General features: G+C 45.8%; 1 protein-coding gene across 2 annotated transcripts; it reads right to left on the bottom strand.

Annotated features, from left to right (window-relative positions):
• Positions 1-48,282: 48,282 nt before the first annotated feature.
• Positions 48,283-113,670, bottom strand: LOC143774988 (uncharacterized). Of its 2 annotated transcripts, none has more exons than XM_077262802.1 (4): positions 113,518-113,670; positions 56,710-58,133; positions 54,425-54,508; positions 48,283-51,185 (listed from the first exon to the last, which is right to left on the bottom strand). In XM_077262802.1, the coding sequence occupies exons 1-4, from the start codon at positions 113,651-113,653 to the stop codon at positions 51,180-51,182; spliced, it is 1,650 nt and encodes a 549-aa protein (XP_077118917.1). In that variant the 5' UTR covers positions 113,654-113,670; the 3' UTR covers positions 48,283-51,179. The 2 variants fall into 2 exon arrangements, with proteins under 2 accessions (XP_077118917.1, XP_077118918.1); XM_077262803.1 differs by lacking the exon at positions 113,518-113,670 and adding an exon at positions 65,181-65,362.
• Positions 113,671-144,179: the final 30,509 nt, after the last annotated feature.

The following is a 144,179-nucleotide window of genomic DNA, read 5'->3' as shown; positions in this document are numbered from 1 at the left end:
ACTTTATTAATTTGTTCTCATGGGAATCCTTCCGAATTGCATGTCTGTCTTTTCTGAGGAGGGTCACAAGAAATGAATGTATGGACGGTACCACACAAGATCTCCACGCTGAAAAACAATACGTCCTATGACAGTTACTGATGATAACCAGACAGCTCCTGGCACACATGTATACAGAAGATGATGACAGTTTAGCTACTCACTGAATAGTTATAATTAATTATTTATTTAGAAGAATAGACAGGTGGTGCCAGATTCTGACAAGTTAAGCCGGAGAGCATAGGGGTCCTTTATTGGGAAGTAGTTGAGGCAGTTTCATCTCTCCATATCTTGGCTGGTGGCCATTAAACCTCACTTCATTCACTTTTCAGTATTAAGGCTACAGTCATGGCCAAAAGTATTCACACCCCTGCAATTCTGTCAGATAATACTCAGTTTCTTTCTGAAAATGATTGCGAACACAAATTCTTTGGTATTATTATCTTCATTTAATTTGTCTTAAATGAAAAAACACAAAAGAGAATGAAGCAAAAAGTAAAACATTGATAATTTCACACAAAACTCCAAAAATGGGCCAGACAAAAGTATTGGCATCCTCAGCCTAATACTTGGTTGCACAACCTTTAGCCAAAATAACTGCGACCAACCGCTTCCGGTAACCATCAATGAGTTTCTTACAATGCTCTGCTGGAATTTTAGACCATTCTTCTTTGGCAAACTGCTCCAGGTCCCTGATATTTGAAGGGTGCCTTCTCCAAACTGCCATTTTTAGATCTCTCCACAGGTGTTCTATGGGATTCAGGTCTGGACTCATTGCTGGCCACCTTAGTCTCCAGTGCTTTCTCTCAAACCATTTTCTAGTGTTTTTTGAAGTGTGTTTTGGGTCATTGTCCTGCTGGAAGACCCATGACCTCTGAGGGAGAAACAACTTTCTCACACTGGGCCCTACATTATGCTGCAAAATTTGTTGGTAGTCTTCAGACTTCATAATGCCATGCACACGGTCAAGCAGTCCAGTGCCAGAGGCAGCAAAGCAACCCCAAAACATAAGGGAACCTCCGCCATGTTTGACTGTAGGGACCGTGTTCTTTTCTTTGAATGCCTCTTTTTTTCTCCTGTAAACTCAATGTTGATGCCTTTGCCCAAAAAGCTCTACTTTTGTCTCATCTGACCAGAGAACATTCTTCCAAAACGTTTTTAGGCCATGTCCACACGTTCCTAATTTCCCTGCTGTTTTTCTGCACTAAAAACCGCAGCTCTTGGCAGAAAACGCAGGTGCGGTTTTTGGTGCGTTTTTGGTGCGTTTTTTGATGCGGTTTTTAGTGCGGTTTTTTATGCAGTTTTCTCTGCAGATTGTCTGTGTTTGACACAAATAAAGCTTTAACTGCAGTGGGGAAAAAAAAAAAAAAAGAAATGATGTCATTTCCTTGTCCAACCCTTTTCTTCTTCCATCCTCCATTTTGGGACTAAACACCAAAATGAGTGGACGTGTTTTGAATGACAGCGCTCCGCAGAGTGCTGAGCGTAGGCCAGATCATAGCCCGCGGATCCAGCTCTATCCAGCTATTTAAGTGCCACGTATTTAAGGCTACGTTCACATTTGCGTTGTGCGCCGCAGCGTCGGCGACGCAACGCACACAAAAACGCAGCAAAACACATGCACAACGCTGCGTTTTGCGACACATGCGTCCTTTTTTTGGTTGATTTTGGACGCAGCAAAAATGCAACTTGCTGCGTCCTCTGCGCCCGGACGCGTGCGCCGCAGTGACGCATGCATCGCAAAACGCAAGTGCAACGCATGTCCATGCGCCCCCATGTTAAATATAGGGGCGCATGACGCATGCGGCGACGCTGCGGCGCCCGACGCTGCGGCGCAGACCGCAAATGTGAACGTAGACTTAGTGCCACGTATCACGTATTTCAGTGCCACGTATTTAAGTGCCACGTATTTAAGTGCCACGTATCACGTATTTCAGTGCCACGTATTTAAGTGCCACGTATTTCAGTGCCATGTATTTAAGTGCCACGTATCACGTATTTAAGTGCCACGTATCACGAATTTCAGTGCCACGTATTTAAGTGCCACGTATTTCAGTGCCACGTATCACGTATTTCAGTGCCACGTATTTAAGTGCCACGTATCACGTATTTCAGTGCCACGTATCACGTATTTCAGTGCCACGTATTTCAGTGCCACGTATCACGTATTTCAGTGCCACGTATTTCAGTGCCACGTATCACGTATTTCAGTGCCACGTATTTCAGTGCCACGTATCACGTATTTCAGTGCCACGTATCACGTATTTAAGTGCCACGTATTTCAGTGCCATGTATTTCAGTGCCACGTATTTCAGTGCCACGTATCACGTATTTAAGTGCCACGTATCACGTATTTAAGTGCCACATATCACGTATTTCAGTGCCACGTATCACGTATTTAAGTGCCACGTATTTCAGTTTCACGTATTTAAGTGCCACGTATTTAAGTGCCACGTATCACGTATTTAAGTGCCACGTATTTCAGTTGCACGTATTTTTGCTGTTGTAAGGTGGCATTAATCCCGGTTAATAATGGAGAGGCGTCAATAAGATGCCTATCCATTATTAATCCAATGAAAGGGTTAAAAAAAAAACCACAAACACTAGAAAAAAAATATTTTAATGAAATAAAGACACACTTTTTGACCATATTTTATTGTACGCTCAATCCGTCCTGAAGACCCTCGACCTGAAAAAGACGCAAAATAAAAAAACAAATTCATACTCCCTGGCCCTGTCCGCAGAAATCCATCGAGGGTCCCACGAAGCTCTTCCATGGAGAACAGACACATCCAGAGATATGTCTGCTCTCCACGGCTGCAGCAACACACTGACAGGAGCCATAGTTCCTGTCGGTGTGTCACTGCGCATGCGCGAGCGAGTTTACCGGCGGTCATTGACCCCGGCACTCTCGCTTAACGGCAGTGCTGCGTGGGAAAGTTCAACGCAGCTGTACTGCCGTTAACCGAGACGCCGGCGCCATTGAACTCCGGAACAGTACGCGATACACTGCCAGGAGCTTCGCTCCTGGCAGTGTATCACCGGAGAGCAGCCGATCGGCGTGGGACACTCGTTTTATGAATTCTGCGGACAGGGAGTATGGATTTGATTTTTTATTTTGGGATTTTTTCTAGGGGATCGAGGGCTTCGCCTACCAGTGTGCTGTTGGTGAGTATATACTCTGTGTTATATGTTGTATGTACTGTGTGTCATGTATGTGTATTGTGTGTGTTTTGTGTAACTTTACAACTGTGCTAAGTCGCCGGACACAGGGACAACTCTCCCATCCTAATACCGGATGGGAGTAGTAGTCCCATACGGCGACTTAGCACAATGGTGGCACTAGCGTCGCATGGACACACACACACACATACCAAATGTATCAAACGGCCGACATCGATCCCCATGCGACGGTATGCCTCCATGTCACTTCGGAACACACTCCGCCCACGCACTTCCGCCCACGTACTTCCGCCTGCTTCCCCGCACTTCCTGCTGCAGCGGTTTCTCCACCCACAACCGCAATAAAACCCGCAGATATATTTTTGATCTGCGGGTTTTACTGCGGGTTTGACCTCACAATGGAGGTCTATGGGTGCAGAACCGCTGCAGTTCCGCACAAAGAAGTGACATGGTCCTTCTTTTTTACCGCAGCTATTCAGCGCGGCTTTTTTAGTGAATTTCAGGATCATCTGCACAGCGTTTCCTGTTTTCCATAGGGTTACATTGTACTGTACCCTGCATGGAAAACAGCTGCGGACCCGCAGCGGCAAAATCGCTGCGGTTCCGCGGTAAAAAACGCATTGTGTGAACAAGGCCTTAGGCTTTTTCAGGTAAGTTTTGGCAAACTCCAGCCTGGCTTTTTTATGTCTCGGAGTAAGAAGTGGGGTCTTCCTGGGTCTCCTACCATACAGTCCCTTTTCATTCAGACGCCGATGGATAGTACGGGTTGACACTGTTGTACCCTCGGACTGCAGGGCAGCTTGAACTTGTTTGGATGTTAGTCAAGGTTCTTTATCCAACATCTGCACAATCTTGCGTTGAAATCTCTTGTCAATTTTTCTTTTCCGTCCACATCTAGGGAGGTTAGCCACAGTGCCATGGGTTTTAAACTTCTTGATGACACTGCGCACAGTAGACACAGGAACATTCAGGTCTTTGGAGATGGACTTGTAGCCTTGAGATTGCTCATGCTTCCTCACAATTTGGTTTCTCAAGTCCTCAGACAGTTCTTAGGTCTTCTTTCTTTTCTCCATGCTCAATGTGGTACACACAAGGACACAGGACAGAGGATGAGTCAACTTTAATCCATGTCAACTGGCTGCAAGTGTGATTTAGTTATTACCAGCACCTGTTAGGTGCCACAGGTAAGTTACAGGTGCTGTTAATTACACAAATTAGAGAAGCATCACATGATTTTTCGAACAGTGCCAATACTTTTGTCCACCCCCTTTTTCATGTTTGGTGTGGGATTATATCAAATTTGGCTTTAGGACAATTCTTTTTGTGTTTTTTCATTTAAGACAAATTAAATGAAGATAATAATACCAAAGAATTTGTGTTTTCAATCATATTCAGGAAGAAACTGAGAATTATCTGACAGAATTGCAGGGGTGTGAATACTTTTGGCCATGACTGTATGTGCATACGTCAGGATTTTATGCTGAAATTTCCTGAACAAAACCGGACTTTTTCCGCAAGAAATCTGCATGCGTTTTTCAAGCGGTTTTTTTTTTGCATTTTTTGTGCAGATTTTTTGCGTTTTTTTCCGGAGCTTAAAAATGCAATAAATAGCGGGAAATCCGCAAAAAATCCACAAGATTAATTAACATGAACACATGTGCACAAAAATTGTGGAATGCATTAAAAATGATTGGATGCTTATGCAAATTCTGGAACGTGTGCACATAGCCTAACTGTGAGATATGGGAAAATGATATCTAACGATATCATTTTGATATCTGATGGAATTCCCCATCAGATACAGGTTGGCCCAAAAACACTTGCTCCAAACTCAGCCCCCACATTTGGCATTCCTCTCAGGCTAAAACAGAAGTTAAATACACATCAATTAATGGGACCTCATTATCCAGCGAAGGCACTTCCTTGGACAGGCAGACCAACCGTTTTTTTTTTTAATTAGCTCAAGCAAATAGGCCCTTTGAAACTCTCTCCGGGGGGGCTAAAAGGCATAGATCCTGTGTCCCCCAGCACCATGTCCAGCATTATCATAGGGGTATGAACTCTCCTGCAGTTACCAGCCAACTGGCTTCCTTTGTTGGACGCATACTGACAAGTAGATAAATTGGCACCGCAGATCCCCAGCTCAATAGCACAAATCTCTGATATTGAATATAGAAAATTTCCTATAATAAAAGAATGCAATATCTCTGAACCTAGCAGAGCACATAATCCTAATCTGAATTCCTTTCCTCAAAAGCCCATACCATGCTGCCACCTCTAGAACTCTGCATTATTGAGTTATAAAGCATAGCTAACAGGAATTAAATACGGTAGTCGTATTTGGTCTCCCTGCATAGATAAAATCCAGCAGAACCCAGTGGTGCTGCTGCCATCCCATTTACAGCTTCAGGTGGAAAGTTATGGGCATCCACGGTTCTGGCCGGAAAATCATGCTCTCAGATATGGGAGGAGAGAGGATGCACAGCCCACGGGTTGATGCAGCGAGTGGGAGGGAGCAGCCTAGGGGATAATAGGCAGCTCCTCATTTTGGACTTAGCTGACGCGGCCAGAGAATTACGTAACAAAGATTTGGACCTGTGATTCATCAGCGCATCCTTGTGGTGACATGCTACATAACACAGTAACTAATCTATCTGTACCCTACCTTTGTACTACACTCCGAATATATATATATTTTTTTCTCTGTCTCTCTATCTAGATCTATATATCTAGATCTATCTATGTATCATAGATATATATATAGCTTTGGCAAAAATTAAGAGACCACCACATCAAAACCCTGTCATGGGCGGCCCAATCTCCAGACCTGAACCCCATTGAAAACCTCTGGAATGTAATCAAGAGGATAGATAGTCACAAGCCATCAAACAAAGAAGAACTGCTTAAATTTTTGTGCCAGAACGAGTGTGAACGACTCGTGGAAAACATGCGAAGACTCATAAAAGCTGTGATTAAAAATCATGGTTATTCCACAAAATATTGATTTCTGAACTCTTCCTGAGTTAAAACATTATTATTGTCGTTTCTAAATGATTATGAACTTGTTTTTTTTTTCCATTATTTGAGGTCTGAAGGCACTGGGTTTTTTATTTTAATTTTGATCATTTTTCTTTGTCAGAAAATAAATACAAAATGTATTGCTTGGAACTTCGGAGACATGTTGTCAGTAGTTTATAGAATAAAAGAACAATTTACATTTTACTCAAAAATAGACCTATAAAGAGAAAAATCAAACTGAACATTTTGTAGTGGTCTCTTTTTTTGAAAGAGCTGTATTATAACATATAATATATATAAATAATTCCAATAAATTAAATATTGATTTGGAGGAAATGACGAGAAGAAAATGGAACAGGGATATGGAGGACTATAAAAGCGGCCATGTTTACACGTGGCAGAAAGATAATTCAAAATACACATGGAAGAAAAGAGGTTATGAAACTAATTGGAGAAAGGATGTAAGGGTACTGTCACACAGTACCATTTTAATCGCTACGACGGCACGATTCGTGACGTCGCAGCGATCGTATGATTATCGCTCCAGCGTCGTAGACTGCGGTCACACGTTGCAATCACGGCGCTGGAGCGATGCCGAAGTCCCTGGGTAACCAGGGTAAACATCGGGTTACTAAGCGCAGGGCCGCGCTTAGTAACCCGATGTTTACCCTGGTTACCAGCGTAAAAGTAAAAAAAAAAAAACGTACATGCTCACCATCTGATGTCCGTCAGGTCCCTTGCCGTCTGCTTCCTGCTCTGACTGAGATCCGGCCGTACAGTGAGAGCAGAGCGCAGCGGCGACGTCACCGCTGTGATCTGCTCTCACTTTCCGGCCGGCAGACAGTCAGAGCGGGAAGCGGACGGCAAGGGACCTGACGGACATCAGATGGTGAGCATGTACGGTTTGTTTTTTTTTACTTTTACGCTGGTAACCAGGGTAAACATCGGGTTACTAAGCGCGGCCCTGCGCTTAGTAACCCGATGTTTACCCTGGTTACCAGCGAACGCATCGCTGGATCGCTGTCACACACAACGATCCAGCGATGACAGCGGGAGATCCAGCGACGAAAGAAAGTTCCAAACGATCTGCTACGACGTACGATTCTCAGCAGGGTCCCTGATTGCAGTAGCGTGTCAGACACTGCGAGATCGTAACGATATCGCTAGAACGTCACGAATCGTGCCGTCCTAGCGATCAAAATTGCACTGTGTGACAGTACCCTTAGGGTTGAATCCTGTGATATTATTGACTATCTTTATTACAGACCTGGACAAATCAATTAAAGAAAACAACAACAAAAAAGAGGGGCAAGTGCCATCGCAAGGAACAAAAAATATTGTCCCCTTAAAAAAGTCATCACAAGAATATTTGACAGGTACACAGAGGAAAGGTTGTTTCCCATATTTAACCTGTGGGAATTGTCCGTTAATGATGAAAGGTTCAACATTTTCCCACCCAATTACCTAGAAGGAATATAAAATAGATCATTATTTAACCTGTAATTCAGAATATGTGATTTACTTGCTACAGTGTCAATGTTCATTGTTATATGTGGGAGAAACCACTTGTGACTTTAAAACCCGGATGAATCATCATTGTTATACTATACGAAAAAAAGACTGCACCTTCCTGTATCCAAACATTTTGTCGAAATCAAGCTTTCTGAAAAACAACTTAAATTTAGGATTATTGATGTAGTACCTCCCCAAAGGAGAGGGAGAGATAGGGTTTGTCTCCTAAAATGGAAAGAACTTGAGTGGATTTACAAATTAAACACACTCAAACCAGCGGGTCTAAATGTGGAATTCAAAATAAATCCGATTATGTGAAAATAAGGGAATCTCCATTTATCTACCTTGGATCTGTTTATTCGATTCCCAATAGTGTAGGGGGGATTTAAGACCCCGGGCAGTTGCATGCTGAGAAGGAATATTTTCAAAATTTTCAAATATTTTGGAAATAGTTAATTTTTTGCAAGTTGGTACTTCATTACACATGGCATAAGGTGGCAACACTGTTTCTTTCAAATTCCATATATTTCCAAGATGGCAGAGGGTTGAATGTGAACACCTACTGTTCTAACTAAAATCATACAGGAACAGGCTATATTGGTAAGTGGATTACTATTAACTAGCAACATGCATAACTTAAGTTCAGTAAATTTAAAATAAGTACTGTTAGGAAACCAAAATACTATATCTTTGGTTCTGTAAGATTAATGTTTAACCCCTTAATGCCTGCCAATACATCTTTTAACTGACCTGAGATCTAAGAGAATAGCCTCCCCACACAGGTGACAATCCAGCAGCTGTCGGCTGTACACTATAGCTGACAACTTGCTGTATCAGTCACGATCAGTGTTTGCACCATCCAAATCTGTTTAACCCCTTAGATGCTTCTGTCAATAATGACTACATCATTATAAATGGTTAACAGAGTGTGAGGGCTTCCTCTTTATCCAAATTGGTGCCCTCAGATCATGATTGTGTGGTCCTGATGTTTGCGATGGCAGTTCACGACCAAATATCGGCCTAAGGGTACCGTCACACATTGAAATTTTCATCGCTGCGACGGCACGATTCGTGACGTCGCAGCGTCGTATGATCATCGCTCCAGCGTCGTAGACTGCGGTCACACGTTGCAATCACGGCGCTGGAGCGATGCCGAAGTCCCCGGGTAACCAGGGTAAACATCGGGTAACTAAGCGCAGGGCCGCGCTTAGTAACCCGATGTTTACCCTGGTTACCAGCGTAAACGTAAAAAAACAAACAGTACATACTCACCCGTCGGTGTCCTTCAGGTCCCTTGCCGTCTGCTTCCTGCTCTGAGTGCAGCCGTACAGTGAGAGCTCTGCTCTCTGCTCTCACTTTCCGGCCGGCACTCAGAGCAGGAAGCAGACGGCAAGGGACCTGAAGGACACCGACGGGTGAGTATGTACGGTTTGTTTTTTTACGTTTACGCTGGTAACCAGGGTAAACATCGGGTTACTAAGCGCGGCCCTGCGCTTAGTTACCCGATGTTTACCCTGGTTACAAGCGAAGACATCCTGGATCGCTGTCACACACAACGATCCAGCGATGTCAGCGGGTGATCAAGCGACGAAAGAAAGTTCCAAACGATCTGCTACGATGTACGATTCTCAGCAGGGTGTCTGATCGCAGTAGCGTGTCAGACACAGCGATATCGTAACGATATTGCTAGAACGTCACGAATCGTAACGTCGTAGCGATGGAAATTTCAATGTGTGACGGTACCCTTAGAGTCTGACGGCTGTAGTAATCTGTTCAGAAGTTAGAGACATTCAGGTGGTAAAAATACACATTTTCATTTCTGTCATACCACTTTGCATTAATTCTTGTAAAGCACCTGAAGAGTTAATAAACTACCTGACAGCAGTTTTCAATATGTCAGGGTGTACGGTTTTTAAAATGGTATCACGTTTGGGGGTTTCCCAATGTATGAGAACCCTAAAGTCTATTCAAACATGGATAAGTCCCTAAAAAAATAAATGTTGTAAATTTCCTTGAAAAAAATGAAAAATTGCTGCTACATTTTTAAACCTCCTAAAATGCTAACAAAATAAAATACCATTTTACAAATGGTGCTGATGTAAAGCCGACATGTGGGAAATGTTATTTATTAATGGTCTGCAGTGGTATGACCATCTGGATTAAAGGGATAATCATTCAAATTAAGAAAACTGCAAATTTTTTAACATTTTTCTTAAATTTTTGAAATTTTTTGTAAATAAACAAAACATATCAACCTAAATTTACCATTATCATAAAGTATAATGTGTCATGAAAAAACAATCTCAAAATCACTAGGATTTATTGAAGCATTCCAGAGTTATTACCACATAAAGTGACACTGGTCAGATTTCAAAAATTTGTCTCCGTCACTAAGGGGTTAAAATAAAATTTTGCACATATCTATTGTAGACATTTTCTCAGTAACGTAAGTCACCAAAAAGATAAAAAGTTTTTGTTGGATTGAGAACTAAGCATAAATTAAATTGTAACTGGCAGAGTTCTTATATTGCATAATGTATTAACTATTAATTTTCATGTTGCTGCTAAAAGTTTCACAGTTTCTGTATGAAGTAAACTTATTGTAACGTAAGTTACTTCAGCTTTTCAATGTAAGTTAACTGCCTTTCAATTTTTGGACAACACTTAGTCAGCTTTTTGAAATAACACTATCTGTTATGGTTCTCAATGGCAAGAGAACATAGCCCAGCAAACATACGAACTAGCTCTTGGAAGGATGGAAACTAAACTGACCATGAACTAAACCTGCCGCACAACTAACAGTAGCCGGGTAGCGTAGCCTGCGTTTTATCCCTAGACGCCCAGCGCCGGCCGGAGGACTAACTAATCCTGGAAGAGGAAAATATAGTCCTGGCTCACCTCTAGAGAAATTTCCCCGAAAGGCAGACAGAGGCCCCCACAAATATTGGCGGTGATTTTAGATGAAATGACAAACGTATGAAAATAGGTTTAGCAAAATTGAGGTCCGCTTACTAGATAGCAGGAAGACAGAAAGGGCACTTTCATGGTCAGCTGAAAACCCTATCAAAATACCATCCTGAAATTACTTTAAGACTCTAGTATTAACTCATAACATCAGAGTGGCAATTTCAGATCACAAGAGCTTTCCAGACACAGAAACGAAACTACAGCTGTGAACTGGAACAAAATGCAAAAACAAACAAGGACTAAGTCCAACTTAGCTGGGAGTTGTCTAGCAGCAGGAACATGCACAGAAAGGCTTCTGATTACAATGTTGACCGGCATGGAAGTGACAGAGGAGCAAGGCTAAATAGCGACTCCCACATCCTGATGGAAACAGGTGAACAGAGAGGATGATGCACACCAGTTCAATTCCACCAGTGGCCACCGGGGGAGCCCAAAATCCAATTTCACAACAACTATCATAATTTTGATGTTCATTTTACTTTATAAAGGTCATTTTTTTGTATTTTTATAGTCACAATGCCATTAACGCCAGCTGAAAAGATGAAGAGGCGACGTGAGAAGTTGAAAGAAACAGGATGATATGAACAGTAGAAGATAAAAGTCAGAGAAGCAGTTAAAAAATCCAAAGAGAAGAAAAAGATTGATGTTAGTGCTCTGTCGAAAAAAAAAAGCAGGAAAAAAGTAAAGAAAGGATGAAGGTTCGTGCAAGGGTTGCAGAGAACTAAAGAAAAGTGTGAAACACATTCAAAGTGATAAGTCACCAGTGCCATACAAATCAGCTAATTCCTTAGGCAAAGCAACTGCGAAAGTGAGGAGGTTACTTCCTACTAGCACACCAAGAAAGAAATGTGTAGTAAAAAAAACTATTTGAATCATTTTGTGGATCAATTGAAAGTACAAGTTCTTCATCCAAGAGAGTAGGACCAACAGCATTGAAGCCCAGTACTGCAGATACAATCATATTATTTTACGAAAGAGATGATATAAGTAGAGCTTCCCCAGGTGTAAAAGATGTGACAGTGCGCTCCTCTGATGGTTCCAAGAAAAAAGTGCAGACTCGGCATCTGTACCTATCACTGTTGGAAACATATGCAGTTTTTGTTGAAGAACAAAACAGGGAGTAAATGAGAAATAACACTTACATGTGTTCAGATCATTTGAGGCAACCAGGCTAGTGGGCGGAGTTCCCAAATGTCCCAATTCATCAGGGTGCTGGAATAAGACCAGGCTCACACAGACTCCAGCAGACAGACAGACTCTCAGGGCTGGGTAAGTGGAGTCACTTAAATAACCACAGCCTGTGACATCACCAAAAGGGTTGAGTTAAGATCGCCCTCCTCTTTCTTCAGTCTTAGTAAATTCAACCTAAATTTGTCTAATGCCTATAACTCCGCTACAGATCATGTCATAGTCATAACAAACCCAGCATTCATCTCGTATTAACGTTGGCATTCTAATGAGATCAAATATGTCTTATTTGTGATGCATAATTACAGAGAAATCCCTATTTTTTACCTGATGGAGTTAGGAATTGCTCCTTACAGGGGTTGATAGATCCGCCGATGGACTATAACAATATGTATTTATTATGTTCTTATCCTAAACCGTTGGCCCAATATCTTACAATATTAGGACAAAGACCCTCATGGATTTGAGACTTCTATAACAGTTATAGCTGGAGTAGAGTTTGAGCCTAACCAAGCGGTCGTATAAATTCCTTTCTTCAATAAAACTCCCCCACATACATTGAGAAGGCAACCTCTTGCCTGAGTGAAAGAGAAGGGGGGGGTTTAGCCCACAGCCTGGGCTAACAAGAGAAACTAAACTTATATGATATTTCATACCATATCGTGACACCTCCCCCTTTTGGCGTGTGCTACGGAGGCAGAACCTCTCGGTATGAATCCATGCGCACCTCAGTAGGTTCACCCTGGCGGGACAGTCCATCTGCATTCCCATGCTCCCTGCCTGCTTTGTGTTCAATGGTAAAGTCAAATTGCTGTAGGGCAAGGCTCCAGCGTAGCAGCCTGCCGTTGGTTCCACACATGGTGTTTAGCCAGCGCAGAGGGTTGTGGTAGGTCACCACGGTGAAGGTGCGACCGTACAAGTAAGGCTGCAAGTGCTGCAGGGCCCAGACTATGGCCAGGCACTCCTCAATGGTGGAGTAGGCCACTTCCCTCGGCAAGTTTCCGGCTCAGGTACAACACGGGGTGCTCTTGGTCCTCCGAGTCAACGTGACTGAGCACAGCACCAAGGCCAAACTGGCTGGCGTCAGTCTGTACCAAGAACGGTCGACTGCTGTCGACTGCTTTCAACACAGGGGCGTTGCCCAGTACGGTTTTCAACGCCTGGAAGGCCCCCTCACAGCCATCTGTCCAGTTGACGATGTGGGGTAGCTTCTTCCTGGTGAGGTCCGTCAAAGGTTTTGCCAGGCTACTATAGTGCTGTACGAAGCGCCTATAGTACCCTGCAGTGCCCAGGAAGGACATCACCTGTTTCTTGGTCCTGGGAGTGGGCCAGTTCACGATCGCGCCCACTTTCTCAGGCTCCGGCTTTAGGGTGTCTCCGCCTACCCGGTGCCCCAGGTAGTGGACCTCCCTCATGCCCATCTGGCACTTTCCCGGCTTGATAGTCAGTCCTGCTCGGTGAATTCGCCTGAGCACCTCCTCGAGATGCTGCAGGTGTTCCTCCCAGGAGGGACTGAAGATGGCAATGTCATCCAAGTACGCCACTGCGTACTTCTCCAGTCCCTGAAGCAGGAGGTTGACCATCCGCTGGAAAGTGGCAGGGGCATTCTTCATGCCGAAGGGCATGACCGTGGACTCGTACAGTCCAAAGGGTGTGATAAAGGCGGACTTCTCCTGCGCCTCGGGGCTCAGGGGAATCTGCCAGTATCCTCGACTCAGATCCATTATTGTCAGGTATTTTGCGCCAGCTAACTTCTCAAGCAGTTCCTCGATGCGCGGCATTGGGTGCGCGTCAGAGGCTGTAATGGTGTTGAGCCCCCTGTAGTCCACGCAGAACCGGGTGGTCCGGTCCTTCTTTGGCATGAGAACTACGGGTGAGGCCCACACGCTCTTTGACCGTCGAATCACCCCCAGCTGTAAAATCTCATCGATCTCCTGGTGCATAACCTGCTGCACTTGGTCGGAGATTCGATAGGGCATTCGCCGTAGAGGGGCATGATTCCCAGTGTCCACCTCGTGGACTGCTAACTCAGTCCTTCCAGGCCGGTTAGAGAACACGACCCGGAAGGGTTCCAGTGTGGTTTGCAACTGCAACCGCTGTGGTTCAGTTAACGAGGCGCTTACCTCCACGTCCTCGATGGACCAACCGGCCTTGGCTTGGGCCAGCATGTCCAGGAGGGTGTCTTCCTCCCCGTCTTCGGGTACGCTGCAGACCGGTAGGACGAAAGGTTCACGTCCGTGATGAGCCTTCATCATGTTGACGTGAAAGGCCTTTCGCCTACCCGAGCGTGGTCAAGCGTGACCACGTAGGTGACCGGGTTGAGCTGTTGGTGGACGAGGTACGGGCCCTCCCAGGCTGCCTGAAGCTTATCCTTTGGTACGGGGACCAGCACCCACACCTTCTAACCCACGTGGTAGGTCCGCTCCCGGGCGTTCTGGTCGTACCAGTGCTTCTGATCAGCCTGAGCCTGCGTCATGTTGTCATGCACCAACTGCGTCAAGGTCTGCATCTTGTCACGGAAGCGCATGACATACTCCACTATGGACACTTCAGAAGGGTTCAGCTCAAGGGGTCCCCGGACTCGCCTGCCGTACAGGAGCTCGAAGGGGGAGAACCCCGTCGAGGCCTGCGGAACCTCTCGGTAAGCGAACAGCAGGTGTGGGAGGTACCGCTCCCAGTCGCGCCCTTGTGTCTCAACCAGCATGCATAGCATCTGTTTGAGGGTACCATTGAAGCATTCACACAAGCAATTGGTCTCTGGGTGATATGCACTCGATACCAGGTGCTTCACCTGCATTCTCTTACAGAGAACCTCCATTAGGCGAGACATAAATTGGGTCCCTTGATCAGTGAGCATCTCCCTGGGAAATCCTACACGTGAAAAGATAGCCAACAGGGCATCCACCACCTTATCTGCCCTAGTTGACGACAGAGCTACTGCCTCTGGGTACTGGGTAGCGTAGTCTACCACAGTAAGGATGTATTGCTTTCCAGAGCTGATGGGGACGGCCAGCGGGCCTACAATGTCCACCGCGATCCTCTGGAAAGGCTCCTCTATCACTGGCAAAGGGATCAAGGGAGCCTTAAGAGCAGGCCCCGCCTTCCCCACTCTTTGACAGGTGACACAGGAGCGGCAGTAGTTTGACACATCTGTCCCCATCTTAGGCCAATAGAAGTGTTGAGACAGCGGGGCCTTTGTTTTGCTGATCCCCAAGTGTCCAGCTAGCGGAATCTCATGGGCAATAAGAAACAACTCACCCCGGAATTGCTGCGGGACGACCAGCTGTCTTTCCCTCAACCACTCCTTTTGTGATTCTCCGGGTACTGTCTCCCGGTACAACCTTCCTCTTTCCCAGAACACCCTCTCCTTATCAGTCTCAGAGATGAGCGTCTCGGCGAGTTGTCTCAAACTCTCTAGGCTCGTATCTGTGTGCAGAGCGGCCTGAAACTCCTGGCTAGGGGAAGCCAGAAGTGATGTCAGGGTCCCTTCGCCACGGGAACCCTCTTGGACCTGCTCTAGGTCCACCTCTAGTTCAGTCACACTGATGACTGAGGAGGGTCCGGAAGGCAGACAGTTATCTGCGTTCAGGGCACTCTGACTGTGGGTGACAGCAGCTACGTAGGCTGTCTCCCCGGGGATTTCTACAGACCCATCAGCCGGCGCTGCTATGGGCTCTACCTCCCCATCCACCCCCATTACCTCAGGAGCATTGCTACTTATGGGCCAGTTACCTTCCTCGGTGGCACTGGTCAATTGCATGGCATCACCTTCCTCACGGTTCCCATGTATCTCCCCATTTCCTGTAGCACCGACACTTGCCCCTGCTACGGGTTCCTCAGCCGTCTCACTCCGCAGAGCGACGTGGCTGAGCACCCTGTACCTATGGACACATCAACTTTCACAGAAAAATCATTATCAGGTTCAGTTGGCAAAGGTACAACATTTTCACCATCAATCCTAAGGGAAAAATGGTTATCAGATGCATCGTTATAAGATAAAGCATGGTCAGGTAACACATGCGATTTCCCATCATCATCAGGGTTAACGCTACCCTTATTAGCAGATTGGGGAGGGGTGTCAGGGACGTAGTATGCAACTATCCTCCCCAAATCAGTCCCCAACAAAACATCAGTGGGCAAATTATCAGACAGCCCCACTTCCTTCACCCCGCTCCCAGCACCCCAATCAATATAAACCCGGGCCATTGGTAAGGGACAGCTGATGCCCCCAATCCCAGTGACAGTTAGGGTTTTCACCGGAATGATTTCTTCAGGGGCCGCCAGTTCAGGTCGGATGAGGGTTCGTTCAGCCCCGGTGTCTTTGAGTCCTGTAGCAACATGGCCTCCCACAGTGACGTGCTGTACGTTGTCACACACCCTCCCAGCCACACCACCCACCAAAAGTACTGCAGCATTAGGCCCTGGGGCCTTGGATGAGGTGTTCTTCTGCTTGTCTGGACAGTGGGGACTGATATGACCAGTCTGCTTGCAGACGTAACAGTGGCGAGGTTCGGTGGTAGGTCTGATGCTGTTGGCTACGGGGACAGGACCTCTGGAGTGTTGGCTGGCAGGGGTACTGGCGTTGGTTGCAGGCTTACCCCCTCTCCAGCTGGTGGTGACTGGCTTTCGCACTTCCGATCTATGGTTGGCCTCATAGGCATCGGCAATCTGCGCTGCTTTCGTCACGTCTTTGGGCTCTCTGTCCATCACGAACTGTCGCACCTCAGCTGGGCAAAGATGTAAGAACTGGTCTTTGATCATCAGGTCTCCCAGCTGCTCAAAGGTGGTCACTGACAGTCATTGGATCCACTGGTGAAAGTGGGTCCTGAGCCCATGCACATCGCCGTAGCTGTCGTGTGGGCCACGTTGGAGGTTCCAGAACTTTCTACGGTACACCTCGGGTGTAAGCTGGTTCTTGGCTATCAGAGCCTGCTTGATGGCCTCATAGTCACCATCTTGTTCTTGAGGGAGGGCAGCAAACGCCTCCAGAGCTTTGCCTCTCAGCCCTGGTGTCAGGTATCGTGCCCATTCTTGTGTAGGCAGCTGGTACTGCTTGCAGGCTTTCTCAAAGGCCCGCAGAAAAGTGTCCACGTCCCCATCCTTTTCCATAACAGGGAAGTGATCGGGCCGGGGCTTCGGTATCTGAGCGCTGCTAGGCTCACGGCTGGACTGGGACGACCCCTGCATTTGCAGTCGGGCTAACTGCAGCTGGTACTCTCGCTCCGCTTGCCGCTCGGCTCGGGCCTCTCGCTCAGCTCGCTCCTGGTATTGCTGGATCAGCTGCAGACGTCTCTCTAGGTCATCTGCGGAGCATTGTTGCAGAGCCAGCTGCAGGCGGAGGTCTGCGCCCCCCTGGTTGCCAGTAGGGCCCGTATTCAGTGGTAGGACCTCTGCTGCAGCACCATGTTCGCTTGTGCTGGCTTCTGCAGCCTCTGGGCTCTGTGGCCTGGCTTGGTCTGCTTCAAATTGCACCAGTTCAGCGACCATTTGAGCCTTGGTCTTACCCGCACAGTCAATCTGCTGTGACATGCACAAGGTCATAAGTGTCCTTGGACTGCTTATAAAAGGTTTCTCCCAGCACAACCATGGTTGCCAAATAAAAGATAGGACAGAAAAACAAAGAGGAAGGGAAGGGATAATTACCAGTACACAATTGTCTCAGGACTAATAAACACTGAGTTCGTTCTCCAAACTTATTTGCGCAGAGTCCTCGCAAGAACTTTCTGCAAGTTTTTAGTGAGAGGAATGATTGCTCAAACCAAATCACTAATGCTCTAATATCCCAATGCCTTGCCGCCAATTTGTCACGATTCCACACCTCTGCCACCAATATGTCACGGATTCACAGGGTGACTTTAGGCCAACAGACAGCTATCTCCTGCGCAGGGGGCTTATCTTAGTTATCCCTCCACTGCTACAATGTGATAAAAAAACACACACAGGGTTATTGACCTCTTAGTTTACAGCAGGGGCTTATTTTAGGTATCCTACTGCTCTTCAATGTACCACGAACTGCAGGGATTTATGTATATCCCGCTTACAGTTCCACTTGAAACCTGCAGCTCTCTGTCACCCCCTTTACCCTCAGGTCAGATTAGGTACTGCACCAAGGATAATTAGTCGCCAGAAAGGCTGCCTGCTATGTACTGGCTATTGGGCACGCTGCAGCGAGGCGATTTAACTACTCCCGCTCAGGCAGGAACAATAATTATTAATGTCGCCGTCGCTACGACTCCCAAAGGCACAGTACACGGTATTGCTGCCACCAGCTTCGATTAAACAGGTCCGAAGCTAACCCAAAACAGTAGCATAATTCCCTTCAGAAGACTTAGGGTACGTTTTAGAACAGGAAGAACGAACTAGTATTAAATATTATACTCCATAAATTTTAAGGCAGTGTTTATATAAAAAAAATATTACAAGGATGTTACAAAATGAGACAATTGAAAATATGTACAAAAGGTAATTGTAAAACAAACAGGGAGTAAATGAGAAATAACACTTACATGTGTTCAGATCATTTGAGGCAACCAGGCTAGTGGGCGGAGTTCCCAAATGTCCCAATTCATCAGGGTGCTGGAATAAGACCAGGCTCACACAGACTCCAGCAGACAGACAGACTCTCAGGGCTGGGTAAGTGGAATCACTTAAATAACCACAGCCTGTGACATCACCAAAAGGGATGAGTTAAGATCGCCCTCCTCTTTCTTCAGTCTTAGTAAATTCAACCTAAATTTGTCTAATGCCTATAACTCCGCTACAGAACATGTCATAGTCATAACAAACCCAGCATTCATCTCGTATTAACGTATTAATAGATCAAATATGTCCTATTTGTGATGCATAATTACAGAGAAATCCCTATTTTTTACCTGATGGAGTTAGGAGTTGCTCCTTACAGGGGTTGATAGATCCGCCGATGGACTATAACAATATGTATTTATTATGTTCTTATCCTAAACCGTTGGCCCAATATCTTACAATATTAGGACAAAGACCCTCATGGATTTTAGAGACTTCTATAACAGTTATAGCTGGAGGAGAGTTTGAGTCTAACCAAGCGGTCGTAAAAATTCCTTTCTTCAATAAAACTCCCCCACATACATTGACAAGGCAAGCTCTTGCCTGAGTGAAAGAGAAGGGGGGGTTTTAGCCCACAGCCTGGGCTAACAAGAGAAACTAAACTTATATGATATTTCATACCATATCGTGACACTAGTCAAAAATCTATTTTGTTCCGGTTTGTCACTATAGCCTGTCAGTCAACAAATAGTATGTATTGGATTAATTCAGTATAAGAAAATGAGGATATGGATTGGGTTATGGAATGGCATTCTAAACACCCTATATCACCTTTAGGGTATGTGCACATGTTGCGGATTTGGCACAGAATCCGCATCTCTTGGCAGAAAACGCAGGTGCAATTTTGATGTGGATTTGATGCAGTCTTGACATGCGGATTTGTCTGCGTTTTTGACAGCAATAAAGATATCTAAACTTTGACAAACTTGACTAAGGAAAGAAAAATGTGATGTGATGTCATTTCCTTGTCCAACCCCTTTTTCCATTCTCCATTTTGCAAAAACAAAGGAATCATGAGTGGACGGTTGCTCGAAGAGCAGAGCGCCGAGCGGACCCAAGAGCAGAGCGCGCAGCTACACCTCTGAAGCCATGCAGAATTATGATGCTGGGGTTACTGCTGCAAATCCGCAATAGTCACAGAGAGCAGGTAAGCTAAAGTAGATGTAGAAAGACATGTCTTTGTTTTTTTCACTGTGTTGTGTACTAAATAGTGATGAGTGAGTGTACTCATTGCTCGGGTTTACCTGAGTACGCTCGGGTGACCTCCGAGTATTTGTTATTGCTCGGAGATATAGTTTTCATTGCCTCAGTTGCATGATTTACGGCTTCCAGATAAGCTGAATACATATGGGAATTCCCTAACAGGCATTCCTCACATGTATTTAGCGTATCTGGAAGCCATAAATCATGCAACTGAGGCGAAGAAAACTATATCTCCGAGCAATAACAAATACTCGGAGGTCACCCGAGCGTGCTCTGGAAAACCAGAGCAACGAGTACACTTGCTCATCACTAGTACAAAATATTTTAATTTTAGGCGCAGCAGCACAGAAGGAGAAGGCGAGCGCGCAAAATGTGGGTGCACCTACTTGTAGCCGAGCGCACGGAGAAGGGGCACTTTTATGTGCTTTACACAGATTTGAGGAGATAAATTACAAAATATCTAAAGATAATATCCTAATTAAAATGTGTCCAAAAAATTCTAATCATATATTAACTAACCATTTTTTTCATGTCAAATTTTCAGATTTCCAGACAAATTCGTGTTGTTCTGCAGTCTGACCATCCCAGCATTTGATCGACTGCTTGGAATTCTGGCACCCCATCTGACATTGAATGATACGGTAATGAGGAAGGCCATCTCTGCTGAGGAAAGGCCGCTCATCATCTTGCGGTAAGTAACTCATTTTTTGTTTGTATGTCATTAGGTCTCTTTCACACGTCAGTGTGTCCGATACGTGTGAAGACAGTTTTCACATGTCCCAGAGACACTGACACACATAGACCCAATCAAATTAATGGGTCTATGCACATGTCTGTGTTTTTGCGGGCCATGTGTCCGTGGGCAAAACACGCTGACATGTCAGATTTTTACCATTTGCACGGTCCACAAAGTGTCCCGCACACGGAGAACACACATTGATGTCCTCTGTGTGACACGCATTGCACTGGTGAAGAAGCGCTACAAGAAGGGCTGCTCCCTGGCGGCAGGTGATGAAGATGCTGTCATCATTCTCCCCTGCTCTGCACGATTTCAGCGCCATCAGGGAAGAATGGGATTTGTCTTCAGCACCTGCCACCGTGTAACTGCGCTCACTGTAGCGTTATTTCCCTGCTAGCCATCCGTGTGGGAATGATGCAGCACATGGGCGGCACACAGTTGCCACATATGTGCTGCACACGTCTGGAACCGTTCAGCATTTTTGGCTGCTATAAGATGCGGCCATCGTCTTTCAGGGCTTATCTACAGCATTCTATAATTAACCCCCAGTAGAGCGTTGAAGCAAGCAGGAGGCAGCGGTGGTACAAAAAGATTGGAGTGGCCGGACACGGACCTGCAACTCCCATCTGACGTGACCTCCCCACGCAGTTGTATCTATTTTTTTTATTGATTTTTTTTATAGCTTTCATGTCGGACCGGGGTGTTATCGACAGCATTATAGAATGCTTCAGATAAGACCTGAAAGGTGGTGGCAGCATATTATATTGCCCATATCCAAGAATGATGTGCACACTGTAACTTAAAGTCAGGTAGGTGCAGGCTGGACACCAGACAGTCCAAATATTCGTAAGCCTGGGTTCACATTACGCTACTGGCGTCCGTTAGACGGACTACGTTACACCACGGCATAAGGTGGTGTAACGCAGTCCGTTAACGCAGCCATTGAGTCCAATGTCGGATGCATCGCTAGCGCACGCCCACAATGGGCGCAGTTGTGCTTGACGCTTGTACCGACAGAACCTGCTGATCCCACTGTGCACGCGCCATTTGAACCAATACTATTGATCGGATCTGATCATGTAACCGGTTACCCTAGTAACCACTAATGCACAGTTGTGCCGAATACTTGTGTCAAAGCAGTACCTGTCGATTTTACTGCACATGTTCCAACTGAATCAATACTATTGGTCGGATTTGATCATGTGACCGGTTACAGGACTCGTCGACTCTACTGCACATTTGCCAACTGTTACTGGCCAGATCAGACCATGTGTCCGGCCACCTTAGATATATTAAGGTCCTTGCCTTTCATTATTACACATCCCCTTGAGAAAGCATCTATATATATGAAGAGAGGAGACACCTCTCGAAACTAGTTGGTTAGTGCCCTAACCAAGCTCCCGCCCTCGCTATTCTGTGACGTCACAAACTTAGCTCTGCCCACCCCGCGCGCCGCATCCTAGCGTTGCTCACGGCCAGAGCACGCAGGCTACTGGCGTCCCTCTGCACTCCAGAGGCTCTTCACCACACCGTTCTAAACGGGAACATTCCCCCTCACTGGCAGTAACTCCCCAGCGCCGAACCTCGGCTCAGTAACTGCCTACCTACCACCCCTCGAGTTCTGCAGTGCACGCTGTACCGCTAACGGTACCACAAGTAAGTGGATCTCTGTATTTACCACCGCAAGTGCACCGCATTAGTTTGCATATATACCTGACTTACTTTATATAGATTCAACTGCACTATAAAGATACTCTGATCTGTGCACAGCAAAGGCTCCTCTTTTCACCGCTGAAACGCGGTAATATTTCTACTCATTGACAGTATTTCCAAAGCTGGCACAGCAACATAATACTGCCTATCCACTACCCCCTGCACAGGTCCTGTAGTGCCCGCTATACCACCGAGATCACTAGTAAAGGCCCCGTCTCACATAGCGATTTACCAACGATCACGACCAGCGATAAGACCTGGCCGTGATCGTTGGTAAGTCGTTGTGTGGTCGCTGGGGAGCTGTCACACAGACAGCTCTCTCCAGCGACCAACGATCAGGGGAACGACTTCGGCATCGTTGAAACTGTCTTCAACGATGCTGAAGTCCCCCTGCAGCACCCGGGTAACCAGGGTAAACATCGGGTTACTAAGCGCAGGGCCGCGCTTAGTAACCCGATGTTTACCCTGGTTACCAAAAAAACCAAACAGTACATACTCACCATCTGATGTCCGTCAGGTCCCTCGCCGTCTGCTTCCTGCTCTGACTGAGTGCCGCCGTACAGTGAGAGCACAGCACAGCAATGACGTCACCGCTGCGCTCTGCTCTCACTGTACGGCCGGATCTCAGTCAGAGCAGGAAGCAGACGGCTAGGGACCTGACGGACATCAGATGGTGAGTATGTAGTGTTTGTTTTTTTTGGTAACCAGGGTAAACATCGGGTTACTAAGCGCGGCCCTGCGCTTAGTAACCCGATGTTTACCCTGGTTACCAGTGAAGACATCGCTGGATCGGTGTCACACACACCGATTCAGCGATGTCAGCGGGACCTCAACGACCAAAAAACGGTCCAGGCCATTCCGACACGACCAGCGATCTCGCAGCAGGGGCCTGGTCGCTGGTACGTGTCACACATAGCGAGATCGCTACTGAGGTCGCTGTTGCGTCACAAAACTTGTGACTCAGCAGCGATCTCGCTATGTGAGACGGGGCCTTAAGTACACTTCAACATTTACAATCCTAGTATTCCGTATATACTTGATATAACTAACGAATACCTCAAGCTAACCACAGAAACAGTATAATTGTTATAACCTTTTTAACAGTTGCACCAGCCAGCAGAAATCCCTGATTTACCTACACATTTCCATGCCACTTATACAAGCGAGTACTAAGCAAACCTCATTTTAAATTCAGTTTCGGTACTAATCACTTTCGGTGCATCCCCACTACAGTTCAGTTAGCGCGACGATTATACACCATTTTTTATAGCATACCCGTCTTTCCAACAGGAAATGTACCTGTTCTAATCACGAGCGACTTCTGAACCAGTTTCCCTACCCTACGGTGGTAAGCGCCAGTGCTATATTCTAGTTTATTTTCTGCATTATATAGTGAAACATTTTTGAGCATATTTTAGAAACTAGTTACCTCCAGATAACCTGATGCTCATACAGATGCTGGAAGATGCCACCAATACTTTATTTGGGAGGATGGAAATATCTCCTAATTTGTCAGAGCCAATACTGATCCCACATGTAAAATACAGTGTATGATCGTCTGTGTGACACATTGTGAACTGTTCCAACACATAATGTAAATACGTTGGCTATGGACATGACCTAGTGAACATTGTTTCATCCTTCATATTCATGTCTATATTCAAATTTCAAAGATTTAGCAAATGCCAGCAAAAATGTACAAGCTCTTATTAACGCTAGAATATTCATTAATTCTTACGTTTTGCCAATATTTGTTGTGATAGATTGGGCCTTTTCAAGTTTCTTTAAAAAAAAATAAGTCTGCCTAAGTGCTCCACGTTTGAAAATATTCTCCTCGCTACATGATGCAGATTAGCAAGCTATTGAAGACTTCAGGACCTGATCGTACTAGAAAATACTCCTCCAAGATGCAGGAGGAGAGCAAGCCATAGAGAAGGTGAGATTGGAAGGACACAGAAAATAACACTGTCCATATTATATAACTTGAACCCTAATGTTCATCAAAGATGATTTTGCATGGTCTATTTCCAATTTGCAAACCATTGGGAGTAAACTGGCTGTTGTGATGTCTCCTATACATATCACAGCACACAAAGACAAGCTTCAGCAGCATGTTAGAAATTATACAGCAGTGCTGAGCTGTTTTGATATCAATCAAGCTCTGATGTGAGATAAAACACTTCTCTTCTATTGTCCTGCTCCTCGTGGGACTGTCTCCTCGATATGATGTACAATTTATGTCAAGTGTGAAGTTTACCTGGATACTAGGTTTTAAAGCATGAAATAAAGCCTGGGATTTTAACAGAGGTACTGGGTCCATTTATTCTTTTTCTGCATGGACTGCTTCCCTCTGGATTGTGGGATGCTCTGCACCCAATGATAGGCGAGCTGATCACTTCTTTATTGCCTTACTACTGTACAGTTCTCCAACTGAAGATCGTTTTCCATCATATTCACACAATGGAGAACATGAATGATAATCTTACCGCAGAGACTCCAATCTATTTATATGATACTAGATGGTGGCCCGATTCTAACGCATCGGGTATTCTAGAATATGTATGCGTAGTGTATAGCACAGCCCACGTAGTATATTGCACAGCCAACACAGTACATTGCGCAGCCCACGTCGTACACTGCAGCTGCAAATTAGTAATTATTTTGTTAAGGTCTTTCAGAACAATAATTTTTAAAGGGAATGTAATGATCATATTATTGTATTCTTTTAGATAAAGATGTCAAACAACGGTGGAGGTCAGTTTAAAAAAATGCAGAGCAACTTTTCGAAAAGCGTGTATTCCCCGGTCAAAGGGAACTTCAGTCTGTATGAAGACCTAACTTTCTTGCTCGCCGGCAGGACTTTGAGGAGGTGATTTGTTTAAACTAAAGTGAATGCAGTAATGATGAATATAATTTTTTGTATTAAACTAAAAAATTCCTTGTCTTTGTTTTCACAGCACTGAAGGGAACATTCCGGCTCCTGAGCCCGGAGAGGACTCAACCCCAGAAACATCGGAGTCAGCAGATGATGCATCTTCTTTGGGCGCACCAGGCTCAATCCCTGTTGTAGCAGGAACTTCAGCTGCATTATGTTCCAGTTCAACATCTTTTGGGACGGCTTCGGCGGACCAAAATGATGTGACACCAAACCAACAAACCTCTGTCAATCCGATGCCAATAACTGGGCCACCCCCCAAAAAAAACAAACAACAAAAAAAAAAAGATCAAACAACAAAAAGGGTCAATGATACAATTGATCTTCTTAACAAATCAGCAAAAGAGGATTACATGGATCTATTTGGCTCAAGTATAGCAAGCAAGGCACGGTTATTGGCACCAGATAGACAGAGCAAATTTATGAGCTCTGTGCATGCTCTTTTGGATGCGTTTGAGGAACCTGCACCAATTGCCCTCCTAGCGGACATTGTAGTGGGTGTCACACAGAGTGGGAGGCCAAAACCGCCACCACCACCACAGCCACTGCAGCGTGAGCAACGCTATCACCGGCCTACCAGCCATTATTACTACTCAGATAGCAACTCCGAACACTTTGGATTTGGCCCGGACTATACTAGTTAGTGAAAAGGTTGACAGTCATAATGCAGATCCATTTCATACAGTCTGCCACACTGTTTTTGTACACCCATACCCGACTTGGTTTTCCAATCAATATAAAAATCAACTCATTTGCTATAATTGAGATTTAGTTACAAATAACATTTATTTAGAAAAGATTGAAGTTTCCAGGAGGAAACCTTCGTGTACTCAGAGGGTGCACTGCGCGCGAACCTGGTCCTCTGGCAACAGTTTATCGACGACGTGGTTTTTATTTGGTCTGGTGGCCAGGAATCTCTTAACCAGTTTTTAACTAATTTAAATAAAAATGAATTCTTTTTAAATTTTACAGCTAACACTAGTACACATGAAATACATTTCTTGGACCTTAATATTTTTATTTAAGGGGGCACCATCCAAACACGTACTTTTAACAAACCTACGGATACTAACAGCTTCATTCCCAAAAACAGCTGCCATCTCCCACAGTGGCTGTTGAACATCCCCAAAAGCCAATTCATGAGATTACACAGAAACTGTTCCAGACCGCAAGATTTTGATGAAGAGGCAGAAATTTTAACCAACAAATTTCTAGAAAAATGGTATAATGAAGAAATGTTGGGGAAATCCAAAAGTGCAGCCCTCTTAAAACCGCGCCAGGAGCTCATTAACCCTACTCCCAAACCAAAAAATAATTCGGACTGTATCCCAATAATCATGCAATTTAATGCAAACTCAAAAGAATAGTGAAAAGACACTGGCATGTACTCAAAAAAGATAAGATCTTGGGGGACAGTATCACTGAATTACCCCGTTTTATATATAGAAAAAGCAGGAATCTGGGTACTTTTATTGCCCCCACGGTACAAAACAAATCCGGTCTGATTCAAACCACTCTCTCACAAAGTATTTTGAAAGGTTTTTTTCCATGTCAGAAATGTAACGTGTAAAAAAGTTCAAACACAAACAACTGAAGATTGGTGACACTGAGCTTTTAATTAAAGAATTTATAACGTGTTCTTCTACAGGGGTCATTTACACTATAACATGCCCTTGCCATAAACTATACGTTGGGCGCACTAAAAGACCCCTACGAGTTAGAATCAATGAACACGTGAAATATCAAAAATAAGTTCATGAGTCACCCACTCTCAAAACATTTCATTGAACACCATAATGGAATGATACAGTGCATGGAGATAGCAGGAATTGAGAAAATACAACCACATTGGAGAGGGGGAAACTACATAAGGACTATGTCTAGAGCAGAAACGAAATGTTTGGTTTCCAGTAATCAATGCTATGGATGGCGGTTATATAAGGACTGACAAGCGGAGGTAGGGACCATACCTGAGGAAGGAGACAGACGTCTCCGAAACGCGTTGTTCATTTTGGTCCCTATCGCCATCCGTACCCCGTCTTCAGTCACGTGCGTGGTCACGTTGCTCACCTCAGCACACAGGTCCTGCAAAGGCGCCGTTCGTACCGCTCGCACTAAAAGGGGGGACGTACGCTTGCTGAGACGCTGCTGCATGCGGTCCACGGAGGAACAACGGGCTGCCATCGGCCGAGGCAGCGAGTCAATATCTACTGGACCCCTTTCTTGCAGCAAGATTTCTTCTATGTCTTTCATTGCTTTCCCTGTGGACTTCTGACAGGGGTAAGAAATTCATTTATACTTTAACTCCATTTGTGCTGGCTATGGATATGGGATGCTGAACTTTTAAATGTTGGTTTTATGATGTGTGGTGGATTATTAAAATAGCCCCACATTTATTGCAAATACCACAGTCCTATTGTATAGGGAGTAATACCAGCGCGAGTACAGGCGAATGCACATTTTTATGCAATCATCTATTTCTTTTAGAAATTCTTGGATTTCCATCTCAAACCTCTGGTAGATTCTCTCCCTTCGTACATCAAAGATACAGCTGATGTCATTAGGAAATTGAAAGGCACTGCCTTGAAGGGCGATATGTGGCTTGTAACCCATGATGTGGAATCATTGTACTCCTCAATTAGACACTCAGATGGCATTGAAGCCACCAGAAGTTTCCTGTACATGAACTGACATCAATGGATAGTAGCCTCATTGAAATTCTTCTCACCCTACTTGAGTATGCACTCACACAACTTCTTTATATTCAAAGACACATTTATACAGTCCGTTACCGCTGCTATTAACCCTGTGTGACCAACTTTTTATTATTCATGCTGCCTATGCGGCATGAATAGTAAAACGATCTGATGTTAAAAATAATTAAAAAAATAAAAAATCGTTATATACTCACCATCCGTCGGCCCCCTAATCGACAACAGGCCTTTCCCGCTCGCGACGTTCCGCTGTCCGCTCCATGCTGCGATCTCGCGAGACCGCTACATCATCTCGCGAGACCACAATGCACTCTTAGGACCGGAGCATACCAGCAGCGTCGGTAACCGCTTCGCCGGAAGGTGAGTATATAACTCTCTTTTATTTTATTTCTTTTTTTTAACAGGGATATCATGCCCTTTTTAAGCTGTGTCATACGTGGATGGGCAATATACTACATAGCTGGGCAATATACTATGTGGCTCTGCTGTATACTATGTCGCTGGGCAATATACTACGTGGCTGGGCAATATACTATGTGGCTCTGCTGTATACTGCAATATACTACGTAACTGGGCAATATACTATGTGGCTCTGCTGTATACTACGTCCTTAGGCAATATACTACGTGGCTGGGCAATATACAACGTCACTGGGCAATATACTACGTGGACATGCATATTCTAGAATACCCGATGCGTTAGAATCGGGCAACCATCTAGTATATATATGACTACAAGGGACGGCCATGAGGGCAGTATTTGCACCCGCATAAGCGAATTATTTTTTGGCTCATGGGAAAGCACCATCTTTTGTCTGACCCTCTACCTAGGATTGAAAATGTATCCACGTGGATGCACTATATCGATATGGCAAGGTTGTGAAGAGGACCCACAAACTTTCACCATTTGAATTGCAACAAAATTAATGGCACATTTACTTGTAAGTATAATCAGAAATTGACTTCTTGGACACCAGGATAATTAAGCTATGTGCCCACGTTGCAGAAATGCTGTGGAAATGGGGGCTCCAATGTGTGGCACGCTGCTGCGGGGATCTTGTGCTGCTGCCAGGGGTCTCCAGAGCCCCAGCACTTTCAGGGGCAGCGGATGCGCTGATGGTGACCTCAGGATCAAGATCTCGAGAGATGAGATTTCAGCGCTGAAATCTCATCTCTCAAGATCTTGATCCCAAGATCACCATCAGCGCATGCGCCGCCCCTGGCCGTATTCCCGGAGACCAGCGCACGTGGAACCCTGGAAGTGCCGGGGCTCTGGCCTGTGGCAAAATGTCGGTAGAGCCCCAGGCAGCGCCAGACACCCATGCAGCAAAAAAGTGCATCTTACAAAGCAAAAAATACGGTATGTCACTATTTTTTTATTTTAATTCTTTTTTTTACAGGAATATGGTACCTAGGATCCGGAGGAGAATCTCCTCTCCTCCAGACACTGGGTACCATCCGCACATGAAGTGCTCACTTTACGCACGGTGGGCATAGCCACATGTGTAAAGTGAGTGTTTCAATGCAATCCTATGGTGGCAGAATTGCCGCAATTATGCAGAAATAATGAACATGCTGCAGATTTTACCGCTATGCGATTCCGCAAGGGGGACAATCCGCAGCAAGGGCACAGCAACTGCGAAATCCCATAGGATTGCATGGGAATGCGGTTTTTAAGTGTTTCCGCTGTGGCAAAAAACAAGGCAGAAACGCATAAAAAACGCAATGTGGACACACAGCTTTAAGGGGGAGGATGGCTTCCTCCAAACCTAAGATTTCAGGGAAAGCACAGCTGTTAATTCACTACTCCATGCCACCTCACATCCCAAATCCCTTACAGACAATATCCCCTATGGCCAATTTTTAAGAATAAAGAAGATGATCCAATGATGTCTCTCTTCAAAGGCAAACCCAAGAACTGGCAGAATGATTCTCACAAAAGAGGCTACTCTGATCAGATTAAAAGACGAGGATGGATCAAAGCACAGAAGGTAAATAGGATAGACTTGTTAAAACTTAAGAGGAAGACCATTCTTCTCAGAGGTCAGATTCATGTCAACCTTCAATGATAAATGGAGCAATATGAGGGATGCCCTATCCAAGTACTGGCCCATTCTAATGAATGATCCAGTGCTGGCAAAAAATCTCTCTCAAGCACCTTCAATTACATACAGGACAACACAAAATCTCAAAGACCACCTTGTCCACAGCCACCACATGGGACCTCCAATTGAGAGAGCATTCGGATTCAAAAGGTCCTAAATGGGGATTCACACCATGTGGCAGCTGTGCAGCATGTGCAAATATAGAGAAAGCAACAATTTTTAAATCAAGTGACGACACAAAGGAATCATGTGATTTACCATGCAACCGTGTGAATTTATATACAATGGTATGACTTCAAGACAATTGAAAATCTGTACGAGAGAACACGTTCAGGATATTAATAATGCACGTGAAGTGACAGATCTTTCTCTTCTCAAACCAATACTACGACTTTTCAAGAAAGCTCACAACTAACTCCAGTTTACTCTGGGTTATTGGAATAGATCACATCAATAAGGATTCACACGGTGGGAATTTTAAAATCAAACTTGCTCAACTTTGCCTCTTTTCTGTAGTTTTAATTTGTAGGGACTTTCTCCTTGGTTTCTTTGGTCCTTTATTTTATCCATGTTTTTTTTTTTCAGTGTATGTTTCTTTTTAGGATACTCATATGTATTTATCCTTTAGATTGTGTGGTGTTCATTCTCTTTCCCGTTTTGGATCATCTCCTCAGACGTGGTCACAATTCTCATTTGAAGCTCTAACCATGGTCTTTAAAACATCGGAGTCTAGACCTCAGCTCCACCTTCCTCTGACATGGGTGCCACCACTTACGGAGAAGCCACATCCTTTTTAACGTGAAATCACATTAATATCTGTTTTTCATCTCCACTCCCCTGGACACACATGGACTACTCTGGACTATTTTTAAAACCAATAGAAACTTATCGTTAGTTAAGTTTCATTTTTTCATCCCTGCTAGACTTTGACCCAGTTTCATTATACGTTTGTGGTAGGCACCTTTTGATTCCCTTTTCCTGCACCTGTTCACACACAAGGATTACATTCACATACAGTTGTATTTTCACATCCCTCCCATCACTAGTCCACACACCTCATCACACCCTTGCCATTTCCCACATTGCTGTGTACACATTCTCCCAGCTGTCCAGACCTGAACTCACCGGCTGGTTTCTGCTGCCGTGGTCACGTGAGCTCCGTGCTTCCCTCTCCTCTGCTTCTGCAGGTGGGATGGAGGCACGGTAGGCTCGTGGCCGACCATCCAGATGTTTGCCCCGGTGACAAGGTCTTGTTCAGCCATATTGCACTTCAGCACTGTGCACTCGCTTCAGCCGGTGTGCCTCGGTTGTTGTGGTGACGTGTCCCTCTGTCATCATCCCCTCCCATCATGTGACACATCGGCGGGGACAGATGATGTGGGACACTGAACCCACCGCCTCCAGTGCCCGACATGGCTGCGGCGGGCGCCATCAAGCTGATTACTGTCAGTACTATTTAAGGACCACCTAGCCCTTCCCCTTTCCTACTCACCCCCGGGAAGAAGCTGCAAAGCGAAACGTACATCGGTTCCTGTGTACCTAAATTTTACCAAGGTAATATACTCCATGTCCTGCCACTGTTACTGAGTGAAATGCTGGCTAATAAGTCTCACTAATGCCTTTTTATCTCTTTGGAGACACTCGTCTCTTGGCAGTATTAATTAGTTTTCCTCATATGCTTTATACCTTTATGCATTACCACTTTATATTTATTGCAGTGGGTACCTCAATATAAGCATACCTTAACTTAATTGAAACTTTTTTTTGCACTAGCTTTTTAGTGGACTCACCCCCATTTCATTCTGCACTTGCCTGTTCAATTGGCCACTAGAGGTCTGAAATTCATGTTGTAATTTTTATGCACGTCTGCACCTTTTCTCATCCTTTTTTAAACATGCTTTTATATAAAAGGCCATGTTCACACTTTGCGGGTTTTGCCGCGGATCCGCAGTGGATTTGACACTGCGGATCCGCAGCAGTTTTCCATGCAGGGTAAAGTACAATGCTACCCTATGGAAAACAAAACCCGCTGTGCCCACGCTGCGGATTTCCGCGGAAAAAAAGGAGCATGTCATTTCTTGGTGCAGAATCGCAGCGATTCTGCACCCATAGAAATGCATTGATCCGCTCACTTCCCGCATGGGGCTGTGCCCACGTTGCGGGAAGTTAAGCGGATAATGTGCCGATGGTACCCGGGGTGGAGGAGAGGAGACTCTCCTCCAGGCCCTGGGAACCATATTTTGGTGTAAAAAAAAGAATTAAAATAAAAAAATGAAGCTATACTCACCTCTCAGCGCTGCCCGCGGCGTCCGGTCTTCGGTTTGCTGTGCCGAGCAGGACCTGTGGTGACGTCGCGGTCACATGACCGTGACGTCACGAAGGTCCTTGTCGGCACAGCCGGGTGCAGCGCCGAGGAGATCGCGACGTCAGAGGGTGAGTATAAGGCCAATTTTTATTATTTTTTACATTACTATTGATGCTGCATATGCAGCATCAATAGTAGGAGTAATCCTGCAGCGGAAACCGCAGAACAAACCGCGATAAATCTGCAGGGATAACCGCAGCGGGTTTGCCCTGCAGATTTATCAATTCCGCTGCGGGATTAACCCGCAGAGGAACCCGCAAAGTGTGAACGTGGCCTAATTGTCCAATAAAGATTATACCTTTCCTTACTTGGGCTTTGATCTTTCCCTCCTTTTTGGCTATGTATTTATGGAACCTCCCATCTAAATTTGGTCATGCATAGGTATATAAAGATTGTATAAATCAGTAATGCAGACAAATAGAACCAAGTTTGTTTAAAGTACAGTTCCATTATAAATTAAAAGGTGCATTCCCATCACCAATATTCTATCCCAATATGAAGTGTAATAATAATATTTTTTATCCAACAGGATTATCTATTTATGAATTGGACATTTGAAGGTGGAGAACCTTTCTTTCTTTAGCCCTTTCCAAAACGGTGGGTAAACAACTTTGTTTCAAGCATGTGATGCTGGTTCAAACTCACCTGTGGCAAGTAACAAGTGTGGGCAATATTAAAATCCCACCTGAAAAAAGATAAAAAGTTGATACGTTGACTCAGTCTCTCTCTTGTGTGTCTGTGTGTGCCACACTAAGCATGGAGAACAGAAAGACGAGAAGAGAACTGTCTGAGGACTTGAGAACCAAAATTGTTGAAAAATATCAATAATCAAGAAGGTTACAAGTCCATCTCCACAGATCATGAGTTCAATTTGTCCACGGTACACAAAATAATCAAGGTCACAACCCAAGGCACTATAGATAACCTCCCAGGATATGGACGGCAGAGAAAAATTCATGAAAGGTTGCAAGGCAGGGTAATCCAGATGGTGGATAAGCAGCCACAATCAAGTTAGAAAAAAATTCAAGTTGTCCTGCAGGCTCATGATGCATCAGTGTCAGCGCAAACTCTCCATCCACATATGAATGAAATGTGATGGCAGGAGACCAAGGTGGACCCACACTGCTGAAACAAGAGACATAAAAAAACTAAACTGCAGTTTGCCAAAATGTACAGGAGTAAGCAAAAATCCTTCTGGAAAAGTGTCTTGTGGACAGATGAAACCAAGACAGCGCTGTTTGGTAAGGCACATAATTCTACTGTTTACTAAAAACGGAATGAGGCCTATAAATAATAAAATAATCTTTATTTTTATATAGTGCTAACATTCCGCAGCGCTTTACAGTTTGAACACATTGTCATCGCTGTCGAACACAGTACTTACAGTCAAATATGGTGGAGGTTCAAAGATGTTTTGTGGTTTTGCTGCCTCTGGAATTGGGTGCCTTGACTGTGTGCAAGACATCAATCTGAAAAGTAGCAAAAGATTTTGGGTCGCAATGTAGTGCCCAGTGTCAGAAAGCTGGGTTTGCTTCCTAGATCATGGGTCTTCCAGCAGGAAAATGACCCCAAACATAGTTCAAGAAGCACCCAGAAGTGGATGGAAACAGAGCTGGAGAGTTCTGAAGTGGCCATCAAGGAGTCTGGATCTAAATCCTATTGAACACCTGTGGAAAGATCTTAAAATTGGAGTTAGGAGAAGGCACTCTTCAGCTACGAGAGACCTGGAGCAGTTTGCAAATAAAGAGAGGTCCAAAATTCCAGTTGAGGGGTGTAAGACACTTGTTGACAGTTAGTTCCAAAGGGTGTGCAACCAAATATTAAGATGAGGATGCTAACAATTCTGTCAGGACAATTTTTGGAATTGTGTGGGAAATTATGTCCAATTTCCCTTTTTTCTCTGTTGTAACAACACACACAAAGGAAATAAATGTGTATAACAAAAACGTGTAATTGCATTCATTTTCTAGGAAAAATATTTCATTTTCTGGAAATAACTTAAAGAGTGCAAACACTTTCGGCCATGAAATCTACAACTACCTCTGTAGTAGGAGGCCGGAATCACCTTCACCCAGAAGTCGAACACGGACAACACTTAAGGGACCGTGGTCGCCATAGAAGACAAGTTGGCTAAGGGCTTGAAGCTGGATACCACATTTGTACCCAATACTGGTAAGGCTACTTTCATACATCCGTTTTTTTCCCAATCCGGCTCTTGTTGAAAAAACTGAACCGGCGAAATCAAAAGCCGGATCCGTTTTTTTCTCATTGACTTGTATTAGCGCCGGATGGCCCACCGTTCCTTCCGTTTTTTTCCGGATCCAGTGAAAATTTCCATTCCGGCGTCTGGAAAAAACGTCTACTGTAACTTTTTTTGTCTGCGGCGAAAAATCGGAAAACACCGGATCCGGCACTTCCGGCTTTTTGCTACAATGCAAGTCTATGGGTGCCGGATCCGGAAAAAGACGGATCCGGCACTGCATTGTTTTTTTAAATCTGAACATGCTCAGAACCAATTGGCCGGCCCCCAGGAAACATAAACAATGCCAGTGAGGCCCTCACTCATCCATGTACCAGCCAGCAACAGAGCCTGCCAGCCACAGCAGATCTCAGCCATGTCCTCTTCTGGGAGCCCTCCCCTGCGTCGGCAGCACATCATTTTTAATATTTTTTTTTTCTTATAGTCTTCTGATTTTGGTGCTCGATCCAGAGGTCCTCAAGGTGGCTCCCGTGGTCGTCGGTGTGAGAGTCAGGGCAGTCGTCATAGGGTAAGCACCTTTTTTTTTTTTAATTTATGTTGTTTTGAGTCTAATGTCTTTGTTTTTTGTCTTTTTTAAACAGGCTTCACAGCGTTCTCCTGACTCAGACGGTGAGGAGGCCGGGCTAAATATCGACCTCCTCATCGATCTGATCCGAGAGAGGGAGCCACTGTGGAACATGGGTGACCGCAGCCACGCAGATCTTGGTGTGACCCGTCGGCTCTGGGAGCAAGTATGCCAACAGCTTGTGGAGAACTGGGAGGACCTCGATGTTCGGGCCCAGAATCAAGCGCGTAAGTATACACAGTTCAGTTATGTTGCTGGATGTAATGTGTTGTATACTAACCAATTTGTGCTTTCACTTATCAGGTGAGAGGATTGTCAAGCGGTGGCGGTCAATCAGGGATCGCTTCAACAAGGAGTTCAACAAAGATGTGGGCCCTGAGTGGATCTGGACGACGCAGGAGCAAATATAAATATGCCCAAGCCCTGTCGTTCCTCCAGTCAACGATGGTGAGCCATTTCATAACGAATGTTTACATGTCTAACACATTTTTTGGGGTTTCAGCCAGGGCCATGCAATATCAATATATTAATATATTTTTTCTCTTTGTTCCACAGCACCGTCAGCAGCACTCGGGAGCCTGCAGTGTTGAACCCTTCTGGGGCGATCCCTTAGGAGTCCGCCACCGAGGGACACTTTGACAGTCCCGGCTCATCTGCACCTTCCCAGCCTTCTTCACATCTGGTCCCTCGGTCCCATCCACCAGCGCTGGAGCATCCTGGCCGTCTGCGTTAAATGAAGCTGCTGGTGAGGATATAGCTTTTCCTTTACCCCACCCCTCTGACACTGCTGCCACCTCTAGTACATCTGTGGGTTCTCGGCAGCAGCGCCAGAGGGGTCAGGAAAAGAGCTATGCGCCAGAGTTCTTGCATCTGAATGCAGCCTTCCAGAACTGTCTCAAACTATTGTCTGAGCAAATGACTGCAGGATTTAATTTGCTCAGCAACAGTATTCTTGAGTTGCGCACACGCCTGGATAGGATGCATTCAGATGCAAGTAAATCTCCAAACCACACGTTTTTCCAGTCGGTACTCAAGCGCATGGATAAGCTATCTCCTGATCAGCAGATGCAAGTAATGCAATCATGCCAGTCTGCTCTAGTGCTTATTACCTCCCAAGCCCCTCCAGCCACTGTCCCTCTCTCCAGCCACTACCAGCATCCTGCCCCATGCCAGCATCCTACCCTGTACCAGTTCCCACCAACATCATCCACGCCTCCACTCCCTGCACACTACCACCAGTCTCCTTCACCCATCATAGCCCAAACACAACCCTCTTCTACAGCCACCACCTCTTCTGCCTCCAAATCCCTCCACTCCACCCCTCCAAATTCCCAACACTACTCCCGGTTTCATGTCTAGCCGTTCTCTTTCTTTCTCCACCCCCTCACCTGTTTTACCTACTGATCTTTCACCACCACCATCACATTCCTCTCTCCACACTCCCAATGTCGAAGTGTCCCAATCTGACAGCCCCTCCATCATTATCTCCACCCCACACTATTTAAACTAATTTTTTTTTGCTTAATAGTTTGGTAATAAAAGTTTATTGGCTAGAAATTCTTCTTTCATTTATTTAAAAGGTTTATAAGGTTAAATACGCTGGTTAAAACATCAAATGTTTTGAATTTCTACTGTGTCTAATAATTTGGAACACTGCATTTTGAGCTTTTATTCATTTTGGAGATTATACGGTTATCATTGGAAGGTTTCTTCAATAAAATTCGATGTATAATTAATGGGTGATGACTTTTATTAGACTGACTGTCATTTGCACCGACCATTTAGGAAAATTCGAGAAAAATGTCATTTGCATAATAATTTGGAACATGGTGTACTTTTGCAAGGGTAACGGGAGGAAAAAAAAAAATTCACTTTTTTCCCCAAAAAGTATTTTTTATCTCCAAATTTTGTATTTTCAGGGTGACAGGAGAAAATGGATGCCAAAAATTGTTTTGCAATTTCTCCTGAGTTCACAGATACCCCACATGTGGTCGAAAACTACTTTTGAGGCACAGTGCAAAGCTCAGAAGGAAAGTAGCGCCATATTACAGTGAAGATTTTGCTGCACTTGTGTGAGGGTGCCATGTTACACTGGCAAAGCCACTGAGGTGCCAGGACAGCAGAACCAGGCGTCACAGAATTTTATACCCTAGGGCAGTGAAGAAAAAAAAATAATTCACATTTTTACGACCAAGATTGTGTGTTAGCCCCAAATTTTACATTTTTCATACTGGAAAAACGGTAAAATGGCACCAAAATTTGTCCCACTATTTCTGCTGAATGTAGAAATACCCCATATGTGGCTGTACAGTACTGCTTAGCCATACGGAGAGACTCAGGAGGGACGGAGCGCTATTTTCCTCCTGGAGCGCAGATTTTCCTACAATAGTTTGCAGACTCCATATACAGAACCCCTAAGTGCTAGAAAAATAGAATCCCCCCTCAAGTGACCCCATTTTGGAAATTATACCCCTTTGGGAAATTAGCTACAGGTGTAGTGACGATTTTGACTCCATGGGTGTTTTCTAGAAACAAGCGGCAGTGGATGTTGCTGAGTAAAAAATGCAAACTGCCATTGTAGTGACCAGTACGTTATGTCTAGCCCGTGCTACTGGAGACACGCACCCGTAAGTTAGGCGGGCTCTCATCACTACAGAAATGCCAAACAGATGGGCGCTAAATGTTGTTTAGGCACACTGGGGCTCAGAAGGGAGGGGAGCATTTGGTAGTGGAGAATTTGCTGGTTTTTTTTTTTTGGGGGGGGGGGGGGCGAGGAGCCATTTCCCTTTTCCAGAGCTTTTGTGCTACCTGTGACGTGGGAGCCCCGTATATTTCCATCAACAGATGACGGACCTGATTGACGGCTAGCTTTTTTGTGGATTGATTGAGTTGCTTTTATTTGGAACATTTTAGGCCTCTTTCACACTTCAGTTTTGTAAATGTACCCGCAGGATGCGTTTTTTTGCCATAGACTTTTATTGACAACGGATTGCAACAGATGGCCATACGTCGCATCCTTCGTGCAACGGATGCGTCGTGTTTTGGCGGACCGTCGTGACAAAAAAAACGTTCAAGGGAATGTTTTTTTCATCCGTCCCATCCACCATTTCCGACCGCGCATGCGTGGCCGGAACTCCGCCCCCTCCTCACTGGACTTCACAATGGGCAGCGGATGCGTCAGAAAACTGCATCCACTGCCCACGTTGTGCACAATTTTGCACAACGTCCGTCAGGCCGACGGTTTGTGACGGCCCCATACCGACGGAAATGTGAAAGACCTTCCGTAACATTTATCCGGGTCTCTATACGGAGCACGTACATCGGTGTTCCATCTAAATCTCCGAGTGGCATGACAGAAGAAACCCCCGAGGAATCCATGCACTATAATGAGGCAGCAGTTACTCTGGACTCCGTCTGGTCTCTGTTCAGTGGTGTCCATGTTTTCAAAAGTGCACAAAACTGTGGCCAATGGAACTTTTATGCAATCCTAAAAAGACGGACACTGCCAGATCACAGGTCACACGGGGTCCACAGTGCCTCCATCGGCCTCATTATAGGGAATCTTCTGCCAGAGATCCCCATCTGAGTCACATATTTCAGAGATTTACACAGAAACCCGGTTTAAGCGCTGAGTGCAGGATAAGGCTATGTTCACACTTTGCGTTTTTTGCTGCGGATCCGCAGCGGATTTGGCGCTGCGGATCCGCATCAGTTTTCCATGCAGGGTACAGTACAATGTTACCCTATGGAAAACAAAAACCGCTGTGCCCACTTTGCGTCTTTCCGCAGGAAAATCCGCGCGGATTTTCTGAGGAAAAAAAAGAAGTACCATGTCAATTCTTTCTGCGGATTCCGCAGCGGTTTTCCACCTGCACCAATAGGAAAGTGCAGTTGGAAAACCGTAGTGGAATCCGCAGTAGAAACCGCACAAAAAAGCGCAGTGAAAATCACCGCGGTTTTGCACTGCGGTTTTTGCAAATCCGCTGCGGAAAAATCCGCAGTGGAATCTGCAAAGTGTGAACAAGCCCTAAATGTACGCCGAGCCTTATTGCGATCTTTTGGGAGGCAGAATGAAAAAAAAACAACAACATGTGAAGAATTGGTTTAATTTTTTTTAAGCCATTCCTTGTGCAGTGTAAGTGATTAGGCGACTTTATACTTCGGGTCATTGCGATCACAGCGATACCAGATTTATGTCAGGTATTATATTTGGCTGCTGTCACACTAAAAGACGCTTTTTATTGCGAAAAATATCGCATCACCAGTTCGAGAGCTAGAATTTTTCCGTATTTCAGCAACAGTCATGTGAGGTCTTGTTTTTTTGCGGGAGTAGCTGACGTTTCTATTGGTATCATTTTCATGCACGACATTTTTTGATTGCCTTCTATTCCAATTTTTGGGAGACAGAATTTACAAAAAACACCATTCCGTATGTGGTAAAATTGGTAAGGCAGCTTTATTCTTCAGGACAGTACAATTACAGTGATACCCAATTTACATAATTTTTTTGTGTTTTGGCGCTTTTGCACAATAAAAACTATTTTATAGAAAAAATAATTTTTGCATCGCTTTATTCTGAGAGCTATAACTTTATTTTTCTGCTTATAGAGCTGTATGGCAGTTTGTTTTTTTGCGGGACAAGTGACGTTTTCAGTGGTACAATTTTTATTTACATTTTTTTTTATCGCGTTTTATTACACTTTTTGTTCGGCTGTATGATAAAGCATTGTTTTTTGCCTCGTTTTTATTTTGTTACGGTGTTTACTGAAGGGGTAAACTAGTGGGACAGTTATATAGAGTGGGTAGTTACACACGCGGCGATACCAAATATGTATATATATATATATATATATATATATATATATATATATATATATATATATATATATATATATATATATATATATCATTGTCCTAGTATGGGACACTACTGTATTACGTCAGTTCGCTGATCTGAGCAGCATCTGACAGGCAGGGAAGGGGGCGTCACTGGTTCTGCTCTCTGCAGGCACTGGGAAGCCACCTTCCCTGCAGGACCAGGAAGGACTGCGCGGCCATCTTGAGACCATCAGGACAACACGATCGCATTGCGTTGCCCTGATGGAAGCATGCAGGAAACGCCCTCCCCTCTGTGTCGCTGTCACTAATCACAGAGGCATCAGAGGGGTTAAATGCCCGCGATCAGTGCTAGCACCGATCGTGGGCGTTAATGTGGGGTGTCAGCTGTCACATACAGCTGACACTTGCACGTGACCGCCGCGGCGCTCAGCATGAGGCCATGCGATCGGTGTGCTGAACTAGTACTGCAGTTTGCAGGAACTCCGTTTCTGCAGAGCAGTACTAGTGCGGCGCATGTCGGGAAGGGGTTAAACACAGGTTGTAACGTAACAAAATAGGCAAAAAGCCAAGAGAAGTGAATACTTTTGCAAGCCACTGTATAGAATCCATCCCTTAAGATATATTTGACCAACCTAATTGAGCCAGTTTTTAACAATCCCATGAACCCTTTTTATACGAGACTCCAGCTAGGTTTTCAAGGTCTTTGCTGCACCCAGACCACAGTCACCCGTCTTCCTAGATAAGCTTGGACTATGTACAGTAACTCCCCCACCCCCTTCTACTAATACTCATTACTCTGAAACCTATTTATAATTCTGGTACAGCTATTGTTCCCTTCATCTATGAGCCAAATCAGTTATGAGTACACACCACACAGCAAAGATAAACTCCATTAATTTCAACATACCGGTATTTCCAGACACAGCAAGGGAGCGGAGAGAATGGACAGCGAGCCAAAGCCATTCGGGAGACCTGTAAAAAAGTGTCACTTACTGGTAAAGCAGGTGTTCACATCACACATTGGACACCTTAACATCTGGAGACTGCACCCCAGGGGCTGTTTTCAGAAAAGGGAGTATATAATATGATATCTATTAATGTGTACATGTCTGAAGAATCACCAGCCACCACTTCTGGAATAAAGGAGCAGAAGAAAAGTGCCCTCTGGAGTGATGGACCACACGTCAATCATTGGCATGCTGAGGCCGAATAAAAGCGCTGAAGTCTGCCAAGGGAATGGTTCCAGCAAAAGTGGGAAGAACTGTGAAGTTTGGAGAAAGAATAACAATAGACTGGGATATTGAACTCTCACTTGTTCAAGGAGGTAAAACCCAAAAGAGACTCGACACATCATAATCTAGTAAAATACAGGGGCATATCAAAATGTACCCCTGGTCAAAATTACTGTTATTGTGAACAGTTAAGCAAGTTGAAGATGAAATGATCTCTAAAAGGCCCAAAGTTAAATATTACAATTCATTTGTATTTTAGGCATAGTATTTTTTTCAATTTAAAAATGATAAAAAAGGAAAATGCGCTGATGAAAAAGTTTAGATTTGAGTGCTCAGAAAACTCCGACCAAGGTTTCAGACCTTAATTAGCCTGTTAGGGTTATGGCTTCTTCACCATCATTGTTAGGAAAGACCAGCTTTATAAAAATAAAGCCTACGCTAACCTTGTGCCAAAAAAACAGCAGCCATGGGTTCTTCTAAGCAGCTGCCTAGCACTCTGAAAATGATGGAAGAAGGAGAAAGGTGTACGAAGCTGGCAAAGTGTTTTCAAGCTGCCCTTTTCTCGGTTTGAAATGTAATTAAGAAAATGCTTTTAACAGGAACAGTAGAGATCAAGATGAGGTCGGGAAGACCAAGCAAAATTTCCTGTCAGGTGCTCATAGTATTGCTAGGGAGGCAAATCAGAACCACCGTTTGACAGCAAAAGACCTTCAGAAAGATTTATCAGACTCTGGAGTAGTGGTACATTGAAGAGTATAACAGAGACTCCTGCACAAATACGACCTTCATGGAAAGTCATCCGAAGAAAACTTCTCCTGCATCCTCACAATAAAATTCAGCATCAGAAGTGTGCAAAAAACATCTAAAAAATCCTGATGCATTTTGGAAACAAGTCCTGTGAACCGATGAGGTTACAATAGAACTCTTTAACCACAATGATTAAAGCTTTGTGTGGAGAAAAAGGGCACAGAATTTCAAGGAAAGAACATCTCGCCAATCATTAAGATGGAGGTGGATCAATCACACTTTGGGGTTGTGTTGCAGCAAATGGCGCAGAGAACATTTCTCGGGTAGAGGGAAGAATGGATTCAATGACATTTCAACATATTCTTGATGCAAACATAACACCAAGCATCTGTAAAAAAAAAAAAAAAAGCTGAAGTTGAAAAGGGGATGGCTTCTACAAATAGATAATGATCCTAAACAAACATCAAAATCCACAATAGAAGGTATTACAATGGCCCTCACAGTCCCATGATCTGAACATCATTGAAAAGCTGTGGCTAGACCTCAAAATAGCAGTGCATGCAAGATGGCACAGGAATCTCACAGAATTGGAATGAATGGATGAAAATCCCTCAAAGAAGAATTGAAAGACTTGTTTGGCTACAAAAAGTGTTTACAACCTGCGCTGCTTTCAAATGAGGGTGCTACTCGGTAACCAAGCAGGGTGCTCGAACTGCAGAAAATGCCTAATATACAAAGGAAATGTGTTATCTTTAACTTTAGCCCTTTTAGAGATCATTTCATCTTCAACTTGCTTAACTGTGCACAATAAAAGCAATTTTGACCAGGGGTGCCAAACTTTTACATGCCATTGTACATCGCTGGACCTACTCTCTGAAGGGCGCCTGTCAAACCAAGCACAGGAGGATTTGGTGCACCATTGATATGACTAAACAATTCAGTGCACCTTCCCACCTACTTGACTTGTTTACATCTATCTCCAACCTTTGCCTCCAGAAATGTCTGTCAAGGAAAGTGGAGATAGATGTCAAACAAATAGGTTGGAAGGGGCACTGAACTGTTTGATGACAGCAAGGGTGGACAGAGTGCCTGTGCTTGGGTTGAACAGTCATTTTGTGCTGACAGGCTCCATTTAATAGTACAACTGATCATGACATTCTAGAGTATTATGTAGTCCAGTAACTCAATACATATAAAAGTGTTCGTAATGGTGGTAAAGAGAGTGGTTTCCTTAGCTGAATCCGGACAAAGAGGGTCTCGCTAATACAGCTTAATGCCCTCGAATTCCAGCAAAAGTTTCCCAGAAGAGCTGTCAAGGTTTTGGAGGAAATCACAGATGGACGTACTGAAGGCAAAAAGAAAGCAAACAAACAAAAAAAACATCTAAATCAAAAAGTGTCATAACGAATTCTTCACATCCTCCTAGTTTAAGGGGATTTTACGCTAATGCTTTATGTCCTGTGGTGTCAGAGAAAATAATCATGAATGACAGCTTTATCCAAACCCCGAAAACTAAGATTATTAAATAAATGTACAGAAATGACAACCAGTAACGAAAGGTGCAAATTCCTCAGGTTTATTTAAATTGAACCAATAGAACATAAATAATTTCACCTTCTTATTCATGATTGCAGCCCCGTGACCTGAAGTGGTACAGATCATTTCTATGATTTACATGGCATATGTGAGAAACAATTCAGTATGGATTGTGTGCAAGCAACATTTTCCATAATGTACAAACAAACAAACAAAAAAACACACCAGTAAATGACACCCTGAATCATCTTCATATTTAAAGAGGTGTTCCCATCTCCAAGATCCTATCCCAATATGTAGTAGGTGTACTAATAACAATAATATTAGAAAATACATTCAATTAGAATGTAGTTTAGTTTTTCTGGTTCACTATGTCCCTTTCCTCATGTGCAGGCATTGCAGGACCTTAGGTATCCATGGTTACAACCACTGCTAAAGTGACAGCTAGTTGCTAGTGGTCGTAACCATAGATACCCAAGGTCCTGTAATGCCTGCACATGAGGAAAGAGATATGGTGAATCAGAAAAACTATACATTATTAATTGGAGGTATTTGCTATTATTACACCTACTACATATTGGGAGGATCTTGGAGATGGAATATCTCTTTAAGGAAAGCTCTCCTGACATGTCGGTGTTAGTAGTTACTCCTATTTCTCATGAAAATCGCAACACTAGAGGAGCTTTTCTTGCAACTTTTTGCTTTTCCTTTATTAAACCTCAGGGAAATGATTGAAAGTAGACAACCAATTGTTAACACTTCCCTTGCCAATTAGGGGTGTCCCCATATACAGTCAAAAACATTCAGAGCTAATTAGGCGGTATCAGGGCACGGTCAGACGGCTGTATAAATCGGACCTCAACGCTTGGACTGGCTGCAGCTCTCCCGACCTGAGTGTGACAGCTGCATATAAATACACCAAAGGTGTCACACTTGTCAGGAGAGCCGCGGCCAGTCCGAGCACTGCAGTCCGATCTCAGTCTGATTAACCCCTTCATGACCTTGCCCTTTTTTGGTTTTGCGTTTTTCGCTCCCCTCCTTCCCAGAGACATAACTTTTTTTATTTTTCCGTCAATATGGCCATGTGAGGGCTTATTTTTTGCAGGACGAGTTGTACTTTTGAACGACACCATTGGTTTTAGCATGTCGTGTACTAGAAACCGGGAAAAAAATTCCAAGTGCGATGAAATTGCAAAAAAAGTGCAATCCCACACTTGTTTTTTTGTTTGGCTTTTTTGCTAGGTTCACTAAATGCTAAAACTGACCTGCCATTTTGATTCTCCAGGTCATTACGAGCTCATAGACACTAAACTTGTCTAGGTTATGTTTTATCTAAGTGGTGAAAAAAATTTCCAAACTTTACTAAAAAAAACAAACAAAAAAAAACCCAAACGCAAGTTTATAATATCTGTAGCGTCTCCATTTTTCGTGATCTGGGGTCAGATGAGGGCTTATTTTTTGCGTGCCAAGCTGACGTTTTTAATGATATGATTTTGGTCCAAATAAGTTCTTTTGATCGCAAGTCATTATATTTTAATGCAATGTCATGGCGACCAAAAAAACGTAATTATGGCGCTTCAAATTTTTTTCTCGCTACGTCGTTTAGCGATCAGGTTAATCTTTTTTTATTGATAGATCAGGTGATTCTGAAAGTGGCGATACCAAATATGTGTACGTTTTTATTATTTTTTTAGTGCTTTATTTTGCATGGGGCGAAAGGGGAGTGATTTAAACTTAGAATTTGTTTTATTTTTACATTTTTTTTTTTTTTTTTTTACTTTTGCCATGCTTCAATAATCTGGCATCAACAAGCATAGATGTCTCAAGGAGACTCAGGTTGTCATGCTGACGCATCGCTGACCCCCGATCATGTGACGGGGGTCGGCGATGCACTCATTTCCGGCCCGATGGCCTGAAGCGGTAGTTAAATGCTGCTGTCAGCGTTTGACAGTGGCATTTAACTAGTTAATAGCGGCGGGTGGATCGCGATTCCACCCACCGCTATTGCGGGCACATGTCAGCTGTTCAAAACAGCTGACATGTCCCTTCTTTGAGGTGGGCTCCCCGCTGGAGCCCGCATCAAAGCAGGGGTCCCGACCTCCGCCGTACTAGTACAGTGGAGGTCGGTAAGGGTTTAATATGGCCATCTGACTGCGCCCTTAGTGTGTGTAGGGACATGTCCTGCTGTAAGGACCCAGTTGTCAAACTATTCCACTTCCAGGAAGAAAAATGTGAAAGGCACATTGCACAGTTCCAATAAAAGATGCCCTACAAATGAAAAAAATATATAGCCTTAAAAAATACATGTCAGGAGTAGCGTGCGTGCAAATCTATGCTACAGTGATCTTTGACCACTGGAATAGGAGAGGGAGTTCAGCCTCTTACCTGTTGGCATCCACGGTTCTTCTTTTGACTAGCCAGGCCATGGACGCCATGAGGTAAAAATCCATACTCCCACCCCTCGACAGCCACAACACATACAGGGATTGCCTAACAAAAATGTTTAACCTCACAGAAAGCATTCCGTGCTGAAAATGTGCAAGAACATTTTTTTTTCCATCAAATTGTAACACATTTTTACTCGAAAATCTATTGATTATTGTGGTGTACTTTGTTTGTGGTCAACCCCTTTAAGTTTTTTTTTTTTTATAAAGAAAATGCTCCATGGAAATGTTTACATTGAAATATTTGTGGAATTGTCGTCATTATCAAGTTCTCGGCCATTGTAAAGAGATTTGCATAATGGCAACATTTACGATATTCAGCACGCCATATAAACTGGTGCTTTATTGGTCCCTGAGGCAAGTCACTGCTGGTGACCCAACAAGCATGTGGTAATTTCACCTCAAAAAAGAAGGCGGCGGACATTTTGTAGCTCAATGATTTCACTGGGCCTCATATTTAAAAACTAAAAAGTAGATATACAGGGAAGGTGTCGCCCATGACAACCAAATTCCAGCTTTACAAGGGAGAGAAAATGAAACCGGTCATCTGATTGGCTGCTATGGGCAACTCTCACTGTGTCTGCACAGAGGCCACAAAATGTCCGCCTGTACAAGAAACAGGCACCCACAGGATAATCACCACATACACACATTAAATCACAAGTAAATTACAAAATCATTTCTCATCTGTATGTGGATACACAAATTGCACAAATAATAACATTCATATAAATCACAAAAAAAATTAAAATAAAAACAGACAAAAATCACATAATCAAGATCCTTATAACATGAGAAAGTATATTTTTGTGGCAGCTTGGGTGAAATTGACTGTCAGCACAGAATGACTGTTCAAACCAGGGCTGTGGAGTCGGAGTCGTGGAGAAAGAGCCCATTTTGGTGGAGTCGGAGTCATGGAAATTGGGCAGTCGGAGGTTTGGCTTACCGACTACACAGCCTTGGTTCAAACCAAGCACAGGCGCTCGATGCACCATGGTGGGGCCAAACATTTATTCCCTCCTGCTCGTTTTCCCGCCATCTCCACCCTTCTATGAAGTCACAGCTGTCAAAGAAGATGGTGGTGGAGATCGAGGTCAAACCAGTAAGTGGGGAGGTATATTTTTCGCTCCACCGGGAGGCAGGACTTGGTTTGAACAGTCATCCTGTGCTGATAAATGTCCTTTTAAGCTATGAGTAGTTCCTAAAAATGACATTGTTTTCACAGATTGGCGAAAGCGGTGGAGGAAAAAGTGCAGAAACTGGAAACAAATGTCGGAGTTTTTGGAAATGTCTGGAAAACTACATTGTAAAGCGGAGTGTGGCTAAGATTTCTCACAATCATGCAATGTTTTTACGAGGCGCTAAGCATTGCCTGAAAATAATCAGTATAACCTGTAATTTATTGATCTATATCTCTGTTCATTGTGGGCTTAGTTTTCCAGTGGGCGGTCCAGAAGTTAGTTCCTCCCACTGGACTCCTAAGCAGAGATTAGGTACTTGTTATACTACAACATGTACTAATCTCCTCAGCTCCTTCCTATATTTTTGATGGTAGATGGGACTGCGCTCCCTTTCAAATTGTCCTGCTCAAAATGTCACCAATCATTCTGCTGACTACTTCTGAGCTCTGACTTCACATCTCCCTACAGTCCCCACTGCTTCAGTATGTCATTTGATAAATTGGTATTTTCCGATGTGTATTGTACTGTAGCCTGGGAGGGGAAAGAAACCCCCAGATATTTTTCTACATATAGCAGCCATAGCTAAGGAATAAGGTGACAGTGCTGTATGGTGGACACAACTCTGCACCAAACATTATTTTATAGAGACGACTCTTTCTATGTGATTGCTTCAGCACAGGTCAGAAGCGCACAATTACGGTATATATCCAGAGGTACAAGACACAAGCCTCGACTGATTAAAGGGTTATCCTTGCAAGAAAACAAGCAACTTTGCAATATACTTGTTATGAACAATCCTAACCATTCTCAGTGTTATTGTTCACTTCTCGGCACCTAGGTTACCAGCCACCCACTGCTCAGTGGTCAGAAGCTATTTCTAGAGAGCTGGTAAGCGTTGTTCTGGAGCTGGTGCAAGCGGTTAATTCCCAATCCATCCCGACTGCAGGCTGCATAGACAACAAAGCGGCCTCATGTAGCAACAATGGCGTGCACAGTCCAGACCACCAGAATGACGGATGCCACTGGTCCGAACTATCAATGATGCAGAAGTGCAAGCAGGAAGCCCAATAAGCGGTGCGCTTCTGCAGAGGGTGAGACAACCCCGTTAATGACAAGTACATGTGAGGATCTATTCCCTATGACTATGGTCAAGGAAGATTTTTATAAAAAAAAAATTATATATATATATATATATATATACACACACACACCGTATATATTATTGCATTTGTCCAATTAAGTTAGCTCTGTAAATCACATTATTCTGTCTGCGCTTTATACTTTAAATCGAAGGACATACAATCTTTAAATATACAAAGACAGGGACTGAAAAGTGACTGAAAAAGCAACAAGTTCTTTCCCGATCATGGGCCCACGGGCGGTGAGCTGACTAACGAGCAAGCGATCATTGGCTCCCCGATAGCATCTTTTCTGAGGACCTAAGAAGCATTGTTTTCGGCAGCACATCTCCTGTCTAAATAGCAAATGTGCTGCCGACCATAACACCAACAGTACCAGGATTGGAAAACTGCGTAAACATTTTGCACATCGGCCCGTTTACAAGGGGCATTAAACAAGAGCTGATCATCTCGTTATACTGAAAATCGCTCGTACTGATGGCGTCTCGTACCGGCCAAGGAGTGTGCCGTGGTCATACCTAATAGAACAGGACGTGTGCAATGCCTGACGATTGTGCACAAGTGGCGTCTTCAGTGACCCTCACCCACCATCATACATATGAGATGAGCGACAAATCCTTTCACTTTACTGTAATATTTATGGAGGGGCTGTGACTCCCATATTTTTCAGTTCTGACATTTTCTAAAACCGTTGAGGTGAACGATAATAGATTGTTTTACTTTTTTTTTTTTTAGCTGTAAATTGTCACACTGAAGAGAATAAAATGGTTTAGCCAACAACAGGGAATATCGCCGCAGTAAAAACCTAATTTTATATTCCCTATCAGGGCACAGAGACTTCACAGAGAAGGGTCTTCTGCTCGAACCCTTTACTAACAAGAGTTTGCCACAAAACCACAGTAAAAACCTCAAGCAGCTGGTCTCCCGTTCCACAAATTGCCTCATACGTGCATTTCCATACAGATTATGGTCATATAATTCTCTAAACTCAACTAAAACCACTTATTAATATACAAAATAATCTATTGTAATGAAAGCCGCCATTTTATGACACATTAATCTACCACATAATGAACAGTTATATACTGAATTCAATCTTTTTACATAGTGCAAAACAATTCTAAATTCTGTTCCTATCAGGTCTGTTCCATACGTCCGACATTCACGATGCCCTGAAAGTCTGTGGGTCTACTGACCCAAACTCACCAGCCTTGTGTAATACCTATGAGGCCATCGAGTTCAGTCAGGAGACACATCCCTGGTCGGGACATTCCTGTCTGTGCTCGGCCACTGAAGGTCAGATGTGTGAAACCGGCCTGAAGAGTCAGGCTACCGAATTACCACATTTGCCATGGTGCTCAGTGAGGCAGGTCAAGCACCAAGGTCAACAAAGGTCAGTAATGGCTTGAGTTGTTCATAATTTTACCTACATAGTGACTATCTCCAACCCGCCATATAAACAATGGGACAGTAACCAATATAAAAGTACCTGGGGTGAACGACTACTAGAGGGAACATTGCACCTCAAAAAAAAAAAAAAAAAAAAAGGGGTGTAAAGTCTGCACCCACCAGGAAATGCACCACACAGGGCCATCTGGGGCTAATACTACGCACCCACCTGGATCGGATACGTAGAGGAATTCTGACGCAGGGCACAGAAGCAGCATTGTGGATTGAAGCACCCATGCCCATTAGACCAAAGTCGTGGAATCTTACGATATCGGAAAACAATCTAACGAATATGAGGTACTATTGACTCACCCCTAACAGATGATGTTTGGGGAGAGAAGGATCTGGGCTGCCGACCATCAGTGGTCAATCGTTTTGTTCTCCAGAGGGGTCACTAGGCCCATAACTATCTATTGTGTGTGAGGCCCCAAGAACTTGCCAAAAACTGATCCACATGCTATGGGAAAAATCTGCAGCAGAAATGGAACATTGATGCGGATTTCAATTCCACAGCATGATTTCACTGCGGATATCTTTCGAAAACGGTTATATAATAAAGCACAGTTTCTCGCTATAAGACATGTAAAACATTTCCTGCAAAGATCAAGTACAAGTCCTTGAGATGCCCTCTTCTCTCAGCCTGTTTAAAATTGTAGGTGGCCATTGCTTGGCCATAACTGTGCCGGAAAAGCAGGGTGATAACCATCATTACAGCTGGGAAATCTGCCCTTTAGTACAGTAATACGTACGGGCACAAGTCTGAATGCTGTGTACACAAGGTTAGAGACAGCACTCTGATGGTGTCTACAACAGATGCCACCCAATGGATGGATATAATTATGGCCACAGGTAAATAGGAAGTGTAACCACATGACAGAAAATTTGTATTTTTCTTGCAGCTGTCTCTCCCAACCCCATCATAAGCATGACTGTTCGGTATGGTCGGTCACTCGTGTTCTCATTGGGGAGAAGGGAGTAAGCCACTGCCACATTCTCCTGGCAGCGCTTTATCTTCCCTGAGAACAAAAGGATCGAGAGATTACATTAGCTGCCCGATCCTTCATCACAATTTGGGGAAAGTGTCAGGAGGCCCTCATACACATCAGATTAAAGTCTGCTGATCTTCTGATGTGTATTGGGTCCTGGTATTTGGGTGTAATTCCATTAATCTTTGTAGAACATATTCTTACACTCTCATACCTTAAATACAATATTAATTCTAGTGCCAGGCAAAGGTTGGAACATTATATTTCCCCCATACATCATTTACTCGGATTCTGAAAATCATTCAGACGGATCAAGTGAGAGTTTTGTGAATGTGCAAATATAGCTCAAGAGGGATCTACCACAGATAGTGACCGCTTCTCTCCAAAAGACGGGTCTAGAAGTACACAGGTGGGTAAACGATAAATCTAGGGTGGCACTGTGTGCTATAATCACTGGCATACATAAGTGGAGTGTTATCTGTGACAATTCTGCATGGCAAGATCCGGGAGGACATATTGTACTGAAGGCAGCAGATGGGTCAAATCTGAAAAACAAAACGTATAAAGGTTATAAGGCTTCATGTATTTGGTCTTCTGATGTAATACAATATATTCACAATGTGCCACGTGGCTAAAAAGGAGCCCGGTGCTTCCTGCTATGGTCAATGAACAGTGCATACAGGTCCCTCTACGGGTGAAGCTGCAGAACTGCTTTACTCCGAAGGAAGTCATGAGGTGGAGTCATGGCCCCACGTAAAGAGTCAGAACAAGTTTTCTATAGTGGACAATACCTTTTCTGCTTTGCACCTCTTATGGCAGGGGAACTTTGCATAGGGCCTGTTGGATTCGCAGACATAAATATATAAACTCAGTTCTATGGCGCAGCCTTTTGCACCATTTTCTGGATTACGATTCTTTCCTGCTGCAGCCACCCGTGATGCCAAGACCATTAAAAATTGGTTTAATTTCATCCAAGCACATTTATTTTTAGGCTTTTCATCCCCACTTCTCAGGGACTGTGATCTTTTTATGATTTGGCAGACCTAGTTATAAGGGGCTGACGGGTTGTCACGGCAGTCAGAGGCCTGCTGACGGCCCACATCGCAGTCTTCTGTCACAGGCTGGCCATCATTTTCACTATACATTGCAATACCAAAGTATTGTAGTATAGAGAACAACCAATCAACACGATTGAAGGTTTGAGTTTTCTGGAATTACTTTCATTTTAATGCAAATATACTCTCCAGAGAGGAAGGAAGAGGACTAGAACTCTGGTGTCAGCTATCGGAAATAGCAATCCTAAATATCAATCCTTTATTGAGCCTTGCCATATGACTTGGGATAAAAACCAAACAAGAATCTCAATTTGTGGACGCGTGTTTGGGGGTGCTGCCCTTCCTCAGTGCAAAGCAGGAGGTCTGATTTGGCCAAGTGAGAGTCCTCTGACTGGAGTCTAAGAAATAACATCTCTCCTTGTGGAGAGTGCCATCCCTGAGATGCCAGGGTAAGAAGACCTACAGGCCATACAGTGCTCCTCTTCGAAATTTAATAGGTAAATTGTCTCTTTAGAGAGGAAAAAAGAGGGAAGAGAACTTGAACTCTTGTGCCAGCTATCGGAAATAGCAATCCTAAAAGTCATTAACCCCTTCATGACCATGGGATTTTCCGTTTTTCGGTGTTCGTTTTTCGCTCCCCTCCTTCCCAGAGCCATAACTTTTTTATTTTTCCGTCAATAAGGCCATGTGAGGGCTTATTTTTTGCGGGACGAGTTGTAGTTTTGAACGACATCATTGGTTTTACCATGTCGTGTACTAGAAAACGGGAAAAAAATTCCAAGTGTGGTGAAATTGCAAAAAAAGTGCAGTCCCACACTGGTTTTTTGTTTGGCTTTTCTGCTAGGTTCACTAAATGCTAAAACTGACCTGTTATTATGATTCTCCAGGTCATTACGAGTTCATAGACACCAAACATGACTAGGTTATTTTTTATCTAAGTGGTGAAAAAAAATTCCAAACTTTGCTAAAAAAAATAAAATTGCGCCATTTTCCGCTATCCGTAGCGTTTCCATTTTTCATGATCTGGGGTCGGTTGAGGGCTTATTTTTTGCGTGCTGAGCTGGCGTTTTTAATTATACCATTTTGGTGCAGATACGTTCTTTTGATCGCCCGTTATTACATTTTAATGCAATGTCGCGGCGACATAAAAAAAGTAATTCTGGCGTTTCAAATTTTTTTCTCGCTACGCTGTTTAGCGATCAGGTTAATGCTTTTTTTTTTATTGATAGATCGGGCGATTCTGAACGTGGCGATACCAAATGTGTAGATTTGATTTTTTTTTTAATCGATTTATTTTGAATGGGGCGAAACGGGGGTGATTTAAACTTATATATATATTTTTTTTCACATTTTTTTTTAACTTTTGCCATGCTTCAATAGCCTCCATAGGAGGCTAGAAACTGGCACAACTTGATCGCCTCTGCTACATAGCAGCGATCTGATGTTCGCTGCTATGTAGCAGAAAATCAGGTGTGCTGTGAGCACCGACCACAGGGTGGCGCTCACAGCTGCCGGGGATCAGTAACCATAGAGGTCTCAAGGACCTCTATGGTTACAATGGAGAAGCATCGCCGAACTCCGATTATGTGACGGGGGTCGGCGATGCGCTCATTTCCGGCCGCCCGGCCGGAAGCGGTAATTAAATGCCGCTGTCTGCGTTTGACAGCGGCTTTTAACTAGTTAATAGGCGCGGGCAGATTGCGATTCTGCCCGCGCCTATTACGGGCACATGTCAGCTGTTCAAAACAGCTGACATGTCCCGGCTTTGATGCGGGCTCACCGCCGGAGCCCGCATCAAAGCGGGGCTTCTGACCTCGGACGGGATAGTACGTCTGAGGTCAGAAAGGGGTTAATATTGATCTTTTAATGAGCCTTTGCCACATGACTTGTGAGGAAATCAATTTGCAAACATGTGATTCAGGATGTTGCCCCTTGTCAGTGCAAAGCACAAGACCTGGTTTGGCTGTATGAAAACCCTCTGACTGGGTGTAAGGGTGCTTTCACACTGCGTCTTGACACCTGTTCGTTGGTCCCGTTTGTCCTTATGTCCAACCCTAGCAAAAAGCGATTCGGGCATATGCGAAAATGAGACCATAGGCTAGAATGATGACGACTGGGGGAATGTCTGCTCTGTCTTGCATCATTTTCAGGAGTTTATGCCTACTGGAGGTGGACAATCAGACAAAATAGTTACAGTTCTCCATAGAAGTTTACGAGCACTAACTGTTCTCTCCTATCTCAGTAATGGGAAAATGTGTCTTCACTGAGTACAGAGTTTACAAAGTGAAAAATCAGTCTAGTAGGAGAACATAGCAATTTTTTCTGATAAAAATGATAAATTTTGTAACATATCTTATGTGTACTACTGATATATGGAAAAGACGATGGCTACTCTGTAAGGAGTGTTCCCAGAACTGAAACATACCGACTATATACAAGTTCATTGATAAGTGTCTGATAATTAAAGGTGCCACCAGTAGGACTCTCCACCAATCACACTGTACACGGCTATCTCCATCAGTTTCATAAACTTTGAATGAAGCAGTAGTTGAACACAGATGTTGTTGCTTTATTCCATCAGGAAACACTGGCCATTGTTCTGATGATCATAAGGTTCCAGGGATCAGACACTTATAATCTATTCTGTGGATAGGTAATTAATGCGGATTCGGAGAAAATCCCTTAAAGAATTATTTATTTGTTACACTACATATTCACATCTCTCTCACCTTATGCTCCAATCTCTGGTACTCCCCTGAATTTGGCCGCCTACCGCCTCTTGCGCGCCTTCCTTCAAGTGCAAAAGCGATAATCTAAGAATGACAGAAACCAAGCTTGAAGTTACTCGGTCATGGAATAAAAAACAGATTAGACTTAGTAAAATATTTTAGTACTAAATGTGACACAGCCTTTTGTGAGACTTCCTGACTCTGAGCTGGAAAAAATACCACTGTCAGGGCAAAAGAGTAAGTATGCAGCATGGAAACGCAAGAGATCTGTGCTGCGGTCTTACGTCATACTGAATCATGTTCTATAAAAAGTAAAGTGAAATTGATTTCTGTAAGATTTGATACAGCCTTCGGCTCAATGTAGAGTGGCCCTGTATGCAAGCAACTATAATTCTTCTCTAGCTGAAAAACATTTAGAAACAGCTGTGTCCTCCTACCAAATTAACTTTCAGATGCAGTCATCTCCTGCTGTTGTATAACCTTTTCAAAATAGCTATATATAGCTCTTACAGATTAACACAGCTATGTCCTGAACTTGTAGAGTAACCACTAGGGTTGAGCGAAACGGATCGTTCATTTTCATAAGTCGCCGACTTTTGGTAAAGTCGGCGTCTCATGAAACCCGACCCCTGTGTGGGGTCGGCCATGCGGTACGCGATCTTGGCGCCAAAGTCGCGTTTCGTATGACGTGTTGAGCGCCATTTTTTCAGCTAATGAAGGAGCGTGGGCAGAGTGATGACATAGGGGTTAGGGCGTGCACGCCTATCATCATTTTATCGCTTGTGCGCAGTAGCGATTTGGAATGTGTAAAACGAAACTCTCTGTGCTGGGACGGAGGGGAGAGAGAGAGAGAGGGGGAGAGAGAGAGAGAGAGGGAGAGAGAGAGAAAAAAACAAACAAAAAAAACCATTGACGTGCATAGGGTTTCGTGTTCCGGCCGATCCTCGACTTTGCGCAGTAATCGGCCGATTTCGCCCGACTCGACTTTTCCAACAGTCGGGTTTCGCGAAACATGACTCGACCCTAAAAAAGTCAAGGTCGCTCAACCCTAGTAACCACTTAGAACGGAATCCTCCTCTAAAAGAATAAGCCTTTAGAAGCAGCTATGTCCTCCTGGTTCAGCTAGGCTATATATTGCATGACTGATCAATAATAATATTCTGTATAAAGTTCAGGATCCCTGCTAAAGGGGCTGCTGCACTGATGTTATGTCAAACGCTAATCAGTGAACTCAGTGGCTCGGAGAGGAATGTTCCGCCTACACTGGAGTTCCCGGCTCAAAGCTGTTGAGTTCACCAAGCATCAGCAGAGACTCGCCTGTGAACACGGTGAAGGCAAGCACGAGCATAGTCTAGTTTTTTAAACAGAAAAATGCTGAGAAGGATGAATTTAATTTGAAAGGAAACAACCCTTTTGGACATCTCTTATACTGCATGATGGACCATAAAAAAAAATATACAATGCTTTTTGTTCATGTATACTCAAAAAAAAAAAAAAAAAGTCAAAATAAAATAAAGCTGTATGTAGACAAAATTGGTACCAGCAAAAAAGTACAACTTGTATCACAAAAACACTAATCCAACTCCACCTATGTAAAAATAAGGTTATAAGTATCACAATATGGCAACAAAAAATAAATAAAATAAATGTATTCTGCAGAATTAGCTAAGAGATGTATAAACATACAAGTTTCGTATTGTCGTGATTGTGTCAACTCAGAATAAAAAAATAACATGACAAATATACTGAACGGTGGATGGAAGGCAAAATAAACAAAATATAGAATTGATGTTTAGGTCGTTCAGTTGTTTCCAAAGAGTTTAATGAAAAAAATCAAAATGTCACATGTACCACAAAATATTTTTTGGTACAGTTTTCATTGGTAATAAGCCCTTGTATAACTTCCCTGATGGGAAACTGAAACTTATGGCTCTCAGAATATGGTGCAAAAACAAAAAGTGTACAAAATCAATCAAGAAAAATACATAAAACCATCAGCATTTGGCATTGCAGATAAGTGCTGACCCACACAACTTTATTTGTGCAGCACAAAAGGTGAAAATGAAAAAAATAAATAAATAAGTGGCAGAATTGCTGTTTTGTTTATAGTCTTCCCAATAAAGAGTTAATAAAGATCGCAAAAGACAAAACTGTCTGTAAATGATGATAGGTATTTGGGAAAAGTCTTATTAATTTATCTGTCATATTTGTATTTTTCTCAAAATGATATGTACCCTTTAAAGTAGCAATTATATCATAAAAAAATATCAGATTACATGATATACCTTGCGTTTGTTGTGATAAGCTACGTACAGGACTGCAACAAGGATGGCTGACGTAACCAGATAGGCAAAGAAATGGCTGCTTTCTGACTCCTCTTGAAGACCAATGTTTTCCTTATGAGATCGATTTTTTTCTGGTTGGATTAATATTTTTTCATTAACCTCAACATTTTCACCATCAGTATCCCCAATAGTTTCCGAATCCTCATTCTCATCCACATTATTTATTTGCATATCTAGTCCCTCTGAATCTTCAATATCTTTATTCCCTTTTTCATCATAGACCTCCGCATCAGGCTCTTCCTGCTGATTATCTATTTGCTTATCTGAAGACTTATTTTTCTCATTGTCCTTATCTTCGTCAGTCTGCACCCCGTTACCAGTCTTTTCTTGAACCTTTTGTGCCTTTTCGGCATTAATGTCTTGACCCCGAGCTCCCTCACCATCCTTCCCTTGTCCCTTTTCAGCATTAATGTCTTGACCCCGAGCTCCCTCACCATCCTTCCCTTGTCCCTTTTCAGCATTAATGTCTTGACCCCGAGCTCCCTCACCATCCTTCCCTTGTCCCTTTTCAGCATTAATGTCTTGACCCCGAGCTCCCTCACCATCCTTCCCTTGTCCCTTTTCAGCATTAATGTCTTGACCCCGAGCTCCCTCACCATCCTTCCCTTGTCCCTTTTCGGCATTAATGTCTTGACCCCGAGCTCCCTCACCATTCTTCCCTTGTGCCTTTTCGGCATTAATGTCTTGACCCAGAGCTCCCACACCATCCTTCCCTTGTGCCTTTTCGGCATTAATGTCTTGACCCAGAGCTCCCACACCATCCTTCCCTTGTGCCTTTTCGGCATTAATGTCTTGACCCAGAGCTCCCACACCATCCTTCCCTTGTGCCTTTTCGGCATTAATGTCTTGACCCCGAGCTCCCTCACCATCCTTCCCTTGTGCCTTTTCGGCATTAATGTCTTGACCCTGAGCTCCCTTATCATCCTTCCCTTGTGCCTTTTTGGCAATAGTGTCTTCAGACTGCAGCGCCTCATCAGCGTTATTGGCCTTATTGTCTTCAGAGTGTATCACCTCACTAGCCACGTCCTGTGTCTTACTGGCCTTAACGTCTTCAGATTCTACCTCCTTCTGTAATGCATTTTCCTCTCCAACTGGTTCCTCTTTCTTGGATTCTTTCTCTTCAGTCTTTCCCCCTTGCTGGGCCTGTCCTTTTTCAGGTTGTGGCCCATTATGAGTCTTCTCTGGACCAGACTCTGCATGTTCTTGCCCTTTGTCCACAACTTTCGGCTCCGTTTCAGGCTGGCTCTTAGGTATAGCGTTGTTTTGCTCTTTCTGCAAAGGATTCCCTGGTTTCAGCTTGTCATCCTTCTGAGGGTCTGGCATGCTCACCACTCCATTTTTACCTGACTCTTCTACAGGTGCGGCTGATTAATAATAAAAAAAAAAGTATATATATGAATACTTAAGACACTGTTCAGTAACATATCCACAACATTATAAACAAATTAATCTCCTCTATCGACAGAACATAAAAAAATTAAAGACCTGTCAAGCCCCCATGGTGACAACTATAATATTTTGTGATCTAGTTTCCCTTCAAAATGTAGTGGGAAATTTGACAAATTCCATAGTAATCGATTGTTTGGTTAATTTCTCCTTTTTCGCTGCTTGTTGCTAGTGTCATGTCAGTAAAGCCTCATTAAAGCCTATGTTTTACATGTATCCAGTCCAAGTGTACAAGCTGCCTGAGTGCGCCTGCGGGAGACATGAGCAAGCAAATAGGGCATAGGTGACTGTGGCAGGAACGTCGGGGGTATCTGTGGCTGAAATGTGGCCATGTCTTGGCAGAAAACACTTCAGGAAAAAAAAAAATCCACTTAATACCGGTGTGAGCCAAATGGAAAAGATGGCCAAAGTGACAGACGACAAGGATTGAAAGATCTTATGTAGCAACATTACTCATTCATAGTAGGTTAGTATTATCAGGTCATGGTATGGCGGTACTGATCAAACACAGTATAAGGGTAATATCTGATCATTACATGGTGGTACTGTTGAATCACAGTATAGCGGTAATATCTGGACATGGCTGTAGCAGTATTATTCAAATAAAGTATAATGGTAATAATTGGTCATAACATGGCAGTATAATTCAGTCAAACCACGGTCAGTTCAAGGTATAGCGATATTACTCTGCTTGTAGTATAGAAGTATCATTTAGTCACACTACGGTGATAGTATCTGGTCACTATATGGCGGTAGTATTCAGTCACATTCTGGTGATAATCTGTTGAAACATCAAAGGGATGCCAGAAATCTGCATCTAACTATACTTGAACATATATTGTGTGTGTATCCCTAATTGTTTCCAGAGGTTAGTGAATGGAGAATCTTGACATTTATTTAGTGGCTGATAGTTTTCAAATGTTCATTTTATGCAACACCATGAGTATTACCTGTCCGCTGACCACTAACCACTATAAAGCTATTAACTATTAATAAAATTAAATAGTTAATTTTGCTATTAACTGCAAAATGCAATGTTAAAGGGGATATCTGGGACGTTAGGAAACACAAAAAATATATCTAAAGCACTAACCGGCAGGTAATTGCAGCTTATCTGCCTGTTGTGCACGGCACCGTTCTTCCCCAACACAGAGCGATCACAGACCGCTCCTGCCGCGGATTCAGAAGTCTTAGCTGATGTCACGTCTACAACTTCTTTTCCTGTCCACTCTGTAGACAGGATGGGACTTCCGAGCTCATTCTGATTGATAGCCGGATCCCCGCTGCCTAACTGGGGAAGCTGGCAGTCTATCATAATGTCAACGGAAGTAGAAGCCCATCGAGTCAGCAGAGGCAGCGGAATCCCCGACAGGAGCGTATGTGACCGCTATGTGCCTGGGAAGAACGGCGCCGTGCACAACAGGCAGGTAAGCTGCAATTACCTGCCTGCAATTACCTGCCTGTTAGTGTTTAGATACATTTTTTGAGAAGCCCCGGAGATACCCTTTAAAAGGAACCTTATTTTTTCCCTTCCCCATGACAGCACCGTTACATGAGAGATGGCTCCCGCCCCCAGGAACAGGAAACCTGCAGTGGAGATAAAAGATGGGGGCGGCACCTCTCTCCTTAGTTTGGTTTCATGTTCCTGCGGCTCTGTACCAGAGGGATCCCCCTCTGTCGACCATGGTCTGCGACAAGGGCAGCAGGGTGCGCGCCACTCACCGATCCGGAAGCTGCTTTGCGGTGTGTCCTCCCCGCCGTCGGACTCCCCGGCGACCGCTCCTAGCTGGAGGCTGGGCCGGGGTAAGAGGCGTGTCCATCACAAAGCTGGCGCTAAGTGAATGGGACGACTTCCGGTTTAACGGTTGGAGCATTGTGCTGACACTCCCGGAGGGGAGAGAGTTCAGAGACGCTCACACCGCTCTCACCCTATATTAGTTAAAGAGGCAGAGCAGAAGCAACGGTGGCAATAGCCTCTCTGGCAGACCCGACCGTGGAATCGCCAGTTCCAGTGGAAAGCAACCCACAGGCTGCCATGGTACTGAGGTTTTGGTGGGCAAGTGCCTTTGTAAGGCAAAAAACACGTAAGTAATAGTGTCTTTCTGTGTCATATTATGCAGGGAAAGAACGCTACGGCCAAACAGAAAAATAAAGAGTGTGCACTCTGTGATAAACCTATCCCTAAAACATATAAGAAGCGGATTTGCCGATCATGTATAGATAAATTTGTGGCCGAGGAGTCATCATCCTTACTCCAAAACATAAAGGCTATTGTTAGGGATGAAGTTAAAATCACAGTAAAAGAGCAAATGAAACAGCATGGTTTACATAGCTCTGAAAATCCACCTCCCACGCCTGCCCAAATCTCTGAGGGTACCGTCACACAGTGGCATTTTCATCGCTACGACGGCACGATTCGTGACGCTCCAGCGATGCATTTACGATATCGCTGTGTCTGACACGCTACTGCGATCCGGAACCCCGCTGAGAATCGTACGTCGTAGCAGATAGTTTGAAACTTTCTTTCGTCGTCTAGTGTCCCGCTGTGGCGGCATGATTGCATCGTGTGACACAGGTTGTATACGATGTGCGCACAGTAACCAACGGCTTCTACATCGCAAATACGTCATTAAATTATCGCTCCAGCGCCTTGCATTGCAACGTGTGACCGCAGTCTACGACGCTGGAGCGATAATCATACGACGCTGCAACGTCACGAATCGTGCCGTCGTAGCGATGAAAATGCCACTGTGTGACGGTACCCTGAGATGGAATCTGACGGTGAACTGGGGGAATTACCACCCGGTGATGACTCAGACTTTTAGACTCTTCAGATGAAGAGTGTGGTCGCCCGTATGTACTGTCTGAAGACATGGGGAAGCTGCTTAAGCTAGTCAGATCTACCCCCTGGGGGTTGAAACACCAAATGAACAAAAATCAATCCAGGACTCTGTTTAGCAATCTGGAGGGAAAAAAAAACGAAGAGTTTTTCCTTTCCATGATAATGTATTAAACATAATTAAAAGAGAATGGAAAAAGCCAAATAAAAAAATGTCAGTCCCTCAGGCCCTTAAGCGTAAATATCCGTTTGACGAAGAAATCTGCGAGAAATGGGAAAAAGCACCCAAACTGGACGCCGCAATTGAGAGTACCTCCAGAGGCATAGCGCTTCCTTTCGAGGACATGGGAGCTTTAAAAGATCCTCTTGACAAAAAGGCGGATGCCTTCCTAAAATCGGCATGGGAAGCATCAACATAAACATTTAAACCGGGGGTAGCCGCCACTTGCACTGCTCGGGCCATGGTTAAATGGTTAGAAGAACTGAGCGAGCAAATAAGAGACAAGTGTCCAAGAGATAGACTCTTGGAAGTAATACCCTCATTACAAAATGCGGCGTGTTTCCTAGCGGATGCCGCCATTAACTCGGTACGTTTTGCTGCCTGTGCATGTGCCCTCTCCTACTCTGGCAGAAGAGCACTATGGTTAAAAAATTGGGACTGCTGACTTTCAGTCAAAAGTTAAACTGTGCACAGTCCCTTGCGAAGGGCAATATTTGTTTGGAAAAGCATTAGACGAAATTCTAGAGTAAGCGACGGATAAGAAAAACCACTTCCCTCCTCCCCCCTTCTCGAGACGCTGTTGGAGTGATACTCGACAATCCTTTCGGGGCATCAGGGAAAGCAGGCCGGGGCCGGCCAGGGGACAAGTCTATGCGAGGAAAGTCCTGGAACGAGAGAAGAGAGAGAGGATTCCTCTTCAATAAGCCCCCTCAAAAACCAGACCCCAAACAACAATGACGCCGAGTTCCGGGTGGGGGGGGGGGGGGGGGGGGAGACTTCGGTTCTTTGTTCATCTGTAGGAAAAATTACAAACCTCACAATGGATAATCAGTCTATTATTTGAAGGCCTACAGTTAAACTTCATCACCCCCCCCCCCCCCCCTCAATGGGTAAAAATCACCCATATGGCCAAAAGAAACCAAGTAATATTAGAAAGGGAAGTTCATCTCCTTATGACAAAAGAAGTCTTCGTAAAAGTACCAGCACAAAAGATAGGAAAAGGGTTTTACAGCACCCTGTTCCGCACACCAAAACCGGATGGTTCACTAAGAACTCTTTTCAATTTAAAATCACTGAACCAATACATCCGAGTAGAAAAATTCTAAATGGAAACATTAAAAACAATGGTAAAACTACTATATCTGGGCTGTTACATGGCAGTGATAGATCTCACAGATACTTACTACCATGTTCCAATTTGCGTAGAACATCAACAATATTTGAGGTTGGCAGTAGAGCAGGATCAAATTCCCACTCATTTACAGTACCAGTGTCTCCCCTTCGGGGTATCAGTGGCCCCTCGAATCTTTACGCCGATAATTTCCGAGATAGCATCCTTTGTGAGGAAGGAAAATATCATACTAGTACCCTATCTAGAAGATTTTCTCCTTATAGCAGACAACCAGGGAGACTGTGTAAAGGCAGTCACAAGTACGGGACCTGCTGTCCAAGCTGGGATGGATAATAAGTTAAAAAAAAAAAATTCAAGAATGTTTCCAGTCCAGATACAAGAATTCCATGGGATTCAGCTAAACTCGATCAAACAAGTTTGTGTCCTTCCAGACAGGAAAATCGAAGTCATAAAACAAAAGATAGAACAAACACAGACGGCCCGGTCCATCTCGGTAAGGGAGGCCATGTCCCTTCTAGGGATGTTAATGGCAACAATTCCGGCAGTTCAATGGGCACAAATGCATTCAAGGGAGTTACAGTGGTAGATCCTGGCCGAACAGGCAAAAAGCCCCTACAATCTAAATTGGAAAATCGTTCTATGGCCATAAGTTCGGGACTCTTTAAATTGGTGGCTAAAATCCGAAAATTTAAAAAAAAAGGGGTGCCATGGTCGGTCCAAAATCCATTGGTACTAACCACGGATGCGAGCCCATTAGGCTGGGGGGCGCATTTAACAGATCAAATTCTACAAGGCCTATGGGATGCTCAAAAGGGGGCAGCATCCTCCAACCTGAAAGAACTAACGGCGGTAAGGCACGCAATTCTTCAAACAGAAGAAAACATCAAAGGAAGGCACTTAGTAGTATTGTCTGACAATAGCCCAGCAGTCTCATACATAAAATCGACAAGGGGGAACAAGATCGAGGTCTCTGTTGGAAGAGGCCAAAAGACTGTTTTCTTCGGCAGAAAACCACCTCTTATCCTTGACAAGCACACACCTAAAAGGGGACGGACAACCATGTTGTAGACTTCTTAAGCAGGCACGTAATGCACCAGGGCGAGTGGTCCTTAAATCAGGAAATTTTTGGAGAAATCTGCACCATCTGGGGTACTCCACAAGTGGATCGCTTTACCACAAAACAAAACTGGAAGGTAAAGAGGTTCTATTCCCTAAACCCAAGGGAAAACCCAGAAGGAGTGGATGCGCTGTTGCACCAATGGAAATTCCAACTTGCCTACGCGTTTCCCCCGATTCCGCTAATCCCAACAGTCCTGAAAAAAATCTGAGAGGATGGGACGCGAATAATTCTGGTCGCAACCTTCTGGCCGAAGAAGGCATGGTTCACCTGGTTCAGACGTATGTCCATCTGAGACCCATGGATCCTTCCAGATGTTCCAAATCTCCTACCCAGGGTCCAGTACCACATCCTCAAGTGCACAGCCTACATCTCACTGCCTGGAACTTGAGAGGGGACTTCTGCTAGCAAAGGGATTCTCAGATGCTTTAGTTGCTACTCTGCTATCTAGCAGGAAAATAATTACAACGGATAAATATCAGAAAGAATGGGAAACATTTCTAGAGTTTTCAGGACGCCACCTGTCAAATACCACCCAAAAAGTCCCAATAACCGAGGTCCTAGAGTTCCTCCAGAAAGGGTTGGAAAGAGGATTGTCTACCAGCACCCTAAAGGTGCAAGTTTCGGCGCTTAGCACCTTGTTTGACCAAAAATTGGCTGATCACCCCTGGCTGTATAGGTCCGAGCCTCCTTCAAGGCCAGACCATTTAAACCTCGGCCAAAGGTAGCTCCCTGGGAACTAAATTTAGTGCTGAAGGCCTTAACCTCACCTCACTTTGAGCCTCTTACTTCCATATCAGTAAAAGCGCTAACCTTAAAAACTGTTCTCCTGGTTGCCCTTATGTCAGCCTGACGTATTAGTGAGCTCTAAGCTATCTCTGTAGACCCCCTATATACTACCTTTTTGAATGACAGAGTAATAATTAAAACTGACCCGGCCTTCTTACCAAAGGTAAATTCAAAATTCCACAGGGACCAGGAGATAATTTTGCCCTCGTTTTGTGCCAACCCAAAATCCCAGGGAGAAGAAACCTTTCATTGCCTTGATGTCAGACGTTGCCTTCTTCAGTATCTAGAAGTATCAAAACCATGGCAACAGCCCTTTTTGTCTCATTCCAGGGGGCAAACGGGAAAAAAGGCCACAAAATCTACTATGGCACGGTGGCTCCGTATGGCTCTCACTTTCCTACTCCTCTTCGGGGCAAGCCCATCCTCTGAGTGTAACGGCCCACTCTACAAGAGCTATCGCCACATTCTGGGCGGAAAGGGCAAAGGCATCGGTAGAACAAATTTGCAATGCTGCGGTATGGTCTTCACCCTCTACTTTCTTCCGACACTATAGGCTAGACCTGGGGTTTTCAAGTCTTGCTTTTGGGAGAAAAGTTTTATCTGCTATTGTCCTACCCTAGGAGTCTTTTTCTATTTCTTCCTCTCATGTAACGAGGCTGTCATGGGGAAGGGAAAAAATGATAATTACTTACCGGTAATTTGATTTTCCAGATAAATGACAGCACCGCACTGATTCACAAAAAAAAAAAAAAAAAAAAGTATAGGAACTCAACAAAAAAATAAAATAAAATAAAAATAATAATAATGACTGATGGGGATAATATTTGCATTAAATATGTACATAAACCCGAACTAACAAAGCAGTTACCTTGCATACTCAGTAAACAAACTGAGGAGAGAGGTGCCGCCCCCATCTTTTATCTCCGCTGCAGGTTTCCTGTTCCTGGGGGCGGGAGCCATCTCTCATGTAACGGTGCTGTCATGGATCTGGAAAATCAAATTACCAGTAAGTAATTATTTTTCCTGATCATCGGTCATTCGTGGTTCATCTCCTGCCACCCGTTAAAACCGCTTCTTTTTCATACTGAATACAATTATGGTGGTAATATCTGGTCAGGATATGGTGGCATCACTTAGTTACAATATGGTGGTACTGTCATGACAGAGGTATCATTCACTCACACTACTGTGCTAATATCTGGTTAGAGTATGGTGGTATTATTTAGTCGCACTATGGTGGCAATATCTGGTCAGGGTATGGTGGTATTATTTAGTATTTAAGTTGATCTTCTAAACAATCCAACCAGACCATCAGCGCCCCAGTGACTAGAAGTGTACGGCAGCAGGAATAATATATTTTCCCCCTTTTAGTTGCATGTGACACAGTATCTATCTGCAGGTCACCAATATCACTGCAAGTATACACTTTTTTTGCTGACAGATTTTCTTTAAAGGGGTTGTTCAGGCTTGTAGTTCAAGTCTGCCGTCACTTTATGTCACTGCAGGCTTATGAATCCTCACAGTGTGCACGCTGTTAGAATTCTCCATTGTTGGTGGGGGGCGGGTGTATGACAGCAAGCAAGCAATTTGCATCACATGCCAGTTAGACATACCTGACCTCGCTTAGGCTACGTTCACATTTGCGTTGTGCGCCGCAGCGTCGGCGCCGCAGCGCACAACGCAAACAAAAACGCAGCAAAACGCATGCACAACGCTGCGTTTTGCGCCGCATGCGTCGTTTTTTTCATTGAATTTGGACGCAGCAAAAATGCAACTTGCTGCGTCCTCTGCGCCCCGACGCGGGCGCCGCAGCGACGCATGCGGCGCAAAACGCAAGTGCGCCGCATGTCCATGCGCCCCCATGTTAAATATAGGGGCGCATGACGCATGCGGCGCCGCTGCGGCGCTGGCCGCAAATGTGAACGTAGCCTTAATACAATGGAAATGAGGCCAGATCTGTGTAGTCGCAATGTGGCCAGAAATAAGCAAACCGCATACATCTGGCAGTGTGCAGACCCTGCTGTGAGGATTCACAAGTTTGCAGACACAGAGTCACTGCAGACAAACTACAAGCCTGGACAACCCCTTTTAAGCGACAAATTTATTTCTTTGTGTCTCCATTGCACAGCTTGTTAACAGTCTGTCTGAGTGCATCTTCCTGTGTAAAGTAAACTCAGGACGATTGTCTGGGGGCCGAGCGATCCTATTACTGATCGCCTTGCAGTATGGTCGATCAGCACCTCTTATGTTCAGATGTCTGTAGGTCGGTCTCTATGGTTTGGCAGAACACTCTGCTCACCCGAGACAAATCAATGGCAGCACGACTATGAAATAGAATCATGTGCCCTTGGTGGTCAGAGTCTCAGCCGCATCCATACTGTTGTCAGCTACCTCATTATTTGGCTAATTAAAAATTTAGAAGGGAGGAGAAGACCTATAACTACAGTCAGCAGTGCACACCTTGAAAACTGGTTCACGGAAACATACACAAACCTGGTAGTTTGAATTTACCCCTTAACATCCAGGCCAGCTTACACCTTAAACCTATCACTGAGCTATTTGGGCACACAGGTTGTATACAGGTGAAAAGGAGATTCGTGTGTACTCACCGTAAAATCTCTTTCTCTTAGCCTCTAATTGGGGGACACAGGACCATGGGTGTTATGCTGCTGTCCACTAGGAGGCGACACTATGCACAATCTGAAAAAGATCAACTGTGGCTCCTCCTGTGCAGCATACACCCCTGGACGGCATCAGCCTTCTCCAGTTTTGTGCAAAAGCAGTAGGAGGAACGTAACATGAATAACATAATTATGCCTGTAAGAAGGCAACTATGTACGAGCTCAAGAAAACAATATGAGAACTCAACAGTTACAAAGGCCCGGAAAGGGCAACAGGGTGGGAGCGGTGTCCCCCAATTAGAGGCTAAGAGAAAGAGATTTTACGGTGAGTACACAAAAATCTCCTTTACTCTGTCGCCTCATTGGGGGACACAGGACCATGGGACGTCCTAAAGCAGTCCCTGGGTGGGAAGCAATGGACGAATATTGTGCAGACAGGCCCCTATACTTAGGGCACCGCCGCCTGCAGGACACATCTACCCAGGCTCGCGTCCGCTGAGGACTGGGTATGAACCCTGTAGTGTTTAGTAAACGTGTGTAAGCTAGTCCAAGTGGCCGCCTTACACACTTGTTGTGCCGAAGCCTGGTGCCGAATGGCCCAGGAGGCCCCTACCGCCTGTGTAGAGTGTGCCGTAATACCGGCTGGAAGAGGAGAATACTTAAGGCGGTAGGCCTCTTGTATGGTGGATTTGATCCACCTGGCAAGGGTAGCTTTGGAAGCTGGCAGACCCTTGTGGCCGCCTTCCGGAAGGAGGAAAAGAGAATCAGACCTCCGGAAGGACGCAGTCCTAGACACGTATATACGCAATGCCCTGACAAGGTCAAGCGTATGCAGAGCCTTCTCCACTCTATGAACCGGAACCGGACAAAGGGATGGTAGTGAAATTTCCTCACTGAGGTGGAAGTCGGACACAACCTTCGGAAGGAAGGATGGGACCGTACGAAGAACTACCTTGTCCTGGTGAAAAGCCAGGAAGGGCCGTCTGCAGGAGAGTGCTGTCAGTTCAGACACCCTGCGTAGCGAGGTGATTGCCACCAGGAAAACCACCTTCTGGGAAAGAAGGCGGAGCGGGACCTCCTTAAGGGGTTCGAAGGGTGGTTCCTGCAATGCTGTCAGGACCAGGTTGAGGTCCCACGTTTCTAGTGGTCGTCTGTAGGGGGGAACCAATCAGGAAACCCCCTGAAGGAAAGTCCTTACTTGCGGCTTGGTAGCAATGCGCCTTTGAAAAAGCACTGAGAGGGCTGACACCTGGCTCTTAAGCGAGCCCAATGACAGCCTGGCCTCCAGACCCGATTGGAGAAAACCAAGTACTTTGGGTAGGGAATAAGGGAGTGGGATCTGGCCACGAGATTCGCACCAGGTAAAGAAAGCTTTCCAGGTACGGTAATAAATCTTGGCAGACGCTGGTTTCCGTGCTCTGATCATGGTTCCAATGACGTCCGTCGAGAGCCCTGCCTGGGTTAGAACCCAGGTCTCAAGGGCCACGCCGTCAAATTGAGAGCCCCTGAGTTCTGGTGGTAGAACAGGCCTTGTGATAGAAGATCGTGGCGGTCGGGGAGACGCCAGGGGCGTCTGCTGTGAGTTGTACGATGTCGGCGTACCATGTGCGTCTGAGCCAGTCCGGTGCAATTAGGATGGTTGGAACTCCCTCTTGTTTGATCTTCCTCACCACTCTGGATATCAGGGGGAGAGGTGGAAAAATATGCAGAAGCTGGAACTGGGTCCAGTCCTGAACCAGAGCATCTGCTCCGAGCGACCGCGGATCGTGTGTTCTGGCCAAGAAGTTGGAGACCTTGGCATTGAAGTGGGATGCCATTAGGTCCACATCCGGGGTCCCCCAGCGGAGACAGATCTGTTGAAAAATTTCGGGATGGAGAGACCACTCTCCCAAGTCTATTCCTTGTCGGCTGAGGAAGTCTGCTTCCCAGTTGTCCACACCCGGAATGTGGACCGCCGAAAGAACCGACCCTGTGTCCTCCACCCAGCGGAGGATGTGTGACACTTCTCGCATCGCCTGGGTACTGCGGGTCCCCCCTTGGTGATTCACATATGCCACAGCCGTGGCATTGTACGACTGTATTCTGATGTGAGAGGCTGCCAGTAAGTGATGGAAGGCCCTCAATGCCAGGTGGATGGCACGAATTTCCAGGATGTTGATGGGCATGGTCGCTTCCACTGGGGACCACTTGCCCTGTGCCCTGTGGTGTAGGTGCACCACACCCCAACCCGTCAGGCTCGCGTCGGTGGTCAGAACCTTCCATTGACGTGTGAGAAAGGATTTCCCCTTTGCTAGCGAGGTTGGCTTGAGCCATCAGTGCAGGGACTTCCTGGTTGACGACGTTAGCTGGAACTCCCTGTTGAGAGAAAAGGGATTCCTGTCCCAGGACTTGAGAATGGCTAGTTGGAGAGGTCTGAGGTGAAACTGGGCAAATGGGACAGCTTCTATTGCTGCTGCCATCTTGCCGAGGACTCTCATGGCAAACCGGAGAGATCAAGGGGGTTTGCGGAGGAGGGTGCGAACTGCTAGTCGGAGAGCCAGTGCCTTGTCCTTGGGAAGGAGCACTAGACCCCTGGAGTTGTTGAATAACATTCCCAGGAAGGTCAGGGACTGACTCGGGGTTGGTGATGACTTTTGTAGGTTGATTAACCAGCCCATGCGACAGAGTATCGGTTGTGATTGAGACGCTGAGCTCGCAGTCCTTGAAGGTGGGAGCCTTGATGAGTAGATCGTCCAGGTATGGAACGACTACTATGCCTCTGGAGTGCAGGACGTCCATGGTGGCTGCCATGACCTTGGTGAACACTCTGGGAGCCGTGGCGAGTCCGAAAGGGAGAGCCACGAATTGGTAGTGGTCCTGGGTACTATGACTCCTGCTTGAAAAAGCGAGGAGACCGCTTGGTAGTAGGCACGAACCTTGGCTGGCGGTTTTGGGGGGACAGAGGAAGAATCGGTCCGGTGGGTTGGAGGTGAAGTCTATTTTGTATCCGGAAGACACTAGTTCCCTGACCCACCTGTCTTCTGTAATAGGCAGCCAGACTTGATGAAAGAGCAAAAGTCGGCCGCCTACTGGTGTGGTGTCTTCCGGAGTCCGTGAGTCATGATGAGGAGAAAGTCTGAGATTTTCCTCCTCTGGGCTTAGGCTGGCCTGCTTTTGACTGCCAGGTCTTGTCCGACCTTTGCGTCGATCGTGAGTTGTCCCTGCGTGGGGAACGGTTACGATTTTGTGCTGGACGCGAGACGGACCAGCCGGAGGAATTCCGAAAGGATCGGAATCGAGTTTGGTTACGCTTCTTGTAAGTGCGTTTAGGTTTCAGTTGGGGAAGAGAAGTACTCTTACCCCCGGTGGCGTTGGATATCATAGTGTCCAACTGTTCACCGAAAAGTCTCCCACTGAGGTAGGGGAGGTGCGTTAGGGACTTCTTTGAGGCTGCGTCCGCTTTCCATTCCTGCAGCCAGAGGATACGCCGAATCGTGATGCTATCCCCGCTACTCCCCTTGCTGAATCCAGAGCTGCATGGAGCATGTAGTCTGCTACAACTGCTATTTGAACCGCTTGGTCCGACAGCTCAGGAGCGGATGCTTGGAGAGCTTGTAAAAAACTGCCCGTGGTGCAAACAGCATGTGACCGATCGGACTCTGCATATAGGTGCAATAAAACACATGGTTAAGGATTTCATCACGTGCAGGACAGATCACGTAGTTTACGTGATCTTTTGCCCCTGCAGATACTACTATGTAGGGAAGACGATTAGGCCATTGTTTGTTCGGTTCCGCGAGCATTGTAAGTCTGTTGCGTCAGGGAAAGGAGTTCCGCGGTTAATTACACATGTGAGGGAGAAGCACGGCGGTGATGCAGGGGTCCTTTGACCCGGGGACCTTTGCCGGGATCGAAAAAGTCGGCCTGCCAACACAGGGGGGTGTTTTGGACAACTTGCTCCTTAGATGTGAGACAAGATGGATTTTACGCAGTGACGCATTGGGGCCACTAGGCTTCAATGACCGGGTGGATCTGTCGATTTTCCTTTAAATTGTCCTCTATTTATTTTTGTTTTTGATATGGGACAGTAATGAAAGCATCTTGGCGGTGGTTATATATTCGGTGCTGTATTATTTGCTGTTATTATTGGGTAGGGTTTAACCCTTAATATTCTGTAAGATGAAATGTGATTCTTGGAATAATTTTGAATTGTCAGCCTTGGTAAAAGTGTTGGGTATTAGCCTAAGTTTAAGCATTGGTTTTAAAATGTGCTTTTTAATATATGTGTGTATTGTATGGTTTGTGGGAGGGGTTACAGCGGAGGGTGGTGTCATGGCCGGCATTACATTTCCGCTGTTTCGCCTGTGCACAAACTGACCTGTAAAAGCGCAAAGCACAGCGCGAAACAGCTGTCGTCTCGGCCTCTCCCCTGCTCGCACGAGCTTCGGCTCCCTCTCTCCCCCGGCCATGTGTTTTAAATGGATCGTGTTGCAATAAAGGATTAATATCGTGAAGATTGGTGAGTGCCCTCATTTTCTTTCTCTTGATATGCATTTGTAAATTCTTTGCCCAGGCCAGAATGGCCTTGGCAGCCCAAACTGAGGTGAACGCGGGAGCCAGGGATACCCCTGCTGCCTCGAAAATTGAACGGGGCAGGCTGTGAGAGCTGCTTTTTAAGGATCGCCTTAAACTCTGGGTGGTTAGAGAAAACCTTAGGCGGCTTCAGAGGTCCTTCAAAGGAAATCTTATGTTCTGGGGCCTCTGGTGGCGGATCAGAAATGTCCAGCACCAGATGGATGGATGAAATTATGCCCTCAACTAGCGCTGTATTGCTAGGAATGATTGGGATCAGGGACCCCTCCGTGTCTCTGTCTGAGTCAGAGTCACAGATGCCTTCCGAATCCTGTGTATCACTGAGGCGTCCCCTGCTGAGTGGGCTGGGGAGGAGGCCTTCTCTGGTCGGGGATTGCGGAGATCTGCATTGTCTGTCCTTGGAATGGGACGGTCTAGATGACCTGGAGCTACGGTGTCTCTCCCTAGAGGGGGATGACCGTGTGCTATGGGATGACGCAGATGGACTTGATCTATGGGTCCGCTTGCGTCCTGACCTAGACGTGGATGTGCCAGGGTCATCTTGTTCCTGAGTCAAGCTCTCCCTTTGCTGGGTAACGGTCATAGCCGGGGCATGACCCTGCAGAGCCTGAAGCAATGTGGAGGTTAGGTTATCTATAGACTGCGTCATAGATTGCGATATCTGAGTAGCCCATTCCAGCGTGGCATTAGACACCGAGGCATTGGCAGGGGCTTCTTGGGGCTCTGACACATTAGTTTGTATACAGTTCTGACAATGCGGGTACGTGCTACTACTGGGGAGAGCGGTCCCGCAGGCTGTGCAGAATGCATAATAGCAGTTCTGCCTGGTTCTCTTGCACCTTGAGCCCGGCATAGTGCACAGAGTGCAGAAGTGCTGCCAGCAGATGGACCTTACAGGGGTAGAGAACCTACAGGGGAGCCTTATAGGTAATATGGATTCACAGCTGAGTAAAAAACCCAGCTGTGATCTTACCCCACCAGTGTGCCCCTAGGTCCAGCGCCGAAGATCCACAGTCCTGTGCCCCCCGGAGACTGGCTGCCTGGTCCTGGTCCTGCAGACCGGGAGATGCAGGGTTATTCTGCAGCCGAAAATGGCTGCTCAAACAGAGAGGAAAGGAGGAGAAAGGGGCGGAGTGCTGGAAAAAGCAGGGTGGATAAAAATCAATGTTTTTTAAAAAAAATCAAAAAAATCGGATTTTTTTGATTTAAATCGGATTTTTTTCAATAAACTGCTTTTTGAGGAAAATATTTTACCATCCAAAGGTTCTTCCATCATGAGATAAAGCTGAGTTGTTTAACTCAGTAGAATAAAGGCTGTATATGTGTAACATTCACAATGCCATGCTCTTCCAGAGGTTTCTGTAGGATGCTGACTATCCAACAAGTTTGGGCATGTCAACTGAATGGAAAAAGAAACTAAACCAAAAGTGAAACCAAGCTAGAAGTGTGGAATTAAAGGGGCAGTATGAACAAAATGTGGAGGCTATTAATAGTTTATACAATTAAGACATGCTGCTTTTAAACACCTACCTATTGCCATATAGTAAAACAAAAAAGATTTTTACTTACTTTGGGGTCCCCCCCTCACCCTGGCGTTAGATCGTTGCCCCTAGTTTCGTCCGTGTAACTATGGGCGCACATGCGCACTGCTCTCACTTCTCATTTTAATCGTGATTTATATTAAAAAAAACCTTTTGATTTAAATCAGTGATTTAAATCATGATTAAAATCATGATTTAAATCGATCCGATTTAAATAGAAAAAAATCTTTTGATTTAAATCGTGATTTAAATCATGATTTAAATCGGCGTGATTTAAATCAATCCACCCTGGGAAAAAGGGGGCAAGGCTGTGTAAAAACGCGCCCTTTCTGTCTCGATCCACCCCCTTTATGACACTGTAGTGTCATATTTGTCATCCGGGGGGCGGGCCGGGGGGCGGAGAGGAGGCGGCAGCTTTAGCTAGGCCAAAGTCGGGGCCTAAATTAGATGCCTGAGGCCCAGAAGGGCTCCAGGCCGGCGCGAAAGTCCGGGAGGGGGTCGGATGTGAACTGGACCCCTCCGGATTTAAAGGCAGGATGGCGGTGGGGCTATAAGTGGAAGGGGGAGCCCGGTAGGGGTCTCCCTGAGGCAGTATAGAGCTGGTGCTGCCGCAGAGACAGGGGTGCAGGGAGCCCTGTGTCTGTATGTGCCATGCCTGCCTGCACTCCCCCCGGCCCCAACAGGAGCCCGCAGCTGGGCTGGGGTCCCTGGATGCAGGCGCAGTGTGCTGGCCCATTGCTGGGAGCTGTAGAATGCTGCCTGTATAGGCCCTACCTGAGGTGTCTCAACCTAATACCCCCAGAGGGGGATAGGGAGGGTGCTGTTGTCACCTTCAGGGGCCTTTATCCTCGCCTCGACCTCAACCCAGAAACCAAAAGGAATTGGGGAAGGAGGGGGGGTCTCGACTTAGAACCAGCACCAGAGGGACTGGGGAAGGAGCAACATGGGGAATAGCCATCTCTACTTCAACTGGGCACCCCATAATAGGGGGCCGAGGAAGGAGCCATGCCGGGAGTCTCACAGGAGACCCTCTTTTCTTCATCTGTAATCCCGTCGGAAAAAACGGAGTAAAAATCTTTTAGGTGTGCCTCCTATGCGACACTAAGCAAAAACTGGAGAAGGCTGATGCCGTCCAGGGGTGTATGCTGCACAGGAGGAGCCACAGTTGATCTTTTTCAGATTGTGCATAGTGTCGCCTCCTAGTGGACAGCAGCATAAACACCCATGGTCCTGTGTCCCCCAATGAGGCGACAGAGTAATTAGTCATGCCTGTACGCCTCCTGGATGTGGCCTTCGCTCTTCCAGGCTATGGGACTTACGCTACAGGTTTTCTCCTCCCCATTTTTCATACTTTCCCTTTCACATCATGTGAGTGTACGGAAATACCGCGCCTGCACATTCTGTCGGCCATCACTCCTCTGTTCTGTTCTTCTGTGGGTGCTGTCTTCAAGTATTATCAAACCATTGTTTGGGTCATTACAGATGCAGCAATAACATGTGTAGCTTCTTTTTCCATACATTAAAAAAAACATGTTTATGGTGGATGGTTTCTTGTAATATTTTTATAAATTTAAAAAAATTTTTTTTTATTCTTTAGTATTTCCACTCTTGGAAAACTTCTATGAGCTTAATCTCTAGTACACTGGAATAATTCTGTGTTATGTCTACCGGCATAAAGCATGGGCATCCGGTTAGGGCCTGAAAGGTGCATGTAAGACGGTAAACCAGGGGGCCACTGTTAGGCCATGACAACCCATGTGCAATGCACCCTTCAAAATGCTGACTGCATCGTTTATACCAAGAAAAAAAAAAAATATCATCATCAGTACATCACATCGCCTGGTGTGCACAGAGGGAGCTGCTGATGATACTTTGATACTGTATATGGGGAGGGAACAGTCATATAGGGGATCGTTGTGTCTCCTCATCACTCATCAGGCTGTGTAAGCGACCAGTCCATCATCCCGTGTACACTGATGGCCAGAAATCTTCATGTCTAAAGGCCCCGTCTCACTAAGCGATTTACCAACGATCACGACCAGCGATATGACCTGGCCGTGATCGTTTGTAAGTCGCTGTGTGGTCGCTGGGGAGCTGTCACACAGACAGCTCTCTCCAGCGACCAACGATCAGGGGAACGACTTCGGCATCGTTGAAACTGTCTTCAACGATGCCGAAGTCCCCCTGCAGCACCCGGGTAACCAGGGTAAACATCGGGTTACTAAGCGCAGGGCCGCGCTTAGTAACCCGATGTTTACCCTGGTTACCAGCGTAAATGTAAAAAAAACCAAACAGTACATACTCGCCTTTCGGTGTCCGTCAGGTCCCTTGCCGTCTGCTTCCTGCTCTGACTGAGATCCGGCCATACAGCGAGAGCGCAGCGGTGACGTCACTGCTGTGCTCTCACTTCTCACTGTACGGCGGCAGTCAGTGAGAGCAGGAAGCAGACGGCAAGGGACCTGGACACCGAAAGGCAAGTATGTACTGTTTGTTTTTTTTTACATTTACGCTGGTAACCAGGGTAAACATCGGGTTACTAAGCGCGGCCCTGCGCTTAGTAACCCGATGTTTACCCTGGTTACCAGTGAAGACATCGCTGGATCGGTGTCACACACACCGATTCAGCGATGTCAGCGGGGCCTCAACGACCAAAAAAAGGTCCAGGCCATTCCGACACGACCAGCGATCTCGCAGCAGGGGCCTGGTCGCTGGTACGTGTCAAACATAGCGAGATCGCTATGGAGGTCGCTGTTGCGTCACAAAACTTGTGACTCAGCAGCGATCTCGCTAGCGATCTCGCTATGTGAGACGGGGGCTTTAGTGCAACACTAGACAATACACAAGTCAATCTGCGTTTGTTTATGAGGGGACAGATCGATGGCTGGTACGATCAATAGGTCTTCACACATAAGCTGCGGCACGTTTCCTGCGTACACAGGCTGATGAACAATAGCATCATTCTGACCCCCTCATGTTATCAGCAACACATCTCCAGGTCACATGAGAATGTGCTGACGATAAGATTGTTTACCACCAGTCAAATCAGCATTTTTGTTTGGAGATGTGCGACTGGCGGCACCTTTACATTGGTGGATAGTCTGGAACGAATGTTCTCACAAACAATCAGCTCATTCCTCGAGAGATTTACAGACATTTTACTATCCTATGATTTACTTCCCTTCTCTAGTGCATTCTGTAACACTATACTATGTAATTACACAAACTGAAAGTAGAAATACCTATATATCAGAAAATTATATATATATATATATATATATATATATACACACACACACACACACACACACACACACACACACACTGTAGCGTGGCTAAAGGTTGTATGGTCGACGGGAGGTATGTGTCACAGAGAAGGCTTGTCGCTGTGATGTAACCCGGAGTGTTTTCTTTAGTGCACATAAAGCAATAAGGAATTGTTTGGTATATTTGGGTCTGGGTTACGGGTAGCTATGAGAGATGGGAGGGTCTGGCTACCCATATACCTCACCCCTGGGTAAGGGGCATAACCATGCCTATCAATGTGTGTTTCAGGACCTGTGGTGATGTCACACTCACCCGACTAGCCATGTGACAGGTTCCTGGGTGTGGTTTCAGGCTACATAATGGAGGTGTGTTTGGCACATGACTGTGGGTGTTTTGGGAATCTGTGAGCGTGGTCAGAGATCCCTGTGTCCAGGCAGGACACTACAGACAGGAGTCTGTGTGTGTGGAGGAGAGAGCCTCCACAGTTTGTTAAGGCTCCAGGACTGGGCCTGCGTGCTGGACATTGCACAGCTTGTGTGCCGTCAGGCCTGAGAAGAGCAGAGCTCTTCTATGGACTTTTATGATATGTCGGCCTGATGTACGGACTGTTTACCTTTGTGTTGCTGACCTAAATGGTTTATGGAGTGAATAAACCTACATGAACGCTGAAGAGAATGTGCCTCCTGTTTCCTCCTATGCACCTGAGCGAGTGAATCCCTACAACACATACATACATTATACACACACACACACACACACACACACACACACACACACACACACACACACACATATATACATATACAGTACAGACCAAAAGTTTGGACACACCTTCTCATTTAAAGATTTTTCAGTATTTTCATGACTATGAAAATTGTATTCACATTGAAGTCATCAAAACTATGAATTAACAGATGTGGAATTATATACTTAACAAAAAAGTGTGAAACAACTGAAAATATGTCTTATATTCTAGGTTCTTCAAAGTAGCCACCTTTTGCTTTGATGACTGCTTTGCACACTCTTGGCATTCTCTTGATGAGCTTCAAGAGGTAGTCACCGGGAATGGTCTTCCAACAATCTTGAAGGAGTTCGCAGAGATGCTTAGCACTTGTTGGCCCTTTTGCCTTCACTCTGCGGTCCAGCTCACCCCAAACCATCTCGATTGGGTTCAGGTCTCGTGACTGTGGAGGCCAGGTCATCTGGCGTAGCACCCCATCACTCTCCTTCTTGGTCAAATAGCCCTTACACAGCCTGGAGGTGTGTTTGGGGTCATTGTCCTGTTGAAAAATAAATGATGGTCCAACTAAACGCAAACCGTATGGAATAGCATGCCGCTGCAAGATGCTTTTGTAGCCATGCTGGTACAGTATACCTTCAATTTTGAATAAATCCCCAACAGTGTCACCAGAAAAGCACCCCCACACCATCACACCTCCTCCTCCATGCTTCACGGTGAGAACCAGGCATGTAGAGTCCATCCGTTCACCTTTTCTGTGTCGCACAAAGACACGGTGGTTGGAAAAGATCTCAAATTTGGACACATCAGACCAAAGCACAGATTTCCACTGGTCTAATATCCATTCCTTGTGTTCTTTAGCCCAAACAAGTCTCTTCTGCTTGTTGCCTGTCCTTAGCAGTGGTTTCCTAGCAGCTATTTTACCATGAAGGCCTGCTGCACAAAGTCTCCTCTTAACAGTTGTTGTGGAGACGTGTCTGCTTATCCTCAGAAGCAGAGGTGACTATTGGTCTTCCTTTCCTGGGGCGGTCCTCATGTGAGCCAATTTCTTTGTAGCGCTTGATGGTTTTTGCCACTGCACTTGGGGACACATTCAAAGTTTTCCCAATTTTTCAGACTGACTGACCTTCATTTCTTAAAGTAATGATGGCCACTCGTTTTTCTTTACTTAGCTGCTTTTTTCTTGCCATAATACAAATTCTAACAGTCTATTCAGTAGGACTACTATTCATCAGCTGTGTATCCACCAGACTTCTGCACAACACAACTGATGGTCCTAACCCCATTTATAAGGCAAGAAATCCCACTTATTAAACCTGGCAGGGCATACCTGTGAAGTGAAAACCATTCCCGGTGACTACCTCTTGAAGCTCATCAAGAGAATGCCAAGAGTGTGCAAAGCAGTCATCAAAGCAAAAGGTGGCTACTTTGAAGAACCTAGAATATAAGACTTATTTTCAGTTGTTTCACACTTTTTTGTTAAGTATATAATTCCACATGTGTTAATTCATAGTTTTGATGCCTTCAGTGTGAATGTACAATTTTCATAGTCATGAAAATAGGTATTAAGCTTACCGTTAATGATGTTTCCAGGAGTCCATCCTGACAGCACCCTGGAGGACGTCCTCCTCCCCTTGCTGGGACAGGAAACACACAAGTGTAAAAGGTCATGTCCCACCCCAATCCTCAGTGTTGTAACAAGAACCGCTACAAGGATATGCAGAAAAAAACTGTTTAATGGTAACAAACATATTACATTGTATCCAAAACATATTACATCATACATTAGGAACATGTTACATACATGATATAGATATTACAGGGAGGGAACTACCCGTGCTGTCAGGATGGACTCCTGGAAACATCATTAACGGTAAGCTTAATACCTATTTTCCAGGACGTCCTCCTGACAGCACCCTGGAGAGTACCAAAGCACCTCCTCAGGGTGGGATTACCGCTTGGAGGACTTTCCTCCCAAAAGCAGTATGTTGACCAGACAAAACATCAAGTTTATAGTGTTTACAAAAGGTGTTGGCACTAGCCCATGTCGCGGCCTTACAGATCTGTTCTAGAGAGGCACCTGCCCTCTCTGCCCAAGAAGTAGCAATCCCACGAGTAGAATGTGCATGGAGACCCTCTGGAGTAGAGACCCCCTCTGACTGGTAGGCCTCAGAGATCACGGACGTGATCCACCGCGCGATAGAGGCCTTAGAGGCCTTCTTACCCCTATTCTTTCCTCCATACAGAATGAATAAGTTTGGGTCAATGCGCCATGAGCTGGTGGCTGCCAGGTAGTCTAGGACTGCCTACCTGACATCCAGCAAATGTAGAGCCTTTTCTTTGGCATTAGCAGGGTTATTGCAGAAGGATGGTAACACAATCTCCTGATTTCTTATTTTTAATTGTTCCTACTTTTGGAATAAATGAGGGGTCCAGTTTAAGAATTATACAATCCTCTCTAATCTGGAGGTACGGTCCCTAGTACACAGGGCCTGAATTTCCCCCACCCTTTTAGCCGTGGTAATTGCTACTAGAAATGCCGTTTTACGCGTGAGGACCGAAATGGGCATACTATCAGTAGAAGCGTAGAGGTCTTTACAGAGGAATTTGAGGACCAAATTAAGGTCCCAGGAAGGCGATAAATGTCTAATAGTGGGGCGCAACCTCTGGGTGGCTCTGATAAATCTAACTATCCACGGGTGAGTCGCTAGGGGATAGTCGAGAAAGGAGCTAAGTGCCGAGATCTGCACTTTCAAGGTGCTTGGTTTGAGGCCTTTGTCAAACCCAGCCTGAAGGAAATCTAGGATTCTGGGTAAGTCGGGAGTGCCTGCCGCAACCTCAGACCTGCCACCCTCCAGACAGAATCGCCTCCAGATCTTCAAGTAAATTGCTGATGTAACAGGCTTCCTACTGGACTTGATAGTAGTTATTACTCGGCTCGACAGACCCCTTGCCTTCAGGATGAGCCCTTCAGGATCCATGCCGAGAGATGGAGCTTTTCTGGGTTTGGGTGAAGCACCGGACCCTGGTGAATTACATCTGTTCTGAGAGGAAGCTCTACTGGATTCTCGATCGCCAGCTGTAGAAGAAGGGAGAACCAACTCCTTCTTGGCCAGTATGGAACAATCAACATGACCCGAGCTCGATCCTCCTTGATCTTTCTGAGAACAGCCGGGACCTAATGCCAGAGGAGGGAATGCATACGAGAGAGGTTCCGTCCAAACCTGGCTCAGAGCATCTATTCCTTCCGGAAGATCCCGAGGGTTCAGTGAGAAGAATCTTGAGACCTTCGAATTTCTCCTGCTTGCGAATAGGTCTATGCAGGGAGTTCCCCAGCGTAGACATAAGTCCTGGAAGATATCCTGGTTGAGTTCCCAGTCTGTTGCAAACACTCTTTTCCTGCTGAGATAGTCTGCTATGACATTCTGAGAGCCTTCCAGGTGAATTGCTGAAATTGATGTGACTGATCTTTCTGCCCACCGAAATATTCGCTCCGCCAATTCCTGAAGCGTATGGTGTCTTGCGCCTCCCTGATGCTTCAGGAAAGAGACTGTTGTCACATTGTCGGACATTATTCTGACATGGCGATTCTCCAGAATGTGTCGGTTCCTTCTCAAGGCTTCCCAAACAGCATACAGCTCTTTGAAGTTGGAGGAGCTGTGGATAACGTCCTTCGGCCATCTCCCTTGAAGGAACCTGTCTTCTAAGTGAGCTCCCCAGCCCCAGGCGCTGGCATCTGTAGTAACTACTACGTAGGGCTCGGCAGACCAAAACACTCCTTTTCTTAACTTTTCTGGTTCTGTCCACCAGAGGAGAGACCTTCTTACCAGAAAAGATAGCCATAAAGTACTGTCCAGAGAAGACAGGCGCCGGTCCCATTTGGAAAGGATTAATTTGTGCAGTGGTCTTGAATGGAACTGAGCCCATCTTACACACGGAATGCAAGCCGTCATTAGGCCGAGGACTCTCATGGCTGTCCTTATTGACACCCTGTGCCTTAATAGGAGCCAGATTTGGGACTGTATTGCGTCCATCTTGGACTCGGGTAGGAGGGATATTCTGTTTGTTGAGTCCAGACACTCCCAGAAAGGTCTTCCTGTGTTCTGGAGTTAGGTCGGATTTCCGCCAATTTATGACCCATCCTAACTCTTCCATCAGCGAGATGGTTCGGTTCCTGTGGTCTGACAGAATCTCTTGCATTCTTGCTACTAGGAGGAAGTCCTCGAGATATGGGACTATTATGATCCCTTGACTTCTTAGGAAAGCGACAATCTCCGACACCAGTTTTGTAAAGATACGAGGTGCTGAGGCAAGCCCGAACGGAAGGCACTGGAACTGGTAGTGACAGGTCCCGGATGGCAGAACTACCGCCATCCCAGAAAATCCCATCTGAGAAAACCTCAGAAGCTTCTGAGATGGGGGTGGACGGGGACCTGATAATAGACACTCTTCAGGTCGAGAGTGCACATCACGGCGTTCTGATCTATGAGGAGGATTGCCGATCGAATAGACTCCATACGGAACCTCTTGTACCTTACCCAGGCATTCAGAGGTTTCAGATTTATTATAGTGCGAGATTCGCCGGATGGTTTTGTTATGGAAAAAAGGGAGGAGTAATGACCCTGGCTTACTTCTAGTGGTGGTACTGGCACTATGACCTCTGAGGAAAGCATAACCATTAGGTCTATCATCATAGGGGAGTCTCGCGTAACCACCGTAGGCACGATAAATCTGTCTGGTGGAGGGGAGTAAAGCTCGATACAGTAGCCTTCTGACACAGTCCAAAGGACCCACTGGTTTTGGGTGATTCGGGCCCAATTGTGCGCAAAGTGACGGAGCCTTCCCCCTATAAGTGTGGCGTCATTGTGTCTTAGATTTTGAGGAGGGACTGAAGAAGAAACTTCTGTCTCTATTGCCCTGGTTACGGGAACCCCTATAGGATCCTCTATGGGATCTACCTCCTCTAACGTCAGACTGTCTCCGGAAGGGGAATCCCCCTCCGAAAGGACTGAGGCTTCCTAAGTTTTTCCTCTGGAAACCCCTTCTTTTTATCGGAGGCTGACTCTAGAATAGTATCTAGGGGGGGCCCGAATACCCTTGCTCCAGAGAAGGGAATTGAACATAGTTTTGATTTAGAAGCATTATCCCCAGACCAGGATCTCAGCCAGACCGCCCTCCTAGCCGAGTTGGATAGAGAACCGCTTCTAGCCGAGAATCTGACTGACTCAGCAGTCATATCAGACAGAAAAGCCGTGGCAGACCTCATTATAGGAAGAGACTTTAGGATCTCAGATCTCGGAGTCTTATTAGACAGGTGCTCCTCTAATTGACCCATCCGTAGGTACATAGACCGAGCTACCGAAGTAGCTGCTATGTTGGTTTTTATTAGAGCCGCGGAAGATTCCCAGGCTCTTTTTAATAGTATGTCAGTTTTCCTATCCATAGGATCGCACAGGCTTGACGAGTCCTCGAATGGTATGGCTGTCTTTTTAGCCACTTTTGCCACCGGAACGTCGACCTTGGGAATTTCTTCCCATAGTTTTACGTCCTAAGGCTCAAACGTAAGACGAGCTTTGAAGTCCTTAGATAGAACCAGCCGGCGTTCCGCCTCTTTCCACTCCTCCAGTATCATGGCCTTAATATGCTCGCTAACCGGGAACACTGTCTGCTGACGTGACATAAGTCCCCCGAACATCAGGTCCTGCCTGGATTGTGGCTTAGGTGTCTCTTCTATCTGCATAGTGCATCGCACCGCCTGCACGAGATCATTAGTTTCTTCTGCCTGGAAGAGATATTTCCTTTGGTGGTCCTGGCTTCCTGACGGAAGCTCGCCCTCTTCTTCAGAGACGAAGTCTTCTGAGTCAGACTTGTCTTCAGAAGTAAACTCTGGCTCTCTTAAGTCTCACTCCCGTCTGGCTCTCTTGCGGCTGGGGATAGGGCTGGATTTCTGCATCATACTAGACAAAGAAGCCTGTACTTCTTCGCGTATAAGGGATCTCATCTCGGACAGTAGTGACGGTTGTTCGTCCCTCATGACCTTGGATGTACAATCTGCACACAAGGTTTTCCCATGGGAATCCGGGAGCTTCGTATTGCAAATAGGGCATCTAGCAGATTTACCAGAGGCCTTGCCAGATCTCTTAGCTTGACCAGAGGAGCCAGAGGGGCCAGCAGGGGTTCCCTTATCCTTAAATGACATAAGATAGGGATAAGTACTGGGGTAAGCCTGCTCCTGCGTGCGTACAGGGGAGTCTGCGCTATGCGCACTTACCCCCTCCTCGACTGGCATACTTGTTTCCATGATGAGGGTAGCAGGTCCCCGCAGCTCCGGATCAGGAACGCTTCAGCCGTTATGCGATCCACACTGGAACGCACGCTTTCCCCCACACATGCAGCGTTACCAGAAGTGACAGTAACGGATGCCGAAAAACCGGAAGTGACGCGTCCCTGGGAACTTCCGTCTGGAGATGCCGTGCTGGACACCACGCTGCTCCTGGAAGCTGCACACCGCGTGGATGGCGTCCGCAGCCGAGAGCCTCCCACCGGGAGGAGCGGCTGCCACCAGGAGTCTCGCCCACTCCTGGTCTTTGGAGCAGAGGGACCCCCCTCCGGAGGGTTTCTGCCCTGAGCCTCTTGACAGGGGGAAGGGTAATGGCAAGCCGCACGATCCCCCTGAGCTCCGGTAAGCTTGCACAGCTTTCACTCGTGCGTCCCTTCCTTGCAGGGACAGGAAAAACACTGGGGATTGGGGTGGGACATGACCTTTTAAACTCGTGTGTTTCCTGTCCCAGCAAGGGGAGGAGGACGTATGGATGTAGCTATTGCAATCCACCTCTTTGCGATAGCATTTAGTTGAAAGCCTGTCCATATCCACATAAATGTTCAAATCCAAGAAATTGACATTGGTATTGCTCGTGATGGAAGTAAATTCAAGGCCGTAAACATTATCATTGAGACCAGCCAAAAAACTATGTATATCAGATTCCGTGCTATCCCATATAAAAAGCACGTCGTCAATAAAGCGACGCCACATAATGAGGCCTTTACGTAATTGGCCATTCATAAAAATGCATGACTCCTCCCACAATCCAACGTACAAGTTAGCATAACTTGGGGCAAATTTTGTACCCATTGCCGTGCCCCAAGTTTGCAAATAAAATTGTTGGCAATATGTAAAATAATTATGTGTTAAAATAAATATTATTTAATTTATATTTTATGGGGTGGAGTCTATTCATAGTCTTCAAAAATTATCTAGGGAATATAGAGAATATACTGTGTATTTATAGGGTGGTAAACAGACAATATACAGTTTTTAATACATTTTGAGGATTTTTAGGGATTTTGTAAATTTGTATACTATTTAATAAAAGTTTTTTGCATAGATTTTTAATTTGTTATATTGTTCATAAATAAAATATTAAGGGTTTATCAAATTCTTTGGGGTGGATATATTAGGTGAATATAGAGAGGGAAGTTGATTACCAGTAGCAGCATTTGGGAAAGAGTCATAATAATTAGGTGTGTAGTAATATCAAGGTCCATAGACGTGGGATGCACTGTGTGAGATATTGTGGGCGGTGTTGGATATCGAGGGGCGTTCCATTGCCATACATATAACTTGAGAACGTGGCTATATAGCAGGGAAGGTGAGCAGAGTGGCCACACCTTGAGAAAGAGGGACGGTACCCTCGAAACGCGTCGGGATGGCCCTTTGTGTATGTCCGTCTATTGGACAGGTGACGTCACCGCTATAGCCACGCACCCCGCACACCACGCTACTGCACGGCGGCGTCATCGGCCGGGAACGGTTGCCGGCACTATCAGCAGCGTGCGCGCAGGGGTTTCTACAGACCGGGAGGACGCTCCCTTGTCTGTATGGTCTGAGGAACGCTGCTCTCATCAGCACGGAGAACACGGTTATCACAGTAGCCTTTATGGGGACACATCAGTGACGGCTACAAGGTAACTCACCTCAGGATTTGTTTATTGCATTATTTGTGTTGCTCTACGAAGTAGTAGCATCCCCTTGTAGCGCGGCATCTAAGTTTGATGTTATTAGCCTTTATTCAGTAATAGCAGGTGTACACACACCACCTGCATAGGTGCCTGCAGCTTGGGGGGGTCACAGTTTCATTTTAGCGCCGATACATTCTGAGTATCTATTGATATATAGTTGCTAGGGGGATGAATAGTTGACCATTCGAAAATTTGAAGAAACCGAACAAAGAAAACCTCGAACTTATGGTTTAAAAGGAAAGTATCAGGACTAATAGATGTTTTGATAAAAATACCTTTATTAAACAGAAGTGGTAAACGGTAGCACCACAGAAAAAATGTGCCCGTACTTGGAATGTAAGATCAGTAATAAGGTAATAAAGACATACAATGACGGAAAAGACAGTGGACCAAAAACGGTAGTTTGAACACAAGTTATAGCCACAAATGTCAGAAAATATTGTCTGAAACAATTGTTAAATGTTTTATGAAAAGATACTTGGGGTCAAAAAGATATGTATATTAAATATATATTAAAACCACCACTATTTGCACAAAAAAAATTATAAAACTACGAAATAAAAGGCGCTACGGTGTATTCATATGCACTAAAACAGGTACAATAAGGAGTTAATGAGTGTAGCGGGCTTGTGCCAAAGAGTGACCCTGCAGCAGTGCATGAACAAGAGACAATGAAAAGAACAATACAAAGTGGTGGTGCTAGCACAAAGTAGGTGCAAATATGGGATAAATTAAGTGTTTGGGTGCAATAGCAGCAGCTCGGGGGACATAGGGGGGACTTATACCTTTAAGGTCCGCCGATCCAAGTACAGCGCACTTCTGAACCGAGTCCTTCGTCAGGGTCTTTTAGTCCTTGTACTTCCATTTTAGACCATAAGCTCAAGGTTTTCTTTATTTGGTATCTTCTATGTATTTACACTGGCATTTACTTTTTTGTTGGACCCCTAAACTGTAGAGGGGGTGGAGCAGATGCCACTAGATGTGTAGGATCATATCACAGGTTAGTACAGCCTCCTTACATGTCCAAGACCTCTGTGCGTCTCTGTGCAGCTAAAACGGCACAATATCATCTCATGGTGGTCTATAATACACGATCCTAATGGAGAGACTCCTCTCCATCACCTTCTGCAGCTCTACTACCAATGCTTCCCTGGGTCTCCGCTGGTCTCACTTTCCTGATACACAGGAATAAACTGCTTGTCCAATCACTGGCTGAGGCGTGTCACCTCCGTGGCCAATGATTGGCTAAGTGGCATTTCCTGTGTCTCAAGAGGGACCAGAAAGTAGAGACCAGCGGAAACTCAGGGAAGCATTGGAACAGGAGGTAGAAGAGGAAAGGTGAGGTGTTACGGTACTTAATATTTTTTTATGACAGTTTGACCCCCCCAAAAAAAAATAGATTCACAACCCCTTTAAGAGTGTAGTATATGTCCTATCTTATGGAGGTCTGTTATAACACAAGAAGTCAGATATAGTTTTGCATTTTTGCCTGTTGAGGACTAGCCTATAACCCACAAGACATATGAACCCCAGATTATAGGGGAAACAGAAAACAACACAAAATACACATTTAAAAGAACGCCCCTTATGAGCGTTATGACACTGCTGGCCAGGTGAGGTATATAATTTTGAAGCTGTAACGCTCCCCACCACACCAAACATACAGCACGGCCTCCTTTGCTACTTATACTACAATCTGCATATTACCCATTCATATTCTGCAGAGAGCGAAGATAGGCACGATAGAAATAGGAACAATCTCACCCAAAGGTATGAACACCTTCCTTTTCAGCGTGAGATACCGCAGTGCGTGACGCCAATGTTCATGGGATCCGTCTATATCTTAACCAATGTACGTCCCCTTCTTTTCTTATGCATCCGTACTGCATTAATGTGCTCCCTCCTCGGTAATCTCCCGACGCGTTTCCTGTGGCTAAGTCATCAGGGGAGAAGCCACTTCGACAATAGTGTGTGCTATTCACCGCACATCATAGGTGAGAGGAGCCAAAAAAAATTTTTTTTTGGCTCCTCTCACCTATGATGTGCGGTGAATAGCACACACTATTGTCGAAGTGGCTTCTCCCCTGATGACTTAGCCACAGGAAACGCGTCGGGAGATTACCGAGGAGGGAGCACATTAATGCAGTACGGATGCATAAGAAAAGAAGGGGACGTACATTGGTTAAGATATAGACGGATCCCATGAACATTGGCGTCACGCACTGCGGTATCTCACGCTGAAAAGGAAGGTGTTCATACCTTTGGGTGAGATTGTTCCTATTTCTATCGTGCCTATCTTCGCTCTCTGCAGAATATGAATGGGTAATATGCAGATTGTAGTATAAGTAGCAAAGGAGGCCGTGCTGTATGTTTGGTGTGGTGGGGAGCGTTACAGCTTCAAAATTATATACCTCACCTGGCCAGCAGTGTCATAACGCTCATAAGGGGCGTTCTTTTAAATGTGTATTTTGTGTTGTTTTCTGTTTCCCCTATAATCTGGGGTTCATATGTCTTGTGGGTTATAGGCTTGGCCTGTTTTAAAGAAATTATTAAAAGTTATTTTTTATATATATATAGTAACTACAGTCCTACCTTGCTGATTACACTTTTTATCTGATTGGTGGTGAGATTTACAATATACCTGTTGAGGACTAGTTTTTTTTTTTAGAAAAGCCGGATTACTCACCGGTAATGCTCTTTATAGAGTCCACGACAGCACCCCACATGAGAGAGAGGGATCCGCCCCATAGGAACAGGAAACCTACAGAATAAAAGGAGGCGGTCCCCTCTCCTCCTCAGTTTAGTTTACAGAGTACAAAAAAAGGGAACCGCAAAAGCTTTAGTATTAATTCTTATTCAGCAACATAAATATCTTAAACTCTATACAACCATTATTTGTGAATTTAAAAGGAAGAGCTGTGCATAACTTAGGGAGGGTAGTAAATGGGTGCTGTCGTGGACTCATTAAAAGAGCATTACCGGTGAGTAATCCGGCTTTTTACCCTTCGCCACGACAGCACCCCACATGAGAGATTTTCAGAGATTCATTATTTGGGTGGGATTACTGTATTAAGAACAGCTCTACCAAAGGTCAGATCAGAAGATGTAGATAGATCAAGTCTATAATGGTTGTAAAAGGTAGAAGGTGTAGACCAAGTTGCGGCCTTACATATTAAATGGATCGGTACATCTGCTTGTTCCGCCCAGGAGGAAGCCATGGCTCGTGTTGAGTGCGCTTTAATACCCGCTGGAGGAATCTCGCCTTTTGATGTATAGGCCAAGCAGATAGCATCTCTGATCCATCGAGATATGGTAGCTCTTGTGACCCCATGTCCTTTCTTGTGGCCCTGAAAGGAGATAAACAGAGCCCTACTCTCCCTCCATGTCTGACACCTTTCTATATAAGTCAGGATGGCTCTTCTGACATCTAAGGTGTGGAATTTATGCTGTTCTGGAGTTACAGGTGAATCAAAAAAGGAAGGGAGAAATATCTCTTGGGACCTGTGGTAGGTGGACGCTACCTTAGGGAGGTATGAGGGGTCTGGTTTTAGGACTATCCGATCATGGAATATCAGTAAGAAGGGTGGGTCTACTGATAGGGCCTGGATGTCGCTAACCCGTCTAGCTGAGGTTAGGGCTACCAAGAGGGCTACTTTATATGTCAGGACTTTTAAAGGTATTGAATCTAGTGGCTCAAATGGGGAGCTGGTTAAAGCCTCTAGCACTAGATTTAGATCCCACGGAGGTAGACGGGGAATATGGACCGGTTTACTACGTTCACAAGGTTTTATGAATCTGGAGATCCACCTATTAGCTGCTATATTGCATCCATATAGGGCTCCTAATGCCGAGACCTGAACTCTTAAGGTATTTACAGATAACCCCAACTCTCGGCCTTTTTGCAAGAACTCTAGAATAGGTGTGACTGGAACTTGCTTAGTGAACGGTACCGTGTAAAAGTCTAGGAATTTATTCCATACCCTACTATATATCAGGGTGGTAGATCTTTTCCTGCTCAATAAGAGGGTGTTTATTAGTTCTGCTGAGAACCCTCTTGATCTTAGTAGTTGCCTCTCAAATTCCACGCCGTTAAGTGAAGACCTTTCACTTGCGGGTGGAAAAAGGGGCCTTGGGACAGCAGCTTCTTGTCTGATGGGAGAATCCATGGATCGCATAGGCACATGGTCTGGAGACAAGAGAACCATGGTCTTTTCGGCCAGAATGGTGCAATGAGGATCACTCTTGCTTGTTCCCTCCTGATTTTTCTGATCACTAGAGGAATCAGAGACATCGGAGGAAAGGCGTATGCCAGCTGGAACCTCCAAGGATGGTGGAGAGAGTCCAACATATCTGGGTGATCCATGGCGTTCAGGGAAGCGAACCTTCTTACTTGCCGGTTGTCTCTTGTGGCAAATAGGTCGATTTGTGGTATCCCCCATGATTCTGTTATCATACTGAATATGGATCTGTTTAAGGTCCATTCCCCTTGACGTAACTTGTTTCGGCTGAGGTAGTCTGCCCTGATGTTCTCTACACCTCTGATGTGCAGGGCTGTTAGGGATGTTAGATGAGTCTCTGCCAGCTGGAAGATGTCTGCAGCTATGGTCATTAGACTTCCTGACCTTGTACCACCCTGACGGTTCACATATGCCACTGTGGTGGAATTGTCCGAGTAAATTCTTACATTTGCTCCTTGAATCTGCGGAAGAAAGTGATTTAAGGCATATTCTACCGCTTTTAACTCCTTCCAATTGGAGGAACATGACAATTCTGCCTGGTTTCAAGTATCTTGGGCCAGACTGTCTTTCATATGTGCTCCCCACCCAATAGGGCTGGCGTCGGTGGTAATTATTTTAGTTTCAAAAAGGTTTTATTGAAATTTCAACTTTAACATTCATAAAATGAAATTGCAATGCGAATGAACTCCCTCGCAGGGGAGTCTGTAAATGATTAATATAAGAACACTTATTCCTTATAAAGACAAGGGTGGACAAGACAAAGACAACACAGGGGAAAAACAGAAAGGAAAGGAGAAATTGCATTTACTTTTTAATTTATAACAAACGTTATCCCCATAGAGACAAATTACTATGGGGACAGACGAAGAGTCTGATTCAAGTGCAGATTAGGATGCAAATCCATCCAGGGACCCCATATCTTAAAGAACTGTTCCCACTTATCATTTCTAGTGGCTTCAATGCGTTCATAGAACATAATGTTATTCATCCTTTCCTTAACCATGAGGATCGACAACGCGGGGTTCCTCCATTTCGATGCAATGTGAATTTTAGTAGCCATAAAGAGAAAAGAAACCAACTTAAATAGATCTTTAGGAAGAGTCGGGTGTCTCGCCCCCAGCAGGAGAACAGAGGCGTCTAGGTTAGTTTTTTTCCCCGCCAGTTGATCAACCAGAAGGTTTATTTTTTGCCATAGGTTGGACACCACAGGGCAAGACCACCATATATGTTTCATATCCCCAGGAAAGTTGCATCCCCGGAAGCATAAATTTGAGACATTGGGGAATATGCTATGAAGTTTGGTTGGCACTAGATAAGTCCTATGGAGGACCTTGATCGAGGTTTCCACTAGAGATGACTGATGGCTACCCTTAGTTAGTGTGTCGCAACAGCTCCTCCAGTTCTCCAACGACAGCTCAACACCCAACTCCTCCTCCCACCGTCTCATGAAACCCAGCTTCTTCTTATCATGAGGTGGATTCATAATAGAGTAAAGCAAAGATATTGTCCCCCTTCCCATTGGATCTGAAAGGCATTTTTGTTCAAAACCAGAAACAGGAACAGGCCGTTTACCATGGGTTAGGCCACCTGCAAAATGCAAAATCTGATTAATGTGCATTATTTCTCTAATCGGGGGTTCAAACTTCCTCACAAATTCTGCTCTGTCCATCAGGACACCAAAAGGGTCACACAAGTGTTTGATTGTGGTAATCCCTCTCAGTATCCACCAAGTGAGCGAACGTGAGTCCAGACCGGGAGTGAACATCGGGTTACCTAATATAGAGGTTAATGGGGAAGGATCTGATTGCAATGAATATTTAAATCTAACTCGTCTCCACAGATTAAACGAATGAGCAGTGTAAGGTGCTGTTGTAAATAATTGTTTAGGGATTTTTCCCGTGGACCACATGAGGCCTGGCAAAGTGAGTGGCTTAATGAGATGTGACTCCAAATGAACCCACCTTGGCTTGTTATTTAGAGCGCATATACTTGTCAGTTGTGCTACTTGTGCCGCTTTATAATATATGGATAGATTTGGGAGCGAAACTCCACCATGTCTTCTATGGAGGAACATTAATTTTTGGGGGATTCTAGCCCTTTTATTCTGCCATATAAATTTGGATATCGTGGCGTGAAGGCCTAGGAATGTTTTAGCCGAAATTGGTATTGGGAGAGATCTAAAAAGGTACAAAAACCGCGGGAGGGTCACCATTTTTATTGTGTGGATCCTACCTAACCAAGATAGGTTTAGCGAAGCCCACCTAGATAAATCAGTGTGAAGATTCTGGATAAGTGGCGTGTAGTTCCATTTGAAGAGAGTAGCTCTGCTTGTTGTAATATTTATTCCCAGGTAGGTTAAATAATTATCCCTCTTTGTAAATTTAAATTGGGAGGTAATATTATCCTGAATAGTTTTGCTAGTATTAATAAAGAGAGCTTCCGATTTGTCTATATTAATTTTTAGCCCTGAGATGTCTTCGAATAAATTAAGCAGAGATAAGAGATTGGGAATTGTGGTGTGGGGATTGGTGATAGTCAAAAGGAGGTCATCTGCAAACAAGCTAACCTTGTATTGTTCACCCAAGTTAGTTAATCCAGTAATATTCTGATTTGTTCTAATGGCTTCTGCCAAGGGCTCCATGGCCAGAGCAAATAACGCCGGGGAAAGTGGGCATCCCTGTCTGGTACCACGTTGAATAGATATGGGAGAAGGGCTCAACGTCGGGAGCTTCAGATATGCTGTGGGAAAGTCATAGAGTAATTTAATACATTCTATAAATTCCCGGGTGAAACCAAATTTAGATAGGACTTGGAAGAGATAGTTCCAGGAAAGTGAGTCGAAAGCCTTTTCAATGTCTAAGGCTAATATTAAAAGTTGTTCCCTGCGAGAGTTTGCTGTGTGTATAAGGTTTATATTACGTCTGATATTATCCGGGGCCTGCCTAGATGGGATGAATCCCACCTGATCTCTGTGAATAAGAGAGGGCAATATGCGGTTAATTCTACTTGTGATAATTGCAGTGAATATTTTTAAATCCACATTTAGTAAAGAAATAGGCCTAAAGTTCTTGGTCAGTAAATGATCTTTTTTTGGCTTAGGTAGAATTGTGACATGAGAAACCAGAAATTCTGGGGGCATTTTTGAGCCATGAAGAAGGGCATCTCCAAATCTTTTGATGTGTGGCGAAAGAATTTCAGCAAATTTTTGATAATAAATGGCCGTGAGTCCATCGGGGCCGGGGGCCTTTCCCTTTTTCAGCGCTTTGATAACTGATTGGATCTCTTCCATGGATATTTCTGAGTGAAGTTGTCTAGCCGTTGCATCTGTGATTTTAGGTAGGTGGAGATTTTGTAGAAATTGTTGGATCGGGTGAGGAGACAGGGGTTTGGGCTGAGTATATAAGTTTTGGTAATATTCATGGAATGTTCTATATATTTTATCTGGGTGAGATGAGATCCTTCCCGAACCATCTTTTATTGAAAAAATTGTGTTGATCATTTCCCTAGAACGTAACTTACGGGCTAATAGTTTGCTCGGCTTGTTAGCGAATTTGTAAAATTTAGCTCGTGTCCAAGTCAAGGCCTTCTCAGTTCTAGTGGTGAGGATGGCATCTAGTTGGGTTTTAGTCTCCTTAATTTGTTTGGAAAGGTAGAGAGAGGTGGACATCTGGTTGGCTTGTTCCAATTTTGCTAATTTATTTTCTAATCTGGTTTGTAGTTCAGTTCTCGTTTTTTTCCTTTGAGCAGCCAATTTAATTATTGAGCCCGTTATATATTTCTTGTGTGCCATCCAAATGGTTCCGGGGGACACATCACCAGAGGTGTTAAATTTAAAGTATTCGGTTAATTCGTCTTTAATTGTATTTGTGATCACTGGGTCAGCAAGTAATGATTCGTTAAGTCTCCATCTATACAAGCTAGAGGTGGACACATTGAATTTGAATACTGAGAGTACAGCATCATGGTCAGACCATGCTGAATGTACATGGCGTGAGAATAGGACTGTAGGAAGTGAGGTGGTTTTTGTCAACTGAAGATCTATTCTGGAATATGTTTTGTGGGCGGGGGAGTAGTATGTATAACCTCTATTATTACCGTTCATCTCTCTCCATATGTCTGCCAGGTGATGGTCCATTAATAATCGGGAGACTGTTTTCCTCTCATTTTTATTGATGTCAGTACGTCTTATAGCGTTGCTGTCTAATGTGGGATTTATCGTGAAATTAAAATCTCCGCACCATATCAGGTGCTGGAAGGAATAGCTCTCCATCTTGTTTAATATGGACTTAAAGACCTGAACTTGAGATGAGGCTGGGAAGTAGCTATTTACCAAACAAAGTTTTTGCCCTTGTAGTGTACCTAGTAAGATTAAGAACCTACCCTCATCATCTGATATGGAATTTGTTATCTGTATTGGGAAATTATTTTTGAGGAAAATTGCTACACCTTTTGTTTTACTTGTGCCAGATGATGTAAAAACCCGAGAATAGTTCTGGTCAAAGTACTTTGGACATGATGAGGTGGAGAAGTGTGTTTCCTGAAGGCAAATAACATCAGGATTCTGTTTTTTATAGTCCAAGAAGGCTTTTTTACGTTTGATGGGGGAATTAAATCCCCTTACATTATGGGATAGGACTCTACACATAAACGGGCTGAGTTAGTGTTGCATATATAGGCTTACCCCTAAGTTTTCTCCCAACCTTGAACATCTCCCGGTAACGATCCATCTGGAGTCCATGCAAAGTAGAGGATTTAGAGTAGACATCTACGAATCTACATAAAGCAAATGCAATAGAAGGGGGAGGGAGGAAGACAAAACAAAACAACATAGAACAAACATTTATACTCAGATGGGCTAGGAGCCCATAAAACTTAGTGAACTGGTGGTCCATATTATGTGGAAACGACCAGGCTTCACTAAAATGGGCAACGTGAGAATAACCCCTAACAAGTCCAGCCCCTTCTAATTGTTAAATATCACAGGTATCCCGAACAAAACAGTAACGTAACTTCATAATACTATAGGGCCCCATGAATATGTATGTACCGACTATCCATTTCAAATTGGGAGAGAGAGGGAAAAGTAGAAAGGGAGAAAAGTGAGGGAGGGAGGGGGTAGAAAAGGGAGGAGTGAGAGGAAGGGGTAGGGGGGAAAGGATGAAGAGGGAGAGGTAGTGGGGAGAAAGTAGAGGGGGTGTATGGGGAGGGGAGAGAGGAGAAGATGTAGTTGAGCTCCTTGGGAGGTATTAAAATCCTCCAACTCCAACTGAACAACTTAAACCATTCTTTCTTAGATGAGGTTCCACCCTCTTAGGTATTAAGCGCAGAGAGAGACAGTGATTAATACGGTTAAATGGAAACGCCGCATTGTTCAATATCTTTCAAGTGACATTCGCACGTTGGCTTCTTGTAACTCTTGAGACCTCTTTCCACTCCCTACTTGGTCTGGGTTTCCTCTGAGGCAGAGGTTGTGGATCCGCCGATATCTTAAATCCCAGTTGCTCAATCACACGTCTTCCCTCCTCAAATGAACGACATGTAAAGTGCTTGTTGTCGTGGGAGAAAGACAGGGCGAATGGAAAGCCCCATCTATATCTTATTTTGGCGGCTTGCAAAGTTGTAGTGAGTGGTCTGAACTCCCTGCGCCTATTCAATGTGGCAGGAGCTATGTCAGCATATAGATGGACTGAGTTTGGAACACCTGGGAGATTTGGGGAGTCTCGAGCTGCTGTTAAGATGAGGTCTCTGGTCTCTTCATAGTGTAATTTCAGGACTACATCTCTTGGAGCATTATCAGACCTCGGCTTGCCCAGAGCTCTGTGTATCCTGGTAATGTGTAGCGTACTCGGGTCTGCCTGTGGAAGAAGGGCAGAGAATAGGCTAGATGCAGTCTCTTTCAAGGACACTATTGATTCAGGGAGGCCCCTTATACGAAGATTGCTTCTCCTTGATCGATTTTCATAGTCCTCACACTTAATTTCTAGCTCATGAATGCGCTCCATTTGTTGTTTTATTTGTTCCTGATCTTCTTCAAGCGCATCTGCCACCGTATCCATCTTGTCCTCCAATGAGGAGGTGCGCTGTAATATCTCCTGCATTTGATCTGTGACTGATTTCATAGCAAGGGTCAGCTCCTGTTTAAATGTCTCCTGTAGAGTTTTTATAAGAATAGCTGTGGGCACCACAGTGTCTTCCTGTGTTAGCCCCTCCTCGTCGTCCCCTGCATTGTCCTGTCGCACGGCGAGAGGGGTAGAGATATCTGGTGCTGAAGCTGTGGCCACCATTTTGGAGCTGCCAGAATCCGACAGCAGATCTACTATTGAGCGACTTGCCGGCTGGGTGGCGCCTCCTTTCCTTGGCATGTTAACGTGCCAGGGCCCAGGATAGGAAAGAGGAGCTTTAATGTCCTTTTTGCAATAGTCGGTGTGCTAATAGGGGTATTTGTGGACTTAACGGGGGGCAAAGCTCATAGCCACCAATCCACCATCATCAAGCCTCGTGCCTGTGCCCCAAAGTGAACTGATTGTAATGTTAGTATTCAGGATAGACACCAAGCAACTGTAAAATTATCCTGCAAAGCAAATTTTTAGATTGCGCAGTACTCAAATGAAGGCAGTACGAAAAAATACACTCAGGCCCAAAGATCAACTACAGCGACCTGTCTGAATGAATAATAAATTGTATTTCCTTTATGCTGCCACCAGGTGGCGTAGTAGCACCACAAATATCCTTAGTATAGCTTGCTGTCATAGGGTGCATTCATAGAGGGGAATTTCAGCAATGGCAGTGTGCCAGATAGTATAGTTTGATCAGTAGACGGTACTCTTGTTCTAAATTAGGACCACACTATACCTCCAATAAAAACAAAAAAAAAAAAAACGGAAAAAAGAAAAAGAAAAAAAAAAACTAAATAAAATAAAATTATATTTTAGGGAAGACTTAAGCACTGATGATCAAGGCAGGGTGCAGAAAATTTCCCAATGCTTAAATATGAGTTTATGCAATATGATGCTGTTAGTATTGAGGTTGATGAGGTCGGATGGGGGGGTTGTTATTTTGAAAGCACTCCTGTTTATTGTGTGACAATTTGGTGCGCCTTTATCTGTAAGAGGAGAATGAAAGATGGCGTCGATCCCACCAAAGGAATGAAGCAATGTCTTATATATGTGAAGAATCACTGCAGTCGCCACCCCGCATCCCCAATCAGTGGCAGTGGGGGGGTCCCAATAAAGGACAGTATAGTGAAAGCAGTCCTAGTCTGAGTAGCTGAGGCTTCTCTCTACGCCCCACGAGGAGTCCAAGATGGCGTCGGGTTCGGCGGGAAATCCCCAGGTCCGTCTCCTCTCCTCAGAGACGCGCCGTCACACCAAGACAGCCGCTGGGCTAATGAGGATTCAGGGCGCCGCCGAGGATGTTAAGCCCGCGCAGCTGTGCCACCTCCAAGTGCGTCCAGGCTCCTCCGCAGGCACCTCAGCCAGGACGTAGTAGCTGGGGCACAGTGGTGACGGATCTCCCTCCACCCAGCAGGCTGAAGCGACCACCAAGCCCCGAGGGACCCCAGCGCTGAGAAGCGATAAGCTGCAGGAGCGGTGAGCTGGGGTGAGGGAGTGTGTCCGGGGGAAGGGCAGCTAGTACCTCTCTGAAGCCGACGAGACGTTCTGTATGCAGGGGTCAGAAGTTATCTAAGATGGCGACGCCTCTCTTCTCTCTCCCCCCTCACTCCGGAGATCATGATTCCCGAGCTGAGATGTGGCACACCATTCACTGCCAACTTCTTCCAGATACCGTCACCACATGAAATTCCTTCCAAGAAGTTAATTTATACTCTGTGGAGCCTGAAAAATCGCTGTTACAGCAGAGCCAGACAGGAGCTCCTAAGAAGTGCGACCGTTCCTTCTTGCAGCCAGGCCACGCCCCCGGTGGTAATTATTTTAGACGGGTCTATTATCCATGGCACACCCTCTGAGAGGTGGTCCATGTCTAGCCACCAGGATAGTGATTCTAAGACATCTTTAGAAAGAGTTATTCTGCTTTCTAGATGTCCGTTTTTTCCCTGAGCCGACAATACCTCATACTGTAATTGACGAGTATGAAATTGTGCCCATGGTACAGCAGGGATACATGATGATAATGACCCCAGTAAGGACATGCCCTTCCTTAGTGTCATGTAGGGGTTGCGCATTGCGTCTGATACCCTTGATTGTATAGTCAGTTTCTTTGCTTGGGGGAGGAAGCATCTCTGACTTACGGAGTCTAGCTGGATTCCTAGAAATGTCTGGACGGTTTCTGGATTCAGCCGGGATTTTTTGAAGTTGACGATCCAACCTAACTCCTGTAGGGACGAGATCGTATTAGATAGATGAGTTTTACACTGAAGCATAGAGTTTCCCACCACTAGAAAGTCATCTAGGTAGGGTATTATCAAGGTATCTCGTTGACGTAGATGAGCCATCACTTCTAATATCACCTTAGTGAAGATGCGGGGAGCCATAGAAAGGCCAAATGGCATTGCAACATACTGAAAGTGACGAACCTGTCCTTCCAGGGTGACTGCTACCCTTAGATACTTTTGATGTTCGGCATGTATGGGAAGATGATAATAGGCATCCCTTAAGTCTATTCCGGCCATGACACACCTAGGAAACAAGAGTTTTATGGTTGAACTAATGGATTCCATTTTGAAGGTATGATTACGCAGGAAGGCGTTTAATCTCTTGAGATTTATGATGGTTCTAAATGAACCATCAGGCTTATTGATCAAGAATAAAGGGGAATAGAACCCCTTCCCTTCTTGATCCTGGGGAACTTCTATCAGGACTTTTTTAGACAGAAGAGATAGGATCTCTGATTCCAGAGCCCTTTGTTGGTCTTGACCTTTTGGAGATGTTACTATAAAGGAATCCCAAGGGATTCGGTCAAATTCCAATTTTAGGCCGTATTGTACAATGTCCAGAATCCACTGGCTGGATGTTATTTGTTCCCATCTGGGGAGGAAGAATTTTAATCTGCCGCCCACCTCCTGGTTAGCGGTATTTGCGTTTTGGGTTATGGGACCCGCTAAAAAAGGCACCTTTTTGCTTCGGGTCCTTCGACTCCCATCGCTCCCTTTGTTCGAACGGCTTGTTCCTGGTAAAGGGACGTCTTCTGAAGGCTCTCCTGTAGGATGGAAGATACTGGTTAGGGAAGCCTTTTTTCCTTTCTCCTGCTTTACTCAGGAGTTCATCCAGCGCTTTTCCGAAAAGGAACTCACCCTGGCAGGGGATCGCACAAAGTTTTGCTTTGGCCTGTGCGTCCCCTTTCCAGTTCTTTAGCCAGAGTGCTCGCCGGGCTGTGTTCACTATGCCGGCTGACCTGGCTGCTAGGCGTAGCGAATCCACAGAGGCATCAGCCAGGAATGCTACTGCTTCTTTGACTAGAGGGAATTTCGGCAGGATTGACTCTCTCGAAGTTCTACCTCTAATCTGTTCCTCCAGTTGCTCCATCCATACTAGTAGTGACCTCGCAGTGCAGGTACTAGATATGGCGGGCCTGAACGCCCCCGTGTTGGCTTCCCACGACCTTTTTAGTAAAGCTTCTGCTTTACGGTCCAGCGGGTCTGTCAGGACTCCTGAATCCTCCACCGGTAAGACCGACTGTTTGGTTGTGGAGGCTACAGCGGCATCAACCTTCGGCACCTTTGACCAGGTATTTAGCTCCTCGTCGCTGAAGGGATAGCGTCTTTTAGAGGATGATGGTAGAAAACCTCTATTTTGCTTATCCCACTCTTTTTTTACTATTTCTTTAATAGTTTTTATGACGGGGAAGGACCTACTCTGTCCTAACCCCGCGAACATGATGTCCTGAGCCGATTTACTTTCTTTCTCATCTGAGCACCCCATCGTGCTTCTGACAGATTTTATTAAATTGTCCACACTGCTGTTGGGAAGACAAAGTCCCCCTTCAGTCTCGGACGAGCTCGGCTGGGATTCCGCTTCGCCTGAGGATATACGTATATCCTCTGACTGTGAACTGACTGGAGATTTGGACCTACTAAGCTGACGGGTACTGGTGCTACTTGTCTGCGCCAACCCCTGCATTTCTTCCCAGATTATAGCTCTGACATCTGATGGAGTCATTATGTTTTCCTGCCGTAAGGTTTGCATGATACACTCCGAACACAGTTTTTTAACGTAATCATCCGGGAGGGGCTGCGTACATAAAGCAAATTCCTTGTGCTTGGACTTGTGTGTCCTTTTCTTAGTCTAGAGGAAGGATACAGGAGGAACATATATCAGCATATAGGAAGAGACTCTTTCAAAAACTCACCCAGTGAAGCTGACAGGTACCGGTTCTGGAGGCGGATTTCGCTTGGTGGTAGAACCTCTCTGGAGGTCGACCACCACTCTTTGTGCTGCTCCTAGCGCTTCTCTCCTTGCTGGGAGAACGCTGTTGCACTGCGGGCAAGTGCGCATCGTCGGCCGGTGAAGCCATCTTACACACACCGGCCCGACGCTAGCGCTGCATTTTTAAATCTGCCGCCCATTCTCCTGCCTCCCCGGACCAACCCGGAAGCGCTCCAGCGACTTCCGGGTTAGACGCGCCGCTCTCAGTAACCATGCGGCGGCCAAGGATATTAAGCCGGCCGCCGCAGCGTGCGCGTCCTCACGGTGCCGGGCGGACCCACGGTGACCGGACCCGGACCGTGGATGTTTGGCCAGACGAGGGGGGAGGCTGCAAGCAGGGGCTCCCCCGCCGCTGCTTCTGGAACCGCAGCCCCTGCCGTTCCCTTAGATACCGACGCAGGCGGGTGCATGGCCCAGGGATCCTCTTCATCTGTAGGTAAGCTGGGTCCCTGTAGGAACAGGAAACCTAAACTGAGGAGGAGAGGGGACCGCCTCCTTTTATTCTGTAGGTTTCCTGTTCCTATGGGGCGGATCCCTCTCTCTCATGTGGGGTGCTGTTGTGGCGAAGGGTAAAAATTCAACTTTTAATTTGTGTGTGTGTGTGTGTGGGGGGGATTAGGTCTAGTTCCTCCTTATTTGCTTGGATATATATATAAGCTCGCAACTGTGAGCATGGGTCTTGTTTTCTAGATATCTGCAGCCGATTCATCAATTGTGACTTTTTTTAAAGAGTCGTAATATTTTTATGAAAATGCACCCTGGCCCTCCGCCAAGTGACTATATGTATGCCTGGTTTCTATCTTGAATCCTAAAAAGAAAGAAATGTCAGGACTAAAAAGTCATCTCAGTAGATTTAAAAAGATATACCGTATATTAGTAATAATAAATATTAAAAAAGTTTCCATAAAAATCCAAAGTAACGGCACACAAATGCATATATAATGGTGGTCGCGAGACTGAGGGAACCCCACAATAAATAGAGTAGTGTAAGGCTTCTTTCACACTTCAGTTGTTTGGCGTCAGTCAGCTCCGACATAGTGACGGATCCGTCACAATTGTTGAGAAAACGGTTCTCACTGATCCGTTTTTTTGATGGATCCGTTACTTGGGGGTTGTCTGGGAAAAGTATCTACTTTTTGGAGCATGCGCAATTGAAAAAGCAGATTGGGGCGACGGATCCGCCAAATGACGGTCGCGATGGATCCGTCGCCCATAGGCGGCCATTCTGTGGAATCGCGGACGTGACGGATCCGTCACGAACCGCCATTTCGGCGCAGAGAAAAAACGTTACAATGTCCGTCAATGTCTAGATGACATCCGCCAAATCTCGATGGATCCGTCGCATGGCGGATGGAACGGACGACCATCCGCCACAATCCGTCGCTAATGCATGTCTATGGGAAAATAGCGGATCCGCAAAAAAAAAAAAAAAATGGCGGATCCGCTATTTGACGAAAATGGCGGTTTCAAACTGACGCCAAACAACTGAAGTGTGAAAGAGGCCTAATGCAAACACTACCCAAGCCGAGTGACAGATTTATCAGATATGTTTATAATAATAAGGGTAAGTTCACACAGGGCGTTTTATTCTGCATTTTTTTTAAAGCCGCAAAACCTGATCTCTTGGCAGAAAGAAAAAAAAAAAAAAAGCACATTTTCCTTGTGTTTTTGATGTTTTTTTTGCTGCGGTTTTGGCATGCTACATTTGTCTCTTGTGCATGCTGACAATGCCTACTTTTTTGCTGCCGTTTATCGGCGTTTTTTCACCACCCATTCATGTCAATGGGTGAAAAATGTTGAAAAAAAAAAAAAAACACTGAAAGAAGCGACCTGCTCCATTGTGCAAAAAAAAAAAAAAAAAAAAAGCTGTGTGCATGAGATTTCTGAAGTCTCAGACATAGCTGGTAATGTAAACATTTGCACACAAAAAAAAGGACCAAAAACCCCCTAGTGTGAACTAACCCTAATCCATTTTCAGGTCTGGGCATATGCACATATAAGGTCGGTAGTAAATGGTCCTTGGAGGGGAAGTGACATCTTTTTCATGACTACTTTGTGGTCTCCATCTGGGGGATGCTACCTACCTTGTACATGTGCCCACGTACCTTAGCTGGATATGTGTTAGGGTACTGTCACACTGCAACTTTCCAACGATCACGACCAGCGATACGACCTGGCCGTGATCGTTGGAAAGTCGTTGTGTGGTCGCTGGAGAGCTGTCACACACCCCGCTCTCCAGCGACCAACGATGCCGAAGGCCCCGGGTAACCAGGGTAAACATCGGGTTACTAAGCGCAGGGCCGCGCTTAGTAACCCGATGTTTACCCTGGTTACCAGCGTAAAAGTAAAAAAAAAAAAAAACCGTACATACTCACATTCCGGTGTCCTTCAGGTCCCTTGCAGTCTGCTTCCCGCTCTGACTGGGTGCCGCCGTTTTTTTTTTTTTTTTTTTTTTTTTTTTATATTTATTTTATTTTATTATTTTTATATTTTTATTTTTTTTGTTCATTTGGTCATCTTATCTAATTTATAGTATGTGATTCATTTAGTGTATTTCATATTTTCTTAACCCATTCAACTCAAGGTGCCTCAGTACTGTTAATAATCAATGTTAGTTTGGACTCCTACTGTATCATCATCATGTCTGGCTATGGATATCATGGGCATTATTCCTATAACACTTGGTATCAGCTACATTGTGATATGCATCTCCTTTTCTATATATATGTTTATGTACATAACTGTTTCATCTATTTATTGCTCATTATGAGGTATTTCCTCTTCTTATTTCCTTCACATTGTAGTATACCACCTGTACCTTTTGTTTCCACTTCGAGAGCCCTGGTCTTTCCACGACTCTAACATCTTACATATCTCGCCAATTGGGCTCCATATATAGTACTAATGCCGATATAGTTCCTCTCACGTTACCGCTATATTCGCTTGCCACTACACCACACTGGGCCGACTCTGCTTTTTTCAGTTCAACACAGCGCACGCGCCGATCTCCTTTCATAGAACGCAGGCGCCGAGCGTACAAGCGATTACTGGGCACTGCGCAGGCGCGGGCGTCCGCACTGACTTCCGGTCACAGGACCGACCGGTGATTTATATAGAACGGCGCTTCCCTGACATGACAGTGCCCAGGGCCGGCGTCAACACCCGGCCTAGCCGGGCAATTGCCGGGGCCCTGACGAGACAGGGGGGCCCACTCACACAGTCATAGAGCCATCTGGCTGCTTTAACCCTTTCTACCCTTTCAATTTGCGCTGGCACAAGCATCTTCTCACTGTCAGTGCAGGGCCAGGCACACATAGGGGTTAATTAAGGACACAGCCAGCGTGACATTGTGGGCGGAGAGTTCTCCTGCTCTGTATCTCCTGACTGTGTGCAACTTATCAAGGAGACCGAGCTCCTACCAGCACCTGAGTGAGTGCAATGCTATATCGCTGTATGTTCTGACAGTCTGGGACTGGGTGACCTGGGGCGGCCATGGGCTGGGCGGCTGCAGCTGATATATATATACTACAGCAGCCTCCCAGCCCAGGCCCCCAGCACAGCCTGTATAGATACAGTGTATATAATATATATACAGGACAGGTGCTGGGGGCCTGGGCTGGGAGGCTGTTGAAGTATATACACTGCACAGTACCACTCCCCTGTATATATACACTGCACAGTACCACTCCTGTCCTGTATATATACACTGCATAGCACCACTCCTCCTGTATATATACACTGCACAGTACCACTCCTCCTGTCCTGTATATATACACTGCACAGTACCACTCCTCCTGTCCTGTATATATACACTGCACAGTACCACTCCTCCTGTCCTGTATATATACACTGCACAGTACCACTCCTCCTGTCCTGTATATATACACTGTACAGTACCACTCCTCCTGTATATATACACTGTACAGTACCACTCCTCCTGTATATATACACTGTACAGTACCACTCCTCCTGTATATATACACTGCACAGTACCACTCCTCCTGTATATATACACTGCATAGCACCACTCCTCCTGTATATATACACTGTACAGTACCACTCCTCCTGTATATATACACTGCACAGTACCACTCCTCCTGTATATATACACTGCATAGCACCACTCCTCCTGTATATATACACTGCACAGTACCTCTCCCCTGTATATATACACTGCACAGTACCTCTCCTCCTGTATATATACACTGCACAGTACCACTCCTCCTGTATATATACACTGCACAGTACCACTCCTCCTGTCCTGTATATATACACTGCACAGTACCACTCCTCCTGTATATATACACTGCACAGTACCACTCCTCCTGTATATATACACTGTACAGTACCACTCCTCCTGTATATATACACTGCACAGTACCTCTCCCCTGTATATATACACTGCACAGTACCTCTCCTCCTGTATATATACACTGCACAGTACCTCTCCCCTGTATATATACACTGCACAGTACCTCTCCTCCTGTATATATACACTGCACAGTACCTCTCCCCTGTATATATACACTGCAGAATTTACAATAGCTATCACTCATGTAAGAAGTGAAATCTGGCATTGTACTATACCTATATTTCTCCGCTGTATCTGGGCATCATGAATCGTGATATATTTTAAAGGGGGGGGGGCCCACTGAGACTCTTTCGCCCGGGGCCCTCAAAAACCTGGAGCCGGCCCTGACAGTGCCGCTTCCACCGCCAGGACACGTGCTGTGTCGGCGTTCCTCATTGGATTTACCAAACGGTCTCCCCGGTCCCGGACTACGCTCCCACGGCGCCACCTATCTATGTGAGATTACGGCCGTACATCAGATAAGTACCCCAACCTACTGGACCTCCTTTAATTTATTGTTATCTTTAGGCATAAGCCACGTTTCACTAAGGGATTAAAATCAATGTGGTGAGTTCCACTTCCACTACCCATCCCTGGGCCCCTTAGGACTACAAGACACGGGCTTAAAATCAATAAGGTATATTTACCATGTACATACACAATATCTCTTGATGGTTCAGCTTGGTTGCCTGTTTCATCACATGTATGCATCTATATTGCAGACTATTCTACACCCAACAGAGATCCCAAAACCTCTGTTACTCTGTCCTGGACAGTTACTATTGAAACTTAAAGCCCCTTCCTTCACTATCTGGGTAAATACCTAAATACCTCTTTATGTGTGATACAGATACGAGTCTAGTGCTATGATCCCACTAATCTTTTACAGCTCTATGAGATAACCTGTTTTATATATACCAACACTAATTCTATACCTTATCATGTTCTCCTATTGTTTATGAACAGGGAAGTCTGGGCCACCTTTAACCTTGAATTCTCTACTCCATTTCCATAAGACGCTATACGAATAACCTTTTGAGGGTACGTCTATCCACCCCTACCTCCTGCATTCTTTTCCCCACTGATACATACCATCTTCTAGTATCCCTTTCTTTATTTTGATGTCCTTATATCCAACCTAGGTCTTCTCATTATGATAAAAATAATTTTGTCTGCTGACTGACATTTTTTGACATGTGTCCCTTTGTATCCATACCTGTATGGATATTTATCTGTATATTGTATATATCTTGTACATTTTGAGCACTGTATATATTATATGTTTATACACTGTTTTTTCTACTTTTGTTACAGCATCATTTGTGATCAAGGCCACCGTGTGGCCGAAACGTTAATTTTTTTTGTTGCCTTATCACTTCGTCTTCATCTTCAATAAAGATATTCACTTCAGCAAAATTGACTTCAACTATGATGAGTGCAGTGATTTAATTTTTCTGGAATTTGCTGGGGTCTTGGGACTCCTTTCACTTGCACCGTCAACCTCCATCTTTGGTCGAGTGCTAGCTCTTTGTTCATTCTATTACACAGTGCTTTGGAGTTTTGAGCACCGACCGGACCCATGTCAACCGAGACCTACGTCTATGATGAAGCCACTGGTTCTACTATCCTGTCTAAGATAAGAGCGAAAACGGACTTTCTACACATCCCCAGCAAGGACATTAAGACAAGAGATTGGGAGAAAGAAAGAAAGAGACTAATCTCATTTGACTTACATTGTGCCACATTGGGTGAATATCACCGACAAGGGAAAATACCGCGGGGTTTACGTTGCAACCTGAGACCCACCCTCTTTGCCGACAACGACAAATATTGTACTACGTTTCAGAAAATCCTAAATAAGTGCTCATTCGATATTATCTTGTTAACCATTGAGTACCTCCAGGAGGCCATAAAGACTACTGAGGAAAAGATTATATCTATCGAGACCCAATTAACTACAACTTTGAGCAGTGCAGAATTCTCTACTCTAAAAGGTAAAGTTGACTCCATACTATCCACCCATCAAAAAACCTTGGAAGAGAGAAAGAGAACTAAGTTCCAGAGGGACACTGAGGACTATCTTACAAACAAAGTATACAAATGGGAGGACCCATTTCCTCGCCAAACTCGCCAACGCTTCCGTCGGACACAGAGAGGAAACTATCGCTCAGGGGGTTCCTCACCAGCAGAGGGCTCATCAGCAGGATCCGGCAGCGAGATTACTTCACCGGGCTCTCGTTTTTTAGGACCAAACGGACGCCTACCAGGAGATCGAGGAGGAAAAGCACCAGACCGTCATATGACCCCGAGGTCCCAGGTAGGAGTCCAAACTCAGTAGTAAACATATCTGATTATTCTCTGTCTCCCCTTGAGTTGAAAGTACTTAACATGGGTTTATCTTTTTGTCCTACACCTAGATGGGACGCATTTCAGTTAGAGAAAGACCTTCAACGCTTCTATAGGAGCATTAGGTTGAAGGTACACTTTGATATGAACACGACTGACAGGGGCAACGCCTCAGGTAGAATACTCAACCACGATTCACCCAAAATTACCATTGATTCCTTGGGACTCAGGAACCCGAGTACATTTATGCCACCTAGATCCCACCATGCGGTGGAAACATTTATCAGTTTACTGGATAGGGATATTAAGAGCACCATCCATGACCAGCGCCTGGGTCTTCTCCCGGTCCAACACAATCTCAATACCTCCGAGAAACAGGCTCTACATTCACTAAGCAGTAACAAGAATATCATCATAAAACCGGCGGATAAGGGGGGAGCTACGGTTGTTATGAACAGGAGCCAGTATACGGCTGAAATTAGACGTCAACTATCTGATCCCATTACCTACAGAAAATTACACACTGATCCCACATATAGTATACGCCAAAAAATCAATACGGTCCTGGATAAACACGTACAACTCAAAACAATTGATACCAAGACCAGGACATATCTCATTAATCAACATCCAGTTACCCCAATACTGTATACTTTGCCTAAAATCCACAAAAACCTCCATAATCCTCCTGGCCGCCCAATAGTGGCATCTACTAACTCCATTCTTAATCCGTTGTCCATTTTTTTGGAGAAAATTCTCACCCCTCATGCTCGCTCCACTAAATCCTACATTCTAGACACAGGAGACTTCCTGAACAAAATTCACAATATCAAAAACATTCCACCTGATAGCATTCTATGTACCTTAGATGTGAACAGCCTTTACACTTCTATTCAACATGACAGAGGCATTGAAGCAGTAACACTTACCCTTCGGGAGGCTAACGTTGATACGGGTTCGTTAGATCTATGCATTGACTTATTGAACCTTGTTCTTAGGGAAAATTTCTTTATGTTTGAGGATGATTTCTTTTTACAAACATGTGGTACTGCCATGGGGTCTAATGTGGCCCCTGCTTACGCCAATTTGTATATGGATCACTTCGAACGGACATACGTATACCCAAATTCCATTTTCCAACAGAATGCTTTAACATGGCATAGATACATAGACGATATTTTCTGCATTTGGAAAGGTGATCAAACCAGCCTACAAGAGTTCTTTAATACTATTAATGGGGTTAGACCCGAACTATCATTTACACTGGTACAGCATCGTGAGGAAATCGCATTCTTGGACACCAAAATCTTAAAAGACAAGTTCGGTAATTTGAGCACTGATTTATATGTAAAACCAACTGATTGCAATAGTTTATTGCTTTACCACAGTTGCCACCCTAAATCTACCCGTGATAGCCTCCCTAGGTCCCAATTCAAAAGGGTAGCCAGGATTGTCTCTGACTCGGAGACCAGAAAAACCAGAATACATGAAATGGCTGATAAATTCAGCGCACGGGACTACCCAACGAGACTCCTTGAGTCAGAATCATCCAAAGCCCTCTGCGATACTGAAGGTTCGGTTTTACAGACGCACAAGAACCCTAGACTCCCCTTCGTCCATAACCACCATCCCACCATGTACAGAATCCATAATCTCATCCGCAGCCATTGGCCACTCCTGACAAAGGCCTATCCACAGATTCCTATTTTCAAAGATCCTCCCCTTATGAGTATGAGACGCCCTCGTAACATAAGAGACAAGGTAGTGCGAGCCGACTTAGGCACATCTAGAACATCACCATTTAGGACACTCACAGGCCAGAGAAGAACTGGTACATTCCCTTGCCTAAGTTGCATGTGTTGTTCAAACATCATAAGAGGCAGCGAAGTCCTACATCCCCGCACCGGTAAGGCCTTTCCTATTTATGAGTATCACACATGCGAATCTAATTTTGTGATATACGTCATCAAGTGCCCTTGTGGACTACTGTATGTGGGTGAGACCACCCAAGCTATCAGAAACAGAATCTCAAGCCACAAATCCACTATAAGATGTGGCAAGACCTGGCTGCCACTACCTCTGCACTTTAAAGAAGCTCAACACACAGTCGCTCAACTACGATTTCAGGTTATTGAAAAGGTCCATCGCCCAAGGAGGGGGGGTAATCATATCCAGTTGCTTAAACAAAGGGAAACCTTTTGGATTTATAAACTAGATACGCTCCACCCTAGAGGTTTGAACAGGGAAATCGATTGGCTAATTTAACCAGTTTCTTATTCTCCCATAGGCGAACTAATCCACTGCTCTGGTTTAAATCGTTTCGCACCCCCGCAGGATGGTAAGACGTATACCCTTTAGGCGTTACACAAGTTTCCTTTTTTACAATTTTTCATTTTTTATTTTATATTTTATATTTTTTTATTCATTTTTTCATTCATCATTTTTTTCATTTTCATTTTTTTTCATTTTCATTTTTGTCATTTTCATTTTTATTCATCAATTTCATTTTCATTCATTTTATCCATTTTCTTCATTTATTTCATTCATTGTTTTGATCCATTTTTCATTTAATTTTTCATTTTTTTATTTTTCATTACCCCTTTTTTATTCATTTATTTTTTACTTATTGTTTGTTTATTTATTTATTTATTTTTTTTTTTTTATTTTTTTTTTTATTTTTATATTTATTTTATTTTATTATTTTTATATTTTTATTTTTTTTGTTCATTTGGTCATCTTATCTAATTTATAGTATGTGATTCATTTAGTGTATTTCATATTTTCTTAACCCATTCAACTCAAGGTGCCTCAGTACTGTTAATAATCAATGTTAGTTTGGACTCCTACTGTATCATCATCATGTCTGGCTATGGATATCATGGGCATTATTCCTATAACACTTGGTATCAGCTACATTGTGATATGCATCTCCTTTTCTATATATATGTTTATGTACATAACTGTTTCATCTATTTATTGCTCATTATGAGGTATTTCCTCTTCTTATTTCCTTCACATTGTAGTATACCACCTGTACCTTTTGTTTCCACTTCGAGAGCCCTGGTCTTTCCACGACTCTAACATCTTACATATCGCCAATTGGGCTCCATATATAGTACTAATGCCGATATAGTTCCTCTCACGTTACCGCTATATTCGCTTGCCACTACACCACACTGGGCCGACTCTGCTTTTTTCAGTTCAACACAGCGCACGCGCCGATCTCCTTTCATAGAACGCAGGCGCCGAGCGTACAAGCGATTACTGGGCACTGCGCAGGCGCGGGCGTCCGCACTGACTTCCGGTCACAGGACCGACCGGTGATTTATATAGAACGGCGCTTCCCTGACATGACAGTGCCGCTTCCACCGCCAGGACACGTGCTGTGTCGGCGTTCCTCATTGGATTTACCAAACGGTCTCCCCGGTCCCGGACTACGCTCCCACGGCGCCACCTATCTATGTGAGATTACGGCCGTACATCAGATAAGTACCCCAACCTACTGGACCTCCTTTAATTTATTGTTATCTTTAGGCATAAGCCACGTTTCACTAAGGGATTAAAATCAATGTGGTGAGTTCCACTTCCACTACCCATCCCTGGGCCCCTTAGGACTACAAGACACGGGCTTAAAATCAATAAGGTATATTTACCATGTACATACACAATATCTCTTGATGGTTCAGCTTGGTTGCCTGTTTCATCACATGTATGCATCTATATTGCAGACTATTCTACACCCAACAGAGATCCCAAAACCTCTGTTACTCTGTCCTGGACAGTTACAATTGAAACTTAAAGCCCCTTCCTTCACTATCTGGGTAAATACCTAAATACCTCTTTATGTGTGATACAGATACGAGTCTAGTGCTATGATCCCACTAATCTTTTACAGCTCTATGAGATAACCTGTTTTATATATACCAACACTAATTCTATACCTTATCATGTTCTCCTATTGTTTATGAACAGGGAAGTCTGGGCCACCTTTAACCTTGAATTCTCTACTCCATTTCCATAAGACGCTATACGAATAACCTTTTGAGGGTACGTCTATCCACCCCTACCTCCTGCATTCTTTTCCCCACTGATACATACCATCTTCTAGTATCCCTTTCTTTATTTTGATGTCCTTATATCCAACCTAGGTCTTCTCATTATGATAAAAATAATTTTGTCTGCTGACTGACATTTTTTGACATGTGTCCCTTTGTATCCATACCTGTATGGATATTTATCTGTATATTGTATATATCTTGTACATTTTGAGCACTGTATATATTATATGTTTATACACTGTTTTTTCTACTTTTGTTACAGCATCATTTGTGATCAAGGCCACCGTGTGGCCGAAACGTTAATTTTTTTTGTTGCCTTATCACTTCGTCTTCATCTTCAATAAAGATATTCACTTCAGCAAAATTGACTTCAACTATGATGAGTGCAGTGATTTAATTTTTCTGTAAAGTGAAAGCAGATCACAGCGGTGACGTCACCGCTGTGCTCTGTACTGCCTTACGGCCGGGAGTCAGTCAGAGCGGGAAGCAGATGGCCAGGGACCTGAAGGACACAGGAATGTGAGTATGTACGGTTTTTGTTTTTTTTACTTTTACGCTGGTAACCAGGGTAAACATCGGGTTACTAAGCGCGGCCCTGCGCTTAGTAACCCGATGTTTACCCTGGATACAAGCGAACGCATCGTTGGATCGCTGTCACACACACCGATCCAGCGATGACAGCGGGAGATCCAGCGACGAAATAAAGTTCCAAACGATCTGCTACGACGTACGATTCTCAGCAGGGTCCCTGATCGCTGCTGCGTGTCAGACACTGCGATATCGTATGGATATCGCTGGAACGTCACGGATCGTACCGTCGTAGCGACAAAAGTGCCACTGTGTGACAGTACCCTTAGGGTTAGTTCACACTAGGGGGGCTTTTTGTGCTTTTTCATGCAAATTTTCACTTACCTTAGCTCAATATGTATTATTATTATTATATTTGATAAATCTTTCACTCAGCTTGGGCAGTGTGTATATTATAGTATTGTGGGGTCCCCTCAGTCTCTCGCCCACCAATGTATGTATTTGTGTGTCGCTACTTTGGATTTTTATAGTAACTTTACTATTTAATAAAATAGAAATCTTTTTACGTTTGCTGAGATGGCTGCAGTCCTGCCATTTTTCCTCTTTAGGATTCACGTTTAGCTTATAATGCCTTCTGGGACCGCGCTCCCACACCTGGGGTTATTTTGCAGCCTTTTGATATTTCATTTTTTTATTTCGCCCGCTGTGTGGAGAATATGAGGAATAAGTTCAAGACAGAAATAAAGAGCATTTTTCATTTTTTGCAGCATTTATGAGCCACGTGCCCCATTTATAAAGGATCTGGCATTGGGAAAAAAAATGAATACAAAAAGAAAAAACAAATTACATTATTGTCCACTACATGACACACGGTAAACCGGTGTCCGCCACTGATGGGCTGCAGCGCTCACACGGTAAAACAGTGGCCACCACTGATGGGCTGCAGCACTCACACGGTAAAACAGTGGCCGCCACTGATGGGCTGCAGCACTCACACGGTAAAACAGTGGCCGCCACTGATGGGCTGCAGCACTCACACGGTAAAACAGTGGCCACCACTGATGGGCTGCAGCGCTCACACGGTAAAACAGTGGCCGCCACTGATGGGCTGCAGCACTCACACGGTAAAACAGTGGCCACCACTGATGGGCTGCAGCGCTCACGTGGTAAAACAGTGGCCGCCACTGATGGGCTGCAGCACTCACACAGTAAAACAGTGGCCACCACTGATGGGCTGCAGCGCTCACACGGTAAAACAGTGGCCGCCACTGATGGGCTGCAGCACTCACACGGTAAAACAGTGGCCGCCACTGATGGGCTGCAGCACTCACACGGTAAAACAGTGGCCGCCACTGATGGGCTGCAGCGCTCACGTGGTAAAACAGTGGCCGCCACTGATGGGCTGCAGGGCTCACACGGTAAAACAGTGGCCGCCACTGATGGGCTGCAGCGCTCACGTGGTAAAACAGTGGCCGCCACTGATGGGCTGCAGGGCTCACACGGTAAAACAGTGGCCGCCACTGATGGGCTGCAGGGCTCACATGGTAAAACAGTGGCCGCCACTGATGGGCTGCAGCGCTCACACGGTAAAACAGTGGCCGCCACTGATGGGCTGCAGCACTCACACGGTAAAACAGTGGCCACCACTGATGGGCTGCAGCGCTCACGTGGTAAAACAGTGGCCGCCACTGATGGGCTGCAGCGCTCACACGGTAAAACAGTGGCCGCCACTGATGGGCTGCAGCACTCACACGGTAAAACAGTGGCCGCCACTGATGGGCTGCAGCGCTCACGTGGTAAAACAGTGGCCGCCACTGATGGGCTGCAGGGCTCACACGGTAAAACAGTGGCCGCCACTGATGGGCTGCAGCGCTCACACGGTAAAACAGTGGCCGCCACTGATCGGTTTATCACGTGAGCGCTGCAGCCTGTGTCTGCCACTGATGGGCTGCAGCGCTCACACGGTAAAACGGTGGCCGTCACTGATGGGCTGCAGCGCTCACGTGATAAACCGGTGTCTGCCACTGATGGGCTGCAGCGCTCACACAGTAAAACAGTATCCTGCAGCCCTGGGAAACCTGGCACTGTCAGAACGGCGCTGATACGGAAGGACTGCATGTTATTTTGTCAGGGGGGGCTACTTCATCTAAAAGGGAGTGAACAGCCCCTTTAAAACAATGCAAATGATGAATTGAGGCCCGAATGTTTAGCAAAAGTGAATCTTAAACATATTTACAATAGGGGAGATTTATACAATAAAGGACAACACTGTTCCTCCAACATGCGGCCACCTGACACCTGCTGGGGCAGCGGACACCACCCACAATGACCCCCATTATAAAGCTGCCCCAATACAGCAACATCTACACCGGCCACATATAATAGTCTGCATTACAGCCGCCATATTAGTGCACGGCCTCTATCACAGCTGGTGACCAGCACACAGTGACCAGCAGGTGTCAGGGACCCCGGACTGGAAGTGCCCGTATGTCTCCCGCCCTCCGTCAGTCACTGCAGTAATAGATATAACGGCGGTTACTTCTCACCCCAGCCCGGAGACACGGCCGCCGCCAGCAGCACGGACAGGAGCAGCACGTAACACACACGGGCAGCCATCGCTATGCAAACTTCTATGACACTTCCTGTTAATCTTCCGGCTTCCGGTGAAATACAGGCCGCCATGTTGGTCCACCCCAAGGTCTGAGGTGAATAAAGATGTTCTTTCTGACGCCATCTTGTGGTGGAGTGTGAAACGGGTTCAGAAATGTGAAATTGTATTAAAGTGATTTCCACAGTACAATCTGTGACTCCTAATTTCCTCATGGACTAACATTTGCGAGATATTACGTTTCTAGAACCAGATTGTTGCTTGATAGCAGGGATCTTAAGTCTTTCGTCAAAACTACAAAGCAGGCATCTGTTTTCTGCTCCACCTTTGTAGTCACTTAGGACATGGCTATAGTTGACGTTAGGACATATAGCTGACCTCCCAAGACAGCAGGACAGCTCCCCAAATGTGGGATTGTCCCGCTGGATTCAGGAGGAAGGTATGGATATTTAGCCGGCATCTGCCTGTAACCGCAGCAGATGGACAATCTCCGGTCACTGCTGTTAATCATTCAGATGCTGCCGCTGCTGTCCATCATTTAAATGGCATGATTGCTGGTGCGCTCATGACTGGCTGTGTCCTACATCACCACAGCCTCCTTGAACATGTGCAGTGCGCTGGTAAAGCGGTGGTGTGTACACCAGCTTACGACAAATTGTCAGGGAGGCAAAGATCCGGCAGTGATGCCAGTTTTGAAAATCATATACTCTATAACTGACACTTAGATCGGGGTCACATGGCTGTCGATTGAGAGAATCGCAGCATAAGTGCGAAGATGGAGAACATAATTTATCCATCTTCTCCGTTGTCTGTGTCAGAGGTGCAGTCCGATGTTTCACACGCATCCATAGACTTCTATGCTGGATCGGCCTGAGCAAATAATCGCAGATCTGCACTGTCCCATAGTATTGGGCAAAGAGCTATTCAATAAAATATCTTGTAGCACTCGGCCGCGTTATACGCTCGTGTGAGCGAGCCCTCACAGGAAGGTATTAACAGGATTAGTGGGACAATAAATCCGGGAGAAGAAAATGGTCCCTAGATGATTCGCCTGCTGATTTTCTTATCTAAGACCAAATTAAATAAATCATTTTAAGGAAATTTGTTAAAGAGAAAACAAATGAGAAATGAGCTTGTTAGAAGCAGTTAAAAAAAAAAAAAAGAAGTGAAACTGTCAGGTTACCTTTAGGCCAGACTTGCACGTTCAGTATTTGGTCAGTATTTACATCAGTATTTGTAAGAAAAACCAGGAGTGGGTGATAAATACAGAAGTGGTGACGTGTTTCTATTATACTTTTCCTCTAATTGTTCCACTCCTGGTATTGGCTTACAAATACTGAGGTAAAATACTGACCGTGGCCTCAAACTCTAATAGAAATAAAGAATCTTCCCCTTATTGATATCAGAGAGAACAAGTGACCTCCATACACAACACAATCCAATATACCAGGACAAATATAATACCACATACAAGGGTCGTACACCGCCACACCATGACCAGACCACATACTGTATTAACCCCCACAGTGACTGAATATTACCACATACAAGGGTCACATGCAGCTCAAAGACCACATATTACAACATAGTGACCGAATATTACCACTATTATTAACAAAATCCACAGTACTAACCCTAATTTTGCCCCCAGGGATATTATACACAGGAGCTATGCCTATAGTGTATAATGTACAGTACAAGTAATACAGTGATCACCAGTGACATTATACACAGGAGCTCTGTATATACACTGTGTTCCAAATTATTCTGCAAATAATATTTCCTCATATTTTCTCTAAATTACCTTTCTGAATTGCAGTCATTGTTATTTTCCAGTCATCTACTATTCTAGTATAATTGCAATGTTTTGGAACAAACTGCCTATGAAAACAGTATCTTTTAAAAAAAAAAAAACACTCAAAATGCATGTTCCAAATTATTATGCACAGCAGAGTTTTCAACCTTTTTTTATTTTATTTTGAACAAAAAAATGGTCAATTGTGAAGTTATAAGCATTATCAGCTTATTACAAAATGAAATCAAACAGTTTTCAAGTGAATACTTTATTCTAGGTGATGCTACATTTGCACATAGAACCCCTTGTTCGAAAGAAGCTTCTGAACTCTCTCGTCCATTGAATTTGTCAGTTTTTGGATGGTTTCTGCTTCAATTGTTTTGCATGTGGACAGAATCCCCTCCCAGAGCTGTTGCTTAGATGTGAACTGCCTCCCGCCATCATAGACACTCCTTTTGATGATGCTCCAGAGGTTCTCAATGGGGTTGAGGTCAGGGGAAGATGGTGGCCACACCATAAGTTTGTCCTCTTTTATGCCCATAGCAGCCAGAGATGCAGATGTGTTTTTTGCTGCATGAGACGGTGCATTATCATGCATGAAAATGATCTTGCTGCGGAAAGCACGGTTCTTCCTCTTGAACCATGGCAGGAAGTGTTGTTTTAGAAACTCCACATAGATTATGGAGTTCATCTTTACCCCTTCAGGGATCATAAAGGGGCCGACAATCTCTCTCCCCATGATTCCAGCCCAAAACATTACTCCACCTCCTCCTTGTTGCGCCTTAGCCGTGTTTTCAGGGCCGCCATCAGGGCATTACAGCCGTTACTGCTGTATGGGGCCCGGTCAGCAGCAGTACACAGAGGGGCCCGCAGATCCGGGGCCCCACTGTTGTGCTTCTACTGATCGGGCCCCATCGTGCACTAAAACACTGTGCACTGCGGCGCACATGTCATCGCTGGGGCCCGGGAGCCGTCTTGGAGCTGTGCACGGCCGTCTTAGTCGGCTGCGCAGCTCCTGCTCGGCTGTAGCTAGAATGTATGGGCTCCCTGCAGGTCCTGACTACAGCCCATCCATTCTAGCCAGTAGCGTAGGGGGGGGGGGGGCCTGTCACATGAAGGGGCCCACGGGGAGCCAGGGCAGGGCCACTTCTGTGACGAGGCAGATTCAGAACACCGCATAGGAGCAGAGCAGTATAACGTCTGCTCCCGTCTGACAAGCTGCACGCTGGCTACTAGCACAGTGGCCGGCTGCAGTCTCCCCCCTGCAGTGAATGGTTTCGCCCCTCTGACCTGATCATGAAGCTTTTCCTGGCTGCAGTTTTTCTTCACTCTGTGCACGCTGGGATTGGCTCAGGCACGCTGGGTCCTAGTGCCCACACCCTGCATTTCACTGACACTTCCTGGTCCTGCCTGCAGTGCAAACGTTATCAGTAAGTGCTGGGGATGGGACATTTTAGGTTTATTAAATTCAGGAATGTCACTATGAGACCCTTGGGGTATTGTGGGGGCTGAAAGTGGGTGAGGGGGGACAGGGTACTGGGGGGTGAATGTGAGCCCATGGGGGTATTGTGGGGGAGGGGAGGCAGGGCACTGGGGGGTGAATGTGAGACCATGGGGGTGTTGTGGGGGCTGAAGGTGGGTGAGGTGGGACAGGGCACTGAGGGGTGGATGTGAGACGATGGGGGTATTGTGGGGGAGGGGGACAGGTCACTGGGGGCTGAATATTATAATGTTATGTTATGATAGTATATGTACGGGGAGGCTGGAGATGGGGGGTAGGGGGCCTTTGATACATACCACCTGGGCCTTTTATGAGTGTTAGTATAAGGAGCCCGCATACAGTAACCAAGAGCTGCATCACATTTACAGCACCACTTCCAGGTGCTGAAAATCCTCGTCCCCTGCCGCCTGTCTGATACTCACCTTCTGGTGTCTTCATCTGTTTTAGGCTACGTTCACATTTGCGTTGTGCGCCGCAGCGTCGGCGACGCAACGCACAACGCAAATGTGAACGCATGCACAACGCAGCGTTTTGTGACGCATGCGTCCACTTTTGCATGGTTTTGGGCGCAGAAAAAACTGCAACTTGCTGCGTCCTCTGCGCCCTGACGCATGCACCACAGCGACGCATGCGTCAAAAAACGCAAGTGCAACGCATGTCCATGCGCCCCCATGTTAAATATAGGGGTGCATGACGCATGCGGGGGCGCTGCAGCGCCCGACGCTGCGGCGCAGAACGCTAATGTGAACGTAGCCTTAGTCTCTGCTTGGCTCCGTCTCCTGCAGTTTGTGGCCTGTCCGAGGCTCCAGTGTTTCATGGAGCAGCGCAGAGGTCACTAATCAGTGTAAGTCTGTGGGAGCCTCGTTCTCACTCTCAGGCTATGTGCACACAGTGCGGATTGGCCGCTGCGGATCTGCAGCAGTTTTCCATCTGGTTTACAGTACCATTTAAACCTATGGAAAACCAAATCCACAGTGCACATGGTGCGGAAACGCTGCATTGCATTTTCCGTAGCATGTCAATTCTATTTGCAGATTCCGCAGCATTTTACACCTGCTCCTGTATAGGATTCCGCAGGTGGTAAAACGCAGGTGAAATCTGCACAAAAAACACAGGAAATCCGCAGTAAATCCGCAACAAAGTGCACATAGCCTCATAGTCATTGAGCGCTTTTGACATAGCTTCTAACTTCTGGCCTGTCAGAAGCTGCGCTCACAAGTTTGAGCAGCGGCACTGCAGCAGTGCCCCAAAATACTGAATATGCCGGAGGATGAGTAAGTGTCCATCATACTGTGTATACGGGAGCTGCGGGTCCATCATACTGTGTATAAGGTAGCTGTGCACACATCATACTGTGTACAAGGGAGCTGCGGGTCCATCATACTGTGTATACGGGAGCTGCGGGTCCATCATACTGTGTATACGGGAGCTGTAAGTCCATCATACTGTGTACAAGGGAGCTGCGGGTCCATCATACTGTGTATACGGGAGCTGCGGGTCCATCATACTGTGTATACGGGAGCTGTAAGTCCATCATACTGTGTATAAGGTAGCTGTGCACACATCATACTGTGTACAAGGGAGCTGCGGGTCCATCATACTGTGTATACGGGAGCTGCGGGTCCATCATACTGTGTATAAGGGAGCTGCGGGCCCATCATACTATGTATACGGGAGCTGCGGGCCCATCATACTGTGTATATGGGAGCTGTAAGTCCATCATACTGTGTATACGGGAGCTGCAGGCCCATCATACTGTGTATACAGGAGCTGCGGGCCCATCATACTGTGTATAAGGAAGCTGTGGGCACATCATACTGTGTATAAGGGAGCTGGGGGTCCATCATACTGTGTATACGGGAGCTGCGGGCCCATCATACTCTGTATAAAGGAGCTGGGGTCCATTATACTGTGTATACGGGAGCTGCGGGCCCATCATACTGTGTATAAGGGAGCTGTGGGCCCATCTTACTGTGTATATGGGAGCTGCGGGTCCATCATACTGTGTATACGGGAGCTGCGGGTCCATCATACTGTGTATAAGGGAGCTGCGGGCCCATCATACTATGTATACGGGAGCTGCGGGCCCATCATACTGTGTATACGGGAGCTGTGAGTCCATCATACTATGTATAAGGGAGCTATGGGCCCATCACACTGTGTATAAGGGAGCTGCGGGCCCATCATACTGTATATATGGGAGCTGCGGGCCCATCATACTATATATAAGGGAGCTGCGGGCCCATCATACTGTGTATACGGGAGCTGCGGGCCCATCATACTGTGTATAAGGGAGCTGCGGGCCCATCATACTGTGTATAAGGAAGCTGTGGACCCATTATACTGTGTGTAAGGGAGCTGCGGGCCCATTATACTGTGTATAAGGGAGCTGCGGGCCAATCATACTGTGTATAAGGGAGCTGCGGGCCAATCATACTGTGTATAAGGGAGCTGTGGGCCCATCATACTGTGTATAAGGAAGCTGAGGGCCCATCATACTGTGTATAAGGGAGCTGTGGGCCCATCATACTGTGTACAGGGGAACTGTGAGGGACATCATACTGTTTGACGGGAGCTGCCGGCCCATCATACTGGGTATAGGAAACTGTGAAGGCATATTGTGCATATGGGAGCTGTTGGCCCATTACACCTTATATAGGGGAGCTCTGGGGGGCATTATACTTTCTATAGTGGAGTTCTGTCAGCATTATACTGTATAGGGGAGCATTGGGCTCATTATCTATAGGGGAGCAGTGGGACATCATACTGTGTAGAGGGGAGCAGTGGGAACATCATATGGTGTATTGGGGAGTTGTAGAATCATCATACTGTGTATAGGGGAGCTGTGGGGGCCTTAGACTGTGTATAGGGGAGCTTTGAGCTCACCATACTGTGTATAATGGAGCAGTACATGAGGGAACTTAGGGGACATTATTAAATGTTAAGTGGGCACTTAAGCATCATTGTTATAGGGGCACTCAGAGTATTGTGACCATCAAAGTTGCATATGGTCACAATATGGCGGTAAAGTCAATGTTCGTTTTTGTATAGAGATTTATTTTCAATAACAGTAGGGTCATATTCTGAGGTTCCCCTATATTCACAACTAGAGTGCGCAACCGTAGCTGTAATCAGGGTTAGCTGGTTAGGGGCCCACTCAGATGTTTCACCCCCCCCTAAGTTGAAACCCTAGGTACACCTCTGATTCTAGCAGTCTCAGTAGTAAATGTGCTAGAATGTAGGGGCTCCTGTCAGGTCCTCTCAGCAGCCCATACATTCTAGCTGCTGCTTCACTGCTGGAAACACTAGACGCCCCGGAACGACTGAGGTAAGTATAAAAAAACATTTTTATTTTTGTTTTCTTAAATGGGTGAGGTGGGGGGGAGTGAGACTGCAGATGATGAAGTGTGTTTAAGGGGGCACTGCACATGATGAAATGAAACGGGGCTGCAGATGATGAAGTGTGGTTGAGGGGGCACTGCGCATGATGAAATGATAGGGGGCTGCAGATGATGAAGTGTGTTTGAGGGGGCACTGCGCATGATGAAATGATAGGGGGCTGCAGATGATGAAGTGTGTTTAAGGGGGCACTGCACATGATGAAATGATAGTGGGCTGCAGATGATGAAGTGTGTTTAAGGGGGCACTGCGCATGATGAAATGATAGGGGGCTGCAGATGATGAAGTGTGTTTGAGGGGGTACTGCACATGATGAAATGATAGGGGGCTGCAAATGATAAAGTAAGGGCCCCTTCACACTGTGCAATCAAAGTCTGAACGAGCGTTCGATTTGTGACGTTTATCCGTCCTCGTTCCGAGGTTGCAAAGTGTGACATGGCGTTACGATCTGCGACGCAGCCCAGCATCGTACGATGTGAAAGAAAGAGCAGAACTTTCTTTCGTCGTAAATGTCTCGCTGTGGCGGTCGAAATCGTAGTATGTGACGGCGGTCATACGAGCTCGTAATGCGACTACGTGGGTTGGGCTTCCGCATACCTGTCTCCTGATTGGGCGTGACGTTTTAGCACGCCCATGCTGGTAATACGTCACGCTCGGAGTCGTAGGACTATGGCGGTGTGAAGGGTAGCGTACGATTGCGACGCGTGACGTTCACATCGCAACTACGTCAGAAAAAGCGTTAACATCGTAGAGTGTGACCGCTGGCTACGAGCTCGTACTGCGATGTCGAATATGACGCAAATGCGTCGTAATCGTAGCAGAATCGACCAGTGTGAAGGGGCCCTAAGGGGGACTGCAGATGAAGTGAAGGGGGATAGGGGACTAAATGATGAAGTAAGGTGGACTGCAAATGATGAAGTGGGGGTGATGGGGACTGCACATCAAGTGAGTGTGAGGGACGGTGGAGAGCAATTGAATTGTAGGTGGGGGTGGGGAGAGCCAATGGTGTATTGAAGGTAGGGAGAGCAAATAATGAATTTTGAGGGTGGGGAAGAGCAGTTGATAATGAATAGAGGGTGGGAGAGAGAGAAGACATGACAATGAATTGAGGCAGAAGGGGCATGTAGCTATAATGAATCGGAGTTAGGGCCCCTTCACACTGTGCAATCAAAGTCTGAACGAGCGTTCGATTTGTGACGTTTATCCGTCCTCGTTCCGAGGTTGCAAAGTGTGACATGGCGTTACGATCTGCGACGCAGCCCAGCATCGTACGATGTGAAAGAAAGAGCAGAACTTTCTTTCGTTGTAAATGTCTCGCTGTGGCGGTCGAAATCGTAGTATGTGACGGCGGTCATACGAGCTCGTAATGCGACTACGTGGGTTGGGCTTCCGCATACCTGTCTCCTGATTGGGCGTGACGTTTTAGCACGCCCATGCTGGTAATACGTCACGCTCGGAGTCGTAGGACTATGGCGGTGTGAAGGGTAGCGTACGATTGCGACGCGTGACGTTCACATCGCAACTACGTCAGAAAAAGCGTTAACATCGTAGAGTGTGACCGCTGGCTACGAGCTCGTACTGCGATGTCGAATATGACGCAAATGCGTCGTAATCGTAGCAGAATCGACCAGTGTGAAGGGGCCCTTAGGGTTAGAGCGAGAGGTGCATAGTGGGATCGTTGAGGATAAAGTGACTGGTAATAAATTGGGGGAAAGAGTACAGGTGCTAATTAATTTATATATTAAATGGGGAAAGTGGCTATGTATAGCTAGAAGGGGCTCAGTGGCGTATTATAATTTATATTTGGAATGGTGGGTTGCATAATAACCAATTACAGTATATATTAATGGTGGGTGAATGTCTGTATTCAGATGTGTAGTGTAGAAGAAAGGAAAAAAGTGGGGAATGTGCTCTGGAAGCGGTGCTCTAGATAACTGTTATTTTATGCAGAGACGAGTCCTGGCTGAAAGAAGTGATGGCGGTCTGCGCTGGATTAAAAAGAAACGCAAAGATGAAGGACTTCAGCTAGAGACATCACTGGTGAGTCAGTATGTTACCTGTACACTGACACCATACACTATATACTGTATACAGAGCTCCTGTGTATCATGTCACTGGTGATCACTATATTATCTGTACACTAAACACTATATACAGAGCTCCTGTATAATGTCACTAGTGATCACTGTATTACATGTACACTGACACTATATATAGAGCTCCTGTGTATAATGTCACTGGTGATCCCTGTATTACCTGTACACTGACACTATATATAGAGCTCCTGTGTATAATGGCATCGGTGACCACTGTGTTGTGAATTTGGATTCTGGGCTCCCCCGGTGGCCGCTTTTGGAATTGGACTTGTCATCCTCTTTCCTGTTTCACCTGGTTCCATCAGTAGTGGGTGTCGCTATTTAAGCTCATTTCTCTGGTGGTTTCTTGCCGGTCAACAATGTTATCTGATGCCTCTCAGTGCTTGTTCCTGCTTCTAGACAACTACTAGATAAGTTGGACTTTTGTCCATGTTTCGTTTTGCCTATTTGTTCCAGTTCACAGCTGAAGTTTTGTTACTGTGTCTGGAAAGCTCTCGTTGATCAGGGATTGCTACTCTGGCGTTATGAGTTAATGCCAGAGTTTAAGGTAATCTCTGGATGGTGTTTTGTTAGTGTTTTTCTGCTGACCATGAAAGTATACTATCTGTCTTCTGCTATCTAGTAAGCGGACCTCAAATTTGCTAAGACTATTTTCCTGCTGCGTTTGTTGTTTCATCTGAACTCACCGTCATTATATGTGGGGGGCTACTGTCTTCTTTGGAATATTTCTCTAGAGGTGAGCCAGGTCTTATATTTCCCTCTGCTAGCTATTTAGGTCTTAGGCCAGAGCTGGGCATCTAGCGATAAATAGGAAATGCTACCTGGCTATTTCTAGTTGCGCGGCAGGCTTAGTTCATGGTCAGTATAGTTCCATCTTCCGAGAGCTTGTCCCTCTATAGGCTTGCTATGATCTCTGCCTGCAGAGATCATGACAGTTTGACCGGCCAATAAAGTGTTAAAGACCCAGGTTGAGAAAGGAGAGTTATAAGAAGTCTGCTGGAAATTTTTTTTTTTTTTTTTTTTTTTTTTTCCCTCCAGTCTGCCTTGCTGCAGTCTTTTTTCTCTCTCTCCTCCTAATCTCTGTATGGCTCTGTGTGCACCTGACAATAATGGATCTCCAGAGTGTAACTGCGGGTTTGAATAATCTCATCACGAAAGTACAAAATTTACAAGATTTTGTGGTACATGCTCCGGTATCTGACCCGAGAATTCCTTTGCCGGAGTTCTTCACAGGGAATAGAGCTAGCTTCCAGAATTTCCGAAATAATTGTAAGCTTTATTTGTCCCTGAAGTCTCGTTCAGCTGGAGACCCTGCTCAGCAGGTTAGGATTGTGATTTCCTTGCTCAGGGGTGACCCTCAAGATTGGGCCTTCTCATTGCCAGCAGGGGATCCTGCGTTACGCGATGTGGATGCGTTTTTTCTGGCCTTGGGCTTGCTTTATGAGGAACCTCATTTGGAACTTCAGGCAGAAAAAACTTTGATGGCACTATCTCAGGGGCAAGACGAAGCTGAAGTTTTCTGCCAAAAATTCCGTAAATGGTCTGTGCTTACTCAGTGGAATGAGTGCGCCTTGGCGGCAACTTTCAGAGAAGGTCTCTCTGATGCCGTTAAGGATGTTATGGTGGGGTTCCCTGTGCCTGCAGGTCTGAATGAGTCCATGACAATGGCTATTCAGATTGATAGGCGTCTGCGGGAGCGCAAACCGGTGCACCATCTGGCGGTGTCTATGGAAAAGACGCCAGAAAGTATGCAGTGTGATAGAATTCTGTCCAGGAGCGAGCGACAGAATTTTAGACGGAAGAATGGATTGTGTTTCTATTGTGGGGATTCTACTCATGTTATATCAGCATGCTCTAGGCGTACAAAGAAGCTTGATAAGTCTGTTTCCATTGGCACCATTCAGTCTAAGTTTATTTTGTCTGTAACCCTGATTTGCTCTTTGTCATCCATTGCCACGGACGCCTATGTTGACTCTGGCGCCGCTCTGAGTCTTATGGATTGGTCCTTTGCCAATCGTTGTGGTTTTGATTTAGAGCCTTTGGAGACTCTTATTCCTCTGAAGGGGATTGACTCCACCCCATTGGCTAATAATAAACCACAATACTGGACACAAGTAACCATGCGTATCAATCCGGATCACCAGGAGATTATTCGTTTCCTGGTGCTGTATAATTTACATGACGATTTGGTACTGGGATTGCCATGGTTGCAGTCTCACAACCCAGTCTTGGACTGGAGAGCAATGTCTGTGTTGAGCTGGGGATGTAAGGGTATTCATGGGGACGTACCTTTGGTTTCTATTTCGTCGTCCATTCCCTCTGAAGTCCCTGAGTTCCTCTCTGATTATCAAGACGTCTTTGACGAACCCAAGCTTGGGTCGTTACCTCCGCACCGTGAGTGCGATTGTGCCATAGATTTGATACCGGGTTGTAAATATCCAAAGGGTCGTTTGTTTAATTTGTCTGTGCCGGAACATGCTGCTATGCGGGAATATATAAAGGAGTCTTTGGAAAAGGGACATATTCGTCCATCTTCTTCTCCCTTGGGAGCTGGGTTTTTCTTTGTCTCAAAAAAAGACGGCTCTTTGAGACCATGTATTGATTATCGGCTTCTGAATAAGATCACTGTTAAGTATCAATACCCATTGCCATTGCTTACTGATTTGTTTGCTCGTATAGAGGGTGCTAAGTGGTTCTCTAAAATTGATCTTCGTGGGGCGTATAATTTGGTGCGGATCAGGCAGGGGGATGAGTGGAAGACCGCATTTAATACGCCCGAGGGCCACTTTGAGTATTTGGTCATGCCTTTTGGTCTTTCTAATGCCCCTTCAGTTTTCCAGTCTTTTATGCATGATATTTTCCGCGATTTTCTGGATAAATTTATGATAATATATCTGGATGATATTCTGATTTTTTCTGATGACTGGGACTCTCATGTCCAGCAGGTCAGGAGAGTTTTTCAGGTTCTGCGGTCTAATTCTTTATGTGTGAAGGGGTCTAAGTGCGTTTTTGGGGTCCAGAAAATTTCCTTTTTGGGGTATATTTTTTCTCCCTCTTCCATTGAGATGGATCCCGTCAAGGTGCAAGCTATTTGTGACTGGACTCAGCCCTCCTCTCTTAAGGGTCTTCAGAGATTTTTGGGCTTTGCCAACTTTTACCGCCGATTTATTGCTGGTTTTTCGGATGTCGTTAAACCACTGACTGATTTGACCAGACAAGGCGCTGATGTTGCTAATTGGTCCCCTCATGCTGTAGAGGCCTTTCAGGAGCTTAAGCGCCGTTTTGCCTCTGCCCCTGTGTTGCGTCAGCCTGATGTGAATCTGCCTTTTCAGGTTGAGGTTGACGCTTCGGAGATCGGAGCTGGGGCAGTGTTGTCGCAGAAAGGTTCCGACTGCTCCGTCATTAGGCCTTGTGCCTTCTTTTCTCGCAAATTTTCGCCCGCAGAGCGGAATTATGATGTTGGGAATCGGGAGCTTTTGGCCATGAAGTGGGCGTTTGAGGAGTGGCGCCATTGGCTCGAGGGGGCTAGGCATCAGGTGGTGGTATTGACTGACCACAAAAATTTGATTTATCTTGAGACTGCCAGACGCCTGAATCCTAGACAGGCGCGCTGGTCTTTATTTTTTTCTCGCTTTAATTTTGTGGTGTCATACCTACCGGGTTCTAAGAATGTTAAGGCAGATGCCCTTTCTAGGAGTTTTGACCCGGACTCTCCTGGTAATTCTGAACCCACAGGTATCCTTAGGGAGGGAGTAATTTTGTCGGCCGTTTCTCCTGATCTGCGGCGGTCCTTGCAAGAGTTTCAGGCGGATAGACCGGATCGTTGTCCGCCTGATAGACTGTTTGTTCCGGATGATTGGACCAGCAGAGTCATCTCTGAGGTACATTCTTCTGCATTGGCAGGTCATCCCGGAATTTTTGGTACCAGGGATTTGGTGGCAAGATCCTTCTGGTGGCCTTCCCTGTCACGAGATGTGCGAGTCTTTGTGCAGTCATGTGACGTTTGTGCTCGGGCCAAGTCTTGTAGTTCTCGGGCTAGCGGACTGCTGTTGCCCTTGCCTATTCCTAAGAGGCCTTGGACACACATCTCGATGGATTTTATTTCAGATCTGCCTGTTTCCCAGAAGATGTCTGTCATCTGGGTGGTCTGTGACCGTTTCTCTAAAATGGTCCATTTGGTTCCTCTGCCCAAGTTGCCTTCTTCTTCTGAGTTGGTTCCTCTGTTTTTTCAGAATGTTGTCCGATTGCACGGTATTCCTGAGAATATTGTTTCTGACAGAGGTACCCAATTTGTGTCTAGATTTTGGCGGGCATTCTGTGCTAGGATGGGCATAGATTTGTCTTTTTCATCTGCTTTTCACCCTCAGACTAATGGCCAGACCGAGCGGACTAATCAGACCCTGGAGACATATCTGAGGTGTTTTGTCTCTGCTGACCAGGATGATTGGGTTGCTTTTTTGCCATTGGCAGAGTTCGCCCTCAATAATCGGGCCAGCTCTTCCACCTTGGTGTCCCCGTTTTTCTGTAATTCGGGGTTTCACCCTCGATTTTCCTCCGGTCAGGTGGAATCCTCGGATTGTCCTGGAGTGGATGCGGTGGTGGAGAGATTGCATCACATCTGGGGGCAGGTTATGGACAATTTGAAGTTGTCCCAGGAGAAGACTCAGCGTTTTGCCAACCGTCATCGTCGTGTTGGTTCTCGGCTTTGTGTTGGAGATTTGGTGTGGTTGTCTTCTCGTTTTGTCCCTATGAGGGTCTCTTCTCCTAAGTTTAAACCTCGGTTCATCGGCCCTTATAGAATATTGGAGATTCTTAATCCTGTTTCTTTCCGTTTGGACCTCCCTGCGTCCTTTTCCATTCATAACGTTTTTCATCGGTCGTTATTGCGCAGGTATGAGGTACCTGTTGTGCCTTCAGTTGAGCCTCCTGCTCCGGTGTTGGTTGAGGGTGAGTTGGAGTACGTTGTGGAGAAAATTTTGGACTCTCGTGTTTCCAGACGGAGACTCCAGTATCTGGTCAACTGGAAGGGTTACGGCCAGGAGGATAATTCTTGGGTCAATGCATCTGATGTTCATGCTTCTGATCTTGTTCGTGCCTTCCATAGGGCTCATCCTGGTCGCCCTGGTGGATCTGGTGAGGGTTCGGTGCCCCCTCCTTGAGGGGGGGGTACTGTTGTGAATTTGGATTCTGGGCTCCCCCGGTGGCCGCTTTTGGAATTGGACTTGTCATCCTCTTTCCTGTTTCACCTGGTTCCATCAGTAGTGGGTGTCGCTATTTAAGCTCATTTCTCTGGTGGTTTCTTGCCGGTCAACAATGTTATCTGATGCCTCTCAGTGCTTGTTCCTGCTTCTAGACAACTACTAGATAAGTTGGACTTTTGTCCATGTTTCGTTTTGCCTATTTGTTCCAGTTCACAGCTGAAGTTTTGTTACTGTGTCTGGAAAGCTCTCGTTGATCAGGGATTGCTACTCTGGCGTTATGAGTTAATGCCAGAGTTTAAGGTAATCTCTGGATGGTGTTTTGTTAGTATACTTTCATGGTCAGCAGAAAAACACTATCTGTCTTCTGCTATCTAGTAAGCGGACCTCAAATTTGCTAAGACTATTTTCCTGCTGCGTTTGTTGTTTCATCTGAACTCACCGTCATTATATGTGGGGGGCTACTGTCTTCTTTGGAATATTTCTCTAGAGGTGAGCCAGGTCTTATATTTCCCTCTGCTAGCTATTTAGGTCTTAGGCCAGAGCTGGGCATCTAGCGATAAATAGGAAATGCTACCTGGCTATTTCTAGTTGCGCGGCAGGCTTAGTTCATGGTCAGTATAGTTCCATCTTCCGAGAGCTTGTCCCTCTATAGGCTTGCTATGATCTCTGCCTGCAGAGATCATGACACCACTGTATTACCTGTACACAGACACTGCATACTAAGTACAGATCTCCTATGTATAATAGCACTTATGGTGATAGTATTTTTTTTTTATTAATGATTAGTATTGTACTATTCAGTCACAATGTGGTGGTAATATGTTGTCCGGCCATGGTGTGGCGGTATTTGTTCCTTGTATGTGCTATTATTTGGTCACTATGTGGTGGTAATATGTGGTCTGGTCATGGTGTGGTGGCATTTGTTCCTTGTACGTGCTATTATTCGGTCACCGTGTGGTGGTAATATGTGGTCTGGTCATGTTGTGTTGGTATTTGTTCCTTGTATGTAGTTGGTCACCATGTGGTGGTAATATGTGGTCTGTACATGCTGCTGTGGTATTTGTCCCTTGTATGCGATATTGTTCGGTCACTGTGGTGGTGATATGTGGTCTGCACATGGTGTGGCAGTATTTATTCCTTGTAGATAGTACTATAGGTCACTATGTGGTGATAATGTGGTCTCTGGTCATGGTGCTGTGTTATTTGTCCCTTGTATGTGGAATTATTGGTCATTTGAAAAATTGAAAAATAAATAAAAATATACCTAAATTGTATTGCATATTTTGTATTGCATATTTTAACAAATGTTTAATAAGTTAGAGTAGAGTAGGGCCTGGCCAAAAGAGTCTACCTTGTCATCGTGGCAGATTAAAAAAACCTTTTGGCCAAAACAAAATCTGCTGGCTGTGTGATCTGGTGATGGGAACTGTTAATGTGTGATTGGTGAGAAGTGTAGTTTTTCCAAGAGTCAACGGTGGTGCTGTAGACAGTTCGAGGTTTGGAGGCGGGGCTGGGGTGGAGCCTGGGCGGAGTCTTAAGGGGGCCCCGAAAATGTTGCCAGTATGGGGCCCCGAAATTTCTAGTGGCAGCCCTGCGTGTTTTCATGGGGTGTCCATCAACCAGCCATCCTCCACTCCATCCATCTGGACCATCGAGCGTTGCATGGCACTCATCGGTGAACAAAACAGTTTGGAAGTCAGTCTTCATGTATCGTTTGGCCCACTGGACCATTTCTGCTTGTTGCAGTGGATAGAGGTGGTCAACAGGATGGCTTACGCACAGGTGCAAACCTCTGAAGGACCCTGCATCTTGTTGTTCTGGGGACGTTGGAGGCACCAGCAGCTTCAAAAACTTGTCTGCTGCTATGACAAGGCATTTTTGCAGCTGCCTTACACAATTGCCTGTTGGAAAGAGTCCTCAATTTTTCTTTATCAGCACGCACACGTGTGTGCTGGGAATCAGCTACATACTTCTTGATTGTGCGATGATCACAATGAAGTGTCTTGGCAATGTTGATTGTAGTCATGCCTTGACCTAAATACTCCACAATTTGTTGCTTCTCAGCAGCCGACACATCCTTTTTCTTTCCCATTTTGGCAAAAAATGTAGGCTGCTTAATAATGTGGAACAGCCTACTTAAGTAGTCTTGCCTTTATTTGGACACACCTGTCAAACTAATGTGCACAGGTATCTGCAATTGCCTTCAGTGATATAAAGAGCCCTGACACACATCACCGTCAATGAGTTTAAATGACAAACAAAAAAATTCTAACCTTATCACTCCTAAACTCTATGTGCATAATAATTTGGAACACAGTGTAGTGTACAGATAATACAGTGCTCATGAGTGACATTGTACACAGGAGCTCTCTATATAGTGTACATGTAATAAAGGGATCACCAGAGACATTATACACAGAAGCTATGCATATAGTGTCAGTGTACAGGTAATACAATGATCACCGGTGATATTATACACAGGAGCTCTGTATATAGTGTATAGTGTACAGGTAATACAATGATCACCGGTGATATTATACACAGGAGCTCTGTATATAGTGTATAGGTAATATAATGATCACCGGTGACATTATACACAGGAGCTCCAGTGTAATAATAATAATAATAATAATAATTTTTATTTATATAGCGCCAACATATTCAGCAGCGCTTTACAAATTATAGAGGGGACTTGTACAGACAATAGACATTACAGCATAACATAAATCACAGTTTAAAATAGATACCAAGAGGAATGAGGGCCCTGCTCGCAAGCTTACAAACTATGAGGAAAAAGGGAGACACGAGAGGTGGATGGTAACAATTGCTTTAGTTATTTGGACCAGCCATAGTGTAAGGCTCGAGTGTTCATGTAAAGCTGCCTAAGTATGTAGCAGTACAGACACAGAGTGCTATTAACTGCATAAAGTGAATGAGAACATGATGAGAGGAACCTGATTATGTTTTTTGTTTTTTTTGAATGGGCCACACAGGGATGGTTAGGTTAATGCATTGAGGCGGTAGGCCAGTCTGAACAAATGAGTTTTTAGGGCAAGCTTAAAACTGTGGGGATTGGGGATTAATCGTATTAACCTGGGTAGTGCATTCCAAAGAATCGGCGCAGCACGTGTAAAGTCTTAGGGTACCGTCACACATTGAAATTTCCATCGCTACGACGGTACGATTCGTGACGTTCTAGCGATATCGTTACGATATCGCTGTGTCTGACACGCTACTGCGATCAGACACCCTGCTGAGAATCGTACGTCGTAGCAGATCGTTTGGAACTTTCTTTCGTCGCTTGATCACCCGCTGACATCGCTGGATCGTTGTGTGTGACAGCGATCCAGCGATGTCTTCGCTTGTAACCAGGGTAAACATCGGGTAACTAAGCGCAGGGCCGCGCTTAGTAACCCGATGTTAACCCTGGTTACAAGCGTAAACGTAAAAAAACAAACCGTACATACTCACCCGTCGGTGTCCTTCAGGTCCCTTGCCGTCTGCTTCCTGCTCTGAGTGCCGGCCGGAAAGTGAGAGCAGATCACAGCGGTGCTGCGCTCTGCTCTCACTGTACGGCTGCACTCAGAGCAGGAAGCAGACGGCAAGGGACCTGAAGGACACCGACGGGTGAGTATGTACTGTTTTTTTTTTTTTACTTTTACGCTGGTAACCACGGTAAACATCGGGTTACTAAGCGCGGCCCTGCGCTTAGTAACCCGATGTTTACCCTGGTTACCCGGGGACTTCGGCATCGCTCCAGCGCCGTGATTGCAACGTGTGACCGCAGTCTACGACGCTGGAGCGATGATTATACGACGCTGCGGCGTCACGAATCGTGCCGTCGCAGCGATGAAAATTTCAATGTGTGACGGTACCTTTAGAGACGGGAGTGGGAGGTTCTGATTATTGGGGATGCTAACCTGAGGTCATTAGCGGAGCGGAGGGCACGGGTAGGGTGGTAGACTAAGACCAGAGAGGAGATGTAGGGTGGTGCTGAGCCATGGAGTGCTTTGTGGATGAGGGTAGTAGTTTTGTACTGGATTCTGGAGTGGATGGGTAGCCAATATAATGACTGGCACAAGGTAGAGGCATCGGTGTAACGGTTGGTGAGGAATATGATTCTGGCAGCAGCATTCAGGACAGATTGGAGCGGGGAGAGTTTGGTAAGAAGGAGGCCGATTAGTAGAGAGTTACAATAGTCCAGACGAGAATGAAGAAAGAAGTGAGACAGTGAGGGTATGTGTCCACGTTCAGGCTTGCTTCAGGCTTTGGTCAGGATTTTATGCAAGTAAAATCCTGACCAAAACTGCACCTGAGGTCACTGGCAGGTCACCTGCGGTGTGCCTGCGTGTTTTGCTCATTGTAGCAACATGCTGCGTTTTGAAAAAACGCACTGCATGTGCGTTTTCGCGGCAAAAACGCATGCGTTTTTTAACGCATAGTGGAGTCGGGATTTCATGAAATCCCCTCCACTATGCTGTAACATCTGGACGCTGCGCAGCATTTCCTGAACGTGGAAACATACCCTAAGAGTTTTTTCAGAGTCAGAGTGTACAGGTAATACAGTGATCACAAGGGACATTGTACACAGGAGATCTGTATATAGTGTATAGCAGACCTGGGCAAGATGCGGCCCGCCTGATGATTTTAAACGGCCCGCCAGCTAGCTGTCACTTCTGACAGCCGCCCCCAGCACCGCTCGGCCAGCCGCCTGACGCTTCTGAGGAGGACCACTGGCGGCTGGAGTGAAGGCCCCGAGCTCATCCACACGGTCGGAACTGCGCATACAGTAGTCCAGGGTCAGGATGTGATTGACACAGCATCAGGAGCCATTGGCTCCCGGCTGTGTCAATCATTCTTGTGACCAGAGGCAGCATTATGCCACCGGTCACAAGAGGCTGAGTTCCACATCGGCCCTGTACGTCACGTCCGGACGTCACTCCAGCGCTGCGCGGGATGTGCTGCGGTGAAGCAAGTTGCTGGCTGGCGGTCTCCTTCGGGGGAGGGGGAGTATCCGCGCGGTCGGGGGGGAGAGGGGGTCCCTATGTTGCTGGGGAGTGTGAGGGAGGGGGGCTACTACATGGGGCTGCCGCGGCTATCACATACTGGGGGGGGCAGGGGGATTGCTATCAGTGGGGATCACCTACAAGGGATGGCTACATTTACCCCTTCCCGACCTGTGACACCATGTAGGCGTCATGAAAGTCGGTGCCAATCCGACCTGTGACGCCTATGTGGCGTCATGGAGGGATCGTGTCCCTGCAGATCGGGTGAAAGAGTTAACTCCAATTTCACCCGATCTGCAGGGACAGGGGGAGTGGTACTTTAGCCCAAGGGGGGTGGCTTTGCCCCCACGTGGCTGCGATCGCTCTGATTGGCTGTTGAAAGTGCAACAGCCAATCAGAGCAATTTGTAATATTTCACCTATGAAAATGGTATTGCAGCATCGGCCATGGCTGGAAAACCTAATCTGCCCCCCGCCACCGCCACTGATCTCCTCCCCGGTCCTCCGTTCTGTGGTCCGCTCCCCTCCGTCCTCCTGTCCGCTCCCCCGTGCTCCGATACCCCCCTGTGCTCCGATACCCCCCTGTGCTCCGATTCCCCCCCCCCCCCCTCATAATTACCGAGCCTCCCGGTGTCCGTCCGTCCGTCTGTTCCATGGGCGCCGCCATCTTCCAAAATGGCGGGCGCATGCGCAGTGCGCCCTCCGAATCTGCCGGCCGGCAGATTCGTTCCATGTACATTTTGATCACTGTGATAAAACCTATCACAGTGATCAAAATAAAAAAAATAGTAAATGAACCCCCCTCTTATCACCTCCATAGGTAGGAACAATAATAAAATAAAGAAAATATATTTACTTTTATTTTTCCACTAGGGTTAGGGTTAGAACTAGGGTTAGGGCTAGGGTTAGAATTAGGGTTAGGGGAAAAATGAGTTAATTATATTAGTCCGGGCCTCTAAAACCATCCCAATTTCTCATGCGGCTCCATGGCAAAATTGCCCACCCCTGGTGTATAGTATACAGGTAATACAGGGACCACCAGTGACAGTTATACAATGGAGCTCCGTAGATAATTTATAGTGTATGTGTACAGGTAATCCAGTGACTCACGAGTAACATCTCCAATTGAAGTCATTAATTTACACTTTTCTTTTTCATCCGATGCAGCTCGCTATGACTTTGGTCCACTTATGACTCATCTCTGCAGAATGTAACACACAAACATAAATGGTAAATTGCTTCCAGAGCACTTTCCCCACTTCTACACTGCACTAGATGAAGAAGAAAAGTGCCATTGTGCCACTCTGGTGACCTGCACAGTAGCAGTATCACCAAAAAGAAAATATTTAACAGTAGGGATGTCCTTTGTGTCCCTTTCAGAGTAGAAATGCCGTTCCCATGGCACCTATACTGTATTAATGCATATGTCCTTTTTAGTGGGCTCCGTATAATAACAAAATTTCTCCTTGTGCCCCCAAACAGTGGTAATGTCCTTTTTGTTAAAATGCAAGAGTAATGCCCCCCTTCCTTGTGGCAGCCATATAATATTACCTTGATACAGCTGGAACAGTGAAAAATTGTGGTCTTGTAAATTAATAGTGTAGAATGCAAGTGCAGCGCCCCAGAGTCCTGGTCGTTGCAGTACTGATGCTCCGCCACTAAGGGGAGTGATGGTACGTCTGATGGCACTGAAGGAGTTCACCTGACCAGGTATCACAGACACACAGTACACTTCACACTCCGGCCACCAGGAGGATTGGTTCTATCTAGTAGGCCACTCCTCACAGTCTGGTAAAACTGGGGGTTGGACAGGAAGTTAGGAGAAGAGAGCCCGGGAGAGTCAGAGAGAGGATCTGTCGAGAGAGGGGATCCTGATAGCGGGCCTGAAAAGAGAGAGATTGTTACGGAGTCGCGCCTGCACTATCTTGCGGCGGCATCTTAAGAAAGGACACGAGGCGAAGGATACTGTGGAAAAGTGAGAAAAGTGATCACAGCATTTAGGAGAAGGCACCAGAAGGAGTCGTGCCGTGGGACCGAGGCAACATCCTTCTGAGGCGCATAGCCGGTGGCCGGGGCACCGAGAAAGTAAGAGACTTTATGTACAACTTTGAACACGGCAGGACAGCTAATTATAGGTTGGTTGTCTCACCCAAATCACCTAAGCAGACCAAGGAGGCAATCGTGGGAGAGGGGCGACTCTAGGGTCCCAGAATAGCTCCAGGCCTCCCCGTCTTACGGGTGCGTCCTAGCCGGATCATCTGGGGGACAGAGAGGAAGAACATCGAACGCAGACACAGCAGTTGTGAGGACTATCCCGTGGTGCTCAGCAGGGAAGGACTGCAACATATAGGCGCTAGGAGGTAGGCACTGATTTCCACCTGCAAAGGGAGCTCTGGAGGTGCCATCGGACCAGCCGGACTCTCACCGCCCGGTTAACCGTATTCCAGACTGAGGATCCTGAGCCTTCAGTAAAGAGGTAAAGAGACTGCAACCTGGTGTCCTCGTTAATTACCGTGACCGGCACTGCACCACATCATCACTACCACCCACACATCGAACTGTTATTCCTTTATTGGATCCCCCTTAACAGGGTCACAGGCCGGGGTCTAGCCACCGTGACATCGACAGAGCAGGAAGGGAGACCCGGTACTTAGGACTCAATGGCCCTGTGGTAGGGGGCGCTCCAACTTGGCGTCACGAACAGGATCCTACTTAAGCCCGAGGATCGGGTCATGTGTGCCTTGGAACTGTGATTGAATTGTGCTTTATTGAGAAGACTGTGTATTGCCACCAAAAATTCGCCATTGCCGAGGGGAGGGGCCATAGCTTCGTGGGCGGAGCCGGCCGAAAAGAGCGCGGAGCGAGAAGGCACGGTGAAGAGCTGACTCCGGAAAAAGAAACTCTGACCCCGGAAGGCTAGCAAGGGAGAAGAACAGCTATGTCGGGCCCCGGAGAAGCGGAGGCCGCAGCCGCAGCCACGGAGGCACTTCCAGACCCCGCAGTAGCCGCAGCCGCAGGTCCGGTATCACCGCCAGAAGCCGCGGGGCTTGCCGCTCCCATCGGCCAGCCGGACACTGCTACAGCTACAACAGCCATAATGCCCTTCTCCATGCCGTACCTACCAGGAGCCGCCTGGCTCCCGCGATACTCTGGAGAATCCCATACGTTCACTGACTTTAAAGAAGGGATCTGCAGCCTGCTTGAGTTCTATCCTCTGACAGAGCCTCAGAAGGTCCATATGATAACCGGACAACTCTTTGGCGCAGCTTTAAGAGAAGTGAAGTCCTGGCCCGCCGCGGATAAGAAAACTGCACAGCAGGTCTTTGTAAAGTTAAAAACCACCTTTAACACCCGCACCGCTACGGAAATTAAATTGACGTTCTATGGGTGCAAACAGAGGCCGCAGGATAGCTTACGGGACTATGCCCTTAATCTTCAGGAGGCACTGCGGGCCATCAAGCAGAGTGACCCCAGTAGTATGCAAGATGAAGATAAACTCCTGAAAGAACGGTTTGTCGAGGGGCTCCTGTGCAATCACCAAAGAGCCCAGCTACACTTCCTAGCCATGCAGAATCCGGACCTGACCTTCGCGCAGTTCAAAGATAAAGCCATCAAGGCGCTACAGGAGCGACAGCCCAGCCGCGGTGTCCTTCCCAGGCGTCAAGCTCTTACATACCATCAGGAGGCGGCGCCGGAAGAACCTGTCTCCGCTGAGGCCGATGCCCAAATTCTGGACGACGATTCCCCCACAGGACTACGTCTCCAGATGCAAGAGCTGACCAAGAGCGTTGCTGCCCTAGCCCGGACCGTCCAGTCCCTACAGGAGGCTCCCAAGGAAGAGATCCAGCTGGCTTCCAGACCGGAGGATGTCCCCTGGCAGCGACAGAGGAGGGTTTCGTCGACCAGAGGCCGAGACAACGACCGCTTTCATCGGGATGGACGACCCATTTGCCGCCGCTGCCACCAAGTGGGCCACCTTGCAAGGTACTGTCATTTAAACGAGCAACCCCTGGGGCCAAGGGCCAACCCCCAGGAGTAGGACGATCGGGCCCGCAGAACTGGAGAGCCAAATACATTGGGGGGCGACCAGTTCTCCCCATCGTGGTCGACGGCATCCCCATGAACGCTTTGTTGGACACCGGTTCCCAGGTGACGACTATGCCCCACGTCCTCTATAAGCGTTATTGGGAGGACACTGACATCACCCGCGGCCCTGATGATGACTTCACCATAATAGCTAGTAATGGTCAACCACTGCCACAAGTGGGGTATAAAGAGGTCACCATTAAAGTGGGGCGGGTGGAGTTGGAGGCCCAGGGGATGGTCATTGTTGATATCGACCGACGTGAATGTAATCCCATGATGACTATTGGTACTAATGTCATAGAAAATTGTCTTGCAGAAGTTATTGTCTTGTTGCAGCAGGTAGCCGAAACAGCTGGTTACAGTGAACAACGTGCCTTACAGAAAGAAATCAGAGCTCTGATGCAGAGACAGCAGGTGGAGTTGACTGGTGGTGAAATTGGCCGGGTCACAGTGAGTGATTCAAACCCCATTGCGATACCCCCCAGGAGTGAAATGTTAATATGGTGTCGGGCAGCTATAGGCCTCAGAGGTAAAGACTATCAGGCCTTGGTCGAACCTGTGTATTCAGATAATAGGCCTACCCTCCTGACAGCCAGAGGGGTGGTTGACGTCCGCAAGGGGAGGGTGCCAGTCCGTATTCTCAACTGTGGGGAGGAAGAGGTCCACCTAACCAAATACGTCACACTTGCTAAACTGTTAACTGTTAATAACAACGCGATACAGACACCCGGGCCCTTGGTTTCGTCCAGTCCAGCGGGAGACAATGGCGCTGCAGGGCAGTTGAAAGAATGGTGTCAGGAATTACATGTGGGCATAGTTTGTGAGTATGAGCGGGTATTTAGTAAGCATCCTCTAGATTTCGGGCAGGTAAAAGGGATTCAACATCACATCCCCACAGGAGATCACCCGCCCATAAAAGAGAGGTACCGTCCTGTATCCCCAGCTCAGTATCAGTGTGCCAAGGACATGTTGCGAGAGATGAAGGAGGCTGGGGTAGTAAGAGACAGTTGTAGCCCCTGGGCAGCTCCATTAGTTCTCGTTAGAAAGAAAGATGGCACCATGAGGATGTGTGTGGATTACAGGCAATTAAACCGCATTACACATAAGGATGCATATCCCCTGCCCAGGATAGAGGAGTCCTTGGCTGCCCTGAAGTCCGCTAACTACTTCTCTACCTTAGATCTCACCAGTGGGTACTGGCAGGTTCCCGTGGCGGAGGCGGACAAAGAAAAGATGGCCTTCACGACGCCGATGGGTCACTGCGAGTTCAACTATATGCCCTTCGGGTTGTGTAATGCCCCGGGGACGTTCCAGAGGATGATGGAGTGCTGTCTGGGACACAAGAACTTTGAAACTGTGCTGCTCTATCTGGACGATGTCATTGTCTTCTCTAAAACCTATGAAGACCACCTGAAGCACCTGGCCGAGGTGTTTGAAGCTCTGTCCAACTTTGGCTTAAAGGTGAAACCGTCCAAATGCCATCTACTAAAGCCCAAAGTGCAGTACCTGGGCCATGTGGTGAGTGCCGAAGGAGTGGCTCCAGACCCCGATAAGGTCACGGTGATCAAGGACTGGCCAAAGCCCGATAACCTCCACGAGGTCCGGCAGTTCCTCGGGTTGGTCGGCTACTACCGAAGGTTTATCAAAGACTTCACCAAAAAGGCCGCACCGCTGCAAGGCCTGTTGGTGGGTCAATCCAAGAAGCCCAATGGTAAGAGTGCCTCATTTGATTGGAACGATGGACTGGAAGAATCGTTCACATGCCTGAAGTCGGCGCTGACTGGAGAAGAGGTACTGGCTTACCCTGAATATGACCAACCGTTTGTGTTGTATACAGATGCCAGCAACGTGGGGCTGGGGGCCGTGCTGTCCCAGTTCCAGAAGGGCAAGGAAAGAGTAATCGCTTACGCCAGCAGGAAACTTCGCCCCACTGAGAGGAACCCTGACAACTAGAGTTCCTTCAAGCTGGAGTTCCTTGCCGTTGTTTGGGCTGTGACGGAGAGGTTCAAACACTACCTGGCCTCGGCCAAATTCACCATCTTCACGGACAATAATCCGTTAACGCACTTGGACACAGCGAAACTCGGTGCCCTGGAGCAGCGGTGGATGGCTCGATTGTCTAACTACGATTTCACCCTCAAGTACCGGGCAGGGCATAAGAATGTGAATGCCGATGCATTGTCCCGGATGCCTCACTTGTCAGAAACGGAGGAAGATCTGGAAGCATTCGAGGAGGTGGAGATGCCCGCTTTCCATTGCCCCAAGGCAACCCAGTGCTCCCATCAGGTAGAGAACTGGTGCAAGAATAGACAAGGCGCCCCGTTGAATCCCCTGCCCCATCACGGGTGGGCAGAGAATCAGGATGGTGATCCTACGGTCCGTCGGGTGAAAGAGCTCCTGATGCAGGCAGGTTTGCATCCTGGCCCGGATGATCCGCCAGAGGCGTTGCAGTTGTGGAAGGAGAGGGGCAAGCTGTTTATTCACGATGGTAAGCTGTGCCGGAGGAGCATCGACCCCCGCACTCATGAATTGGTGTGGCAGATCGTGGTCCCAAGACAAGATGTGCCAATGGTCCTGGGGGCGTACCATGATGGGTCCGGACACTTCGGATGGAAGAAGCTAGAGAGGCTACTCCGTGGGAGGTTCTACTGGATTGGTATGAAGAAAGCCATCGAGAAGTGGTGTCGAGAGTGTGGCCCCTGTAGCCTGCGCAGGAAGGATCGTGATAGCCAACGGGCCCCCTTGCAGCCTATCATCACCAAACGGCTGCACGAGTTGGTCGCGCTAGATCACGTGAAGTTGACCCCAAGCCGGTCAGGCTATATCTATGCTCTCACCATAGTGGACCACTACTCGAGATTCCTGGTAGTCGTGCCGGTCAAAGATCTAACGTCTAGGACGGCTGCCAAAACCTTCCAACAGTACTTCTGTAGACCTCATGGGTACCCAGAGAGGGTATTGACTGACCAGGGGCCAGCATTCGAAGCGGAAGTGTTTCAGGAATTCTGCAACCTGTACGGGTGTAAGAAGATCAGAACCACGCCCTACCATCCACAAACCAACGGGATGTGTGAGAAGATGAACCAGGTGGTGATCGACTTACTGAAGACCTTGCCGGTAGAGGAACGGAACTTGTGGCCCTCAAAGTTGCCGGACCTGGTGGATATGTACAATCACATCCCAGTGAATTCCACCAACTGCACGCCGGCATACCTGATGCGAGGAAGGTCCAGCAAGTTACCTGTGGACCTGGACATGGGGGGTCCTGACCCCTGAGGATATCTCGCCAGATGCGGATTGGGATACAGAGAGGCAGCAAAAGTACCGCCGAGTGCAGGAATGCGTGGAAAGAAGTCTCGCTCAAGCTAGACAGAAACAGGAGAGGGATTACAACCAGCATGCTCCTGCAACTTCTTTGTCGCCTGGGGAGCAAGTACTCAAACGGAAGAGAAGGCTACACAAGCTTAATGACCAGTGGGAAACGGACCCGTATACCATCCTGCCATCCGATTTCGACAACACGAAGGTCTGCCTCATCAGCAAGGATGGAGGGGAAACCTCGACGGCAATATCAAGAGACCACCTTAAAGTGTGCCCTGACAAGTTGAGAGAGAGGGAAACAGCTCCAGGGACCTCCCCACCTGTGGAAGAGGAGAAGGTGATGCACACTGTTCTTGGTGATTTTCCCCAGTCTTGGACTCAGATCAATCAGGCGATTGTGGTACCCATCCTAACGTTCCGTCAACCGAACCTGCCAGAACTAATTGTGGGGCCAGATCATCCAGGTCTGCAATCTCCGCAACTCCCGCCTGAAGATGCCATGCCCACCGTTGATCCGGCAAGTCCTCCCTCCGCTATCGGTGAATCCGCCGTACCCACTGCTGGTGGCAGCAGCTCAGAGAGCCCCAACATGCCAGTGATACCCAGACTCACTAGAAGCATAGCTAGAAGACAGTGCACTACACCAGTGGTAGCAAGCATAGCGGGCCCTGTTAGACCAATAGTAACTCCTGCACTGCGGAGGTCAACACGCAGCACCAAAAATCAGATTCCACTTCGCTACAAAACTTGGAGATATTAATGAAGGCTGCTATTTGGTTGAAAATGTTGGGGTACATATCGTTTGTTACAGGTTTAAAAAGAAAATGGACAATGGAGTAATGGACGGTGAATTGCTCGAAAACTTTCAAAAGGGGACCCCTTTGTTTACCCGGGGTCCCCGTTGTTTTAACCACTAGACTGGGAGGCATAAACTGTGCATGATCCAGAATTTGTGTAACGTTCAAGTGTCCGCACCTCCCATAATGGGAAGCTTTGTTATTCTCACTTGTTTATTGCATTTCAAAAATTGTATGTCTTTTTGCTGACATGTATTGTTGTTTCTTCCCAGTCCAGGAGTACTGGATTTAACCGGGGGGGAGTGCAGCGCCCCAGAGTCCTGGTCGTTGCAGTACTGATGTTCCGCCACTAAGGGGAGTGATGGTACGTCTGATGGCACTGAAGGAGTTCACCTGACCAGGTATCACAGACACACAGTACACTTCACACTCCGGCCACCAGGAGGAGTGGTTCTATCTAGTAGGCCACTCCTCACAGTCTGGTAAAACTGGGGGTTGGATAGGAAGTTAGGAGAAGAGAGCCCAGGAGAGTCAGAGAGAGGATCTGTCGAGAGAGGGGATCCTGATAGCGGGCCTGAAAAGAGAGAGATTGTTACGGAGTCGCACCTGCACTATCTTGCGGCGGCATCTTAAGAAAGGACACGAGGCGAAGGATACTGTGGAAAAGTGAGAAAAGTGATCACAGCATTTAGGAGAAGGCACCAGAAGGAGTCGTGCCGTGGGACCGAGGCAACATCCTTCTGAGGCGCATAGCCGGTGGCCGGGGCACCGAGAAAGTAAGAGACTTTATGTACAACTTTGAACACGGCAGGACAGCTAATCATAGGTTGGTTGTCTCACCCAAATCACCTAAGCAGACCAAGGAGGCAATCGTGGGAGAGGGGCGACTCTAGGGTCCCAGAATAGCTCCAGGCCTCCCCGTCTTACGGGTGCGTCCTAGCCAGATCATCTGGGGGACAGAGAGGAAGAACATCGAACGCAGACACAGCAGTTGTGAGGACTATCCCGTGGTGCTCAGCAGGGAAGGACTGCAACATATAGGCGCTAGGAGGAAGGCACTGATTTCCACCTGCAAAGGGAGCTCTGGAGGTGCCATCGGACCAGCCGGACTCTCACCGCCCGGTTAACCGTATTCCAGACTGAGGATCCTGAGCCTTCAGTAAAGAGGTAAAGAGACTGCAACCTGGTGTCCTCGTTAATTACCGTGACCGGCACTGCACCACATCATCACTACCACCCACACATCGAACTGTTATTCCTTTATTGGATCCCCCTTAACAGGGTCACAGGCCGGGGTCTAGCCACCGTGACATCGACAGAGCAGGAAGGGAGACCCGGTACTTAGGACTCGGTGGCCCTGTGGTAGGGGGCGCTCCACAAGTCCGCCAGGACAGGGTCCTCTCCCCTCTGTACCAGTCTGTCATAATAAATTTGCTTACTGTAAATGATATCTATAACCCTGTATGTAACCCCTTTCTCATGTACAGCACCATGGAATTAATGGTGCTATATAAATAATAATAATGTATGAGGCAACATTGTTAATGTGGGGGGCATTGTTAAGGTGGCCCCTTACACTAACATTTCCTGTTCTGACCTCAAAATAGTAATAATAGCCTCCTCTGAGGCATGATACAGTATAATCTCCTCCCCTGTGGTCCCCATACAGTATACTGTTCCCATTTTTTTGGGCCCCATGTAGTATAATGTCCTTCTCTTGGGCTCCATGTAGTATAATGCCCCCTCTCTGGCCCTCATGTAAAGTCCCACTCTTGGGCCCTCTGGATCCCATACTGTATATCTCCCTCATGTGCCTCCTATATAATCTAATGTACTCCTCTTGGACCCCAATGTAATATAATTTTCCCTCTCTCTGGGCAGCATATTGTATAATATTCCCCACTCAGGTGCTCATGGAAGTAAAAAAAATAAATATGATTCTACTTAATTATCATTAGTTCCACAAGTGGCTCCTCCTTCGTGTTCCATCTCATGTTGAAGGCAGCACAATGCAGTGATGTCATCTGCTGCCACTGACCTCTGATAGGCTGGCGGCATCTTTAGGTATTGCGAGGCAGGGAGAACGTGACCCCGTTATGAGGAAGCACATCTAGCTGTAACTAGCGCCTATACATGCAGGGACCCTTCTGCCTCGGGCCGGTTGTACTATGTGCAACCACGTTAAGTGCACTCTAGCTCAAGGGCGCACTGAGGGATTTCCCAGTAGAACAGTCCAAGCCTGCCCCAATTACATTTTTCAAACTGCAACCCTTCCTGGTCACGTCATTACAGGTCGCAGACTAAAGAAACACTGCTCGCGACAAATATCAACTGACTTGAAGAGCAGAATCCTGAGCAAATATACCTCACACAACCAAGGAACAGAGCTGTGACATGAGGAAAAAATATCTCTCAGTGTACAAGAGTTTATTTTTTACAGTTTCATTGTCCTCCATGCTTATTTGTATATCAATTCTGCTCAGTCAGTCTCCTTGTCCTGTTATGAAGCTGTCCGCATGATTGAGCAGAACAGATTTACAGATAAGCATGGAGGATGAAGCTGGAGGAAAAAAAAAAAAGAAAAAAAGAACACTGTGCTAAGTCAGCCAAGAAGATTTATTTCTTCTCACGTCACAGTCCTGCTCCTTGGCTGAGTGAGGTGTGTTTGCCCACGATGCTGCTCTTCTGTCAGTTGAGGCTCATCTCGAATGGTGTTTTCTAGAGTCTTCAACCCTTCCTGAAACCATTTTAAAAATGGTGTATTGCCGGCACTTTCTTCTGTGACGTTCTCAGCTGAGATTGAAATCTACCTGGGTGTAGGCTGGACACCAGACAACTGAGAGAATACGGGTGCACACCAAAAAATGAAAAAATTAATCATTTATAGTCCAAAAACAGAAAAAGAGGTGGCACTCGCCATCCGGTAAAATATCACTTTATTTAGTCCATAACACAGGTACAGCTGAAGAGGAGCGGACACCTTCTATCCTATGCCCGTTGAAGCGCAGCTAGCACAAAACGTCCGTCGTTCACAGATTGTCCGCTCCTCTCCCGCTGTACCCGTGTTATGGACTAAATAAAGGAATGTTTTACCGGATAGTGAGTGCCACCTCTTTCTATTTTTCAACCCATCCTGACATGACTAAAATGGGTTGTAGTGTGAAATATGTTTTGGGGCCATTTTATCACATTCTTGAAGAATCATTTTAAGGAATAAGGGTACTGAGGTTATAACTTTATTATGGGTGTAAAAAGGGAACTTGTCTGATCCAGAAATGCCATTTACCTGCAGATATTAGGTTAATCTGTAGGTTAAAGGCATTGAAATCATGCTAGGGCTTCCTTACTGGAAATGCGGCTACAAGAAGGAAATTAAGTTACAGTGGATATAAAAAGTTA

The sequence above is a fragment of the Ranitomeya variabilis genome, chromosome 5 (genome assembly GCF_051348905.1).
Source record: "Ranitomeya variabilis isolate aRanVar5 chromosome 5, aRanVar5.hap1, whole genome shotgun sequence".
NCBI lineage: Eukaryota > Metazoa > Chordata > Amphibia > Anura > Dendrobatidae > Ranitomeya > Ranitomeya variabilis.
Note: the sequence above shows the minus strand (reverse complement) of the source record. Positions and strands in the feature narration are given on the sequence as shown.

Excerpts from the sequence above, each read along its gene's own strand:
- LOC143774988 (XM_077262802.1), bottom strand. The coding sequence starts at position 113,653 with ATGGCGGCCTGTATTTCACCGGAAGCCGGAAGATTAACAGGAAGTGTC. Across the intron at positions 58,134-113,517 it reads GGCCGTGTCTCCGGGCTGGG|CCGCACCTGTAGAAGAGTCA; the intron begins GTGAGAAGTAAC and ends ATTATTAATCAG. Across the intron at positions 54,509-56,709 it reads CTTATCACAACAAACGCAAG|ATTATCGCTTTTGCACTTGA; the intron begins GTATATCATGTA and ends TGTCATTCTTAG.